General features: G+C 41.9%; 3 protein-coding genes across 4 annotated transcripts; all 3 read right to left on the reverse strand.

The window, feature by feature from the left end:
* Positions 1-18,348: 18,348 nt before the first annotated feature.
* AMPD1 (adenosine monophosphate deaminase 1) lies at positions 18,349-63,147 on the reverse strand (the record flags this gene model as incomplete). Its single annotated transcript, XM_080691715.1, has 15 exons — positions 18,349-18,507; positions 19,597-19,707; positions 19,884-20,057; positions 20,942-21,062; positions 23,291-23,454; positions 23,622-23,748; positions 25,371-25,534; positions 26,136-26,267; positions 26,532-26,726; positions 31,128-31,257; positions 33,552-33,771; positions 45,886-46,051; positions 54,237-54,402; positions 56,270-56,447; positions 63,126-63,147. 15 exons carry the CDS (start codon positions 63,145-63,147, stop codon positions 18,349-18,351), a joined length of 2,229 nt encoding a protein of 742 aa, XP_080547841.1.
* An 8,933-nt stretch (positions 63,148-72,080) lies between these two features.
* NRAS (NRAS proto-oncogene, GTPase) lies at positions 72,081-83,977 on the reverse strand (the record flags this gene model as incomplete). The annotated part of the gene is made up of 4 exons (XM_080692637.1): positions 72,081-72,200; positions 74,388-74,547; positions 79,550-79,728; positions 83,867-83,977. 4 exons carry the CDS (start codon positions 83,975-83,977, stop codon positions 72,081-72,083), a joined length of 570 nt encoding a protein of 189 aa, XP_080548763.1.
* Positions 83,978-85,976: 1,999 nt separating this feature from the next.
* CSDE1 (cold shock domain containing E1) lies at positions 85,977-116,057 on the reverse strand (the record flags this gene model as incomplete). 2 transcript variants are annotated; one of them, XM_080691127.1, is made up of 19 exons in its annotated part: positions 85,977-86,024; positions 87,355-87,487; positions 88,650-88,813; positions 90,065-90,243; positions 93,986-94,105; positions 96,056-96,168; positions 97,005-97,177; positions 98,004-98,111; positions 102,131-102,295; positions 102,394-102,534; positions 105,683-105,895; positions 106,491-106,616; positions 106,719-106,847; positions 107,815-107,896; positions 112,100-112,197; positions 112,797-112,889; positions 113,288-113,397; positions 114,377-114,575; positions 115,920-116,057. In XM_080691127.1, 19 exons carry the CDS (start codon positions 116,055-116,057, stop codon positions 85,977-85,979), a joined length of 2,532 nt encoding a protein of 843 aa, XP_080547253.1. The 2 variants fall into 2 exon arrangements, with proteins under 2 accessions (XP_080547253.1, XP_080547254.1); XM_080691128.1 differs by lacking the exon at positions 112,797-112,889.
* Between the last annotated feature and the right edge of the window lie 28,122 nt (positions 116,058-144,179).

Raw genomic sequence — 144,179 nt, forward strand, 5'->3', positions numbered from 1 at the left:
AGTGAGACCTTCTACAATTTAGTGAGACCCTATTTCAAAATAACGAATAAAAACTAGGGCTGGGGATGTGGCTCAGACGTAGAATGCCTCTGGGTTCAATCTCCAGTACCGCAAAATAAATAAAAATAAAAAATTAAGCTGGGCGTCATGACGCATGCTTGTAATCCCTGCACTTGGGAGGTTGAGACAGGAGGATCACGCAGGTTCAAAGCTAGCCTCGGCTACTTAGTGAGGCTCTCAGGAACTTAGTGAGACCCTGTTTTCATATAAAACATAAACTATGTCTGGGAGTATAGCATACACACACACACACACACACACACATACACACACACTGAAAAGTTTCATAAAACAATAATTACGCCTACCATATATGACAAAATATAAAAAAGATCAAATCTTATTTTTATCATTGTTTAAATACATTTAAAGTTCCAAGAAAAACAATATACAAATTAAAATTATAAAAGGCTCAACTTAATAGTCTTTCCTGATCATAAATTAATTCCAGTTTGGAAAACACAAGGAAATGCTGCGTGCTTATCAGGTTCACATAGGAGTTTGTTTTATTCTCTTGCTTTCAATTGGGTCAGAGTGGAAAATTCTGATTGGAACATTAAGTTGTTGTGAATGGTAAAAATAGCAATACGCTCTACTTAGCAATGGACATTCTTTAGTCTTAATACAAAACAATAATAAGCAATGACACAATCATTATTCAGAGTAAAGAAAGAACTAAGCTGCAAGGATTCATTGTCTTCAGCTGGGCGTGGCACACACTTAAAATCTCAGACTTCAGGAGGCTGAGACTGGAGGACTGTGGGTTCATGGCCAGCCTCAGCTACTTAGTGAGGCCCTTGCAACTCAGTGAGACCCTGTTTCAAAATAAAGAAAAAAAAAATAGAGCCGGAAGGTGTGGCGCTGAGGTACAATGCCCCTGGGTTCCATCCCCAGTACCACACACACACACACACAAAATTCATTCTCTTCTTGGAATACACACCAAATTCAGTTATTGATGTAATGGTAGCAAATGTATCGTTACCCACATGTGTTTTTTTCAAAGTGTCAAATTTCTCTTCAGAAGAATACTAAGAAAAGTTTGGTGACAGAGAAAAGGGCTAGAGATATATATAGCTCAGTGTTAGAGCACTTACCTAACATACCCAACACAACAAAAACAAAAATAAAATCCTTTTTCTCAGATAATTTAGGATGATCAACAATAAATTTTTTTTTTTGGTGGTGGTACCGGGGTTCCAGGAAACTGGCTACACTCCCAGACCTATTTTTATACTTTTTTATTTGGAAACAGGGTCTCTTAAGCCAGAGCGGCTGGCTTCAAACCTGCGCGATCCTCCTGTCTCTGCCTCCCAAGTGCCAGGATTACAAGCCTGTGCCACCACGCCCGGCTTTTTTTTTTTTTTTTTTTTTTTTGGCAGTACTAGGAATGGAACCCAGGGGCATTCTACCTCCGAACTATACCCCCAGCCTATTTTTTAGTCTTTTGTGTGTGTGTGTGTGGGTCTGGGGATGGAACCCAGGGGCATTCGACCTCTGAGCTACACCCCCTGCCCTATTTTTTATTCTTTATTTTGAAACTGAGTCTCACAGTGTTGCAGAGGGCCTCACTAGTAGCTGAGGCTGTCTGCGAACCGTGATCCTCCTGTCTCAGCCTCCCAAATGCTGGGATTATAAGCATGAGCCACCATGCCAGACTTTTTATTCTTTATTTTGAAACAGGGTCTGTCTCACTGAGTTGCAAAGGGACTCCCAAAGTAGCCGAGGCTGTCCATGAACCACAAGCCTCCTGTCTCAGCCTCCCAAATGCTGGGATTACAAGCGTGCACCACCACACCTGGCTCACTTTTAAAATTCTGTAAGTGCACACACATGGAAACATACACAACATAAGAAAATATTTCTCATTATCTTCATCAACTAAAAGCACAGCACAACTTATAATTTACTTGTGTATTTATTGTGGTACTGGGGCTACACTCCCAATCCTATTTTATTTTTATTTTGAAAAAGGGTCTTGTTAGCTGGGTGTGGTGGCGCACGCCTATAATCCCAGCATTCAGGAGGCTGAGACAGGAGGATCACGATTCGCGGACAGCCTCAGCTACTGAGTTGAGGCCCTTTACAACTTAGTGAGAACCTGTTTCAAAATAAAGAATAAAAACTAGGGCAGAGGGTGTATGTCAGAGGTCAAATGCCCCTGGGTTCTATCCCCAGACCCACCAAAATAAAAAAAGGGTCTTGTTAGGTTGATGAGAGACTGTCCTCGAAACTGCAATCCTCCTGTCTCAGTCTCCCAAGTACTGGGATTACAGTAAATGTGCCACCGTGCCCAGCTAGAGCACAATTTATTATCAGCAATATAATCTGGATTATAAAATCTACACCTGATTGTAACCACTTCACAAGCACTACCAAAATGTCCCTAATGGTGCAGAATAAAGTTATGTTATTATGAAGAAGTACAATTCTGGGGGGTAAAGATGCTGGGGATAGAAAGTAGGGCCTCACATATAATAGGCAAGCACTCTACCACTGAGGTACACTCCCAGTCAAGAAGTACGATTTAAATTTTCTGATGATATGTCATAAAAAACCATAAATAGAGCACCCATGCATTCTAGATAAAGATATACAACTAAGACAATAGGAATCTTTCTCAAAAATGGTCCTTGAAAGCTGGGCATAGTGGAGCACACTTGTAATCCCCGTGCTTGGGAGGCTGAGACAGGAGGATCCCACAGGTTCTAAGCCAGCCTCAGCTACTTAGTGAGGCTCTCAGCAACTTAGTGAGAACCTGTTTCCAAATAAAATAAAGAATAGGTCTGCAAGTATAGCCCAGAGGTAGAAAGCCTCTGTGTTCCACCCCTAGTACCACAAGAAAAAAAAAAGGGGGGCCTTGAATGAATACAAGAATGAGGTAACTTTATCTTTTTTCATTTTTCTCTGAAAAAAAATATATGTATATGTGTATATATATATATATATATATATATTTTTTTTTGTGGTACTGGGGGTGGAACCCAGAGGCTTTCTACCTCCGGGCTATACTCCCAGACCTTTTTTATATTTTATTTGGAAACAGGATCTCACTAAGTTGCTGAGAGCCTCACTAAGTAGCTGAGGCTGGCTTCGAACCTGTGCAATCCTCCTGTCTCAGCCTCCCAAGCGCAGGGCTTTACAAGCGTGCGCCACCACACCCGGCTCTCTCTGAAAATATTTGAAAGGGCTTCTGGAACTGCCAGTTGTGGTGGCGCAGGCGCATGTTTGTAACCCCAGTACTTGGGAGACTGAGATGGGAGGTTGCTGGTTCAAGGCCAGCCTCAGATACTTAGGTCCTTTACAACTTAGTGAGACTCTGTTTCAAAATAAAGAATATATATAGCTAAGGGTGTAACTCAGAGGTAGGATGCCCCTGGGTTCAATCTCCAGTACCGCAAAAAAAAAAAAAATAAAAGTCCTGAGCCGGGCATTATGGCACACGCTTGTAATCCCTGCACTTGGAAGGCTAAGACAGGAGGATCACACAGGTTCGAAGTCAGCCTCAGCTACTTAGTGAGACCCTGTTTCCAAATGAAAATAGGGCTGGAAGTATAGCCCGGAGGTAGAAAGCCCCTGGGTTCCACCCCCAGTAACACACACACACACACACACAGCCCTGAGACTAGGGTTGTTGCTGTGGTAGAGCAAATGCCTAGGCCCTAGGGAGGAGAAGGGAGAGGAGTGGGGAGGTGGAGAGAAGAGAGGAGAGGAGAGGGAACAGGGAGGGAGTGAGGGATGGCTGGTCAGTCCCGCAGGTTGTGTTCAATAACCTTTTCTTTTTTTTTTTTTTTTGCCGGTCTGGGGATAGAACCCAGGAGCATTGACCTCCGAGCTACATCCCCTGCCTATTTTTATTCTTTATTTTGAAACAGAGCCTCACTAAGTAGCTGAGGCTGTCTACAAAGGGAGATCCTCCAGTTTCAGCCTCCAAAACCTCCGGAATGCTGGGATTACAAGTGTGTACCAAAAATGCCCAACTTTAAATAACCTTTTTAACTTTAAAGGTTTTAGTTTTGATTTTAAAATTGTGATCATCATTAAATTCTTGAAAATATCACTTGAAGAATGAATTTAAAGTTCAAAAATAAAACTTGATTAACACATTAGCATTTTTACCAACAGCAGATAAAATTCTCACACTTTGCTTGACTCTGAATTATGTTAATATAAATAAGCTGTAATGACAACCACCAAATTATAGCCATGATCAAATTAACTATCTAATACTCATAATTTTCCTCTTTTGTTTCATTTTACCTTAAAGACTTAAATAGAAACCAGGGAAAAGGAGATTTTCAGTAAATACTGTTATGGAACAGGCTGTGCCACCCAGCAGGCCCTATGATTACAGCCTCAACAGACCTTTATTTAATCAGAATATCAAAATACAAATAAATATTTAAATACAAAATAGGCTCCAGATTGCTAAGTAACCAATTCAAACATACCCCACACATCTTGGGTTGCCCCTTTAATGAAAAAAAAGAGAAAGAAGAAGAAAGAGCAAATCTCTTTTAAATTGCAGCATAAAAATCACACACACACACACACACACACACACACACACACACACAACACACACACACCAAACTGTCCTAAATATTAATACACAGAAAAATATCCACAAGGAAGTTTTTTTTTAGAAATTCAAACTTTAAAAGGAAATTAAGAATTTCCCTCCATGTCCTTTGTTTCAAATACTTATCGCCATGAAAATCATGAAGTCAGAAATTTAACCTTAAAAAATAGAGCAAAGGTCAGGCATGGTGGCACACATCTAGAACCCCAAAACTTGTGAGGCTGAAAAAGGAAGATCACAGATTTGAGGTCAAGCCTCAGCAACTTAATGAGACCCTGTTTCAAAATAAAGTAAGGCTGGGAATGTAGGTAGCTCAGAGGTAGAATGCTCCTGGGCTCAATCCCTAGACCATATAATGAAGCATAAATAATAACCTTTACGTAATACAAATGGATTAATACTATCTGCACTGGATGCTAAATCTTGTTTTCAGGCTGTTTAATCAAAGATTTATAAGAAAAATAATCTTGAACTTCCTCTTCAAAAGAGAGAACACCTGGGATAGCTAGATATAAAAAATAAGTCCTTTAAATTTCATTCTCTTGTCTCACCACCATTTACTTGATCTTTCAATCTTAAAACTTGCTATAATGCCTATAAAGAAAAATTTCATGTTTTTTCTTTCTTTCTTTCTTTCTTTTTGCTATACTGGGGATGGAACCCAGGGGCGTTCTACCTCCGAGCTGCACCCCCAGCCCTATTTTTTATTCTTTATTTTGTAAAGGGCCTCACTGAGTAGTAGCTGAGGCTGTCTGCGAACCACGATCCTCCTGTCTCAGCCTCCCAAGTACTGGAATTACAAGCATGAGCCACCACAACCAGCTCTACTTTGGGCCATATACTTCTGGAGCAAATGAGTGACTCCCAAATGAAAGTTTAAAAGAACAGGATTCATATGACTGTAAAAGTTTAACTTTCAATTAAAACCCATTCATTACTTTAAAACAATAGCTTAATCAAAATTAGCTTAATTGAACATTTCCACTTCCAAAGGAAACCATTTGTCCTTGGCCCTCTTCTATTCTGTGTGCTCTTCATGGACAATTTCATCTTATTCTTCCAGCTTCAATGAATCGACACTAACCTGAAACCTGAATCACCCATCTCAGCCTGGCTTCTGGGCTCTGGATCCTGGCTTGCTATCTCCACCTGAATGCTCCAGACACATTTCAAACTCGTTATGTTCAAAACTGAAAAATTATCTCCCCCACACATTAAAAAATAAAACAAAATCCTTTATCCATATAACCTTCCAAGCTAAGAAATGAAAGCATGTGCTTTCTCTTCCTCCAAAGCCAACTGATTCTTAAGCCTGGTTGATTCCACATCTTCATCATTCTGTCCAGTCCTATTCACCCCAGTTACTAGTTTCCTTCCCCAAGTCCTTATCTCCGCTTATCTGGGCTACTTCAATGGCAATAATCTCCTAAGAATCCTGCCTCTCCCCACATTTAGCCCTTCTTCATCCAACCCAATCTCCATACTATACTATCACCATATTGTTATCTTTCCTAATTACTTAAAATCCTCCATTGTCTTTAGAATCAGTCCAAAGTCCTAACATGATACACAAGTTCCTCAATACCTGGCACCAGAAGACTATTTTTTTCTATGTCCAAATTATAGCTTTTCAATTACATAAATATAATGTTTTGTAATATATACTGTACTTCAAAGTGCTGAAAGTTCCCTTAACACCATATTTTATAAAGAAAAATTTTTGACTAATCACTCATTATTTCAAATGAGGATACTGACCGCCCACACACACACTTTAAAATTGCAGTAATCTAGCCGGGCATTTGGGAGGCTGAGACAGGAGGATCTTGTAATACCAGCATTTGGGAGGCTGAGACAGGAGGATCACGGTTTGCTGACAACTACTTAGTGAGGCCCTCTGCAACTCAGTGAGACCCTGTTTCAAAATATAGAATAAAAAATAGGGCTGGGGTATAGCTCGGAGGTCGAATGCCCCTGGGTTCCATCCCAAGTACTGCCAAATTAAATTAAATTATATTGCAGCAATCTTATTGTGTTCAGCAACCAAAGTCTCCCGGTCTTTTCAGCTTATTTCCAGGCATCATCTCCTTTAGTCTGATCACCTATCTCAACACACTGACCTTCAGTGACAACAGACTACAACACATCCCTCAAACATATCATAGACTTTTGCATATATCCCTGCTTTTCATTCGTATTTTCTGTTTCTTTCTGCAACTCAGCACACTCCTATTCATCCTTCAAAGCCAAATTCAAATATGATGTCTCAAACCAGGCATGGTAGCACACCCTTGTAATCAATCCCAGCGTGTGGGAGGCTGAGACAGGAGGAAATAGGTCTGGGAGTATAGCCCAGAGGTAGAAAAGCCCCTGGGTTCCACAGTACCCCCCCCCCACACACACACACACACACGATGTGTCTTTGCATACCTGCCATCCCAGTACTTGGGCGGCTGAGACAGGAGGATGGCAGGTTGGAGACAAGTCTCGGCAACTTAGGCTCTCAACAACCTACAGAAACCCTGTTTCCAAACAAAAAATAAAAAGGACTGGGAGTGTAGTTCAAAGTTAGAATGTCCCTGGGTTCAATCCCCAGTACCACCACCACCAAAAAAAAAAAAAAAAAGATATCTTTTCTATAATCCTCCTCCAACAGGTAAAATAATTTTCCTTCACCACTCTTCCCATTAAATCCTACTTATACGTCTATTATCACATTGAAGCTATGATAAACTGGACTTATTTACATGTCTGGCACAAGCTTCTTCCTTTTTTTTTTTTTTTCAGTACCAAGGATGGAACCCAGGGGCATTGTACCTCCAGGCTTCACCCCCAGCTCTATTTTTTAGTCCTTTTCTTTTCTTTTTTCTTTTTTTTTTTTTTTTTTTGGTGGTACTGGGGATGAAACCCAGGGGCTTTCTACCTCTGGGCTACACTCCCAGACCTATTTTATATTTATTTGGAAACAGGGTCTCACTAAGTTGCTGAGAGCCTCACTAAGTAGCTGAGGCTGGCTTCGAACCTGTGCGATCCTCCTGTCTCAGTCTGCCAAGCACAGGGATTACAAGCGTGCGCCACCAGTCTGACACCACTACTGGGCAAGTCTTTTTATTTTCTGACACAGAGTCTCACTGAGTTATGAAGGGCCTCACTAAGTAGCTGAGGGTCTCTGTGAACGACGATTCTCCGGTTGAATGCTGGGATTACAAGCATGCGCCACTATGCCCAGCTGGCATAAGCTTCTTGAGCCAGGGAAGCATTTTCTTTTCTTGAATCTAACATTTAACTTACAGTTTAAAAAAAGACATTTTAAACTTCTAATTTTTTTATTTTTTTTAATTTTTTGCGGGTCTGGGGATGGAACCCAGGGGTATTCGACCTCCAAGCTACACCCCCTGCCCTATTTTTTATTATTTATTTTGAAACAGGGTCTCACTGAATTGCAAAGGGCCTCTCTAAGTAGCTGAGGCTGTCTGCGAACTGCCATCCTCTGGTCTCAGCCTCCCAAATGCTGGTATTACAAGCGTGCACCACCACGCCCGGCTTTAAACTTTTCATTTAAAAATAAGCACCAAGCCAGGAGTGGTGGTGCACATTTGTAATCCCTGTTCTTGGGAGGTTGAGACCAGAGGATCACAGGTTTGCAGACAGCTTTAGCTACCTAGTGAGGTCCTCTGCAACTTAGTGAGACCTTGTTTCAAAATAAAGAATAAAAGCCAGGCATGGTAGCATGTTGTAATCCCTGCATTTTGTAGCTGAGACAGGAGGATCCCGGTTAGAGGACAGCCTCAGATACTACTTAGTGAGGCCCTTTGCAACTCAGTGAGACCCTGTTTCAAAATAAAGAATAAAAAATAGGGCTAGGTGTGTGGCCTGGAGGTAGAATGCCCCTGGGTTCCATCCCCAGTACTGCAAAAATTTTTTTTAAATTAAAAAGAATAAAGAAAAAAATAGGGTTGGAGATGTAGCTTGGAGGTAGAATGCCCTTGTGTTCCATCCCCAGTACAACAAAAATAAATAAATAATTAATTTAAAAAGCACCTCAAACTGGGCATGGTGGTGCATGTTTGTAATCCCAGTACTTGGGAGGCTGAGACAGGAGGATCACAGGTTTGTGGCCAGCCTCAAAACTTAGGCCCTCTGCAACTTAGTGAGACCCTGTTTCAAACTAAAAAATAAAATAGGGCTGGGAGTATAGATGGGAGTTAGAATGCCCCTAAATTCAATCCACAATACCACAAAATAAAACAGCATCTCTTATATTGCTAAAATAATGCCTTAATTGTAGGTACTGAGTGACTGGAATTTAGAAACAAAAAGAAATTAGCTAAAAAAATTTTTTTTACATTTAAAGTATAATTAAATGGTAGTTTGGACATGCCTTCACCACTATCTTGCAATACCAGTTTCTTCCTCTCTCCTCCTCACTCTCTCCTTCTTTTTTGAAGTTCTTTTTTTTTTTTTTTTTTTTTTTTTGGTGGTACTGAGAGTGGAACCCAGAGGCTTTCTACCTCCGGGCTATACTCCCAGACCTATTTTCTATTTTATTTGGAAACAGGGTCTCACTAAGTTGCTGAGAGCCTCACTAAGTAGCTGAGGCTGGCTTCGAACCTGTGCGATCCTCCTGTCTCAGCCTCCTAAGCGCGGGGATTACAAGCGTGCGCCACCACGCCCGGCTTTTTTTTGAAGTTCTTATTAGAACTCTTGAACACCCATTGGATTTCACTTGTGTTTCATTCACAGAATTTGGAATTCAGTATAGTAAAGAAGATCAGGTTCTTCTGGGCCTGAGTGACCTGAAACCTACCTCCGCTACTTAGGCTATCTGCTCACAGACAAGTTACTCAACCTTTCTAGGCCTCTCAATGAGGAGGCCATAATAATACATCCCACAGGGTGCTGTTATGAGGATTAAATAAGCTAATACATGTAAAAAATTTAGAACATTGCCTGGCAGCCGGGCATGGTGGTGCATGCTTGTAATCTCAGCATTTGGGAGGCTGAGACAGGAGGATTGTGCTTCGAGGACAGCCTCGGCTACTTAATGAGGCCCTTTGCAACTCAGTGAGACCCTGTTTCTTTTCTGTTCTTTTTTTTTTTTTTTTTGTGGTACTGGGGGTGAAACCCAGGGGCTTCCTACCTCCAGGCTATATTCCCAGACCTATTTTATAGGGAACAGGGTCTCACTAAGTTCCTGAGAGCCTAAGTGGCAGAGGTTGGCTTCGAACCTGTGTGATTCTCTTGTCTCAGCCTTCCAAGCGCTGGAATTACAAGTGTGCACCGCCACGCCTGGCTGTGAGACTCTGTTTCAAAATAAATAAAGAATAAAAAATAGAGCTGGGGTGTAGCTCAGAGGTAGTACGTCCCTAGGTTCCATGCCTAGTATTGAGGGGGAAAAAATTGCCTGGCACAGAATAGGTCCCAGTAAATGAGAGTTGAAAATTGGTTGTTATTGTTGTTGTTGTGTGTATGTGGTACTGGGGATTGAACTCAGAGGTATTCTACCTCCCAGCTACATTCCCAGCCCTTTTTTTGTTTTGTTTCGTTTTGAAACAGGGTGTCCTCCTGTGTCAGCCTCCAAAGTACTGGGATTACAGGTGTGTTCTACCATACTGGGCTTTAAAATCAGCTTTTAAGAAAGTTTTTTCTAAGCCAGGCGTGGTGGTGCACACTTGTAATCACAGCATTTGGGAGGCTGAGACCAGAGGATCATGGCTCACGGACAGCCTCAGCTACTTAGTGAGATCCTGTTTCAAAATAAAGAATACAAAAGAGGCCAAGGAGTGTAGCTTGGAGGTCGAATGCCCCTGGGGTTCCATCCCCAGACCCACCAAAAAAAAAAAAAAAAAAAAATGTGCTTATAAAACTCACTACAGACCATTAAAAAGTAATACAATTTCCAGCTTTAGAAAACTGCCTGTTGTTGATCAGAAAATAATATTCTTCCTTTATTTCTGCATTTAAAATAGCCATTGCTACATTGAACACACACATACAAAATCAAATGAAAGACTACGAGATACAATTACTACATTTCCTGGTTTCTGCCTGGGAAATTACTCAAGAACACACCTATATAAGTATCCCCACTGGAAGCCTGATGGTTAATAACTGCTATTCCCTTTTTTTACCTCCCATTTCCCTCCTAAAACTCTAGACATGCATACCCATAGTAAAGAACACAAATGCCTATAATAAAGGTTGTACAAAAAAAAATCAGCTATATATTAACTTTGTTTTAGAGGACTTAAAATCTCCCTATAAGCTGCCCTTCAACTTACAAAAACAAATCAAAGTCATAATTTGAAACAATACTCCCAGATAACTTTACCAGGCATCTTAAAGTACAATTATTTACCTAAGGCAAAGAAGTAGGTTATGTGATTGCTACCAAACTTTATGGTGATTCAGTAACGGTGTATAGATAATATATGCCATTCTTAAAATTTTCATGAATCAGTTAAAAATAGACCACACAGCCTGGTGTGGTGGTACAAGTTTGTAATCCCAGCATTTGGGAGGCTGAGATAGGAGGATCCGGTTCCGGGCAGCCTCAGACCCTGTTTCAAAATAAAGAATAAAAATAGGGCTGGGGTATAGCTTGGAGGTAGGATGCCCCAGGGTACCATCCCCAGTACTGTAAAAAATAAATAAGCAAATAAACAAACAAACAAACAAACCCACTATGCAGGGTGTGGTGGCGCATGCTTGTAATTCCACCATTTGGGAGGCTGAGATAGAAGGATCACGGTTCAAGGATAGCCTCAGTTACTTAGTGAGGTCCTCTGGAATTTAGTGAGACCCTATTTCAAAATAAAGAATAAAAAATAGGGCTGGGGGTGTAGCTTGAAAGTAGAATGCCACTGGGTTCCATCCCCGGTATCAAAAAAAAAAAAAAAAAAAAAAAACACGCTTCAAACAATGGTGATTTCTGTGTGTATGTGGTACTGGAGATTGATCCCAGGGGTGTTCCACCTCCAAGCTGGTCCCGCAGCCCTTTTTATGTTGGGTATTAGGAACAGGGTCTCACTAAGTTGCTAAGAGTCTTGCTCTGTTGCTGAAGTTTGTCTTCTCAGCCTCCCAAGTACTGGGGTTTCAGGCATTCACAACCTCAACTGGCTCTAGTGATTTTGTAGAAACGATCTTAAACAATTTATTTACATAGTAAACAGAAATTCGGCACTTTATCTAAAACACTGTAGGTCAATCACTAGCTTTAGAGTAAAATGCCTACTGTGTGCCAGGCAGGCACTGAGTTGCTCTACGGAAAATGCCTGCCCCCGGTGCACAAGTGAAATAATAATGCCTGCCATTTCTGGAACACTCCCGCTCATCTCATTTGACCCTCAGAACACCCGAAGGCCTGAGCTTCCTAGTTTTACAATTACAGAAACCCACACCCAGCGAAGTTAATTTGGCAGAGGTATCTGGTTTGTGGGTCTGGCTCTAGACTTAAGCCTTTTGACTCATAATCGAATCATCTTCTGCTGTACCAGTTACTCAAAGGCTCTTGGGAGCTCCACGGTGAGGCTTGAAAATTAAAATCCTACTTGACGGCTTTCTCGACTGTGCTTGTCTGATTCTGTTAAGAATCAAAACATCTTTTTAAAAAACGTAAACACGGAAAGCCCGGCGTCTCCGGACGTCGACGCTCCAGGTGAGCCTGGCGAAGGCCGGCGCTTCCTCGGGGTCCCGAGCCGGCGGTGCGCGGCGAGGACCCCGGCCCGGCCCGCCGGGCCCCCGCCGCCGCCCCGAGGGCGCCGCCAGGCCCGAGCCCTCCCCGCCGCCCGAGCCCTCCCGGCGGCCGCGCCCCTTACCTTCCCCGGCCTCCCTCGACGGCGGCGGCTCCCGGCGGGCGCAGCTCGGGATCCCACTCGCCGCGGCCCGCCCCGCCCCCGCACGCCGGCCGCGAGGCCACGCCCCGCCCCGCGAGGCCCGCCTCCGATTGGCTGCCGTCCCCCCGCCTCGCGCTCGGCCCGCCCCGGCCCCGCCCCCGCCCCCGAGGCCCCGCCCCCGCCCCGGGCGCACGGCGGCCAGCCCTCGCCGCGGCCCCGACAGGCAGGCGACGGCGCCTCGGTCCTCCGGCCACGGCCTCTGGCCCGGGCTCCCCGCCCACGCCGGGCCTGACCTCAGCCGGGGCCCGCGCCTCGGACCTGAGCTGGACGCCCGACCCCGTCTACCGTCGAGATAAAGCCTCGTTTAATCAAGGAGTCCACAAGGCACCTCACCCGGGGAAACGATAGCCCTGTCGCCCGCCACGGTTGCTCATCAGGCCTCCAGTGAAACTTAGGCGCCAAAGGCCGAGCTACCGAGCAAACATTCCCAGGCAAAAGGTGCGAACTCGGAACCTAGAGAGATGGAAATAGCGCCCGAGCCCCTGACACCCCAGGGCCCAGAAACCCGAGCGTGCGGGCGCACGGGTTTTCATGGCAGGACTTGGAAGGCTGAGACGGGAGGCTCTCGGGTCTCGGGGTCGAGAGCGATCGCAGCAGTCAAGCGAAGCTCTCAGCAACTTAGCGAGACCCTGTTTCAAAAAAAGGCAAAAGGCAAAAGGAAGAAATCCCAGAGCAGGTCCGCTTTTGATACTCACGCAGCGCCTGGGTCGCCGGCGCGCCCTGTTGAGACACCGCGGGCGTGTGCGAGGCGCGGTGCCCGCCGCCGGCCGGTTTCACCAGGCGAAGGGGCGGAGGACGGAGCCTGTTTCCCAGGCCCCGCGCACCACCCAGCCCGCCCCGCCCGCCAGCGCCTCTCGGGTCTGGTGACCAGACTTTTCCCACATTTGTTCACGTAGAGGTATTAGAATCGAAGACTACCGGAGAGAGGCGTTGGGTTACACATCACAGATGACTGTCACAAGCCAACTTAGCAAAACAATAAAAGGCAGCAGATCCCAAACCCTTGTGAAACCCTGAGCTGTGCACAATAAAACGAGAATTGCGAACCTTGGAGGGGGGTGGGGGGTCATGCTAACACTTGTTTTAAAAAAATCATGTGCCAATGAGGTAAGAAATGTGAAGGTTGTTTGTTATAAATCTTGAAAACGATCTTTATAAACTTCCCTTCTCCTTATCTAATATATTGAGAAATCTTATTCCTTATCTAATATATTGAAACAAACCGTCAAAAAAATAATAATATATTGAAACAGTTGTCCGAGATGAAATTTTAGGCCAAAATAGCGTGGTTTTTATTTTTTTTTTTTTTGCGGGTGGGGGTGGGTGGAACCCAGGGGCATTCGACCTCCGAGCTACACCCCCTGCCCTATTTTTTATTCTTTATTTTGAAACAGGGTCTCACTGAGTTGCGGAGGGCCTCACTAAGTAGCTGAGGCTGTCCGAGAACCGTGATCCTCCGGGCTCAGGCTCCCGAATGCTGGGAATACTAGCGTGCGTCACCAAGCCCGGCTTTTCTAAAGATTATTTGGCAAAATGAGGTAGATTGAATAGCAAATACCAAAAAAAAAAATTTTTTTTATTTGTGTGTGTGTGTGTGTGGTACTAGGGGTGGAACCCAGGGGCTTTCTACCTCCAGACTACACTTCCAGACCCATTTTATATTTTATTTGGAAACAGGGCCTCACTAAGTAGCTGAGGCTGGCTTCGAACCTGTGCGATCCTCCTGTCTCAGCCTCCCAAGCGCGGGGATTACAAGCATGCGCCACCATGCCCAGCTCAAATACCAAAAATTTAACTAAATCTGTCATGAGTAATATGGATTTCATAAATTAATTCAAATGGAGCCAGGCGTGGTGGCACATGCTTGTTATCCAGCATTGGAGAAGTTGAGACAGGAAGATCACGGTTCTCAGACAGCCTCAGCTAGTTAGTGAGGTCCCTTGCAACTCAGTGAAATCCTGTTTCAAAATAAAGAATAAAAAAATAGGGCTGGAGGCGTGGCTCAGAGGTAGAATGCCCCTGGGTTCCATCTCCAGTACCGCAATAAATAAATAAATAAATAAATAAATAAATAAATAAATAAAATGGATATGTTCTACTGCCCTCTCATGGGTGACATGAAGGTTTGCATAATGGTAAGTAATACTCTTAAGTCTGAGAATAGTGTTTAATTTAGCAACATGTATTATTTGGGGAATAAGAGGCCAAAGTAAAATAAAATAAAACCTAAGGGATTTACACATACTCAGTAAACAGCCCTTCCATGTCAGGAACTGGGAAGAGGAGTCTTACACCAGGGCTAGTACAAACTTGCAGCCAGGGTCACACCTACCTGTAGAGAATGCATAAATATGCAGGGATGTTTTTATAAATTGTTTCCACTTGAAACATCATTACTTTCTGAGATGTTTCACAGAATTCGTTTCACATTTATAGTCACACAATTCATAACTTCATGCTGTGAACTTGAGGGTTTACATTGAAATGAAATTGTAGTGTGTATGTGTGTGTGTGTGTGTGTGTGTGTGTGTGTGTGTGTGTGTGTGTGTGTTATTGGGGATTGAACCCAGGGACATTCTACCTCGGAGCTACATTCTCAACTGTTTTTTTTTTTTTTGGTTTTTTTTTTTTTTTTTGGTGGTACTGGGGTTCCTGGAAGCCCTTCTACCTCCAGGCTACACTCCTAGACCAATTTTATATTTTTTTTATTTGGAAACAGGGTCTCTTCGAACCTGCTCGATAGATCCTCCTGTCTCTGCCTCCCAAGTGCGGAGATTACAAGCATGCGCCACCACGCCCGGCTCATTCTCAACTCTTTTTATTTTTATTTTGAAATAGTCTCACTAGGTTGCTGAGAGTCACTAAATTGCTGAGGCTGTCTTCAAACCTGTGATCTTCCTGTCTCAGCCTCCCAAGTCCTGGGAGTACAGGTATGCATCACCATGCCCAGCTGAACTCCTATACTTTATTATATTTGATGTATAGAATAGCACCTAATAATTTAGATATTTGACCAATTAATTGATTATTGAATAATTGAGCGAAATATCAGCCCTGCCACTCGATACAAAACAGCTGTCTCTGTAGAAATATACTCTGGTTAATTGGAATTCTACCTGACCTGGAGTAAAAGTGTGTTTATAAAAAGGTACACTCATATATTAGTATATATTCTTAGCTAAGAATCCTCTTGTAGTTGGGTATGGTGGCTCACACCTGTAATTCCAATACTTGGGAAGCTGAGACAGGAGGATCGCAGGTTTGAAGCCAGCCTCAGCAACTTAGTGAGACCCTGTTTCCAAATGAAATAGGTCTGGGAGTATAGGCCAGAGGTAGAAAGCCTCTAGGTTCTACCCCCAGTACCACCAAAAAAAAAAAAAAAATTAAATCCAAATAAAAAAATAAAACAAGAGCAGGACATGGTGGCACATGCTTGTAATACCAGTACTTGGGAGACTGAAACAGGAGAATCACAGGTTTGAAGTCAGCCTCAGCTTCTGAGTGAGGCCCTTCATAACTTAGTGAGACCCTGTTTCAAAATAAAGAATATAAAAATAGGGCTGGGGTGTAGCTCAGAGTTAGAAGGCCCCTGGGTTCAATTCCCAGTACCGCAAAACAAACAAACAAACAGGGCTGGGGGTGTAGCTCAGAGGTAGAATGCCTCTGGATTCAATCCTCAGCATCACACACACACACAGAGACACACACACACACAGAGACACACACACACACACACACACACACATCCTTCACATCCTTTTGTAAGATAAGTTACCCTTGATATAATAATTCATAAATATTGATTTTCTGTATTGGGTTATAATCTGATCTGGTTTTGTTTAAGAAAATCACTATTCACTTTAAGTGCCTTAAACAAGGTTCTTTCTTTCTTCTTTCTTCTTTCTCTCTCTCTCTCTCTTTTTTTTTTTTTTTTTTTTTTTTTTTGGCACTGGGGATAGAACCTAGGGGCATTCTACCTCTGAGCTACACCCCCAGCCCTATTTTTTTTTTCTTTTTCTTTTGAAACAGGGCCAGGCAGGCGTGGTGGCGCACGCTTGTAATTCCTACACTTGGGAGGTGGAGACAGGAGGATCGTGCTGATTCGAAGCCAGCCTCGCTGGCTTAAGAGACCCTGTCTCCAAATAAAAGTATATTTTAAAAAATGGCTCTGGGAGTGTAGCCTGGAGATAGAAGAGTTTCCAGGAACCCCATACCACCAAAAAAGAAAAAAGTAAAAAGAAAAAAAAGAAACAGGGTCTCACTGAGTTGCAGAAGGCCTCACTAAGTAGTAGCTGAGGCTGTCCAAGAACCTGATCCTCCTGTCTCAGCCTCCCAAATACTGGAATACAAGCGCGCGCCCCACACCCAGCAACCAAGGTTGTTTCTAAGTCATTAGTTTGTATTTTTGTCTAGCTTTAGTAACCGTTCTGCCTGGAAGTCATGGAAACTTTGGAGGTGGACAGATCTAGGTGCCCACTGCTCCCCTCACTAGGGTATCCTAGGGCGGGTTATTAACCTAACTAACATCAGTTTGCTCATCTTCCCCCAAATGAAGATAATACCTACTTAATAAAGTTGTGAAAGTCCAGGCATGATGGTACATGTCTGTGATCCCTCACTACTCCAGAGGCTGAGGCACAAGGATCGTCTTGATAACTTAGCAAAACCCTGTCTCAAAATAGAGCATAGAGCCGGGCGTGGTGGCGCACGCTTGTAATCCCAGCATTCGGGAGGCTGAGACCTGAGGATCGCGGTTCGCGGACAGCCTCAGCTGCTTAGTAAGGCCCTCCGCAACTCAGTAAGACCCTGTTTCAAAGTAAAGAATAAAAAATTGGGTAGGGGGTATAGATCAGAGGTCAAATGCCTCTGGGTTCCATCCCCAGATTCTCAAAATTAAATAAATAAATAAATAAAGCATAAAATGGAATTGGGCATGGTGGTGCACACTTGTAATCCTAGAACTTGGGAGGCTGAGATGGGAGAATTTTGATCCACAGCCAGCCTCAGCTAGTTAGTGAGGCCTTCTGCAACTTAGTGAGACCCTGTTTCAAAATAAAGAATATAAAATAAGGATTGGGGTATATCTCGGAGGTAGAAGGCCCCTGGGTTCCATCCCCAGTACTGCACAAAATAAATAAATAAAAAAATAAAATGATCTGGAGGTATAGCTCAGTGGTACACCACCACTAGATTCAATCCCCAATACCTAAGTAAACAAATGAAGTGAAAATAATTAAATGAAGTATCAGTGGAATATTAATACAATCTTTGGCTTATAATAGGGACTCAACAACTAGCACTAACCGGGCATGGTGACACACACTTGTAATCCCAGGACTTGGGAGGCTGAGACAGGAGGATCGCGTTTGAAGCAAGCCTCAGCTACTGAGTGAGGCTCTCAGCAACTTAGTGAGACCCTGTTTCCAAATAAAGTATAAAATAGGTCTGGGGGTATAGCCCAGAGGTAGAAAAGCTCCTGGGTTCCACCTCCCGTACCATCAAAAACAAACAAACAAAAAAACCTGGTACTATTGTTATTCAAACTCTGCAATAAAAAGATCACTCATAAGGCAGGCATGGTGGCGCACGTTTATAGTCCCAGCATTCAGGAGGCTGAGACAGGAGGGTCTGGTTTGCGGACAGCCTCAGCTACTTAGCGAGGTCCATTGCAACTCAGTGAGACCCTGTTTCAAAATAAAAAATACAAAATAGGGCTAGGGATGTAGCTCAGAGGTAGAATGCTCCTGGGCTCCATCCCCAATACCTCAAAAAAAAAAAAAAGAATCTTACTCATATTATTATTTCTTTATCTTATTCTGTTGATTTGAGACCCTCAGCAATTAAATTGAGTTCGTAACACCAGGTTTCATAACGATAGGCCATGCGGATTTGGGCTACATTTGTCCTCCGGATATCATTTCCAATAGGGCCTTCCTCAAGGTAATTCTTGCCCAGAAACTTTGCTTTCTCCTATAAGAAAAGAAAAAAAAAAAAAAAGGCAGAATGGTTGTTTCTTGCCCTTCTATCTTCATATAGACAATAATTAGCCACAGGCAAAACCATTAAAGTCTTTATCTAAGCCAGGCATGGTGGCGCACGCTTGTAATCCTAGTATTTAGGAGGCTGAGACAGGAGGATCATGGTTTGCAGCCAGCCTCAGCTACTTAGTGAGGCCCTTTGCAACTCAGTGAGACCCTGTTTCTTTCTTTCCTTCTTTCCTTCTTCCTTCCTTCCTTCCTTCCTTTCTTTCTTTCTTTCTTTCTTTCTTCCTTCCTCTCTTTCTTTCTTTTCCTTCCTTCTTTTTTGTGGGTCTAGGGATGGAACCCAGGGGCATTTGACCTCCGATCTACACCCCCAGCCCTATTTTGTATTCTTTATCTAAACAGGGTCTCACTAAGTTGCGGAGGGCCTCACTAAGTAGCTGAGGCTGTTGTCTGGTGTCAGCCTCCCGAATGCTGGGATTACAAGTATGCACCACTATGCCCAGCTGGGACCCTGTTTCAAAGAATAAAAAAATAGGCCTGGGGGTGTAGCTCAGAGGTAGAATGCCCCTGGGTTCCATCCTCAGTACCACACACATTAAAAAAAAGTTTTCATCTCGTGCATAAATGTGTGTGGCTTATTAAGAGATCAAGCATATTTTATTTCACTTGCCCAGAAGGCAGAGCCAGAGAAAAAGAATCATCTTTTCTAGTCCCTATCCACTGTATCTACATAGGATCTATCTGTGGGACAATTCTTCTACATGTTTCCCCAACTAATTTCATGTGTGTGTGTGTGTGTGTGTGTGTGTGTGTGTGTGTGTGTTACTGGGGATGGAACCCAGGGGCTTTTCTGTCTCCGGGCTACACTCCCAGACCTATTTTCTATTTTATTTGGAAATAGGATCTCACTAAGTAGCTAAGGCTGGCTTCGAACCCGCGCGATCCTCCCGTCTATGCCTCCCAAGCACGGGGATTACAAGCGTGCGCCACCACACCTGGTTCCCCAGCTAATTTTTCAACACTCGGGTTGCCAAGCCCTATACACAGAAGGGCAACCAGTGAAGGACAGGTCTACCTCATGAGAAATCCCACACTGCAGCACGCTGTTTCTCGCCACTTCACACATGTCACAGGTACTCAGCTTGAAGACTTGGGCAGCAATGGCATACTCTTCCATCAGGGGCTCCTGCAGTTATTTGTTTAATGAGGTACCGAGAGAGGGAGGAATGCCTTAATACAAGAAAATAATATGCATCTGGCACAAGGACAGTAATGAAGTCTTTTGATTTGACTTTTAAGTTCTGGGTGGGAATAACTGTTCAGCAAAATATTTTTGTATTGCTTAACACTCCACATGTATACCTTGGTGAAGTGGAATTGCATCGGGTCATCTGTAGACAGTGAGATCATTAGTCCTTTCTGGAGGAAATCTAGGAAAGGATTTTTTGCATACTCAAGAAATAGGCTGTTGTTACTTAGCGGGGACATGGCGATGGGAATCTGGGCTAAGAAAAACAAGTACTGTAGCACAGGACTCTGGAAAAAAAGTAAAAATAAAAAATTAAGGATGATGAGAAAGGGATAGAAACTAGAAACCTTAAAATCCCTTGGCCTATCTTAAACTTTAGTTTTTAACAAAATCACAATCTGCCCTCAACCTCCTAGTAAAGAAGAATTCTAGTGTTTCAATGTACTATTTTTTATGTTTTATTTTTATTTTTTGGTACCAGGGATTGAACTCAGGGGCATTCTACCACTGAGCTACATCCCCAACTCCATTTTTTTTTTATTCTTTATTTTGAAACAGGGTATCACTAAGTTGCAGAGAGCCTCACTAAGTAGTTGAAGCTGGCCACCAACCTGCAATCCTCCCTGCAATCCTCCCGTCTCAGCCTCCCAAGTACTGGGATTACAAATGTGCACCACCACGCCCAGCTCAATGTACTATTTAGAATACATATATTTGATATGATTCATTTTAAGAAGCATCAAGCCAGATCAAATTATTTATTTGAGCTTTAATTGTTTAAGATAGACTAACCATGGCAATTAAAGCTCAAAAGACTTCGCCCCGAAACCTACTTTTTTTTCTATGCAAAAGTTCTGACTCTCCCAAAAGACATTTTAAAGCATGCTATGACAAGAAATCTGGCAGAAACCACTTCAAGGTAAGCCAAGTCGCCTCTGAATTTTCTCTTGCCAAAATTCTAAGCAGGAAGCCAAGAGGTGTGCGCTAACTCATCCCTCATAGCAACTAGGTAGGTGATCCCAAGCGAATTCCTTTGCTTTTCCCTGTAGGGTGAATTAACAATCTCAAAAATCTTTTGTGTTCTTCTTGAATTCCAGGATTGATAATGTAGGGGGGAAGACACTTCCAGCCCCAAAACAAAATTTAACATTAAGAAGAGCCTCCGACTCACCTTTTTTAAATTCAGGCCATGAGAGATATTATCGGCTATCATGAATGCGGTCATGAGGTGGGTGAGCGCTCCGGCTTCGCCACAGTGAGGGCGGAACAGAAATGTATTCATGCCTCGTTCCCTAGGAAAGTGAAACTGCTATAGGAATTGCAGGCAAAGGCAAATGGGTTTGCAAGAAAATTCCATAGAAAAATTAATGGTCTGAAAGGAATCAGCAAGCCAAAGGATTCAGCAAAACGGGCAATCCCAAATCGTCTTTTTTTTTTTTTTTTCCTCTGACACTGGGGATTGAACCCAGGGAAATTCTACCTCTGAGCTACACCCCCAGCCCTTTTTATGTTTTATTTTATTTTATTTTATTTATTTTTTTATTTTTTATTTATTTATTTTATTTTATTTTATTTGGTGGTACTGGGGTTCCTGGAAGCCCTTCTACTTCCGGGCTACACTCCCAGACCTATTTTTTATACTTTTTTATTAGGAAACAGGGTCTCATAAGCCAGCGCGCACGGCTGGCTTCGAACCTGCGCGATCCTCCTGTCTCTGCCTCCCAAGCGCGGGGATTACAAGCGTGCGCCACCACGCCCGGCTATGTTTTATTTTTAAATAGGTTCGCACTAAATTGGTAAGGTTCTTGCTAAGTTACAGACATTGCCCTTGCTGTGATCCTCCTGTCTCAGCCTCCCAGGTACTAGAATTATAAGCATTTGCCACCATGCTCAGCTTCTGAATAGAAACTCTAAAAAAGGATAGGTGGTAGGGGATATGGAGTTAAGGAAGTAATCAAGAATTGAACAGAAGCACCATCAGTCTCAACACAAGAAATGCCGCCATTTCTTAGCATTACTCACAGTTTAGGGGGGAAATGGTTTCAAAGAACTCCATTCAGCCGGGCGTGGTGGTGGCGCACGCTTGTAATCCCCGCGCTTGGGAGGTGGAGACAGGAGGATAGCGCAGGTTAGAAGCCAGCCTTAGCTGGCTTAAGAGACCCTGTTTCCAAATAAAATACAAAATAGGTCTGGGAGTGTAGCCTTGAGGTAGAAGGCCCGTGGGTTCTATCCCCAAAAAAAAAAAAAAAAACAACAAAAAAACTCCGTTCAGGACTAGGAGTGTAGCTCAGTGGTAGAGCACATGTTTAACATGCACCAGGCCCTGAGTTCAATTCTCAGTGTGTGCACACACACATTTGTTATAATATTCCTCTATTCTTTACCCAGAGATAGAAAGAAGGTTAAAAATGTCTTGATTTTTTTTTTTTTTTTTTTGCATTACTGGGGATTGGGCCCAGGAGAATTCTACCTCTGAGCTACACCCCCAGTCTTATTTTATTTATTTATTTATTTATTTATTTATTTATTTATTTATTTATTTTGCATTGCTGAGGATGGAACCAAGGAGCATTCTGCCTCTAAGTTACACTGAGTTGCAAAGGGCCTCACTCAGTAGCTGAGGCTGGCTTCAAACCTGCACAATCCTCCTGTCTCAGCCTCCCAAATGCTGGATTACAAGCGTGTGCCACCACGCCCAGCCCCAGCCTTATTTTTTTCTTCTTTATTTTAAAACAGGATCACACTAAGTTCCAGAGAGCCTTGCTAAGTAGCTGAGGCTGGCTCCAGCCCGCAATCCTCCTGTCTCAGCCTTCCAAGTATGTCTAGAGTTTTATAATAAATTATACAGTGATAATTGTAAGTTCCTAAACTTCTAATAAAAAAGAACTACAGGCCGGGCGTGGTGAAACACACTTGTAATACCGGCATTCAGGAGGCTGAGACTGGAGGATCGCGGCTCATGGACAGACTCACCTACTTAGTGAGGTCCTCCGCAACTTAGTGAGACCCTGTTTCAAAATAAAGAAATAGCCTGGCGTGGTGGCGCATGCTTGTAATCCCCATGCTTGGGAGGCAGAGACAGGAGGATCACACAGGTTGGAAGCCAGCACGTGCTGGCTTAAGAGACCCTGTTTCCAAATTAAAAAAATATAAAATTGGTCTGGGAGTGTAGCCCGGAGGTAGAAGGGCTTCCAGGAACCCCAGTACCACCAAAAAAAAATAATAATAATAAAAAATAGGGTAGATGTAACTCAAATGCCCCTGGGTTCCATCACCAGACCTAAAAAAAAAAAAGAACTACAAAATTACTGAAATCCACTTTTTATTTGGGATCATATCTACTCTTGCCCCTAAATAAATAAACTGTAAAAAAAAAAAAAAAAGTAAAGGGAAAGATACTTTTGATTTGGGCCACTAGGAAGCACCCTTAGGAGTGCACTGAGGCCCGGCCCACTGGAGCCCTTGCAGGAGGCACAGCTGTGGCAAGTAAGCTCTAGTTTCCCCAGTTCCTTGGACTTACTTCCTCAGGCTGTTGAGCACCATGATATTTGCATACATGTAGTATGAATAGTAAGTGTAAGATGGATTATTTTCCATTGTCCATTCCTGGGGTTTGGGACTCTTGGAGGAGAACATATGACCACTGTGTTTGGACTCATCATCCACGCTGTCAAAACCAGTGATCTGCAAAAAAGGGAGCCACGCTATGGGTTCAGTCCAGCAGCAGTGTCTCTGCCCTCCCATAAGCCTTCACTCCAAAGGCAAGGGCCAGACTGAAAGAGATGGACACCAGGAATCAGTCCCGGTCAGGTAGGGGAACAGCGCCGTGGAGGCCTGAGGGGCATGCTTACATGCTTGAGGAAGACACTGAGGTCTGGGTGAGCCTGAGGGTTGATGGTGGCCTCAAACACTGGCATGAAAATATTCTCCAGCATCTTTCCAAAGTGTGGAAGGAAATTCTTGGATCGGAACACATCACTAGAGGCAAGAATGGAGAGAATGTAGAGAGAAAAGAAGATTTTTAGGATAAATAGCCTTGTCTGAGGGAACCAGGGGTCCAAATGCCATGTACAGAAAAAAGACCTGGTATATTCACCCTCCATCCACTCGTGTATATTCTTGTGTGCCCACGAGCAGGGGTTCTGTTTGGGCTGGGCATAGGAAGCATAATTTTTTTTCTGGACCATGTGTCCCCATCTCTTCTACAACACCCTTTAGAGTAAGAAACTAAACTTTCAAAGCCGGGCGTGGTGACGCACACTTGTAATCCCCACGCTTGGGAGGCTGAGACAGGAGGATCGCATGGGTTTGAAGCCAGCCTCAGCTACTTAGTGAGGCTCTCAGCAACTTAGTGAGAACCTGTTTCCAAATAAAATATAAAAAAGGTCTGGGAGTATAGCCCGGAAGTAGAAAGCCTCTGGGTTCCACCCCCAGTACCACAAAAAAAAAAAAAAGAAAGAAAGAAACTAAACTTTCAGCTAGATATGGTGGCTGTAATCCCAGTACTTGGAAGGCTGAGATGAGGATTGCAAGTTCAAGGTCAGACTCAGCAATTTAGTGAGACACTGTTTCAAGTTAAAAAAAAAAAAAAAACCCTAAAAGGGCTGGGGGTGTAGCTTGGAGGTAGAATGCCCTAGGTTTAATCCTACTTCACACATACATACACACACACACACACACACACACACACACACACACACACACACACTCACACTTCTGATCTGTGGTAGGAACAAACTATAGCATTTTATCTCTGACAGCGTCTTTTCTAAGAAGTGACCAGTAATATTAACTAATTTAATCCTCATAACAACAAAGTGGGTGACTTTTTTACTTTTGAGGGACAATAAAATAAAGACACAGAGGAGAAATAAAATTTTCCCAATGTCCTACAACTAGAGTGGCCCAGCCAGTCCGGGTGCAGAGACCACACTCCTGACCATTACATTCTACTGCCTCTGCCCAACAATATTAGGAAGTACTACCCCAGTTGAAAAGCTACTTTTTTTTTTTTTTGCTTAAGAGACAGGATGAAATTCCTGCTTTGCCACAGGGCACATAGAGCACCCGGGTAGGTTGCCAGAGAGTATATGAACAAGTAAGTTAGATAACAGATCAATGATACTGAACAAAGTGAGAGAGAAACCACCCCTGCAGGCGGTGAGCGAGGCTGTGCTATGAAGGACACTGACTCCCTCTGTGCGCTCGGATGGTGGAGAAGTGCACTCGGATCGTGGAGTGCTGGGAGCTTGTGGGCGAGACAATCGGCCACACAGATCAGTACAGTTCAATGTGGGAAAGAATGAGCGGGACAGAGAGAAGACCAGGAGAGAGCATTGTACTAAGTGAGCATAGTTCTTAGAGCAGCTTAGTTATTTGGCTTCCAGCTAGAAGACTGAATTGAAATGATCGTCCACACTCCTGTCTGGTCCTAGTGCTGTACCCAGAGTGTGCAGAGCCAAGCACACAGGACCCGTTACTCAGTGCTGCTTCAACAGAGCTGATTTCTGCCCAGATGGGCAGCATATCCCCTGTTCAAGCGAGGAGGGAGGCCGGTGAGATGAGGGCAGCTTTAGGGTTTCCCACGGGCAGATACATACTAGATCCTAGGGACCTGGATCATCCAGGTCATGTTGGGGCAGTAGATGTGGTTGCCGACAAACCAGGAGGCGAGTTTGCTCCACTCCTCAGGACTGCGGCCGTAGATGGACAGGCGGGGCTCAGCGTGCTGGTACTTGGCCTCCACCAGGTCTGCACCCACCTCCTGCAAAGCCAAGAGAGGAGTCCAGAGCCAGAAACTCCCACAAGCCCCTCAGGGTCTACAGCTGTGGGATCTAGGGAGAGGAGATGGGTACTTAGAGGAACCAAGGACATAGAAAGAAATAGAAAAAAAAACTATCAAAAGTTAAGATCTACGGGAGATCTTGAGAGTTGAAGAGAATCTAGTGGGTATAAAAGAATCATAGAGGCTGGGCGTGGAGGCGCACACTTGTAATCCCAGTACTTGGGAGGCTGAGACAGGAGGATCGCGGTTCACGGCCAGCCTCAGCTACTTAGTGAGGCCCTTTGGAACTCAGTGAGACCCTGTTTCAAAATAAAGAATAAAAACTAGGGCTGGGGGTGTAGCTCGGAGGTAGAATGCCCTTGGGTTCAACCTCTAATACCGTAAAAAATAAAAATAAAAACAAATAAATTTAAAAAAATCATTAGAGTGGGTATTGCAGAAGAAATTCCTATGTGAATTTGTATAGTGCTTGGCCCCAGAGATAGCACCACACCTCTCCCTTCCTCCCTCCCTCTTTTTCTTCCCTCCTTCTATCGTCAAGAATCATGCCATGTACCATAGATCTGGTTGGTTCTCTCACCTTGATGATAGTGGCAAAATATTCCCCGTTGATGTAGTTGTCTGTCTTCAGGTAGAGGTCCCGCAGCTCACTGGCTCCCACGGGATTGTATTTGTCGTTGAACTTATCAAAACGCTGGAAGGTCTGGCGCCCCTGAGTCAGGAGACAAGAGCAGGAGTGTGTGACTATCAGAGCTGCCTGGACACAGGGAGCTGGGGGCTGGGCAAGAGGGGCTGTTTGCAGGGGAAGGGGTTGGGCTTCAAGAACTAAATTGGGGACAATTGACAGTAAGTGACGCTCACAATTGTCTGAGCTTTTAGTCAGTATGGCAATCCAAATAGCTACGAGGAATCCGAGAAGGAAAGACTTGTAGGTTCTGGGTAGGAGAGTGAAATTAGTGATATCTTTTCAACCTACCGCATGAACGTCCAGAGAATCAACAGTCAAGTCATACGGATGCATTTTTAATTTAGCAAAAAGCTCCTTTAGGGTCAGCTTCTTCTCTTTGGTGCTGTAGACCACTCTGTCAGCATCGATCTGATAAGATTTCTTTATAAAGCGCAGCAGATGTTTCTGGTTCATGCAGGCAGCTGCATGGATATGGGTGTCCACCTGTGCATATTCCGAGAAAGAAAAAACAGCCATCAGTCGTAGCAATATCACTACTCCATTAGAGGCTATGGTGTCTGCAAATCCTACCGTAGCAGGAGGAAGGGGTAAATAACTGGGATCTGAGCTGACGGCAGTGGAGACAACTCAGCAATAAAGAACCCTCGTGTGCCCTTTATGTACAAGAATGGGAGAGGTTTCACTAGACGTAGATATAATGCTTGCTTCTCCGTATACATGTACATCCAGTGTGGGTCCTACATTGGACCCAGAGAGAATTCCCCAGGGCCATTCTCCATCTCAAAAATGCAATTAGAAATAATGTTGTGGGCCAGTCATGGTGGCGCATGCTTGTAATCCCCGCGCTTGGGAGGCTGAGTCAGGAGGATTGCACGGGTTCGAAGCCAGCCTCAGCTACTCAGTGAGGCTTCCAGCAACTTAGTGAGACCCTGTTTCCAAATAAAATATGTTAAAAGGGTCTGGGAGTATAGGCCAGAGGTAGAAAGCCTCTGGGTTCCACCCCCAGTACCACCAAAAAAAAAAAAAAAAAAAGAAAGAAAGAAATAATGTTGCGGGCAGGTCATGGTGGCGCATGCTTGTAATCCCAGCATTTGGGAGGCGGAGACCAGAGGATTGAGGTTCAGGACAGACTCAGCTACTTAGCAAGACCCCTTGCAATTTAGTGACACCCTGTTTCAAAATAAAGAATAAAAAATAGGGCAGGGGTTGTAGCTCGGAGGTAGAATGCCCCTGGGTTCCATCCCCAGTACCACACACACAAAATAATAATGTTGCAGCTGGGTATAACAGCATATGTTTGTAATACAGGTAGTTGGGAGGCTGAGACAGGAGAATTGCAGGTTCGAGGGCAGACTCGGTAACACACCAAGATGCTCAGTACCAGGCGTGATAGTGCAGTTTTGTAATCCCAGCATTCGGGAGGCTGAGACAGGAGGACCGTGGTTGACGGCCAGATTCAGCTACTTAGTGAGGGCCCTTGTGAAATCAGTGAGACCCTGTTTCAAAATAAAGAATAAAAATGAGGGCTGAAGCCGGGCGTTGTGGCGCACACTTGTAATCCCCGCGCTTGGGAGGCTGAGACAGGAGGATCGCATGGGTTTGAAGCCAGCCTCAGCTACTGAGTGAGGCTCTCAGCAACTTAGTGCGACCCTGTTTCCAAATAAAATATAAATGTAGATCTGGGAGTATAGCACGAAGGTAGAAAGCCTCTGGATTCCACCCCAGTAGCTACCAAAAAAAAAAAAAAAAAAAAAAAAAGGGTTGAAGGTGTAGCTCAAAGGTAGAATGCCCCTGGATTCCATCCCTAGTACCACACACACACACAAAAAGATACTCAGCAACCTAGCAAGACCCTGTTTCCTGTTTCCAAACAATAAAATAAAAATGATTTGAGCTATAACTTGGAGGTAGAATGCCCCTGTGTTCAATCCCCAGTCACACGCACATGCACACACACACACACACACACACACACACGTGTACACACACATACACACGCACACATGTAATGTGCTACTTACCACAGTGTTCATCCCCAGCATCCCCAAAGAAGACAGGACTGAAATTAAAAAGCCATGACCGAGTATGACACTTATGTGGCAGAATTTTTTTTGGTGTGTTTGTTACTGGGAATTGAACCCAGGAGCATTCTACCTCTGAGTACGCCCCAGCCCTATTTTTTATTCTTTATTTTGAAACAAGGTCTCACTAAGTTGCAGAGGGCCTCACAAAGATAGCTGAGGCTGGCCATGAACCTGCAATTCTCCTGTCTCAGCCTCCAAAGTACTGGGATTACAAGTGTGCTCCATCACACCTGGCTGATATTTTTTCTTTTCTTTTTCTTTCTTTCTTTTCTCTTCTTTTTATTTAGTAAAGATTGAACTGAGGGGCTTTCTACCTCTGAGAGACACTCCCATACTCCCAGCTTTTTTTTTTTTTTTTTTTTTTCGGTACTGGGAATTGAACCCAAGGGCATTCTATCTCTGAGCGACACTCCTGGTCCTATTTTTTTTTTTTTTTTTCCGGTACTGGGAACGGAACCCAGGAGCATTCTACCTCCAAGCTACACCTTCAACCCTATTTTTTATTCTTTATGATGAAACAGGGTCTCATTGAGTTTTAAAGGACCTCACTAAGTAGTAGCTGAGGCTGTCTGTGAACCACGATCCTCCTGTCTCAGCCTCTCAAATGCTGGGATTACAAGCGTGCGCCACCACGCCCGGCTTTTTATTATTTATTTTGAAACAGGGTCTCACTAAGTTTCAAAGGGCCTAAGTAGCTGAGGCTGGCTGTGAACCTGTGATCCTCCTGTCTCAGCCTCCTAAATTACTGGGATTACAAGAGTGTGCCACCATGCCTGGATACCCAGCCCTTATTTATGCTTTTTGTGTGTGTGTGTGTGTGGTACTAGGGTTCCTGGAAACCCTTCTACCTCCGGGCTACACTCCCAGACCTATTTTATATTTTTATTTGGAAACAGGGTCTCTTAAGCCAGAGAGGCTGGCTTCGAACCGGCTTGATCCTCCGGTGTCAGCCTCCCAAGCACGGGGATTACAAGCATGCGTCACCACGCCCGGCTATGGTTTGTTTTGTCCAGTTGCTGAGAATCTCACTAAGTTCCTCAGGCTGTCCTGAACCTTTGATCTTCTTGTTTCACCCTCTCAAGTACTAGGATTACAGGTTTATAATTTTCTGTGTGTGTTACTGGGTATGGAACCCCGGGGGGTTTCTACCTCCAGGCTACACTCCCATACCTATTTTATATTTTATTTGAAAACAGGGTCTCACTGAGTTGCTGAGAGCCTAAGCAGCTGAGGCTGGCTTCGAACCTGTGCGATCCTCTTGTCCCAGCCTCCCAAGTCCTGGGATTACAGTCATGTGCCACCACGCCCGGCAGATTTATAATTTTTTATTCAAAAAAGATAATATAAGCCAGACGTGGTTGCACATGCTTGTAATCCCAGCATTCGGGAGGCTGAGATAGGAGGATTGCGGTTAGAGGACAGCCTCAGCTACTTCGTGAGGCCCTCTGCAACTCAGTGAGACCCTGTTTCAAAATAAAGAATAAATAGGTCTGGGAGTATAGCCCGGAGGTAGAAAGCCCCTGGGTTCCATCCCCAGTACCACCAAAAATTAAAAAAATAAAATAAAATAAAGAATAAAAAATAGGGGTTGGGGGTGTAGCTCGGAGGTCGAATGACCCTGGGTTCCATCTCCAGTACTGAAAAAAAAAAAAAAGAAAAACAAACAAACAAACAAAAAAAACCCACAAAAAAGATAGTATATCTTAGCCGGGCATGGTGGTGCACACTTGTAATCCCAGCATTTGGGCGGCTGAGACAGGAGGATCATGATTTGCAGACAGCCTCAGCTACTTAGTGAGGCCCTTCACAACTCAGTGAGACCCTGTTTCCAAATAAAGAATAAAAAATAGGGCTGGCAGTATAGCTCGTAGGTAGAATGCTCCTGGGTTTCATCCCCAGTACTGGGAAAAAAAAGATAATATATCTTAACACTATAGGTGTGGTGGCACATGCTTATAGTGCCAGTACTTGTAAGGCTGAGACCAGAGGATCACAGGTTTAAGGCCAGCATATAGTAACTTAGAAAGACCCTATTTCAAAATAAAAAAACACACCAAGCAATGTGTGAATGTATGAACATATCACTTTGAATCTCACTATGTTGTATAATTACCATATGCCAATAAAAGTATATTTTTTAAAAAGTCTTGCAGTGTAGCTCAGATGTAGAAGGCCCTAGGGTTCAATCCCCAGCATTCCTCCCTCTCCCCCCACATATAAAAGAATATGACATTTCTCTGGCGTATACTATAGAAATGGCAGTCTTAATCTTTTAGAAATCTATCCACTTTCACTAAAATCCATTAAGCCTGCAGATATTTTATATTAATCAGAAAATAATATTTTTCTTGTCCTTCTCAAGAAATCCTTAGATTAATGTTTTTGCCCAGAAATTACTTCTGAGTGATAAGTTGGGTCCCTCCCCTACGTGATCTCAGCAGCAGGAACAGGAGGCAGAACCCCAGAAGCCAGAAGCGGAGATATGGCGAGAATCCAGGTGCCTCGAGACTCCAAACATCAGCAGACTACAGATGTCACAAGAGAATCGGCATGCCTATAAAACATCGGTGCCTCCGATCCACCACGTGATTCGGCTGGCCAATCAGGACTATGTGCAACTCTCCAGACACGTGGCCCGGCCCGTCGGTCCCTTCCCCCATGGCCGGCTGACTTCCCGGAGGGTACTGGGGTTGGGACCGAATAAAGCAGCAGTGTCTGATAACCCGGTTGGTGTTTTTACCTCCCTCCTAAACTCCCTGACTCTGTTTCCAACCTTTCACTGAGCAGCTGACACGTTTACCTTCCTGCAGTTATAAAAATCTCGGTGGGGGTTGTTCTTTAGCTCCTTTAGCTCATCCATCTCGTTGAGCATCTGATGAACCTGGAACTTGGAAGACAGGAACTTCAGGCGCCGGTGCGTATAGGTCTTACTGTGAAGAATAAAATTACTTAATTCTAAAAAAGTCCAAGCATTTATTGAAAACAGTCATAATTTTTTTCTCTTCTTTTTTTTGTGGGTTTGGGGATGTAACCCAGGGGCATTTGACCTCTGAGCTATACCCCCTTCCCTATTTTGTATTTTTATTTTGAAACAGGGTCTCACTAAGTTGTGGAGGGCCTAAGTAGCTGAGGCTGTCTGTGAACCGTAATCCCAGCCTCCGAATGCTGGGATTACAAGCATGCGCTACCACGTCAGGCTGAAAACAGTCACAATTTTAAAACCATCTTTTTCACCCATAGAAAACAATGATTGAGACAAACATTTCGGGTTCTTCTATAGTATTGAGCTTCAGTGTTTCCTTAGAGTTGGACAAAATCACAAAGCAAGGCTTGGGAAGGCAGGCGGCTACAGTGTTTTTCAAAGTTAAGACCCCTGGGCTGGGTGTAATGGTTCACACCTATGAGGCTGGTACTTGTGAGGCTGAGACAGGAAGATCACAGGTTCATGGTCAGCCTCAGCAATTTAGCAAGATCCTGTTTCAAACTAAAAAAAAAAAAAAAAAAAAAAAAAAAAAAGCATTTTGGAGTAATGCCACATGCCTATAATCCCAGTACTTGGGAGGCTGAGACAAGAGGATCAAAGGTTCAAGGCCAGTCCCCTTCTGGAGACCCACAGCAGTTTAGCTAGATCCTGTTTTGCTAAACTGGGTATAGCTCAGAGGTAGAATGCCCTTAGTTCAATCCTCAGTACCTAAATAAGTAAATACATAAATAAAATAGGGCTGGAGTGGAATGCCCCTGCATTCAATTCCCAGTGCAAACAAAATGAAATAAAACAAAACAACAACAACAAAAAAGCGGGACGTGGTGGCGCACACTTGTAATTCCGGGATTCCGGAGGCTGTAACAGGAGGATCGCGGTTCGTGGACAGCCTCAGCTACTCAGTGAGGCCCTCTGCAACTCAGTGAGACCCGGTTTCAAAATAAAGAAAAATAAAAAAGAGCCGGGTGTGTGGCACATGCTTGTAAACACAGCACTTGAGAGGCTGAGACGGTTCGCTGCTAGCCTCAGCTACTTAGTGAGGCCCTTTACTGAAACCCTGTTTCCAAATAAAATATAAAATAGGTCTGGGAGTATAGCCTGGAGGTAGAAGAGCCCCTGGGTTCCACCCTCATTACCACATACACACATACACAAAAAGAATAAAAAGCCAGGCATGGTGGCACACACTTGTGATCCCAGCATTCAGGAGGCTGAGACCAGAGGATCGCATTGCGGTTCCCTCAGCTACTTAGTGAGACCCTGTTTCAAAATAAAGAATAAAATATAGGGCAGGGAGTGTAGCTCGGAAGTAGAATGCCCCGGGGTTCCATTCCCAGAACCGCAAAAAAAAAAAAAAAAAAAAAAAAAGAAAGAAAAAAAGAAAGAAAGAAGGGAGGGAGGGAGGGAAGGAAGGAAGGAAGGAAGGAAGGAAGGAAGGAAGGAAGGAAGGAAGGAAGGAAGGATTGATTAAAACCAGGTGTGGTGGTACACGCTTGTAATCCCAGTACTTGGGAGGCTGAGATAGGAAGATCACACAGGTTCGAAGCCGGCCTCAGCTATTTAGTGAGCCTCTCAGCAACTTAGTGACACCCTGTTTCCAAATAAAATATAAAATAGGTCTGGATGTATAGCCTAGAGGCACAAGGCCCCTGGGTTCCATCCCCAGTACCACCAAAAATAAAAATAAAAAATAAAAAATAGGGCTAGGGGTGTAGCTCAGAGGTAAAATGCCCCTGGATTCAATCCTCAATACCAAAAACAAACAAACAAACAAAAAACAAAAAAAAGTTAAGGGCCCCAGTTTTACAGTCAGCACATTTATGACTTTGGGCAAGTTACTTAACTAGCCAAAGTTTCAGCTCATAAAAACTGTAATTATAAACTGGGCATGATGACACATGCCTGTAATCCCAATACTTGGGAATCTGAGATAGGAGACTTGCAGAATTAGAACCAGCTCATGGTAATTTAGCCAGACCCTATTTCATAATAAAATAAATTTAAAAAAGGTCTGTGGGTATAGCTAGGAGGTACAATGCCCCTGGGTTTAATCCTGAGTGGCCCAAATAAAATAGTTGTAATTATAAAAATACTTCATAGACCAATTGTGAGGAGAAGAAAAACATAATGTGCATGAAGGGTTTAATATAGTATTTGAACATAGCAGGTGTTTAGTAAATGCTCTTACTACCAATAGTGGTAGCCCTAATTCTTGTTTAGGGCTAAACACTAAACACTTACACTGGTCCTTGGGCAATTAAAGCAAGCAAAAAATTCATATCATCTAAGAAGTCATCCAGATTAGGGTAGGGATATGGTTTGGGCTCATCTTTGCTGGCAGCTGCTTCGTTAGGATAGATGTAAACTACACCGTCTTTCATTTTGAGGTGATAGCCCAGGTTTGCAGGAAGGTCATCTGTTCGGAAGGGGTCTTCTCCCTTCTTCGGAGGAGGGGTAAAGACTTTTTCAATAAAACACAAAATAATATATTAGCACACAGGATGAGTGACCATGTAAAAATAATCCAAATACAAACTACTACAAAATCTTATTTGTTTGGCATTCCATACTTTACAAGTTATAACTATCCAACTTTTTTTGTGTGTGTGTGTGGTACTGGGGTGCAACCCAGAGGCTTCCTACTTCCGGGCTATACTCCCAGACCTATTTTATATTTTTATTTGGAAACGGTCTCACTAAGTTGCTGAGAGCCTCACTAAGTAGCTGAGGCTGGTTTTGAACCTGTGTGATCCTCCTGTCTCAGCCTCCCAAGCGTTGGGATTACAAGCGTGAGCCACCATGCCTGGCTATAACTATCCAACTTTATTCAAATTTTTTTTGTGTGTGTATGTATATAATACTAGGGATTGAACCTAGAGGCATTCCGAGCTACACCCTTAGCTCAATTTTAGTTCTCATGTGGATACACGATTTTGCTAGGTTGCTGAGAGCCTCACTAAATTGCTGAGGCTGGCTTTGAATCTGTGATCCTCCTGACTCAGCCTTACAAGTACTGGTATTACAGTCATGTGACTCCGTGTCTAGGTCAATTTTATTTAATTTGTCTACTCAATAAGTATATTTTCACATTAATTTTCAAAGGTGACTAAACTTGTAATGTAAATAGCTACAAGAATAATATTTTCAGCTGGGCATTGTGGCGCACATGTAATCCCATTACTTGAAAGGTTTAGATAGGAGGATTGCAGGTTGAGGCCAGTCTCGACGACTCAGTGAGGCCCTTTGCAACCTGAGACCCTGTTTCAAAATAAAGAATGAAAAATAGAGCCGGGCGTGGTGGCACACACTTGTAATCCCCGCGCTTGGGAGGCTGAGACAGGAGGATTGCACGGGTTCGAACCCAGCCTCAGCTACTTAGTGAGGCTCTCAGCAACTTAGTGAGACCCTGTCTCCAAATAAAATATTTTTTAAAAAAAGGTCTGGGAGTATAGCCTGGAAGTAGAAAGCCTCTGGGTTCCAGCCCCAGTACCACCAAAAAAAAAAAAAAAAAAAAAAAAAAAAAAAAAAAAAAAAAAATTAAAAATAGGGCAGGGGTGTAGCTTGGTGGTAGAATGCCCCTGGGTTCAATCCCCATTACTGCTAATAATAATAGTCTCTTTCGCTATGGCCCGTGGTACAGGCAGGATGGGCAGATGCCGCGGTCTTTGTACTGCCAAGAAGCTCCTTAGTCACCGACGGGACCAGCAGTGACATGATAAACAGTACAAGAAAGCCCATTTGGGTACAGCCCTGAAGGCCAACCCTTTTGGTGGTGCTTCCCATGCTTGTAATCCCAGCATTCAGGAGGCTGAGACCTGAGGATTGCAGTTTGCTGACAGCCTCAGCTATTTAGTGAGGCCACCTGCAACTCAGTGAGACCCTGTTTCAAAATAAAGAATAAAAAATAGGAGCCAGGCGTGGTGGCACACGCTTGTAATCCCAGCATTTGGGAGGCTGAGACAGGAGGATTGCGGTTCATGGACAGCCTCAGCTACTTAGTGAGGCCCTTTGCAACTCAGAGAGAACCTGTTTCAAAATATAGAACAAAGCTGGGCGTGGTGGTGCACGCTTATAATCCCAGCATTTGGGAGGCTGAGACCGGAGGATTGCGGTTCGAGGACAGCCTCACCTACTTAGTGAGGCCCTCTGCAACTCAGTGAGACCCAGTTTCAAAATAAAGAATAAAAAATTGGGCAGAGGCATTTGACCTCCCTCTGGGTTCCAGCCCCAGACCCGCAAAAAATAAAAATAAATAAATAGATAGAATAAAAATAGAGCTGGGGGTGTAGCTTGGAGGTAGAATGCCCCTGGGTTCCATTCCCAGTACCATAAATAAATAAATAAATAAATAAATAAATAAATAAATAAATAAATGAATGAATGAAATAGAGCTTGGGCCAGGTATTGTGGGGCACAGCTACTTGGGAGGGTGAGACAGGAGGATCACAGGTTTGCAGCCAGCCTCAGCCACTTAGGCTATCAGCAACTTAGTGAGACCCTATTTCAAAGTAAAAAATAAAATTGGGCTGAGGGTGTATGTAGCTCAGAGGCAGAATACCCTGGGTTCAATCCCAGTACTAAAAGAGAAGAAGAAAAAGAAGGAGAAGGAAGAAGAAAAAGAAGAAGAAAGAAGGAGGAGGAGGAAGAGGAAGAGGAGGAAGAGGAGAAGGAGGAGGAGGAAGAGGAAGAGGAGGAGGAAGAGGAGGAGGTCGGGCGTAGTAGCACATGCTTGTAATCCCAGCATTCGAGACCAGAGGATCATGGTTCGTTGACAGCCTCAGATACTTAGTGAGGTCCTTTGCAACTCAGTGAGACCCACGTTCAAAATAAATAACAAAAAATAGGACTGGAGAGCCGGGTGTGGTGAGACCCTGTTTTCATATAAAGTATAAAAAAGGTCTGGGAGTATAGCCTGGAGATAGAAAAGCCCCTGGATTCCACCCCCAGTACCACACACACACACACACACACACACACACACACACACACACAAAATAGGGCAGGAGGTGTAACTCAGAGGTAGAATGCCCCAGTTCCATCTCTAGTACTGAAAAAAAAAAAAAAAAAGCCAGGCATGGTGGCACACGCTTGTAATCCCCACACTTGGGAGGCGGAGACAGGAAGATCAGAAGATCTCGCAGGTTCGAAGCCAGCCTCAGCTGGCTTAAGAGACCCTGTTTCCAAATAAAATATAAAATAGGTCTGGGAGTGTAGCCTGGTGGTAGAAGGCCTCTGGATTCCATTCCCAGTACCACCAAAAAAAAAAAAAAAAAAAAGAGTTTGGATCTTTGCCTTATTGATTGAGTTTATTTTTTTGTAGTGGGACTTGAACCCAGGGCATTCTACCTCTGAGCAATGTTCCCGGCCCTACTTTTTAAATTTTGAAACAGAGTCTCACAAAGTTGCTGAGGACCTCACTAAATTCCTGAGGCTGGCCTTGAACCTCTGATCCTCCTGTGTTAACCTCCCAAAGTGCTGGGACTATAGGTGTGCACCACCACATCTGGTTCTTCCCTTATTTAAACCAACCTTCTTTATTAGTCTTAATTTTGAGTCTTTTTAAAAATAGACTATTTTAGGAGCAGTTTGGGGTAAACAGAAAAATGGAGGGGAAAATACAGTTTACATATACTGCCCCAATACATAGCCTCCCCATTATCAGAATTCTACATCCACATGGTATGTTTGTTATAATTGATGCAGCATTCATTTGTATAATTGATATTGTATATCCTATAAGGTTTTTTGTGTGTGGTACTGGAACTAGAACCCATTTTCTACTTTGCAATTCAGTGAGACCCTGTTTTAAAATAAAGAATAAATAATAGGGCTGGGGGTGTAGCTCAGAGGTAGAATGTCCCTGGGTTTCATCTCCAGTACTAAAAAAAAAAAAAGAAAAGAAAGAAAAGAAATATAAATGCCTAAGCCAGGTATAGTAGTGCACACTTGTAATCCCAGTACTTGGAATCCCAGTACTTAGAAGAAAAGGAGTAGCCTTTTCTACTCCCAGACCTATTTCATACTTTATTTGGAAACAGGGTCTCACTGAGTTGCTGAGAGCCTCACTAAGTGGCTGAGGCTGGCTTTGAACCTGTGTGATCCTCCTGTCTCAGTCTCCCAAGCGCAGGGATTACAAGCGTGCGTCACCACACCTGGCTATCCTATAAGTTTTGCCGAGTGGCATGCATCCACCCTTAAAGTATCATAGAAAATAATTTCACTCCCCTAAAAGCCCTTTGTGATCCACCAAAAGTGGTTTTAACGTTAAGGAAGATATAATATTAATTCTTATTACACGAGTTATAATCTTTACCATAATTATATGTTTGCAACCTGTTAAGCATATACAATTTCCACTAAAGGAATGGAGGAGAGGGGGATGAAACTGATAAATGTTCCCTTCTCTCCACTGCAACAATTTCAGCCTAAGAAGGCCGAGAACACTTTCCACACTGTCAGAGATTACAGGCCCTCATGCCTTTACTTTCAACAAGGGTGCTCATTCCAGTCTCTTTCCTGCTGTGCTTAAGAACACAAGATGTCCTGTCCACAAGTGAAGTCTAAAGCGACTGACCGGAGTGAGAAAAATAATAAAGAAACAGTTTGCACATTTCCTGTTCAAAACTGAGAGACAAGAAACATGAAATAAGAAAAACAATAAATAGCCATGTTAAATATCAGTTTGCAAGTTCTCATACTCATTTAGAGAAAGTGTACTTTAAGGGAAACAAAGGCAAGACAAACGTGTGTGTGTGTGTGTGTGTGTGTGTGTGTGTGTGTGTGTGTGTGTTACTGGGGGTGGAACCCAGGGGCTTATTACCTTCGGGGTATACTGCCAGACCTATTTTGCTGAAAGCCTCACTCAGTAGATGAGGCTGACTTTTTTTTTTTTTTTTTGGTGGTACTGGGGCTGGAACCCAGAGGCTTTCTACCTCCAGGCTATACTCCCAGACCTTTTTTATATTTTATTTGGAAACAGGGTCTCACTAAGTTGCTGAGAGCCTCACTAAGTAGCTGAGGCTGGCTTCGAACCCGTGCGATCCTCCTGTCTCAGCCTCCTAAGCGTGGGGATTACAAGCGTGCGCCACCACTCCCGGCCAAGACAGACATCTTAAATGTCAATGTTAGAGAGGATGGGTAGGCCAGTGTTCCAAACTGAACACGGTTTTTGGTTTTTTTTTCCAGTATTGCGGATGAAACCCAGGGCATTCTACCTCCGAGCTATGCCCCTTACCACCTCCCACTTTTTTTGAACCTGGGACATTCTACCTCAGATCTATACTCTCAGCCATATATATATATTTTATTCTTTATTTTGAAACATGGTCTCACTGAGTTGCAAAGGGCCTCACTAAGTAGCTGAGGCTGGCTGCAAACCCAGAGCCTCCTGTCTCAGCCTCCCAAATGCTGGGATTACAAGGGTGTGCCATTACACCTGGCTCTTGACACATGTTTAACATAATTTTTATTTTTTTTATTTTTTAAATTAATTAATTTTTTTGCGGGTCTGGGGATGGAACCCAGGGGCATTCAACCGCTGAGCTACACCCCCTGTTCCATTTTTATTTTTTATTTTGAAACTGGGACTCACTATGTTGCAAAGGGCATAAATAGCTGAGACTGTCCGTGAACCGCAATCCTCCAGTCTCTGCCTCCTAAATGCTGGGATTACAAGCGTGCGCCACCACGCCCGGCTCCTAACATAATTTAAAAAAAAATTTTTTTGAGCCGGGCGTGGTGGTACACGCTTGTAATCCCCGCACTTGGGAGGCTGAGACTGGAGGATCACACGGGTTCGAAGCCAGCCTCAGCTACTTAGTGAGGCTCTCAGCAGCTTAGTGAGACTCTCTTTCTAATAAAATATAAAATAGGTCTGGGAGTATAGCCCGGAGGTAGAAAGCCTCTGTGTTCCACCCCCAGTGCCACCAAAAAAAAAAAAATTTTTTTGGTACTGTAGGTTGAACCCAGGAGGACCTCACTAAGCAGCTGAGGTTGGCCAGGAACCTGCAATCCTCCTTGTCTCAGCCTTCCAAGTACTGGGATTACAAGTGTGCACTACTATACCTGGCTTAGGCATTTATATTTCTTTTCTTTTCTTTCTTCTTCTTTTTTTTTTTTTTTTGTAGTACTGGAGATGAAACCCAGGGGCATTCTACCTCTGAGCTACACCCCCAGCCCTATTATTTATTCTTTATTTTAAAACAGGGTCTCACTGAATTGCAAAGGGCCTTACTACCTTCAAGCTCCCAGCCTGTGTGTGTGTGTGTGTGTGTGTGTGTGTGTGTGTGTGTGTGTGAGTGTGTGTGTGTGTGTGTTACTGAGAAATTGAAAATTGAAGCCAGGGACATTCCAACTTTGAGTTATACTCCCATCTTATTTATTTATTTATTTTGTGTTTATTTATTGAAACAGGGAAACAGGGTCTTGCTAAGGCTTGTCTTGAACCTGTGATCTTGCTGTCTCAGCCTCACAAATACTGGGATTACAGGTGTGTGCCACCAGACCTGGTTCATTTTTTTTTTTTATAAATGGAACATATTGAAAGTGGTGTACATTTAGATTGTGCTTCATGCCCTTCTCCCTCCATTTCCCTTCCCCCCTCCCACTAGAGAGTGTCCAGGTTCACCATGTTATATTTATACTATTACACATATTCGTATGTACTCTCCTATCCTTCCATTCAAGCTTTGCTGACATTTCCCCTCCATCATCTGGAGTCCCTCTGGTATTACCACTACTCCCTAGCTTGGGCATATTAGAGAAAACATATGTCCCTTCTCTTTCTGTGTTTGACTAATCTCACTTAACATAATGTTCTCCAGTTCCTTCTATCTTCTTGCAAATGCTATTATTTTATCCTTCTTTATAGCTGAATAGAATTCCATTGTGTGGACCTGGTTCATTTTTTATTATAAAACAGGGTCTTGCTAAATTGTTCAGTCTCAAACTGGGCGTGGTGGCACACGCTTGTAATCCCAGCATTTGGGAAGCTGAGACAGGCGGATCACAGTTCACAGACAGCCTCAGCTACAACTTAGTAAGGCCCTTTGCAACTCAGGGAGACCCTGTTTCCAAATAAAGAATAAAAAATAGGGCTGGGGGTGTAGCTCAGAGATAGAATGCCCCTGGATTCCATCCCTCATACCGCAGAATAAATAAAATAAATAAGTAAATTGCTCAGTCTCACTAAGTTGCTGAGGCTGGCCTTGAACCTGCCATTCTCTGGTTTCAGTCTCCCAAGTACTGGAATTACAGTTGTGTGCTACCACACCTTGCTTTAACATGATCTCAATATTAAAAGGAACAACAGAGAAGAGGCTGCAAAATTTGAGATCTTTAATAACATGACAATTCAGAAGGTTAAATATCTAAAATATTTGTCTCCTCAGAAATTTTGGTTCTAGGCGTATAATCCTAAAGATGTAAGACGGAAATAAATTGTTTGTTTTGGTAGTGGTACTGGGGATAAAACCCAGGAGCATTCTACCTCCAAGCTATACTCCCAGACCTATTTCATTATTTTGTTTAGAAACAGGGGTCTCAGTAGGTTGCAGGTGACCCTACTAAATTGCTGAGGCTGGCCATGAACCTGCATTCCTTCTGCCTCAGCCTCCCGAGTACTGGGATTATAAGCATGAGCTATCATGCCCGGTTAGAAATAAGTTTTTAAAAATTAGAAATCTAGCCGGGCATGGTGGCACACGTTTGTAATCCCAGTACTTTGGAGGCTGAGACAGGAGGATCACAGGTTCAAAGCCAGCCTCAGCAGCTTAGTGAGGCTCTCAGCAACTTAGTGAGACCCTGCTTCCAAATAAAATATAAAAATAGTTCTGGGGATATAGCCCAGAGGTGGAAGGCCCCTGGGTTCCACCCCCAGTACCAAAATATAAAATAATAAAAATAAACTGGGTGTGGTGATGCACGCTTGTAATCCCCGCGCTTGGGAGGCTGAGAAAGGAGGATCACACAGGTTCGAAGCCAGCCTCTGCTGGTTTAAGAGACCCTGTTTCCAAATAAAAAATATAAAGAAGGTCTGGGAGTCTAGCCTGGAGGTAGAAGGCCCCTGGGTTCCATCCCTAGTACCACAAAAAATAAAAAATAAAAATTAGAAATCTAAAGCTGGGCATCGCCGGGCATAGTGGTGCTTGTAATCCCCGGGTTTCGGAGGCTGAGACATGAGGATCGCACAGGTTCAAAGTCAGCCTCAGCTGCTTAGTGAGGCTCTCAGCAACTTGGTGAGACCCTGTTTCCAAATAAAACATTAAAAAAAAAAGTCTGGGAGTATAGCCTGGAGGTAGAAAGCCCCTGGGTTCCACCCCCAGTACCATACACACACACACACACACACACACACACACACACACACACAAAAGAAATCTAAAGCCAGGCGTGGTGGCACATGCTTGTAATCCCAGTATTTGGGAGGTTGAGATAAGAGGATTGTGGTGTGTGGACAGCTTCAGCTACTTAGTGAGGCCCTTTCCAATTCAGTGAGACCCTGTTTTAAAATAAAGAATAAATAATAGGGCTGGGGGTGTAGCTCAGAGGTAGAATGTCCCTGGGTTTCATCTCCAGTACTACAAAAAAGAAAAAAAAAGAAAAAAAAAGAAAAGAAAGAAAAGAAATATAAATGCCTAAGCCAGGTAGTGCACACTTGTAATCCTAGTACTTGGAAGGCTGAGACAGGAGGATCGCAGGTTCCTGGCCAACCTCAGCTGCTTAGTGAGGTCCTCCACAACTTAGACTGTTTCCAAATAAAGAATAAAAAATAGGCCCAGGAGTATAGCTTGGAGGTAGAATGCCCCTAGGTTCAATCCCCAGTTTCGCAAAAAAAAAAAAAAAGAAAGAAAGAAAGAAAGAAAGAAAGAAAGAAAGAAAGAAAGAAATCTAAATAACTTAATAGGAATTGTTTGACTCAATTATGATACAGCAAATAATATGACATAAATCTATAAAATATTAATTAATTAATTTTGATACTGGGGATTGAACCCAGAGGCATTCTACCTCCAAAATGCACCCCTAGCCCGATTTTATTTCTTTTTTTCCCCCCATACTGGAGATGGAACCCAGGGGCATTCAACCTCCGAGCTACACCCCCTGCTCTATTTTTTATTCTTTATTTTGAAACAGGGTCTCACTAAGTTGCAGAGGGTCTCACTGAGTGGCTGAGGCTAGCCATAAACCACAATCCTCTGATCTCAGACTTCCGAATGCTGGGATTACAAGTGTGCACCACCATCCCCAGCTTTGATTTTATTTCTTTTTTTTTTTTTTTTTTTTTTTGTGGTGGTACTGGGGTTCCTGGAAGCCCTTCTATCTCCGGGCTACACTCCCAGACCTATTTTTACATTTTTATTTGGAAACAGGGTCTCCTAAGCCAGCGCGTGCGGCTAGCTTCGAACCTGCGCGATCCTCCTGTCTCTGCCTCCCAAGCGCGGGGATTACAAGCGTGCGCCACCATGCCCGGCTTGATTTTATTTCTTATTAGGAAACAGAATCTCATTAGGTTGATTAGGGGCTCATTAAGTTGCCAGTGCTGGATTTGAACCTGTGATCCTCCTATCTCAGCCTCCCAAGTACTAGAATTACATGTGTGCACCACCATACCCAGCATAAAATCTGATTATTTAAAAATGTGCTTTAAGCCAGGAGTGGTGGTAAATGCTTGTAATCCCAATATTTGGGAGACTGAGATAGGAAAATCGCAGGTTTGTGGCCAGCCTCAGCTACTTAATGAGGCCCTCCACAACTTAGTGAGACCCTGTTTCAAAATAAAGTATAATAATAATAAAAATAGATCTGGTAGTATAGCTTGGAGATAGACTGTCCCTGGGTTCAATCCCCAATATGGGGGGAAAAAATCTTTATATAAGGCAGAAAGTTAAAACTGAGATATGAAATAAAATTCTATGGAAAGTTAGAAATAATTTACTTGTGTGTGTGTGTGTGTGTGTGTGTGTGTGTGTGTGTGGTACTGGGGGTGGAACCCAGAGGTTTTCTATCTCCGGGCTATACTCCCAGACCTATTTTTATATTTTATCTAGAAACAGGGTCTCACTAAGTAGCTGATGCTGGCTTCAAATCTGTGCGATCCTCCTGTCTCAGCTGCCCAAGCGCTGGGACTACAAGCGTGCGCCACCACGCCCAGCTAGAAATAATTTACTTTTATCCGGAGGTCAGAGCCAGACAAGAAGTGATCGCATTTGGGCTGTGCCTTAGAGGATTAGGTTAGACTTATGTGCTTGAACATAGGTAGATAAGCAAGGGAAAGAGCGGCCCAGGGACAAGGGGCAGCCTCCTAACTATGCAGGGACTGGAAAATGTTGAGCTGTATCAGGAAATACTCCCAAACACTAAAGAGAGTATTCAAGGTGGAGTGGGGGGAGGGAGTTTAGAAATGAGCTGAAACGTGAAAGATACATAAAATGCAGGCGGCCGGCTATTTGGTGGCAGTCCTTGACTGCCAGGCTACAGACTGCACTTACTTTGGGGATGATGGGGAGCAGCTAAAGGTTTGTCAGGAAAAGGATGTGCTCAGGGGTGTGTGTGTGTGTGTGTGTGTGTGTGTGTGTGTGTTTCAATGCTAAGGATTGAACTCAGTGGTGCTGTGCCACTGAACTACATCCTCAGCCTTATTATTTATTTATTTATTTATTTATTTATTTATTTATTTATTGTAATACTGGGAATGGAACTCAGGGGCATTCGACCTCTGAGCTACACCCCCAAGCCCTATATTTTGTTCTTTATTTTGAAACAGGATCTCACTGAGTTGCAAGGGGCCTCACTAAGTAATTGAGGCTGGTCGCGAACCTTGATCCTCCTGTCTCAGCCTCCTGAGTACAGGGATTACAAGCGTGCACCACCATGCCTGGCTCCCTTTTTAGTTTACTTATTTATTTACTCATATATTTTTGTTTTGTTTTGTTTTTTTGTGGTGCTGAGGATTGAACCCAGGGGCACCTCTGAGTTATACCCTCATCCCTTTTTTATTTTTATTTTGAAACAGGGTTCCACTAGGTTACTGAGAGTTTTTACATTGCAGAAGCTGTTCTCAAACCTGCTATCCTCCTGTCTCAGCCTCCAGTATTGAGACGACAGGTGTGTGCCACCATACCCAGCTTACTCATTTATTGTTATGGTATTGGGCACTGAACCCAGGGGCATTCTACCACTGAGCTATACCCCCAGCCCTTTCTTACTTTGAAATGGGGTCTTCTGCCTCATCCTCCTGAGTAGCTGGGGTTACAAGTGTGTGTGAACCCATAGGATTAGGTCTGCATTTTAATAACTGGCATTAAAATGAGGATGGAACCAAAAGAGAGTGAAATGTAGCAGAGCACTTAGGAAGCGATCACAATCATCCCAACAAGCAGAAGCAGAGGCCTGTGCGAGGGTTGGGAGGACAGTGAAGAGCACAGGTTTAGAGAGATGGTGGGGACTGAACCAAGTGATTGAACAAGTGGGCTGCAGAGGGAGTGGAGCCCAAGATGACCAAGATGATTTTAGACTAAATTACTTATACTCTAGGGGCATATTCTATGTGTATGGTCCTGGGGGTTGAACCTGGAGGCATTTTACCTATCAGCCCTATTTATTTTATTTTATTTTATTTATTTATTTATTTATTGCAATACTAGGGATGGAATCTGGGGGAATTTTACCTCCAAGCTATACCCCCCAGTCTTGTTTTTTTATTCTATATTTTTATTTTACTTTATTGTGGTACTAGGGGTAGAACCCAGGGGCTTTTCTACCTCTGGGCTATATTCCCAGACCTATTTTATACTTTATTTGGAAACAGGGTCTCAATAAGTTGCTGAGAGCCTCACTCAGTAGCTGAGGGTGGCTTTGAACCTGTGCCATCCTCCTGTCTCAGCCTCCCAAGTGCTGGGATTACAAGTGTGTGCCACCACACCCAACTTATTCTATATTTTGAAATAGGGTCTCACTGAGTTGCAAAGGGCCTCACTAAGTAGCTGAGGCTGTCCGTGAATCAGGATCCTCCTGTCTCAGCCTCCCAATGCTGGAATTACAAGCATGCACCATCACAACCGGCTTTTTTGTTTGCTTGTTTGTTTTGTTATGTTTTTGTTTTAATTTTGAGTCAGGGTCTCACTAGGTTGATAAGAGTCTCACTGCTTACTGAGGCTGTCCTTGAACCTGCAATCCTCCTATTTCAGGCTCCAAAGAACTAGAATTACAAGCACCTGCCACCATGCCCAGATTAGGGGTATATTTTTATTTATTTATTTATTTATTTATTTATTTATTTATTTATTTATTTTGGTGGTACTGGGGGTGGAACCCAGAGGCTTTCTACCTCTGGGCTATACTCCCAGACCTTTTTTATATTTTATTTGGAAACAGGGTATCACTAAATTGCTGAAAGCCTCATTAAGTAGCTGAGGCTGGCTTCGAACCTGTGCAATCCTCCTGTCTCAGCCTCCCAAGCACGGGGATTACAAGCATGTGCCACCACGCCCAGCTCCTAGGAGTATATTCTAAATGTAATATTTAGTGGTTGAACCTAAGGCTATATTCCATACATTGTATAAAGAAAGTCAGTTACCCGGATAGAAGTTCTCGCTGGATACCCACGCTTCACCGTCAATGTTCCGCAGGTACTTGGAAGGGGTTTTAGGGAATCTCTGAAATGACTTCTGCATGTATTTCTCTCGTATACACAAGGCCCGATACAGACCTTTACAGACCAACTCAAAGTCTTCAACTGTTACCTGCCAAGAAAAAAACAGCTGTCAGAGTTGATCCTGGGGAAACCTGGGCAAGGCGTGACTTTGGCACCTGCCAGCAATGCCCTGAGCTCTAGCCCATCTGGGCCTCACCTGTGTACCTGGCTGCTCCTAGGAGACCTGGACCTAGGTCTCCTTCACGAGCAGGTCTTGAAGTTTTTCTGCCTCTCTAACCTCACCCCAATGCACCTGTCTGATGAGTCTTTCCCTTACAGTTTTACTTTTTCTTTCCTTTCTTTTTGGTGCTGGGGGTTGCCCATCCTAGGCAAGTGCTCTACTACTGAGCTCTACCCATAGGCTCCTTGTTTAGATTTTAAAATTTTGCTATGTCACATTGACTCTCTAGCAGATATGATTAAAACAACCCATTCTAACATGGCATATACCTTTTTCCCTTCCATGTAACATTTGAATTTTGAGCTGGGTGTGGTGGTGCACGCCTGTATTCCCAGCTTTCAGGAGGCTAAGACAGGAGGATCACAGTTCGAGGACCACCTCAGCTACTTAGTGAGGTCCTTTGCAACTCAGTGAGACCCGGTTTCAAAATAAAGAATAGCTCAGCATGGTGGTGCACGCTTGTAATCCCAGCACTTGGGAGGCTGAGACAGGAGAATTGCACAGGTTCAAAGCCAGACTCAGATACTTAGTGAGGCTATCGGCAACTTAGTGAGGTCCTGTTTCCAAATAAAATATAAAACAGGTCTGGGAGTATAGCCCGGAGGTAGAAAAGCCCCTGGGTTCCATCCCCAGTACCACACACAAAAATAAATAAATAAATAAAAAATAGGGCTGGGGGTGTTGCTCAGAAGTAGAATGCTCCTGGGTTCCATCCTCAGTACAAAAAAAAAATTAAATTTAAAATACAGACTTCTGTGACTTCCAGGAAGATGGCGACGGAGAAAAGTGGGGTTTACGAGCCCCGCTAACAACCAATCTCTATTACCACAAAATCAGCCCCTTTCATAGCCAGAAAACACCATCAGCAGAGAAACAAAAAATGTAATTTCAAGGGACAGAGAAAAAGAGGGCTGGAAAAACAAGACACCAGAAACCAGACCACAGTGTTGTAGCCAGAGGCGCGGCGCGAAGTGGCGGGCGCCATTTTCCCTTGCAGCACCAGGCTTCAGAGAGGAAGGGAACTCATAACGGAGCTCAGAGCCACAGAAAAGAAATTCCAGCCTCACGCTCGAGGACGCGGCAGCAGCGCCTTACTGCCGGTGGCAGCGGCGAACTCACCGGACGGCACCAGACCAACACACCCAACAGCCCACCAGGCTCCAGAGAGGAGCGGCGGACAACAAGCTGAGGTGAGCAGCTGCAGATCAGCCGGGAGGAATTTGGCAGATTTCTTGGCGCAGGGAGCATCTAAAGCTCCCAGAGGCTGGGCTCAGCACACCCTGCAGGGACTCAGAGCAGAGCTCAAAAACAGAAAAGAAATACGCCAGCCTCATTGCCGAGGGCGTGGCAGCGGCGCCATATTGCTACCGGCGGCAGCAGCAGCGAATTCACCGAGTCCACAACAGCTCCATCTGCGCACTCAAAAACAGTGAGTCAAATTGTGGCCCCTAGAGGAGAAATCCCAGTACTGTACTCCCAGGGACTTGACCCAGTGCGGGAGTGGCAGTGGCAGAGATATCACACCATAGGAGAACGCCCAATCTGGCACCCCCCGTGGTCTAAAGCAGCCTCGATTGACTCCCAGGGTCTGAGACTCTGCGATACAACCCAGTAAAGGAGTAGTGGGGACTGAGATACCACAGACTCGAGATCCAGAGCACCTTAACTGAAGTTGTAGTGACCCAAGGGAAGAACCCAGAGAAGGCACAAACTTCCGAAATCATGGGAAAGAGGAATAACAATGGAGCAATGAATGCCCACAACCCCACAACATCAGAACCCGATAAAACAGAAATTCAGAGATTTCTAGAAGATCAAATCAGGAAAATAACTGTAGAAATAATAGAGGTGTTTCGAAAAGAATTCAGAGAGAGCCAAAGAGAGATAAAGGATGCAATTAATGAAGTAAAGGCCTCAATTCAAAGTACAAACAACCGATTAGACCACATGGAGAATAGAATCTCACTCCTAGAAGATGATCATTCAAAAAATGAATGCATAGTTTCTAATTTAGAAAAAAAAATCCAACAGCAGGAATCTGACATTGAAGAAATATGGACCCATTTTAAGAGAGCTAACCTAAGAATAATTGCAATAGAGGAGAGAAAAGAAGGTGAAACCAAAGGGATCAACAATCTTTTCAAGGAAGTAATAGTAGAAAATTTTCCAAACGTAGAGCAAGAGGTCGATACACAGGTCCAGGAAACTTATAGAACTCTCTTTAGACAGGATCAGAGAAGAGGATCCCCACGCCACATAATTGTCAAAATGACCAATGTGGAAGCCAAGCAGAGAATCTTAAAGGCAACAAAAACAAAGGGCCAAGTGACATTCAGAGGCAAACCAATTAGAATCACTCCAGACTTCCCAAACCAAGTCATGAGAGCCAGAAGGGCTTGGAGCAACATATTCCAAACTCTGAAAGAAAACAACTTTCAGCCAAAAATTTCCTACCCAGCAAAACTTTCTATTAAATTAGATGGGGAAATAAGCTTCCACGACAAACAGAAACTGAAGGAATTTATGTCTTCAAAGCCAGCGCTAGAGAAAATACTCAAAGAGATTAACTACAAAGAAGAAATAGGTAACACACACCAGAACCAGAGAAACAAGATTTTCTATCCAACAGACAACTAAGATTGGTTATCTGTGGAGATTCATTATTTATGTTAGTCTTTTACCTATCTCTAAATTGTATTGTTTGCTTTTATTTTTGCTAATTATTAGGATTTCTAGTTGGAATATTAATATACCTTCAGATATAGCATTTGGAAATATTTTATCCCATTCTATCAGTAACTTTTAACTCTGTTTACATTGTCTTTGGATATACAATATTTTTTTTTATTTTTTAGGGAGTTTATTTACCCTTTTTTTGCCTCTGCCATTGAAATCATATCCAAGAAATCACTGCCAATTTCAATGTTGTGAGGTTTTATGACCCAATTTTCTTCTAAAAGTTTATAGTATTAAGATATATATTTAGGTCTTTTATCTATTTTGAGTTAGTATTTGTATATGTGTTAGGTAAGGGTCCAGTTTTATTCTTTTTCATGTTATTATTATTTTTCAACAATATCTAGTTAAAATATTAGTACTTCCTCCACAAATGTTCATGGAAACCTTGTCAAAAATAACTTGACAATATATGGAAGAATTTATCTCTAGGCTTTTATTTAACTCAAATGGTTTATATATCTGCCTTTAGAACAGTACTACACTGTTTCAATTATTGTAGCTTTATATAGTTTGAAATCAGAAAATATACATCTTCTAGCTTTGTTCTTTTTCAAGATCATTTTGGGTATCTAGAGTCCATATTCCATATTAGGATAGATTTTTTCTGAAAAATAAATAAATAAATGTATGATAGTTTCACCTAAAAAAATATTCTCTGGTAAAAAAGAAAGCAAAAAGAAATAGTGAAATGTTATCTTTAAGTCATCAAAAGCTTGGTATCAGACAAATGAAACTATTATGTGAGATTATCATCGTTAATATTGGATAAATTGCTATAAAACTAGATGCCAACCACTAAGCCAAGCATGGGAAGGAGGGATGGGGAGGGAATGGGGTGGGGATTGGGTAGGGGCTAACTGGGCGATGTGTGCATATATGTCTACAAAAGTATTTTCTTTATACCATTATGATGTATGAATACATTGCACCAATAAAAATAAATTTAAAAATATATAGACTTCTGGAGCAAGGTGTAGTAGTACATGCTTGTAATCCCAGTACTTGGGAGTCTGAGGCAGGAGGATTTCAGGTTCACAGCCAGCCTCAGCTACTTAGTGAGGCCCTCCGCAATTTTGTGAGACCCTGTTTCCAAATAAAGAATAAAAAGTAGGGCTGAGGGTGTAGCTTGGAGGTAGTATGCCCCTGAGTTCCATCCCCAGTACTATAAATAAATAAATAAATAAATTAATTAATTAAAGACTTCTGAAGACAGTATCTCAAAAGAAAGACAAAGTAGTCCTAATTGTGAGAATCAAGGCACTTGTTGGTCAGTGAGGAAAATATTTGGGGATAAAAAGAGTGTTACAAGCTCAGACCCTATCATTCATGCGCTACTTTTTATTTTTATTTATTTTTTATTTTTTTGTGGTACTGGGGTTCCTGGAAGCCCTTCTACCTCCGGGCTACACTCCCAGACCTATCTTATATTTTTGAAACAGGGTCTCTGACACCAGCGCAGCTGGCTTCGAACCTGCGCGATCCTCCTGTCTCAGCCTCCTAAGCGCGGGGATTACAAGTGTGCGCCACCACGCCCGGCTCATGCGCTACTTTTTAAGAGTCTTGGATGAATCAGAACAACACCCTTTCAGGAGTCTTTTTTTTTTTTTTTTTTTAGGTCTGGGGATGGAACCCAGGGGCATTTCACCTCCAAGCCACATCCCCTGCCCTGTTTTTATACTTTATTTTGAAACGGGCTCACTGAGTTGCGGAGCGCCTCACTAAGTAGCTGAGGCTGTCCGCAAACCGTGATCCTCCAGTCTCAGCCTCCTGAATGCTGGGATTACAAGCGTGTGCCACCACGCCCGGCTCAGGAGTTAATTCTTGTGGATGGTTTAAAAAAGAATCCTATTTCTGGCTAAAAATAATTCTAGAGTAAAGCTTTATTAGAACTTCTGGAAATTTCCTAAAGTAGTCTATTTCCCTTTCCTGTATCCTGAACTCCTGGCTGGGTCAGTTCTGTGCAAGGAGTAATAATCTGAAATTATTGAATGTTCATTGTCAGAGCCCAGAGACTTTTTCTCTGGAACCAACATAAGCTTGTTCCCAATTGAGATACAGATATTGATCTGAATCAGTTTAACTATTTTTCCTATTATTTTTTGTGGTGCTGGAGATCGAATCCAGGGGCATTCTTCCTCCAAGCTACATCCCCATCCCTCTTTTTTTCAGTGCCGGGGATGGAACCCACTTCTATCTTGGAGGTATACTTCAGCCCTACTTTTTTTTTTTTTTTTTGGTGGTACTGGGGTTCCTGGAAGCCCTTCTACCTCCTGGCTACACTCCCAGACTTATTTTTACATTTTTATTTGGAAACAGGGTCTCCTAAGCACGGCTGGCTTCGAACCTGCGCGATCCTCCTGTCTCTGCCTCCCAAGGGGGATTACAAGCGTGAGCCACCACGCCCGACTACTCCAGCCCTATTTTTATTTTTTATTTTGAAATAGGGTCTAAGTTGCTGAGAGCCTCACTAAGGAGCTGAGGCAGGCTTCAAACCTGCACGATCCTCCTGTCTCAGTTTCCCAAGTACTGGGATTACAAACGCTCACCACCATCCCTAGCAACCCCTAGCCCTTTTAAAACAATTTTTTTTTTTTTTTTTTTTGGTGGTGGTACTGGGGCTCTTGGAAGCCCTTCTACCTCCGGGCTCCACTCCCAGACCTATTTTATATATTTTTTTAAATTTGGAGACAGGGTCTCTTAAGCCAGCAAGGCTGGCTCCAAACCAGCGCAATCCTCCTCTCTCTGCCTCCCAAGGGGGATTACAAGCGTGCGCCACCACGCAGCTAAAACAATTTTTTTTTAAGGGAGTCTTGCTAATTTGATGAGAGTCTCATTAATTGCTGAGGCTGGCCTTGAACCCAAGATTCTCCATTTCAGCCTCCCAAAATTACAGAATTATAGGTACATGCCACTGAACCAGGCTTCCCATCTTCTTTTTATTTCTGGTTTAGTTTCTATGAAACTCCTGAGTATCAAGTTTATCTCCCAAGTTTTGCCTTCTTTTGAGCACTCCAAACTTTGTTTCACCTGTACCTTTTGGTTTTCCCTTTGGTGGTGGTACTGAGGATTGATCCCAGGGTATTCTACCTTGAGCTACACCCTCAGTCCTTTTATTTTATTTATTTATTTATTTTTCAGGTCTGGGGATGGAACCCAGGGGCATTCGACCTCCGAGCGACATCCCCCTCCCTATTTTTTATTCTTTATTTTGTAACAGGGTCTCACGGGGCATGCCTGTAATCCCGGCGCTTGGGAGGCGGAGACAGGAGGATCGTGTAGGTTCGAAGCCAGCTGCGCGCTCTGGCTTAGGAGACCCTGTTTCCAAATAAAAATATAAAATAGGTCTGGGAGTGTAGCCCGTAGGTAGAAGGGCTTCCAGGAACCCCAGTACCACACACACAAAAAAAAAAAAGAAAAGAAAAGAAAGAAAGAAACAGGGTGTCACTAAGTCTCTGAGTAGGAGTCTTGCTAATTTGATGAGAGTCTCATTAAATTGCTGAGGCTGGCCTTGAACCCAAGATTCTCCATTTCAGCCTCCCAAAATTACAGAATTATAGGTACATGCCACTGAGCCAGGCTTCCCATCTTCTTTTTATTTCTGGTTTAGTTTCTATGAAACTCCTGAGTATCAAGTTTATCTCCTAAGTAGCTGAGGCTATTGGTGAACCGCGACCCTCCGGTCTCTGCTTCCTGAATGCTGGGATTACAAGCGTGCGCCACCACACCCAGCTACCCTCCGCCCTTTTAAAATTTTTGTTTTGTCTTGAAACAGGCTCTTGCTAGGTTACTGAGCCTCTCGCTATGCAGCTATGGCTGGTCTTGAACCTGTAGTCCTTCTGTCTCAGCCTCCCAAGTACTGGGAGTACAGGTGTGTGCCATTGTGCCTAGCCTCAAATGTAGTTAGAGCTGTTAGGTAGTTATGAGCAGTATGGGAAAAGAAATGGGACAGGGAGGGGCCTTCCTGAGAGGAGAAAGGGATCACCCCACTCAGCTGCGATCAAGACTTCCAACCAGTTAAGTTGCAGCTTGAGATGGCAGCCGAAAATCCAGCATGGTGAATTTAGCACAGTCACAGGAAGCAACAACCACCCCAAATTCCTCTGCATGATGCGAGCTCAGCCTTTCCTTCTTCCTTCTTTCTGCTCCTGGATCAGCCAGCTCTGTGACCCTCCTGGTGAACCCACTCAATAAAACCCATTGTCCCCCAGTGGAAGCTATTAAATGTTTCATTCCAGTTATTCAGTATCTAAAACCCCTGCCAATTTCAGAGCATTTTGCATTTTATGAAAAATAAAATAAGATAAACAAGAATAGTTTGTATTTCATTGCTCTGAAATTTTTAGTATCCTAGGACTTCCCCTGACTGGGTCAGTTACATGAGAAGGGGGCTCAGGACTGTGCTTAAGGCTATATTTGGAACACAGACCGATGGCTACATAACAGTTTTGCCAATATGGTGCTTATACTGCAAATCCATGTAGCAGAGATTTATTCATTGACCAGCTGTTCTGGATAGGACAGGCAGATCAAGTTGTTAGCAACATACCTTTACTATTTCTGTGACAAGCTAAGAGTTGGTTCCCAGCAATAATCTACTGCGTAAGCATCTGCAGTGAAACTGGAAAGTTTCATCCACCAGAACCACAATGGCCTCATGAGAATTCTAGCCTCTCTCTCTCATCTGTCTTCTTTTTTTCTGTTTTTTTCCTTTCTGCCGAGGAAGGGAGGGCGTAACCCAGGGCATTCTACCTCCAAACTACATTCCCAGTCTCTTTTATTTTTTGTTTTGGAACAGGGTCTCGCTAAGTTGCCGAGTCTCACTCCGTTGCCGAGGCTGTCTTTGCACCTGCGATCCTCATGTCTCAGCCTCCCGAATGCTGGGATTACAAGTGTGTGCGGCTGCCATGCCGGGCTACACACAGCTTTCTCCTTACAGCCTTTCTCTCTACTCTAAGTCCCTTGGGGCCCCTAGCACCCTCTGTGCCTCCCAAGGCCCCCTCTGCTGTTTTGTAGCACACCAAGGAGGCTGGGCCGCCTCTTCTTGTCGCTTTCTTTGGTCTTGTTGTCAAAATCTGTCTACTGTATTCAGTGGCGCTACTGTGCTCGACTCCATATTCTGGGTTACAAACAAAGGAGACAGAGGAGGAATCATGTGGATGTGAACATAGTACAGAAACGCAAAACATACTACATTATTATCTAGATGCAACAGTGAGGTATAACAAAGGACAGACGAGCCAGGGAAGCTGAGGAGCTGGCCGGCCAGGCCGAGGGGCTTCCCAGCAGCCTCCTCTGGGTGGCACAGATGACTCACCCCCGAGGCGTAGTCGCCAGTGATCTGTACTCGCTGAAAATCAGGCACGGCCTCGTAGGTTGGGGATGAAGAAATGTACTCATCGATGTGGGACAGTTTGGTGGAAGATGTTTCACCTAGTGGAATTGACAAGCTGATAGTCTTCCGTCCTTGGAAACGTTTTTTCCTGGGTTTAAATGAAAGAAATAAGCGTACTTAACTTTGTCTTCCCCAGTGTTAAAATGAAAACGCGGGTTGGGCGTCAGAAACCGGATTCAGGCGGCTGTCACTGACGCGTGACAGGGTCTCCCTTTCCTGGGCACACCTTAGCATAGTTGACCTTAGCGCCGGCAGCACGAAGCCGTCCTTCCTGGCGGCCTCTCCTAGCAGAACGGCAGTGGGTCTTGCCACGAGCACAGGCTGCGCCAGCCGCCACCGTGTCCGTCTGCCCGTGTGCCCTAAGGTCTGGAGCTTCCATCTGCCTATCTGAAAAGATGGTGTAAGGATAGCTACCTGATAGGATTTCCATGAGATTTAATGTATATAAAAACGCCTAGGACAGTACCTGGAACTTATCGGGTGCTTAATATTAGTTCCTCAAATCAACAAATACTTAGTGAGTCTCTAACACAAGCCCTGTGTTCGGTCCTTCAGGGGATGCCAGAGGAGGCTGTTCTCTCTCTTTCTTTCTTTCTTCTTTCCTTCCTTCCTTCTCTCTCTCTTTCTTTCTTTGTTTCTTTCTTTCTTCTTTTTGGTACTGGGGATTGAACCCAGGGGCATTCGATCTCTGAGCTAGACTTAAAACTCTTTTTATTTTTTGTTTTGAAACAGGGTCTCCCTAAATTGGTGAGATGAGAGTCTGGCTAAGTTGTTGAGGCTGTCCTTGAATCTTTGATCCTGTCTCAGCCCCTCAAATACTGGAATTACAGGCATGTGCCACCACACCAGGCTTTGTGCTTTTTTTTTTTTTTTTTTTTTTGCGGGTCTGGGGATGGAACCCAGGGGCATTAGACCTCCGAGCTATACCCTCTGCCCTAGTTTTTATTCTTTAATTTGAAACCGGGTCTCATTAAGTTGCAGAGGGCCTCACTAAGTAGCTGAGGCTGTCTGCGAACCGCAATCCTAAGGTCTCAGCCTCTGGAGCGCTGGGATTACAAGCGTGCACCACCACGCCCGGCTTGTGCTTTTCTTTTCTTTCTTTCTTTTTTTCTTTTTCTTTTTGGTGGTACTGGGGTTCCTGGAAACCCTTCTACCTCTGGGGTACACTCCCAGACCTATTTTATACTTTTTAAATTTGGAAACAGGGTCTCTTAAGCCAGAGAGGGTGGCTTTGAACCTGCGTGATCCTCCTGTCTCTGCCTCCCAAGCGAGGAGATTACAAGCGTGCGCCACCACGCTCGCTGGCTTGTGCTTTTCTTAAAGTTGTAAAACCAAGAGAAAGACAGCAGGGTGGGCCTGGTGGGACGGGGGAGGGCCGAAAGGAGGGAGTTCCAGCTAACTGGTCAGTAAAAGTTCAACGAACCAAATGTGGCCTTTGTCACAGTGAATTCTAGAATAGTTCAAATGGAGGCAAATGGACTCTGTCAAAAGGGATCTCTGAAGGCCACTCAGGGGAAGCAGGACGTGTGTATGGTAGGCCAGGCTGGGCAGGGTGTGAGGCAGGGATGGAGAGCTGCACCCTGAGGCTGGGAACGTCAGCTGGCTGCGGCAGGCTTCCTGGCAGGGAGTGACACCTGAGGAAGATGACGGCTCTTGATCTCCAGTTTCTATGACAACCACATAGGGGTGAGTAAGTTCACTGCAGCTGCAGCCCACTTGGTTTGGAAGGTCGCAGGGTGGACCTGGGAGAATGGATGAGAGTAGCAGGCCACTGCTGTCTTCTTTTTCAGCCCTTGGTATCTTGCCCAAACACACACAGTGTGTGGTGAGTGGAGGCTTCTAACTCTGGCAGAGTACGTCCTCTGAGTTGAACCATCACGCAAACACATGGACCCATCTGCCCTGACACCCCCTCCTCGTGTGCCGGTGTCCTGAGCACCTGCCTCTCCACTTACCTCCTGCCTAGGGACGTGGACAGCGTCTCCATGTGGAACACATGCGCTTGCATTTCATGAAGAGAGATTGGACAGATGTCATCCACGTCAAAGGGAGAAATCTCATGGCGACCTCCCTCGTCCTTGACTTCAGAGGCAAATACTTTTTCAGCAAAGCTACGCATTGCATCATCGATTTCTAAAAGGAGTGTTTACATATTAGAGTTCAAGTCCTTTTTTTGTTTCCCAAAAGTCATCAGAGAGTTTCTGCCAGGTGACAAGCATAAGGATAAGGACTGAACTGGGTGCCTTGACTCCGGCTCTCCAACCAGGGCAGCTAAAACAGAATGGAGCTTGGTGCCCACTCTTTTTTTTTTTTTTTTTTTTTGCGGGTCTGAGGATGGAACCCAGAGGGAGGTCAAATGCCTCTGCCCAATTTATTATTCTTTATTTTGAAACCGGGTCTCACTGAGTTGCAGAGGGCCTCACTTAAGTAGCTGAGGCTGTCCGCAAACCGCGATCCTCCGGTCTCAGCCTCCTGAATGCTGGGATCACAAGCGTGTGCCACCATGCCTGGCGATGCCCACTCTTCCCTGAGTGCATTTCTGTGTATTTGTGGCTTAGAAATCTGCTTGCAGAGGTGTGGGTCAGGTCCACACAGCACATTTCTGGAGGGTCCTAAAGATGGGGATAGGCTCTGGTCTTTAGTGCAAAATCATCTGTCTCTGGCAGGGCTGAGTTTGATTTCATAGCAACCCTGTAGCCGCCCTTCCCATTAAGTTGGTGCTCTTCTTATTGGCTTTGAAGATGTGGATTCTTTTTTTTTTTTTGGTAGTGGAGATTGAACCCAGGGGCATTCTACCTCTGAGCTATTCCCCCAGCCCTATCTTTTATTCTTTTTCTTTTTCTTTTCTTTTTTTTTTTTTTGGTGGCACTGGGGTTCCTGGAAGCCCTTCTACCTCCAGGCTACACTCCCAGACCTATTTTTTACATTTTTATTTGGAAACAGGGTCTCCTGAAACAGCGCAAGTGGCTGGCTTTGAACCTGAGCGATCCTCCTGTCTCTGCCTCCCAAGCGCGGAGATTACAAGCGTGCGCCACCACGCCCGGCCTTTATTCTTTATTTTAAAACAGGGTCTCACCAGTTGTAAAGGGCCTCCCTAAGTAGCTGAGGCTGGTCGCCCTAAGTAGCTGAGGCTGGTCGCCCTAAGTAGCTGAGGCTGGTCGCAAACCTGCGATCCTCCTGTCTCGAGATTATAAGCGTGGGCCACCACGCCCAGCACCAATTTGCTTTTACGTGCCTTACTTTCCCCATTTTTAAAATGGGGAGGAGAGAGTGACTCTCAGCCTCGAGACCCTCAGGATACAAGTGAACCAGTTTCATCATTAAGGGTCGTGATGTCCATCAAGAATCTGCTTTCCTGTTAAGCTCCACTGTGTTCTCCAGATACCCACTTGCTATCTAATTAGTTACCATCTCTAATGCTTATAAAAGCCTCTTGGTCTTCCCAGAAAAGAGCTGGTAAGGAGTAATGAGAATGGCGAGCTAGCCACTGGGGCAATAGTAGAAGACAGAAACATTCCAGACATGATGACGGAGCAGATGTACGCAGAGGAGAAGATCTGTCCACATCATCAGTGTCTACACAGGCTGCCACGAGGTGCCATTTTCAGTTCTAATGTAAGCAGCTGTGAGGAGTTCAGGCCCCGGCTCTGCTCTTACCCCACCTTCCTCTGCCCCCTTATCTGTCAAGTGGGGACACCATTATCTGTTCAACCTCACCCGCAAGGCCGTTGTGACACCAAGTGAGATCATGGATGTGGACATGCTTTGAGGACAATAAATCAAAGGATGTGAATTGCCCTGGTCACATTTGGTATTTGGGGTTCGCTTGGGGCCATTAAGGAAATGAAAATGATATGGCTTAGTATAGGAGGAAGCACGCAATAGAAAGGACAGCAATGGGCTCATAACTTCACCAACACTAAGTCAGGTCGGCCGGGTTTAAAATCCTGGCTTGTCACAGGAGACTCACGATTTCATGCATCTGCTTGCCTCATTAAAACCAAACACTTGCAGAAACTGAAAAGCATCTTTGGATGCTATTAGTAGTTCTTTGGCAGTCATCATGACCCACGAAGGAATAAATAGAATACTAAGTAGGTATACTTGATGGCTAAGAATGCCCCCCTCAGCCCATGGCCAACTGAGCCACAGAAATAGCAAGCACAGGCACATGCACCTCAAGATGAGTGGCAGGCACGAGTGGGCAGAGGCTCCGTGCACCCGGGAGGGCAGTGGACATAGCTGGTCAGGAGGATGAGGATGGGGATGGGGATGGGGATGAGGATGAGGTGACAGCGAAACTGGCTTGTCATGCCGGGACTGTGGCAGCGCTGCTGGAGGCCTCAGGAGGACAGTGTGGAAATGAAAGCTCGGGAACGAAATCCTATTCATTTGATACCTGGCTCTTCCAAGAACAAGTATTCATTATCTGGGACTGCATGTGTCCACCTATTCTATGGTTTTATTTTATTTTCTTTTATTTGCAGTACTGGGGATGGAACCCAGGGGCATTGTACCTCTGAGCTACACCCCCAGCCCTATTTTTTAGTCTTTTTATTTTTTTGAATCAAGGTCTCACTCAGCTGTGAAGGGCCTGGCTAAGTAGCTGAGGCTGTTAGCGATCCTCCGGTCTCAGCCTCCCGAATGCCGGGATTACAAGTGCGTGCCGTCATGCCCAGCTTTATTCCATAGTTTTAAACACTATTGTTCTTACTAAGATTGTGTCTCCTTAAACTACTACAGACAGTTGGAAAGTAGAAATTCTATTCTTTAGTAGTTTACATGATGACCAAAAAGTACATGATTGATATTTCCTGCACTGAATTGACTGGTTGTTTTCACATCATGCAACCACAGCTGAAATGCGATCCCTAATTTGAGAGCTCTGCCCTTCAAAACCTTCAGGGGGTAGTGGCGATTATGGGAAGGAGAGAGAAACTGGAGCTTCGAAAGATGAGTAGAGGCCCAGCGTGGCAGCGCACACTTGTAATCCCAGTACTTGGGAGGCTGAGACAGGAGGATCACGGTTCACAGATAGCCTCAGCTATTTAGTGAGGTTCTCTGCAACTTAGCGAGACCCTGTTTCAAAATAAAGAATAAAAAAACTGAGCCAGGCATGGTGGTGCACGCTTGTAATCCCAACATTTGGGAGGCTGAGATCGCAGTCGTGGACAGCCTCAGCTACTTAGTGAGGCCTTCTGCAACTCCGTGAGAACTTGTTTCAAATTAAGAATTAAAAAACAGGGCAGGAGCCGGGCGTGGTGGCGCATGCTTGTAATCCTCGCGCTTGGGAGGCAGAGACAGGAGGATCGCGCAGGTTCGAAGCCAGCTGCGTGTGCTGGTTTAGGAGACCCTGTTTCCAAATAAAAATGTAAAAATAGGTCTGGGACTGTAGCCCAGAGATAGAAGGGCTTCCCGGAACCCCAGTACCACCAATAAATAAATAAATAAAATTAAATTTAAAAAAAGGCAGGGGGTGTAGCTCAGAGGTCGAATGCCTCTCTGTTCCATCCCCAGACCCCCACACACACAAAGGGCTGTGGCTGTAGCTCAGAGGTAGAATGCCCCTGGGTTCAATCCCTAGTAACACACACACAAAAAAAAAAAAAAAAGAAAAAGAAAAAGAAAAGAAAAGAAAAGAAAGCTGAGTAGGTAAGTTTTAACGACAACCTAAATCCCAAAAGGAAGAAGAGGTAATCTCTCAGATTTTTAAATTATTTATTTTTTGATGGTTTGGGGGTTGAACCCAGGGGCATTCTATGTCTGAGCAGCATCCCCAGCCCTTTTTAATTTTTGTTTTGAAATAGGGTCTTGCTAAGTTGTTGAGGGTCTTGCTATGTCACTGAGGCTGGCCTCAAACCTGTGCTCCTCCTTGTCTTAGCCTCCCAAATACTGGAGTTACAGGGGTACGCCACACAACCCAGCTAGTTACTGAACATTCTTTTTTTTTTTTTTTTTTTTTTCAGTACTGGGGATGGAACACAGGGGGCATTCTACCTTTAAGCTACACCTCTGGCCCTATATTTTATTCTTTTTTTTGTGTGTGTATGTGGTACTGGGGTTCCTGGAAGCCCTTCTACCTCCAGGCTACACTCCCAGACCTATTTTTATTTTTGGAAACAGGGTCTCTTAAGCCAGCAAGGCTGGCTTCAAACCTGCGCAATCTCCTGTCTCCGCCTCCCAAGTGAAGGGATTACAAGCATGCGCCATCACGCCCGGCCCTTTTTTTTTTTTTTTTTTGGTGGTACTGGGGGTGGAACCCAGAGGCCTTCTACCTCTGGGCTATACTCCCATACCTATTTTATACTTTATTTGGAAACAGGGTCTCACTAAGTTGCTGAGAGCCTCACTCAGTAGCTGAGGATGGCTTTGAACCTGTGCGATCCTCCTCTCTCAGCCTCCCAAGCGGGGGGATTACAAGCGTGCATCACCACGCCCAGCTTATTCTTTATTTTTGAAACAGAGTCTCACTGAGTTGCAAAGGGCCTCACTAAGTAGCTGAGGCTTTCCGAAAACCACGATCCTCTTGTCTCAGCCTCCCAAATGCTGGGATTACAAGCGTGCACCACCATGCCTGGCCTGAACATTCCTTTTGAACATCTTTTGAGAGATTATAGAACATTTGAGTGGCAGCCTCTTGGGATAGGACATCTCCACTTGGAGAGAGTACAGATAAAAGAAAAAAGAAGTAGAATGATAATGCTTTTTGAACACTAGGTCAGGAAAAAAAAAAGTGTTGTGAGAGCTGGATGGCCTTGAGCAAAACACATAATCACTGGGCGCCTCCATGTTCATCATCATAAATGGAAAATATTAATAATAATGTCACCCTCACAGAGTTGTTATAAGATTAAACAAGAAATACTTTTAAAAACTACATGGTACCATCCAAAAATTTGGGATTACTGTTAACACAGGAAATACAAGACTTCAGGAAAGGAATATCATGCTCTTGCGTCTTCACCACCAAATCCAGAAAAGCATGTTTACTTCCAGCAGTGTCTTCTGTGTATGTACAGCAGGGATACTGGAGACTCGGCCCAGGGCCATTCTATCTCTGAGCTACACCTCTAGCCTTATTTTAGCTTTTATTTTGAAACAGACACTCACTAGGTTGCTGAGAGCCTCGCTAAATGGCTGAGGCTGGCTGTGAACCTGTGATCCTCCTGGCTCAGCCTCCCAACTATTGGGGTTACAAGTGTGCCACCACGCCTGGCAACGCAGTGTCTTATTAATGTGTCAGGAAGATAAGGCTGTGCAGAAGAACCCAGAGGCAGGCTTCTTTTGTCAGCAAAAGAACAGGTATAACTGGAGATGGAGGGACATACAACTAAAGTTGTGGTTTTTTATAAAAAATAAGATTTTATCTGATCATGAAAATTCACAACAACATTGTTTTTCTAGAGTTGAGAGCTAACGCCAGTCTCAATAGATCCCTTTGGCTAATCTGTACCTTTTATTAAAATATCAAATTGGTTCCCTATGAAATTTCCTATTTAAAAAAATACGGCTTCTTGTTTGCTTAGTTTGGGTTTTTGAATTCAGAGAAGCCGGGAGTTCATGGAATATCTATGGTCTTTATTAATCTTTGTTGACTTTCAATAGCATCATTTAACAAACACTGCTGAAAAATAACCATGCTTCTGAATTAAAGAACAGTATCACTTCTTTGATTGATACTCTGGCAAACAGGAAAAATAATCCAAGATACTCACGTTTTCCTTCTGCTGTATGAAGTAAAGTAAAACAAGATACAATGCATGAAAAATTTTCGGAAATCATAGTAGCTATTAACTAGTGCTTTGAACATAAGCATGTGGGTTGATGTGAGCAAGAGGGCTGGGGTGCCATTTCAGCTTTGTCTTCTAGCCCTGCAGTTGCTGCCACTGGAAATCCGGGTCGTGTGTTCATTCTATAGCTCTTCATTTCTGTATCGTTTTTAATATATCTCTAGACATTTGTTTTTATAAATAAACCCGATTTTTCTAATAACAGTAAATAAATAAATAAATAAACCCGATTTTTAGAATTTAGAAACAGGGTCTCACTAAATTGGTGAGTCTCACTACTTGCTGAGGTTGTTCTTGAACCTGTAATCCCTGTCTCCGCCTTATAAGTACTGGGATTAGAGGTGCATGTTACCATGCCTGGCTTGTGTATAATTTTTTATTTTTTAATTTTATTTTTTGGTTGTGGTGATGGGAGTTGAACCCCGGGCCTTGTGTATGCCACGCACATGCACAACCACTGAGCCACATCCTCAGCCCAAAAAGGTACTTTTTGTAAAATGTGAATAATGATGATCATGATGGTGATAATAATAATAATAATATAATAATAAGCCTAATTCAGAGGCCTGGGAACTCTCATATGATGCTGGTAGCAGGTAAACTAAAACTGCTCATTTGATAAACAGTTTAATACCTCCTACCAAACAGCCCGTTCTGAGAGGCTATCTCATGGAACTCTCCTTTAACCATAGAAAAGGCTTTAGGTGCAAATAGATCACAGCATGGGTTGCAATTTCTGTTGTCCTGATTTTTAGCATCCTTTTCAGAACTATGATGGCATTGATTTAGACAGCAGAGATTATTAAATATTTCACAGTTTTCTAAGAGATCGTTAAAGATGCAGTTTTTGAAAATTTTCTCAAAACTAAAAACAAGCTAAACTTGAAAACGTCTTGCCTCTTCCTGAAATATATCGTTAAAGCTATTATGAACCCTAAGGATTACCAAAGCTAACGGGGTAGGTAAAGGAATGACTGCATATGAAAAAAACAGAGTTCTCCAGACACTTTCGCACACCTACCTGCAAGTTTAAACAGAGGCATTGTTGCTGGAATCCTTGATTCTAGGATAGCACAGTGGAAAGAGAGACAGACTGTGGGATGGCCGACCAACACGAGAAAACACCACGACACTCACTTTATTATTTTGCTTTGCCCCCTGTAACCTGACCCTCCTCTGCTAAAAGGAGAGAGATGAGCTTTGGTCCTATTTATAGCTTGAGGCTATTGACAGTGAAAAACAGGTGAAGCCTTCAGGCTTTATTTTGGGATTTTAGAAAAGATATCTGAAGTGGGCCTGGAATTACATTTCAATACCCTTTCCATCTTCCTACAGACTGGATTCTCATCAAGTGCTGTTTTCTTCCATGATGTGATTGCTGATGAATATTTTTCCATCGGAATAAAAAGTCTTCCAGGCTTTGAAAAGTCAAGATCCCCAGGATTTCCCATCATGAGAACAGCTTTCTGTGGTTGTTGAACTGCTGGTATATCCATCAGGCTCTCCAAATAAGCATACACATGCTCATGTATGTGTCCATGTGCCAATTGTTGTTTTGGGTACTGGGAATTGAACCCAGGGCTAGTCTACCTCCAAGTTACATCTCAACGCTTTTTATTTTTATTTATTTATTTATTTTTTACTTAATTGAAACAGTCTCAGTAAAGTTGCTGAGGCTGGCCTATAACCTGTGATTCTCCTGTTTCAGGCTTCAAGTTTGACATATGTGCCATTGTACACAACTTGTGTTTTCTTTCTTTTTTCTTTTTGTTAGTGGTACTGGGGACTAAACCCAGGGCCTTCTACCTCTGAGTTACACCCCCAGCTATTTCTTTTCTTTTCTTTTCTTTTCTTTTTTTGAAACAGGGCCTTGCTAGGTTGATGAGTATAGGTTGCTAAAACCTGAAATTCTGTCTCAGCCTCCCAAGTACTGGGATTATGGGTGGCTTCTGGAAGATTGTTTTTCCTAACCTGGATATTTCAGGTTCCTGTATCTAAAAGTTTTAGCAGATAACATCTTGGTTCCAGACAATTGCTTGGTTCCAACCACATCTCCCCTGTTAGGTATGTGGCTGCTTTTATCTTTAGGAACATTTAATAGCACTGTAACTCCCAATATTGCAGGTGCTACCTGTTTTTACTTTATATGATTCCTGAATTGATGGCATAAATTCTGATTGATGCTAGTTAAGAAGAGACTAAGTTCAATCTTTTAGTATTTAAAATGATTTTGGACAAATGTAAAATAGAAAACAAACTCTATAAAGAATGATCAGTTTTAAGCCAGGCTTGGTGGCGCACGCTTGTAATCCCAACATTTGGGAGGCTGAGACTGGAGGATTGCAGTTTGTGGACAGCCTCAGCTACTTAGTGAGGCCCTCTGCAACTTAGTGAGACCCTGTTTCAAAATAAAGAATAAAAGATAGGGCAGGGGGTGTACCTTGGTGGTTGAATGCACCTGGGTTTCATCCCCAGACCCATAAAAAAAAAAAAAAAAAAAAAAAAAAGAAGAATCAGTTTAGCTGGGCGTGGTGGCACACTTGTAATCCCAGCATTCGGGAGGCTGAGACAGGAGGATCACAGTTTAAGGACAGTCTCAGCCACCTAGTGAAGACCTTTGCAACTCAGTGAGACCCTGCTTCCAAATAAAGAATAAAAAAATAGGGCTGGGGTGTAGCATGGAAGTAGAATGTCCCTGGGTTCCAACCCCAGTACTGCCCCCCCAAATCAGTTTACTAATTCAGCTTCCAGCTTTTGAATTGGAACCATTTTAAGCTCCTTTCATCACTAGAAAGAACATCTGTTATCTCTATTTGTGCGTGTGTGTGTGGTACTAGGGATGGAACCCAGGGACATTCTATCTCTGAGCTATACCACTAGCTCTATGTTTTAGTCTTTTTAGTTTTATTTATTCATTTATTTGCGGGTCTGGGGATGGAACCCAGGGGCATTCAACCTCCAAGCTACACCTCTTGCCCTATTTTTTTTTTCTTTATTTTGAAACAGGGTCTCACTAAATTGCGGAGGACCTGACGAAGTAGCTGAGGCTGTCCGCGAACCGTGATTCTCCTGTCTCAGCCTCCCGAATGCTGAAATTACAAGTGTGCACCACCATGTCTGGCAGTCTAAGCCTGGACAACTTGATGAGACCTTGTCCCAAAATAAATCATAAAGAAAAAAGTGCTGTGGGCACAGCTCAGTGGTAGAGCACTCGCCTAGCATGAGGAAACTCTGGGTTCAATCCCCCATACTGCCAAACAAATAAAACAACCCATATTTCACTGCCCAGTTATTTTGAAAGCATTACAAAGCGTCCTCGGGCAGTTTTGCAAAATGATCACTAGCAAAGCCTTTGACATCTCTTTCATGTATTTTTGGTTATCAAATAACTCATGCAAATGTGTTGGCTTTTAAGTCACCTTGTGTATTGTTATTATGAGAAATGAAAGTGAATTAGCACAGAGATGCACAGGACGTCCCCTTCATAGGTTCAGTACTTGTATTCTTTCTAGAAGTCTCATCTAGAAAACGTTTTGTCACAACTGGACTTGAGAGGATGAGAAACGAGGATTGCAGGTTCATGGCCAGCCTCAGCAACTTAGCAATTTAGTGAGACCCTGTTTCAAAATAAAGAAAATAAAACAGGGCTGGGGATATAGCTTGAAGGTAGAATGCCCCTGGGTTCCATTCCCATTACCACAGTATTACACTCATTAAAAACAAAACAGCAACAAAAAACTTTGTTACTTAAATTTGGCTTTCTCAAGCTTAATCCAGCTAAATACAAATGACTCCTCTCCATATCTCCTTTTCATGGGAAAAATTATAATCTTTATTAGTTTTGCAGTACTGGGGGATGGAACCCAGGGGCATTCTACCAAGCTACACTTTCAGCCCCCCCCCCCCCACCTTTTGGTGGTACTGGGGTTCCTGGAAACCTTTCTACCTCTGGGCTATACTCCCAGACACCTATTTTTTATATTTTTATTTGTAAACAGGGTCTCTTACGCCAGCGCGGCTGGCTTCGAACCTGCGTGATCCTCCTGTCTCCACCTCCCAAGCGCAGCGAATACAAGCGTGCACCACCACGCCCCCCCCCCTTTTTCTTATTCTTTATTTTGAAAGAGAGTCTCACTGAGTTGCAAAGGGCATAAGTAGCTGAGGCTGTCCGTGAACTGAGATCCTCCTGTTTCAGCCTCCCAAATGCTGGGATTACAAGCGTGCGCCACCACTCCCAGTTTAGAGTCTTTAAAGTAAACCAAGTTTCTCATAATCACAGCATTCTGGTTTTAGATGGAAAGCTAAGGTTTGAATTTAATGAAGGTTGGAAAATTGGAACATATCCTAATTAAACTCCCTTATTTTTAAAATGAAGAAACTGGACCAAAGTAGTAAAATCATAGTTGGAACTGTTCTCTGACTCTTAGACCAATCAATGCTCTTCCAACTATATCAAGATTGCTAATTAAGCAGCAATGCAAAAACAGATGAGATTTCCAATTGTGGTTTTAAGTGCTTCATGATACTGTATTAGAATTTGAAAGTAGTTATGAATTATCCCCAAGCTTGGATTAAAGCAAGTCTTGATATTTTATCTAGTAGTCTCCATATGGGACACATCTCAAGACCCCTAGTGGATGTCTAAAACTGCAGATAGTACTAAAAAAGCATTTTATTTCTCTACCTTATATAAACTTTAAGAAGCCTCCTAAATGCTGGAATTACAAGCGTGCACCACCATGCCCAGCTGGAAACGGTCTCTTAAGCCAGCGTGGCTGGCTTCGAGCCTGCGCAGGAATTACTGGCGTGCGCCACCACGCCCGGCAAGACACTGTTTTAAAATAAAAATAGAGCTGGGGTGGCTCAGAGGTAGACTGCCCTTAGGTTCAGTCTCCAGTACCCCCCCCCAAAAAAAGAACAACCCCCCCCCCAAAAAGGATTACATAATAAAAGTATAGCATTACTATTCTTGCAGTTTAGAGTATTAGGTAAAAAAGGATTTCTTGAACTTAAGCACTGGTATAACTCCCTGAGTGACTGGATTACCTGGATGGCTAAGAATGGACTATGGAGAAGGTCATATATGTAGTGTAGATGCAAAGGACGGATGAAACAGTGAGAGATCTCCTTGTGCTCTACTAAGAAGGGGCTGCAATGGAATTTCCCATTTTATATTTTTGGACCCCAGGATAACCAAAACCACAGAAAGTGAAACCTGAGATGGGGGTGATTACTATACTGAGACACAGTGAAGCACTCACTGTTCTGACACAGTCCAAACGTCATTCCTAAAGCCTGAAATTAACACTAGCTTTCCATAAAGGCACTTCATGGAGAAAAAAAAATGATTAAGCAAAGAACTTCCAGTTTTTATTTTTAAACATTTAACAAGAGAAACATTCAACCAATTCAAAAAAATTAAAATGGATTAATTTACAATAAAATAATCAACTTAAGATATCAGCCCTTTCATTTAGGGCCAAGGAGGCCAATAGTTCCCATTTAAACAGCAGAATTGCACAATTGATCATTTTATCTATACTTAATGGCACAGAAATGTAAGTCATAAAACTTTCATTGCCACCCACCCTTCCCTCCAGAGCAGAGTTCATATGCTTGCTTCTTGGCTAGTACTCAGACTTTTTAAAGAATCAGTTGTACTCTGAAATATATCTACAATGATTCTGGCCAGAACACTTTTAAAACAATCTTATAGAAAAAATACCTTAAAATAATTTCATGGTACATAAGACTGCTTAAAGAAACAGCAAAGATGAAAAATAATGTACAAGAATTATAGTCCTGTGTTTAGAAACTACCCAAATAACATGTCTGCCCTAATTAGTTATCCCTGCTTCTTATAATTATTAGCAGAGTTAGATTACAAGAAGCAGAATGCACCAATTTTTGGTTCTTGGTTGTAGCTGCCAGCTTAAGAGTTCATGTCTGTGAATATAAAGTAAAATATGACTATGCTCACAAATTCTGGAATGGAAAAAACCCAAAGCCTCTCTAAAGTTTTTGTCTACCTTTGCTTTCAAGTCATGACAAAAAATTCACAGCAGTTTAAAGGATGATAGAAGATTAAATGGGGCCCACTAAAATAAAATTGATAGTAACTTTACCTATTAAATTCCTAGAGGAAAACTTGGCATGCTATCACGTTACCAAACTAACATTCCATAGTAAGCTACTGAAGCAGATACAGCTTTTACAGATTAGGCATGGGAGCCTTTAGGCCGAACATCTTACTTTCACATTCTCTAATCCTAAAAACAAAATCATAAAGGAATATGTAATTTATGACAGCTGGCCAGGCACTTAAGTTGGGGAAAGTGTCTTTAAGGTTTTGAGGTAAATCAGAATTATTCTCCACAACCATAAACATATTCTAAAAACTACATTTTATACCACACTAACTGAACTTACTCAGTTTATCACTGTCGTGTCAAAATTCACACCTAAGTGTAACTTCTTAAGAAGCTATTAAAAGGGCATTTTCAAGTCTTAATTTTGGCCCCATTTTGATACTTCTGTGCTTAGAACATACTTTGGAAAAGTACAGATACACACATACGTGGGTGAAGTACACAGCCCAAAGGAGCAACTACCTTTTCTCTCAAACTTGTCATTAAGTTTAACAGACTTTTAAGAAGGTGACATTGCGAGTTACAGACACTTTAAAAGAAAGGACACAATGGAGGTGCTAACCCCCAACCTAGCCTCTGGAAAATGACAAAGCAATGTCACAAGAGGAGCAGAAACAAAAGAGCAGTTTCTGCTTCCAGGCTGAGGACCTACGATGAGTGCCCTGCATTAGCACTGAGGAGCACCACTCTGCGTTTATCACTCTGGACACTCCCGCATGTTTCTTCCCCTCTTCTGAATGCATCTCTAGGTAACATGGAATTGCTTAATAAATGAAAATTCATATTAGAAAGACAAAAAGACCTCAGTAAGTATTTAGACATTAGAGGGCCAGAAGAGAAAGCAGCCATTTTGGAATAGTCTTTTATTAACTTATATAAGTCACTAGCATTACTGGGGCTGGGGATATAGCTCAGGGGTGCAGTGCATGTTTAGCAATGTCCAAGGAGCAGGCTTGCTCTCTCTCTCACACACACACCAGCTGGGTTGATACTCCCCCCCCCCAATTATTGGGGTATTATCTGCAAATAGAAATACCAAGCCTAGAAGTTCTCATATCTAACAATTAATTACATTTCCCATTATTTCCTTAAATAGTAATTTCAATCCAAATGTTATTTCGTTTAAAAAAATCCCACCAGCTTTTGTTATCCAGTATGCAGACTAATTTATTGTGTTTTGAACCCTTCAGAGATTATAAAAACTATACACACACACACACACACACACACATATGTATATACTGTGTGTGTGTGTGTGTGTGTGTGTGTGTGTGTGTGTGTGTGTGTGTAATACTAGGGATTGAACCCAGGGGTATTCTACCTCTGAGCTACACCCCCAACCCTTCTTACAATTTGTTTTATTTTGAAACAGAGTCTTGCTAAATTCCTGAGGCTGGCTTTGAACCCATGATCCTCAGCTTCTCAAGTACTAGAATTACAAGCAAGTGCCACCATGTCCAGCTAATACATTTTTTAAAAAAAAATCTGAGGAATCTTCACTCTCTAAAAAAATACTGGTTTAAAATTTCATGTGGTTTAAAAAGGGGGCCTAAATATTTATAAAGATTCTAAGTTGACCTTCCTTAGGACAATGAACTTTTCCAGTCATGGTAAAGGACTCATGCAAACTAACCTCCTCCTTCATTGCAGGGCTAATAACAGGTACCCAGCAAAACTAGCTGAAGTTACTGGTGCAATAAGCAATGTGGAAGAATATTCTTGGCATGATGTTGTTTTGTTCAAGTTTTGAAACTGTGACCCTGGTCCATTAGCACCATGCTTTACTCAGATGAAAACATTGATCAAGCCCCTGTTGCTGTGGGTGAGGGGCAGAAGGCTGGGTGACAAGCAAATCAAGGGCAGTTATGTATGTCATTAAGAGATGACAAAATGCAGTAAAAATGTCACCTGTTAATATACTATATTTGAGGTTTGAAATCCACTGATCACACCTATACAACAACACACCCAATTTTTATAATATTTGAATAACTGCAAATGTAGAGCTTTCTGGTATGACCCAAAGTTGAATATAAATGGAAGTTCACTGAACATGATATTACCAGTAAAATAGAATAAACAAATTATACACATTTATAGGTAGCAACCTACAAAAAAAGGTAGAGATTAGATAAAAACTAAGTGAAATTATTATAATTGTTTCCAGTTTCATCTTTCTGCTGGGAGAAGCCAAAATAGGCCTCTGGAAAACCATCTTCATATCCATAAGAAATGGCATCTGCTGTTATATAGGTATTATTGTCAAAGGTAGAAGGGTCACAGATATTCATTTTCATGGGCAATGGTTTGTGGGACATCTATTCCACTGAAATATTGTAAAGGAAGTCTACGAACCACTTTAGGAAAAAGGCACTTTGTTGTGAAAGTTGGATTTAATTTCATGAAAGCTGAGAAACTAGGATAGACTCAAAGGTCAGTATTTATGAATACAGAGCAGATGCCAGTTTATAGAATGCAGCTGATCATATTACATATCAACTAATCAGCAACACTAATTATACTCTTGGCAAAACAGTAATTAATGCCATTTCTCCAAAAACTAATTTTGTCAGGTCCAACTTTGACAGTACAAAGAAAAACAATCACCAATAGTTGCTATTTTAGAGCTCAAGAAACTGTTTTCAACAGAATATCGTGTCTAGTTTGGTTCTCTGTTTCAGAGCACAAATTGCTTTTCAGATGAAAAACCTGGGTGGCAGAGGTGTATTTGTTTCTACAGGGTAGAACCCAGGGTAGAAAACTACTGGGTAGGAACAAGAGGTGCATTTCTCTGGTCAGACAACCAAGTGAGGAGGTAGTTATTCTGAGAGGTTCTCAAGTGAGACTGCTGTGCTCATCTCCTGAGCTGGGGAAGTGGCAGGAGCTTCTGAGATGAAGAGAGCGACAGGGACACTCCTCCTCCAGGGAAGTCAGGACCAGGGTCCAGTGCAGCTGCAACAGAGAGGGGTGTGGGTAAGCGGCACACGTGGAGTGTGACACAAGCAAGCGCAAGGACGACGATGACACCGAAGCACACAGCTTCAGAACTATCATGATGTACTTCTAACTTGTCCTACCTTGACAGTGGCTCTTTTCTGATGACAGAACTTTGTAAATATCTATAAAAAAAGAATACACACATGCTACTATCATTTAGTTTCTATATAATGATCATTCAAACTCAGGTCTATGCCAAGAACATAGTATACATACATTTTTTACATAGTATCTTCCATGCCAGGCCTGGTGGTACATGCCTGTAATCATAGAACTTATGAAGCTGCCTCTGGGTTCAATCCTTAACAATCCCTAATACCTCCCTTCTCATACATAAAAATATTTTCTAATTTCTATTATATACAAAATATAAAGCTGTCTGTAGAACTGTAGAATAAATAAATGTTTTAAGAATATGTTAAATATGCTGGGCCTGGTGGTGCACATCTATAATCCAAGCTACTCAGGAGGCTGAGGCAGGAGGATTCCAAGTTCAAGGCCAGTGTATGCAACGTAATAAAAATAAAAAATAAAAAAGGATGGGAATGTAGCTCAGTGGTAGAAATGAGTCATGGGGGTGTATTCATTCGAGTCACCCCTCCATGCCACTCTGGTATGGAGCTGTACCTATCCTCTGTACTTCTATCTTTTAATAAACTTTAAATCTTCAAAAAAAAAAAAAAAGAAAGAAAAAGAAATGAGGCATAGGTTATTATATAGCTGCAAGTACGCAGAAACTGAGTTAAACAGCAGCAGAGTCAGTGACAGACTCCTCCAAGCTGCCTGATGATAGTGAGACTGACAGGTCAGGAGGTCACGTGCTCACCTGGTTACATCACCACACATGGCAACCCCATACAGCCTTGGGTCCCATCATCACTGCTGTTGAGTTTTTTCATTCGATACTGGCGTATTTCTCTTACCAGTGTGTAAAACGCATCTTCAACACCCTATGAAAAGGGAAAGAAAATGGTAAAGACATATCAACTGATATAATTCAAATATAAGTTCTCAATGACTCTCTCTCTCTCATTTTTTTTTTTTTTTTTTTTTTTTTTTGCTGTACTGGGGATTGAACCCAGGGGCATTCTACCTCTGAGCTACACCCCAGCCCTATTTTTTATTCTTTATTTTGAAACAGCGTCTCACTAAGTTGCAAATGGCCTAAGTAGCTGAGGCTGTCCACGAACTACAATCCTGTCTTAGCCCCTCAAATGCTGGAATTATAAGTGTGCGCCAGCACACCCAGCTGTCAATGACACTTTATGTGGACTTAAAATTTAGCACATTAATAAGCTGATAAACAAGTTGGGCATAGTGGTGCATGCTTTTAATCCCAGCATTTGGGAGAATGAGACAGGGGGATCACAGTTTGAGGACAGTCTCAGCTACTTAGTGAGGCCCTTTACAACTTAATAAGACCCTGTTTCAAAATAATGAAAAATAGGGCTGGGGTGTCACTCGGAGGTAGAATGTCCCTGGGTTCCATCCCAGGTACCACAAAAACAAAACAAAACAAAACAACAACAACAAAAAAAACCCTGATATACAAATAGCCTATTTTGCAAGAACACATTCCAGCAAGGATAAAGGGTAATGTGGGACATGCAGAACAGAGCTACCTTTTTGTTTTCCTGCAGTACTCAGGATTGTATCCAGGAGCATTCTACTTCTGAGCTACAACCCCAGCCCCATTTATTTATTATTTTGTGGTATTGGGTCGATGAAACCCAGGACCTTTCTACAAATGGGATATACTTCCAGACCTATTTTATATTTTGTTTGGCAACAGAGTCTCACTAAGTTGCTGAGAGCCTAAGTAGCTGGGGCTGGCTTCAAACCTGTGCAATAGTCCTGTCTCAGCCTCTCAAGGACTAGGATTACAAAGTGTGTGTCAACATGCTCAGCTCAGAGCTACCATATCTAATGGTTCCACTGATTGGTTTCCATCAATACCAATCACCCAAATGGAAAAAGGACTAATGTTTATAAATATCTCAATCAAGGGTCTTTACTAGAAATAGTTGTGATTACTAATACAGGAATAAAAACGCTCTATTTGAATATTAGGAAATTCAATTTGGGTAAAAACTTGAAGATAAAAAAAAGAACACAATTAGAAAGCCGGGCGTGGTGGTGCACACTTGTAATCCCAGCATTTGGGAGGTTGAGACCGGAGGATCAGAGTTCGTGGACAGCCTCAGCTACTACTTAGTGAGACCCTGTTTCAAAATAAAGAATAAAAAATAGGGCAGGGGGTGTAGCTCAGAGGTCAAATAACCCTGGGTTCCATCTCCAGACCCGCCACAAACAAACAAACAAACAAACAAACAAACAAACACAATTAGAAATCCAGAACAAAGCCGGGCGTGGTGGCACATGCTTGTAATCCTCATACTTGGGAGGCTGAAACAGGAGGATCACAGGTTCACAGACAGCCTCAGCTACTGAGTGAGGCCCTCCACAACTTTGCAAGACCCTGTTTCAAAATAAAGAATAGAAAACAGGGCATGGGGTGTAGTTTGGAGGTCAAATGCCCCTGGGTTCCATCCCCATACCCACAAAATAAATGAAATAAAAAACAGAGCTGGGGATGTAGCTAGGAGTAAAATACCCCTGGGTTCAATCCCTAGTAACACACACCCACACCCACACAAGCTGGATGTGGTGGCACACCCTTGCAATCTCAGCATTCGGGAGGCTGAGACTGGAGGATCACGGTTCACTGACAGCCTCAGATACTTAGTGAGGCCCTTTGCAATGCAGTGAGACCCTATTTCAAAAATAAAAAACAGCTGGGTGTGGTGGCAGTGCATGCTTGTAATCCTAGCATTCAGGAGGCTGAGACCAAATGATGTGGTTTGCAGACAGCCTTAGCTACTTAGGCCCTCCCAACTCAGTGAGACCTTGTTTCAAAAAATAAAAAGACTAAAAAAATAAGGCTGGATCAGAGGTACAGTGCCGGGTTCCACCCCCAGTACAAGAAAGAAAGAAAGACAGACAGACAGACGGACGGACGGAAGGAAGGAAAGAAAGAAAGAAAGAAGAATATGGATCCAATCTCTTCTCTTCCAGAGTCAAAGAACCAAGCTTTTCTAACTTGATCCTTAACAAAGATGCTCAAAGTCCTACCATACCTGTCTGGTCTTTGCTGAGGTTTCGATGAATGGAATCCCATAACTCTTGGCCAATTCATGGGCTTGTTTTGTGTCAACTGTCCTTGTTGGCAAATCACACTTGTTTCCTACCAGCACCATAGGTACATCATCGGAGTCTTTTACTCGCTTTATCTGCTCCCTACAACAGGGAATGCATTATCAGAACATAAGAAAAACAAGGTTTCAGGAAGGAATAAACCAGTCAGGCAAAATAAATTTTACCCTGTCATAGTTCCTAATCCCTGGGTTCTCCAGAGCTTCGCTCTGGACAGAATTGGCAACTAAATATTACACTCTAGATTAAGGTCTGAAATAGAAAAGTAAAACTCATTGCCTCTAAATAACTTTTTGAAGTTCCCTTGGGAGTGACAGGATTTATTTATTTATTTATTTTTGTGGGTCTGGGGGCAGAACCCAGGGGCATTTGACCTCTGAGCTATACCTCCTGCCCTATTTTTTATTCTTTATTTTGAAACCAGGTCTCGCTGAGTTGCAGAGGGCCTCACTAAGTAGCTGAGGCTGTCCTCGAACCACGATCCTCCAGTCTCAGCCTCCTGAATGCTGGGATTACAAGCGTGCGCCACCATGCCCAGCTGGGAGTGACAGGATTTAATATAAAGTAATCTATTTTGCAAGATGGATCATACCCAAATCTCTTTTCTTAACAAAATTGTAGGTGAAGCCTAAAACAAAACACCAGATTGCTCTTAAGGAAGGAGGTGGGTTCTGGAGGATCTGGAACCCAAAAACAGTCCTCTTCAAGAACATATTAACACATACTACACAGCAGTTAAGAGTCGGTCTATCTCCCCTGTCCAACATGGTAGTCACCAGTCACATGTAGACTGAGCACTTTAGAAGTCAGTTGCTAATGTGGCCAAGGAATTAATTTTTAGGTTTTACTTAATTTTAGTAAATTTGAATGTAAATAACCACTTCTAGTTGTTGCTACTATACTAGATAGACTCTGGACTTTGGCCTTGGATCCACACAACTATATACCTGAACTGCATTTCACTGGTCATTTGCAAAACTGTACTTTGGTGTGATGGTAGTAGCCTATGTTAAGGAATATTAAGTCAACCTTAAGTACCGAGGCTGTGTCATTGTGTCTGTACTGCTCTTTATATTAAGTGACTCTCTTTGAGGATCAGAGAAAATTTCTTTCTGATGTCACTTTAATTCTGCTTCTTCTGAGCAACTGATTTGTTTCTAGCATACAGATATTGAAACTTTCAGTTGGTTACTTCCCTTTTGATAATAGCTGTCAAATCTGAAAGGTCACTGGGGCTACATGTACAATCGCAGAATAAGCTCATTCCTAATTCAGCTCCATCTTCTGACCTTTCTCTTTGCCTCACTTCTTAAGCCTATTTTTCAACATGTACTACACTACACATGTTTTTTTCTTTTTAAATAAGATGCTTTAATATTTTTTGGTCTACAGGAGGGCATAGATGGAAGAAAAAAGTAGCACCTAGAAATTCCATGAATATTTATTAGACGACAGTCAGGCATTGGGCACTTTATTAAGTACAGTCTTTCCTTGATATCCATGGGAAACTGGTTCCAGGATGTGCCCCTCAATAAACACCAAATCTGATGCTTGTCTTTTATAAAATAATGTATTCGCATATAATCTATGCATATCCTCCTAATACTTAAATCATCTCTAGATTACTTATGACACATAATACAATGCAGATGCTATGCAAACAGATGTTACACTTCATTATTTAGGGAATGACATAAAAAATTCTACACATGTTTAGTAAAGAAGCATTTTGGCTGAATCTGAGAAGATGAAATCTTTGAATACAAGCCAGGTATGGTGGTGCACACACTTGTAATCCCAGTACTTGGGAGGCTGAGACGGAAGGATCACAGATTCGAAGCAGCCTCAGCAGCTTAGTGAGGCCCTCCACAAATTAGTGAGACCCTATTTCCAAATAAAATATTAAAAATAGAGCTGGGGGTATAGCCCGGAGTTAGAAGTTCCCTGGGTTCCATCCCCAGTACCACCAAAAAAAAAAAAAAAAAAAAAAAAAATCTTTTAATACAGAGGACTGACTATACTGATAGTATTACCAGAGAGAAAAATGGGAAATAAAGTCTAGAAAAAAAACCATTGAACTCAGTTTTGAACTGCTTCTGAAAGCAGACATGTTCTTATGCCAGAATATAAAGCCAGGACTCAAGGCTGCGCGCAGACCACTTATAATGTATTTACTATGGGCCAAGACCAGTTCTGAGTGGTCTACATACTCTTAATTCATTTAATCTTCAAAACAACTTATGAGGTAGGTACTATTATATCCTTTTTATGGATAAGAAAGCTGAGAAAAGATTTAATAGCTTGCCTAACGTCACAAAGCTAATAAATGTTGAAGCCAAGTTACAAACTAGGCAGAGCACATACTCTTTTTTTTGAGGGGGGGAGACTGAGGACTGAATCTAGGAGGCATTTGATCTCCAAATTATACTCTCAGGCCTTTTCCTTTTTTAATTTTTGCATTACTGGGGATGAGACCCAGGGGCATTCTACCCCCGAGCTATACCCCCAGCCCTTTTTTAATTCTTTATTTTGAAATGGTCTCACTGAGTTGCAAAGGGCCTCACTAAGTAGTAGCTGAGGCTGTCTTTGAATTGAGATCCTCCTGTCTCAGCCTCCCAAATGTTGCAATTACAAGCATGCACCACCATGCCTGGCTACCCCCAGGCCCTTTAAACTTTCTTTCTTTACTTATTTTGAAAACAAGTCTAATTTTTTTTTTTTTTTTTTTTTTTTTTTGTGGTACTGGGGGTGGAACCCAGAGGCTTTCTACCTCCAGGCTATACTCCTAGACCTTTTTTTATATTTTATTTGGAAACAGGGTCTCACTAAGTTGCTGAAAGCCTCACTAAGTAGCTGAGGCTGGCATTGAACCCGTGCAATCCTCCTGTCTCAGCCTCCCAAGCGCAGGGATTACAAGCGTGCACCACCATGCCCAGCAAGTCTAATTTTTTAAAGAGTCTTGAAAAGCTGGCACATTCCTGTAATCCCAGTACTTGGGAGGCTGAGACAGAAGAATCGCAGGTTCAGTGATATCCTCAGCAAGTAATAAGACACTCATTAACCTAACAAGACCCTGTCTCAAAATAAAAAATAGGGTTGAGGATGTAGCTTGGAGATAGAATACCCCTGGGTTCAATCCCCAGTACCCACCCCCCCAACACATGCACACATACAAAGGGGCTGGGGGTGTCTCCAGCTAGAAAACATTAAAAAAAAAAAATTTAAAAAAAGGTCTTGTTGAGTTGCTGAGCTGAGGTTGGCCTTGATCCTATCTCAGCCATCCTGCCCAGATACAGCCTATTATTTGGTGGTACTGGAGATTGAACCCAGGGGCATTCTACCTCCAAGCTACCCTCCTCCCCTAGTCCTTTTAATTTTTGTTTAGAAACAGGATCTTGCTCAATTGCCGAGGCTGGCCTCAAATCTGCTATCCTCCTGTCTAACCTCCTAAATACTGGGGAGATTACAGGCATGGCTTAGTCTTTTTTTTTTTTTTTTTTTCTGGTGGTACTAGGGATTGAACCCAGAAGCATTCTACTTCCAAGCTACATACTCAATCCTATTTTTTATTATTTATTTATTTATTTGGTGGTACTGGGTTTCCTGGAAACCCTTCTACCTCCGGGCTACACTCCCAGACCTAATTTATATATATATATGTAAATTTTAACCATTATATTTTCTGCTTTAACCATTACATTTTCTGCTTAAAGAACAATGAGATAGCCAGGCGTGGGGGTGCACGCTTGTAATCCCAGCATTTGGGAGGCTGAGACAGGAGGATCGTGGTTCGCGGACAGCCTGGCTACCTAGTGAGGCCCTCTGCAACTCAGTAGGACCCGGTTTCAAAACAAAGAATAATAAAAAAAAAAAGTGGGCAGGGGGTGTAGCTCAGAGGTCAAATGCCCCTGGGTTCCATCCCCAGACCCGAAAAAAAAAAAGAACAATGAGATAAGCTGGATGTGGTGGTGCACACTTGTAATCCCAGCATTTGGGAGGGTGAGACAGGAAGATCATGGTTCATGCCAGCCTTAGCTACTTAGTGAGGGCCTTTGCAACTCAGTGAGACATTGTTTCCAAATAAAGAACAAAAAATAGGGATGAGGGTGGCTCAAAGGTAAAATGTCCCTACGTTCCATACCCATTAGTGCAAAACAAACACACACTGAGCTAAGAAAAAGGAGTCCTAGGTTTTGGGTCCTGGCTCTTACTACTAACAATCATAACTTCAAAACCCAACACACGACTTCCTGAACTCTTTCTGATTCTGTAAAATTAGAATGTTGTACAAAACCCGGGCGTGGCGTCACATGCTCGTAATTCCAGCACTCGGAGGCTGAGACAGGAGGATCACACAGGTTTGAAGCCAGACTCAGCTACTTAGACCCTGTTTCCAAATAAAATATAAAATAGGTCTTGGAGTGTAGCCCAGAGGTAGAAAAACCCCTGGGCTCCATTCACAGTACCACAAAAAAGAATGTTGTGCTAGATTTTTTTTTGGTCCAATCTAGCCTTGAATTTTTTTTGTGTGGTACTAGGTATGGAACCCAGGGGCCTTCTACCTCCTGGCTATTTTATATTTTATTTGGAAACAGGGTCTCTTAAACCAGCCGAGGCTGGCTTCGAAACTGCACGATCCTCCTGTCTCAGGGGATCCCAAGCGTGTGCCACCACGCCCAGCTTAGCCTTGAAATTTTATGTTACTATGGCAAATGTCCATCTTTATGTTTCTTTGCCTGGCTTTCATTTTTATTTATTCCCTGTTTTCTATCGTCATTAGGATACATCGCAGAAGTATTTTCCTCTTTGAAATTCCTTTATGATTTTTTCATTACAATGCTTCCAGTTCTGGACTGTGTCTAGTAACAAGCTTCATATGTGTATTATCAAACATTATAGTACCAGCAAATTATATAAATTCCAGTACTGATTTCCACGAATAACCCTAGATTCTCAGTATCAAGCAACCTAAAACCAACTCTTCACACAAAGAGCTGCATCTTTCCTGAGAATGGCATCCTCATGACCTCATGTTTCAGAACATACTTAAGATTACTCTTCAGGAAGAAGTGCTCCTAGGAAGTACCTGTAGAGGTTAATATCTGCAAATGATTTGCTGTTATTGATGGCAAACACACAGAGGAAGCCTTCGCCTGTCCGCATGTATTGGTCTCTCATGGCACTGTACTCCTCTTGGCCAGCTGTATCCAGTATGTCCAGCAGACAGGTTTCACCATCTATTACTACCTGTTTTCGGTAAGAATCCTGGGAGTGGGGAGGTGGGGCAAGGAGAGAGGGAGATCAATTTTTATTAAAATCTACAGGGAACACAATGTTTTTGACAAGGATAAATAAACTTATAAGAGTTCGAGTCTATTTCTATCTGGTCTGTCCCCAAAACTGCTAATAGATAATCATAAACAAAATATTTAATGTCAGTTTTGAAAAAGGTCACAAATCCTTAAAAAAAAAAAAAGCAATTCAAATGACTGCTCTACTGCACTTAGGAAACTATAAAGAGTGAGTTCACAGTGTTTTGCTAGGCTATGAAGTAGACTGTTTTACTTGAGCTATTTATTTTACTTCTAAAAATCTATGTATACTGGGTGTGGTGGTGCACACTTGTAATCCCAGCCCTTGGGAGGCTGACAGGAAGATCACAGGTTTGAGGCCAGCCTCAACAACTTGGGGGGACTCTCAGCAACTCAGCAAGACCCTGTTTCAAAATAAAAATGAAGAGGACTGAGAGTGTAGCCTGGAGGCAGAAGGCCTCTAGGTTCAATCCTTAGTACCACAAAAAAGAAAAACCACACAAAAAAACTATGCATACCTTTGCCATTATAATCTAGCCTTGGATACAGAAACATTTCTATATGACTAAATATACAAATACTTTGTTTTAGGGATAATTTTCTTTTTTTGTGGTCCTGGAACATTCTACCTCCGAACTACAAATCCAGCCCTTATTATATTTTGCTTGAAACAGGGTCCGGCTAGGTTGGAGGCTGGCCTCAAACCTGGGATCCTCCTGTCTCAGCCTCCTAAATACTAGGATTAGAGGTATGTGTCACCATGATCAACACTCAGGGAGGATTAATAACAAAAATGTTTTCCTCATCATAATACTCTATCTTTGAGAAATTTTCCTCAAATTCCTATAATTTCCAAAAAAAAAAAAAAAGGGTACAATTAATTCCTCAGGCCTAATCACATAAAAAATACTCCCAGCTGGCTGCATACTTCTAATTCCAGCTATCTGGGAAGCTGAGGCAGGAGGATTCCAAATTCAAGGCCAGCCCAGGAAACTTAGTGAGATCTCATCTCAAAATAAAATAAGCCAGGTATGGTGGTGTATGCTTGTAATCCCAGCATTCAGGAGGCTGAGGCAGGAGGATCGCAGTTTGTGCACAGCCTCAGTTACTTAGTGAGGCCCTTGGCAACTTAGTGAGAAGACCCTGTTTCAAAATAAAGAATAAAAAATAGGGTTAGGGGTGTAGCTCTGAGATAGAATGCCCTTGGGTTCCATCCCTAGTACTGCAAACAATAAAAAAATAAAATAGGGTCACATGTACAGCTCAGTAGTAGAGAGCTTGCCTACCATGCAACATGCCCTGTGCTCAATACCTATTACCACAAAACAAAACAAAATGAAAACACACACAAAACTAAAAAAATGAACACACACACAAAAATAAAACAACAAAAACCTTCTAATTTGGACTTACAACAATCATTTTAATAATGTCTTTATACTTGAGAAAACTTTTGGTACTGGAAATGTTCTACAGTGTCATCTTGTTGGCTGTTACATGAGTATATACAAATGGAACCTGAGCTGTAAACATAAGACTTATGAATTTTACTTATGTAAATTAACTCTCAAAAATTAAGCTGTAGCCAGGTGTAGTGGGTGACATTATTATTAATCTTTTCCATTTATGACGATGAACACGGAGGCTCCCAGTGATTATGTGTTTTGCTCAAGGCCATCCAGCTCTCACAACACTTTTTTCTGACCCAGTGTTAAAAAAGCATTACCATTCTACTTCTTTTTTCTTTTATTTGTACTCTATCCAAATGGAGATGTCCTATCCCAAGAGGCTGCCACTCAAATGTTCTATAATCTTTAAAAACATGTTCAAAAAGAATGTTCAGGCCAGGTGTGGTGGTGCACGCTTGTAATCCCAGCATTTGGGAGACTGAGACAGGAGGATTGTGGTTTGCGGACAGCCTCAGCTACTTAGTGAGGCTCTTTACAACTAAGTCAGACCCTGTTTCAAAATAAAGAATAAAAACTAGGGCTAGGGGTATCGCTTGGATATAGAATGCCACAGAGTTCCATCCCCAGTATCGCAAAAATAAATAAATAAAATAGAAATAAATAAAACCATGAAAAATATTGCAACTTTTTTTTATTTTGGTGGTACTGGGATTAGAACAGGGGCATTCTACCTCTGGGCTATACTCCCAGCATTTTTTTGGAGTGAGGGGTACTGGGAGTTGAACTCAGGGGCATTTTACCTCCCAGCTACACCTCCAGCCTTTTTTTTTCTTTTTGGTGGTACTGGGGTTCCCGGAAACCCTTCTACCTCTGGGCTACACTCCCAGACCTATTTTTTTATATTTTTATTCAGAAACAGGGTCTCTTAAGCAAGCGAGGCTGGCTTCCAACCTGCCTCCCAAGCGCGGGGATTATAAGCTTGCGTCACCACACCCAGCTCGTCCAGCCTAATTTTTTATTCTTATTTTGAAACAGTTCACTAAGTAGCTTAGGCTGGCTGCGAACCTTTGATCCCTCTATTTCAACCTCCAACACCGGAATTACAAGTGTGTGCTACCATCACACCCAGCTGCCAGCTCTTTATTATTTATTTTTTGGTGGTACTGGGGGTGGAACCTAGAGGCTTTCTACCTCCCGGCTATACTCCCAGACCTATTTTATATTTTACTTATGGAAACAGGGTCTCACTAAGTTGCTGAGAGCCTCACTCGGTAGCTGAGGCTGGCTTCGAACCTGTCTCAGCCTCCCAAGCACGAGGATTACAAGCGTGTGCCACCACATCCAGCTGCAATCAATTTTTAATAATGGTTATATCAAAATCAGTAATTAAACACCAAGTAGCAAGGTAGTGGAAAGGGTAGGTTAAAATAATCTCTAAAGTTAAGACATTTTTAAATTGAAAAAAATTACAAAACCTTTTACTGAGTCGTAGCTGTCACTTCATCGAGGCCAATCTGTACCATGAAATCCCATGATAAAGAATCCTTAAGTACAAACTATTATGCAGTGCTTTACCATTCACAAATAATTTACCCATTTACTTGATTTTTTCAGAACAAGTTTACAGTAACTTAATATGCAATGAAAATGAGGCTGAGAGAGTAAACAATTTTTTCAAGATCACATAACAAATAAACTGCAAATAGGGACATGACTCAATATCAAGTTGTTTCAATAACCTCAACTAGCAGAAGAATAAAAACTAGCCGGGTATGGTGGCTCACGCTTGTAATCCCACGATTTGGAGGGTTAACATAGGAAGAAGATAGGTTATTTCAGGACTAGGGGTATAGCCCGGAGGTAAAATGTTTCCCAGTTCAATCCCTACCAACACATACACACACACACACACACACACACACACACACACACACACACAAAGTCTTATATCTCCATCATATTTCCTATAAAACCAGTCTCTTCGTGTGTGTGTGTGTGTGTGTGTGTGTGTGTGTGTGTGATCCTGATCTTGAGATGTTCTTGACTCTGCCTCCCAAGTGGCCAGGGCATGTCATCACACCTGGCCCCATGCATTTCTACTTAAAAGAGCTGTCATCACCAATACAAATAAATTAAAAATAAATAAATAAAAGAGCTGTTATTTATTTAAAAAAACCTGAATTCAAAAATTCAAACTGTAAACTTTAAATGGACTATATCATCTAATGAAAATGAACTCTTATAAACAGTGAAAGCTTTACTCTAGTACTGAATGCAGTATCCAAAATAACTTTTGTTTCCTGTTTTCCTCTTTAAATTTTTTTTAAAAAAGCTGGGCATGGTGGCACAGACTTATAATTGCCCCATTTGGGAGGCGGAGACAGAACGATCTTGGTTTGAGGACAGCCTCAGCTACTTAGTGAGGCCCTTTGCAACTCAGTGAAACAGTTTCCAAATAAAGAATAAAAAATAGGGCTGGGGGCATACCTCAAAGGTAGAATGCTCCTGAGTTTCATCCCCAGTACTGTGAAAAAAAAGAAAAAGAAAAAGAAAAATAGAAAAAAGAAAAGAAAAGAAAGAAAAGAAAAGAAAAGAGAAGAAAAAAGACAAAGGATATGGATATGGGAAAACTGAAGGTGAGAGTTCAGGTCAATCAATCGGTGGAAGACCAGTGGGTCTCACCTCTATAGTGGGATCATATTCATCCACAAAGTGGTTCTGAATTAGCTGGATTGTCAGTGCGCTTTTCCCAACACCACCTGCTCCAACCACCACCAGTTTGTACTCAGTCATTTCACACCAGCAAGAACCTGTGGGAAAGCAGCAGTCAGGGTTAACTGGCAAGCACTTTAAAGCTTTCTATAATACATAACAATAACTAAAACCATTGTTTGAAATGTACCGAGTCCATTCACGTGCCCTTCCACCTTTCAAAGTGATTCAGGAACACAAAAACCTCTAATTAGCGTGGCCTCGTATTTCTGAGCAAATGCCTCCTGCCTACCACACCCGCGTCTACTTTTCAACCGTGCCTGGGCTCCGCCCTCAACCTAAGGTAAAGGAAACCCCCCCTTCCGACTCCTCCCGCAAGCCTCCTCAGCTCTGGGGGCCGCCTACAAGCCGCGACCCCTTCCCATTACCCCTTCTGTTTCGAGATCGCCCCACGAAGGGCCCCAAACCAAGAACCCCCGTCCAAGGCCTTTGTCTCCAACGCGAGGATTCCACTCGACTCCCGGCACCGACGTGACGCGCGCGGGTCTTCAAGCCCGACGCCAGGGACGCCAGACCCTTACCTCAAGTTCTGCCGTCCCCGCTTCACACAGATTTTGGACGTCCACTGGGTAAAATGCTGGAGACCCCGGAACCGCCATGAACAGCCCCCACCAGGGAGCGGCACTTCCGGCCGCACCCTCTACATCATCAGCCGGCGACGGCGCCGAGTCCCCGCCCCGGCCACGTGGGCCGCCCCGGAGTCACGCGGCGGCCGCACCCAGGCGCGCCCTCCCGCACTGGACGTTCCAATAATGAAAGCGCTAGCGGCTAGTCTCAAAAATCAGTAAAACTTTATTCGCTTCCATTCTTTCGCCATTAACAGAAAATTGGAGAAAGCAAAAATGTTTCGCGTTTACAAAGATAAATGGCCTCTTTACCCAGAGATCAAAACCTCAAACAACGGGGAAGATTAAAGCGCCCTCCCCCACATCCCCTGAGCAGACCCTTGTCATCTTAGACAATGTCTTCAGTCCACTGGCCAGGGACCCTGCATGTGGCCAATTCAAGATGAGGGCCAAGAAATCAGACCAATCCATTCCCGTGATAGAAAGTTGAACAGAAGCTACACCCAGGGTCACGTGCCTGTATTGTACAGGACACAGGAACCAGGCGGCTACTTATAAAAAAAACAAGATTCATTTCAGGCACAACTTTTTTATTTTTTTTTTCCGTTTTGTTTTTTAAATCAGTAAAAGAAACTGGGTCCTAGAAGCTGCAGTGATCTAAGCAGCAGCGAGTTTGTGCATTCGTCCTTTTTGTTGTTTAAATATGTTTAAATTACCACTGCTGGCACACTTCATTTGCATGAAATTCTGCACCATACATACTAATCATAGTAAAGTTATTTACCCCCCCCATCCCAGGAAGAAAAAAAAAAAAACTACTCTGGAAGATAATTTTCACTGAAATCTAACCAAACCTCGTTAAGTGGATTGTGATGAGATTATAAATGATATGAAAAATAACATTTTAACATTTGGCCATCAACTTAGGAAAATGGTTTGCCTATACAAATTTTGTAATTTTTAAAAGGTAATATATTCTACCCTCATATTGTCCTCAGATTTAAAGCATAACGAACAAGAAAGAAATAATGCAACTGAGTGCTAAGGCAGAACATCTTGCCAAAAGTAATGAAGGTAGAGTATATACTAAATATCAAGTGCAGAATTTCATAGGGCCAACAAGATAACAGTCTGTATTTTTCACTTACACAGGCGAAGTGGATTTTGCAATTACCAGTTGCGTTAAATGCACCAAATAAAGCTCCTAAAATTGATACTATAAGGCGCCACCTTAAGTTTTCCCAGGCTGCAACTGTGCATAATTTTAAAATGGTTTCTTAAATTTATTTATTTTTTTAAACATAACACGAGGAAGGTGTTAAAACTGGTGTAATAGCTCAATAGAATACGTATTCCAGATTTTGGGAGGGATGAAGAGGGAGATATTCAGAACCCTTCACCAGAATCCCCCCAACTTGATCATAGTGGGTTAATGATGTGCTTTGTGGATATGGTTAGTCAATGACACCAGCTTGACGGATCTTTCTTTCTGCACCAAATCCCTGTGAGGAAATAAAATTACAGTTAATGACTTGGGTGCATGATAATCTCAGTACATTCATAATACCAAAATAAACTATAAAAGCATTATTTATTATTATTATTTTTGGTAGTGGGGATAGAACCCAGGGACTTTCTATCTCTGGGCTATATTCTGGACCTATTTTATATTTTTTATTTGGAAACAGGATCTCACTAATTTGCTGAGGCTGGCTTCGAATTTATGCAATCCTATTGTCTCAGCCGTTCAGGTACTGGGGATTACATGCGCCATCAAGCCCGGCAAGCATTATTATTATTATTATTATGGCACTGGAGATGGAACCCAGGGGCATTCTACCTCTGAGCTACACCCACAGCCCTATTTTTAATTCTTTGAAACAGGGTCTCACCAAGTTGTAGAGGGCCTCACTAAGTAGCTGAGGCTGGCCGCGAACCTGGATCCGCTTGCTTCAGCCGCCCAAATGAAGGGATTACAAGCATGTGCCACCATGGCCAGCTAAGTAGTATTTTTAATTATCATAACCACTACAATTCTTTCCTAGAAGTGTATCTATTTGTAAGCAATCCTGAACCATTACCTAAACTATGTATAAAATATCAAGGAAAGCTGGGTGTGGTGGCACACATCTGTAATCCCAGGACTGGGGAGGCTGAAACAGGAGGATTGCAGGTTTGAAGCTAGCTTCAACAACTTACAGCTTATTTCAAAATAAAAAAATAAGACAGGGCTGGGACATATCTTGGAGGTAGACTACTCCTGGGTTCAGTCACCAGTAACCCCCTGTACCCCAATAAATATAAATAAATAAATAAATAGGGGTTGAATCAATATATAGGGAATCCTAACTAGTTCGTTATAAGCAATACTGAAATACTTGGTAGGCTGAAATAAGAGGATCACAGGTATGAGGCCAGCCTCAGCAACTTAGTGAGACCATGCTTCAAAATCATAGACAAAAAGAATGGAAGTTGGAAGGTGTAATAACTCATAGATACAATGTACATCCCCTAGAAGTTCAATTCCCAGTACCTAAAAAAAAAAAAAAAAAAAGTAGAGCTGGGGTGTGGTGGCACATTGTAATCCCAGTGCTTGGGAGGCTGAGAGAGGAGGATCGCAGAGGTTCAAACCCAGCCTCAGCTACTTAGTGAGCTCCCAGCAACTTAGTGAGACCCTGTTTCCAAATAAAGTATACAATAGGCCTGGGAGTATAGCCCGGAGGTAGAAAAGCCCGAGTCCCACCCTCAAGTACCACAAAACAACAACAACAACAAAAGAAGCATATGTTGGCCTGTTAGCTGACACCCCACAACCCTTACACTGAACCATACCATTGAGTTATCTGGTCCCCTTGGCTGACGAAGAACCATTAGGCGAGGAGCACTGGCATCATCCAGGCTGATGTTCTTCAAGCGATTGACCAACCGATCAGGTCGTGGAGCTGCAACAGCTTTGGGGCCCTCGCTGTAATAGTCAAAAGATGAGAAGAGTTTTCACTTGCTATGAAGAACGTTAAGTACTTGCAGAGGAGAGTATTTTCTATATGACTACCCAAATGACTTGTTAATGAGGCACACTGCCTCATCAAAAAAGCTAGGAAGACCAAAAAGATGAATTAATTTATATTTTCCCAGCTCAAGTTCTAATTGTGTAGGAGCAGGAAGAATCATTTGGGTGAGGGACAACCCTAGACATGTCTCTGATCAAACTAGTTGCACAGATGCCTAAAAAAAAGGAAGCAGATGTGGAAAACCTTACAAAATAGCCCTCCTATAATAGTATCAAGTATTGAGATTAAAAAATAAAATAGCAGCCAGGTGTGGTGGCGCATGCTTGTAATCCCAGTACTTGGGAGGCTGAGACAGGAGAACTGCATAGGTTTGAACCAGCCTCAGCTACTTAGTGAGGCTCTCAGCAACTTGGTGAGATCCTGTTTCCATATAAAACACAAAATAGGTCTGGGAGTGTAGCCGGAAGGTAGAAAGTCTCTGGGTTCTATCCCTCTGCACCACAAAACAAACAAAAAGAAAAAAATCCCAGCTTATCAGGATAACTAAGGTATTAAAAAGTTAAAATTTTAAGCAGCAAACATCCTAGAAATGACTTGATGAAAGAAAAGGCAGAATAGAACTACAAAATTTTTTTATATTTAAGATATAGCACACATAATGCTAGCATAGCAGAGGGCTCAAGTGCTTCACTGGCCCAGGTCGAGACTGAAGGTCAGACAATGATTAGATGTAGAAAGTATTAAGAAATAAAAAATGGGAGAGAAGGAAAAGCAGGCATGAAAAAGTAAAGAAACATGATAAAGTCGGGCATGGTGATGCACACTTGTTATCCTACCACTTGGGAGACTGAGACAGGAGGATCACGGTTTGCAGACAGCCTCAGCTACTTAGGCCCTTTGCAACTCATTGAGACCCTGTTTCAAAAATAAAGAATAAAAAATAGGACTAGGGGTGTAGCAAGGAGCCAGAATATCCCTGGGTTCCATCCCCAGTACTGCCAAAACAAAACAAAAACAAAAAACAAAAAAAACCCTCAACATGATAAAGGAGATATTACAGAAGAGACAGCACAGGTGGTTATGAATCTATCCACAACAACAACAAAAAACACTCACCAGACTCGCCAAACATTACAGGCACTGCACTTGCCAGTGCGCTGGTTAAGAATCACTGAGAACTCCACCTCATCTCCAGCCTGTAGCTCAATGCCATCCTGAACTTCCTTCACATGGAAAAAGAGCTTCTTGCTATCTCCTACTTCATAGTTAATGAAGCCAAACTGGGGGAAAAAACAAGAACACAGTAGCTAAAAAAGAGGATACACCCAAAGGAAGGAAAGGTACTTTACTTGAATGAAAACCAATACATACCCGTAACAGAAAGGGGTTTTATAAAAACATAATACTGATACTCATTCAGCTGTATGTTTGACACAATTTGAAAGGGAAAAAATATCTTAAAGACCACTGCCATCTGACATATATTAAACTCATCTAAAATGAATAAAGTTGCCTTGTTCCTTCACATATTATGAAATAGATTTTTAATTAAGAAAAGATTATCAAAAAGCCCTTACTTGAACAATATCATTTTGGTCCCTTTACAATCATTCAACTGGGTCTATAGCTATTTCCTATTAGCCATACAAAATGTTACTCTTTGTACTTACGTTAAAAAAGTTTCCTCTGAGAATTTATAAACTTCCCTGAAGTTTTGGTACAAGGACTAATTTTGTTTGCCCTATAATTATTTTCTATATACTTCTAAACATTGTTTGTGGATTCTGCAAAAGAAGCTTTGACTTAAATGTGTAAAATCTTAAAGGCAGGTGTGGTGGCGCATGCTTGTAATCTCAGCATTTGAAAGGTTGAGACAGGAAGATCACCGTTTGCAGGCAGCCTCAGCTACTGAGTGAGAGAGACCCTTTGCAATTCAGTTAAACCCTGTTTCAAAATAAAGAATGAAAAATAGGGCTGAGGTGTAGCTTGGAGGTAGAATGCCCTTGGGCAACATCCCCAGTGCTGCCCCAAACAAAAAAATGTAGTGCTCTTTTGTTTTGAAAAACTTCAATCCAAACTTAATTTCTCCACTACATAGTATTAATTACTGATAATCACTCATTATTTCCTTGGCTTATATATTAACCTTTTTCTCTTAGGGGTTTCTTCTTTTTTTGGTGGTACTGGGATGGAACCCAGGGGCCTTCTACCTCCGGGCTACACTCCCAGACCTATTTTATATTTTATTTGGAAACAAGGTCTTGCTAAGTTGCTGAGAGCCTCACTAAGTAGCTGAGGCTGGCTCTGAACCTGCATGATCCTCCTGTCTCAGCCTCCCAAGCACAGGGATTACAAGCTTGTGCCACCACGCCTGGCAGGGTTTCTTCTTATTTTTATAAACTATCTCAAGTAATTGGAAAAAAAAGTAAAAATAAAAACCAAATGAATGTTGATGGTTCCTTCTTGGCTAAAAAATGTTAAGGTTTTGGTTGCCAACTCCCAGAAGGATCAAATTCTGACTCAGAGCTTACCTGATCTTTCACACTCTCCACTGTGGCCCTACGCAGTGGTGTGATGTTGTAGGCCATTGTCTGTGCATTTTGGCCCAGGACACACAACTGGAACTTGACATTCTCCCCTTTTTGCAGGCAATCCCCTTTGTTCGCCATTCCAACAATGCCAAATGGATACACCTCACCTTTCATATCCCCTGTAAGGAGAATTAAGACAAAGTCTAAATACTAATCATTTCACAACGGTCTTCTGTGGGTGGTCCTAATACTTCTATAAATATAGCTGCCAATGTGTTATGCCCCCCAAAATATTTTAAGGCTTAAATTAAAAGGAACCCTAAATGTTAAATACTAACATGAAAACAAAGGAGAACTTGAACCATCAGTATCAAGTTAGTATACCTTACTAGCTAATGAACACTTCTAATCTACAGTTATGAACTTGTAAAAAAAAACAAAACAAAAAAACAAAACAACAACAAAAAAACTTTTACAATTCATTACCTGAATTTTAAGTACTATGGGTTCCTAATTTATCCATATTACTACCTTCTTCTCCTTCCTCATAATATAAACCAACCAGCCAAAAACATTTTTTTTGGGGGGGGGGCGATACAGGAAATGAAACCCAGGAGCATTCTACCTGTGAGCTATACCTCTAGCCCCTATTTTTTATTCTTTATTTTGAAACAGGGTCCCATTAAGTTGCAAAAGGCCTAGCTTAGGCTGCCCACAAACTCGGATCCTCCTTTCTCAGCCTCCCAAATGCTGGGATTACAAGCGTGCGCCACCACACCTGGCTCAAGACAAAAACATTTCTGCCTTATACTCTACCATGCAGTAAACTATAGACAAATATCAGCACACAATGCAAAATTTACATCCCACCTCCTTTTTTGTTCTGATTCAGACTCCCTTAAACCATAGGCTCCTTTACCAGGGCCCAAAAGTTGGGCATGGTGACACACCCCTGTAATCTTAGTGCTTGGGCAGGCGAGACAAAAGGATTACAGATTCCAGGCCAGCCAGCCTGAGCTACTTTGCTAGATCCATTTTCAAAATAAAGAATAAAAAAATAGGGCTAGGTATAGCTTAGAGGTAGAATGACCCTGGGTTCAGTCTGTCTCTGTGTGTCTGTCTGTCTGTCACACACACACACACACACACACACACACACACACACACACACACCCACCCACCATGGCTCAGAAAGTTTTTTGGGCATGGTACTGGAGATGGAACCAGGAGCATTCTACCTCTGAATTACACTCCCAGCCCTATTTTATTTTGAAACAGGGTTTCGCTAGGTCAATGAGAGTTTCACATGTAAATTTGCTGAGGCTGTCCTCATACATGCCAAACATGCAATCCTCCTGCTGTCTGAGCCACCAAATAATTGGATTCCAATCAGACACTACCATACCCAGATAGAAAAATTTTTCTATCCTAACTATTCAACACTGCTGTTGTAATGAGAAAGGACTCAAAGGCAGTACAAAAATAAACAGTTGCAGTTGTTTCAAGAAAATTTATATTTTAAAAACTGGCCCTATTCCCCATCCCCCATTTCTCTCCTAAAAGAGTCACCAGGAGGCCAGCACAGGATACAAACAGGGAACCAATGAGATCAGCTATTTATCATTTCACCATCCAAATGTGAATTAACAAAGGCCGGGCATGGTGGCTGGCATAGGATTGTAATACCAGTACTTGGAAGGCTGAGACTAAGGATAGCCGGTTCAGGGCCGGCTAATTGGTGAGGCCTTCAGCAAGTTAGTGAAACTGTTTCAAAATAAAAGCTAAAAGATAGGGCTGGAGGAATAGCTCCGAGGTAGAATGTCCTGGGTTCAATCCCCAGTACAAAAGTAAGTAAATAAATTAAAATAAAAAATCCTATGGACCTCATGTAATCAAGGAAGAGGTAACTTTTCCCCAAGACCTGCTCTTCCCTACTTGTATAATCTTAGATTGAAATTTCAAACTCTCAATGTGCTCCACTGTTCTGTAATCCTGTGAGCCTCCTCATCCAGAGTGCCCTCCTGTTTCTATTGCATTTAAGCCCACAGATCATGCAAATTTGGTCATTCTGGTGATAACTATTGGGGCAGGGATATCAGAACTCAGGGAATTCCCCCCCCACCCACCTCCAGGCTATACTCTCAGACCTATTTTTACTTTTATTTGGAAACAGGGTCTCAACTAAGTTGCTGAGAGCCTAAGTAGCTGAGGCTGGCTTCAAACCTGTGCAATCCTCCTGTCTCAGCCTCCCAAGCACAGGGATTACAAGCGTGCACCACCACACCCAGCAGAACTCAGGGAATTCTTAAAAAATGGGGGGGGGGGGGTACAGAAGGTAAAAAATTGGGGGCTATGAGATAAAAAGTAGGATCTCTATGGAACTCTATCTATTAAGAGACAATCTTTTGCAGGAACTAAATCAATTATAAAAGTGAATGGTAGCCGGGCGTGGTGGCACACACTTGTAATCCCAGCATTTGGGAGACTGAGACTGGAGGATTGTGGTTTGCGGACAGCCTCAGCTACTTAGTGAGGCACTCTGTAACTAAGTCAGACACTTTCAAAATAAAGAATAAAAATCAAGGCAAGGGGTGTAGCTCGGACATCAAAAGCCCCTGGGTTTCATACCCAGACCTGCAAAAAAAAAAAAAAAAAAAAAAAAAGTGAATGGTAGCTGGGAGTGATGGCACTCTTTTAATCCCAGCATTCAGGAGGTGGAGACGGGAGATCGTGGTTTGTGGTAGCCCCAGCTACTTAGGGAGGCCCTTGGCAACTCAGTAAGACCATTTAAAAAATAAAGAAACTAAAAAATTGGGCTGGGAGTGTAGCTCAGAGATAAAACGCCCCTGGGTTCCATCCCCAGTACTGGAGGGGGGGGGGAGTGAATGGTTACTAATGTAAATAATGAATAATAGAAAAAAATGTGTTTGATGGCCACAATTTAAATGTGTATTTTTAGTGTAAAGATTTATTTTCAGTTTATCTCAATATAACTCAAGGGCTAGTTATTCATCAGGCATGTGCTCACATAGCAGTCATTTGTTTAAAATTAAATCCAGGTGACCTCTTTTCTAAGGAATATAAAAACCACGCATGAAGGGGGAGGGGGGAGCAAAAGTCTCTTCTCAAGTCAAGGTTTAAGAAACCTAAAAACAACTGCAAAGGCCAGGTGTGGTGGCGCAAGCTCATAATCCCAGTGCTTGGGAGGCTGAGACAGGAGGACCGCATAGGTTCAAAGCCAGCCTCAGCTATTTAGTGAGGCTCTCAACCTAGTGAGACCCTGTTTCCAAATGAAATATAAAGAGGTCTGGGAGTATAGCCTGGAGGCAGAAAAGCCCCTGGGTTCCACTCTCAGTATCACAAAACAAACAAACAAAAAACCAAAACAAACAAAAAACAACGTGCAAACCCAGGGGTATTCTATCTTGGAGCCACACCCCCAGCTCCCCAGGCCCCTTAAAAAAAATTTTTTTTTTTTGCTTTGAAACAGTCTTGTTAGGTTAGTTTCCCCCCCTTTTCTTTCTTTCTTTCTTTTTTTGGTGGGTCTGGGGATGGAACCCAGGGGCATATGACCTCCAAGCTACAACCCCTGCCATATTTTTTATTCTTTATTTTGAAACAGGGTCTCACAAAGTTGTGGAGGGCCTAAGTAGCTAAGGTTGTCCTCGAACTGTGATCCTCCAGTCTGTCTCCTGAATGCTGGGATAACAAGCATGCACTATCATGCCTGGCTCTTGTTAGATTGTTGAGGGCCTCACTAAGTTGCTAAGGAATGCCTCTATTCTGTGCTCTTCCTGTTTCAGCCTCCCACGTACTGAATTACAGACGTGTGGCAGTGCACCTGGCTCATATTTAAAAACTTTAAAGTGCTTGTTGGAAGGTATGACAAATTTCAAACAGCCTGAAAGGGGATATGCTTACCCTCCTCCACGATCTCAATCATTCCTTGGTACTCAATCTGTGTTGGATCAACACCCCTGAGGGGGCGAATGACTTTACCAGAGTAGATGGTAGGATCAGCTTCCTCAGTAATGCCGTTCACTACAAAACAAATGAAGGTAGATCTTTCACATAACAATTTTAACTCTACCCAGAGGAAAGAGGATGTGGAATAGCACAAATGTTAATACCGAGTGGAATGGGTGCCTTCTGTTTTTCAAATGAGACAGGGAACTTGAAGTCAAGTTCTATTTCTAAACAATTGGTGACCTTAAATACTGCTAAACTACCATTATAATCCCTGACTTTTTACTAAATAAACTCAACTTGTTTAAGGAATTATAAGTGTTCATATTTAAGTCTTGTCTTGCTCTCTCTTCCATTTTTGAAATGTCACCATTTGATCAAAGACTTTCCCGGTGTCTGGACTGGAAAACCCAATACTTACAAATAACCCTGATTTACTTATCTTTATTTACTTTTGGTGCTGATCCAGGCACATTCTTTTTTTTTTTTTTTTTTTTTTGTGGTACTGGGGATGGAACCCAGGGGCCTTCTACCTCCAGGCTGCACTCCCAGATTTAATTAATTAATTTATTTATTTTGTGGTACTGGGGGTAGAACCCAGAGGCTTTCTAACTCCGGGCTATACTCCCAGACCTATTTTATATTTTATTTGGAAACAGGGTCTCACTAAGTAGCTGAGGCTGGCTTCGAACCTGTGCGATACTCCTGTCTTAGCCTCCCAAGCGCAGGGATTACAAGCGTGCGCCACCACACCTGGCTTTATTTTATTTTTTATTTGGAAACAGGGTCTCTTAAACCAGCGGAGGCTGGCTTCGAACCTGCATAATCCTCCTGTCTCAGCCTCCCAAGCATGGGGATTACAAGTGTGCACCACCACACCCAGCTCTAATCCAGGCACATTCTATCTCCAAGATATACCTCCAGCCCCTTTTATTTTTTCTTTTGAAACAGAGTTGCATCAAGTTGTTGAGGCTGGCCTTGGACCTGGAATCCTCCTGTCCCAGCCTCTCTCATATTGGGATAATAGGTGTGCACAACCATGCCTGGCTGATTATTTTAAATGTTTTTTCTAAGCATACTATGTACAAATTTTACTCCTCTTGTCTCCCCATATTTTCCACCAAAAAATAAGCTATACAAAAACAGATGTTTGTCTGATTTCCTCCCTTCTCTATACCCAGTGTTCAAAATGTATCATACACCTAGATGTTTATGGAATTGAAATGAATGGTTTCAGTTATCATTTTTCTAGTTCTCACCTAAATAGCCCAAATAACATCAATTTCCTTAATTTCTCATTATTTTTCTTCTCACCAAAAGTCTTCCAGGGGAATGCCTCTCTCCCTAGCCCCATGTAGATTTTTATATATGTTTTTTTTTCCCTTTTTCCCCAGGTCTGGGACTAGAACCCAGAAGCGTTCACCTCCGAGGTACAACCCCTGCCCAATTTTTTATTCATTTTGAAACAGGGTCTCACTGAGTTGCAAAGGGCCTCACTAAGTAGCTGAGGCTGTCCACGATCCAGGATCCTCCAGTCTCAGTCTCCTGAACGCTGGGATTACAAGCGTGCGCTACCACACCCGGATATTTTTTAAAGAAACATTTAAATACAAATTACCTACAATATCTAGAACAATGCCTTCCAAACCTGTGTGTATTAGTTGCCTGAATTTATTAATACAGATTAGGAGGGAAGGCGAGGGAATGGGATGGGAACTGGAGAAGGGCTAGAAGAGTGACGTGTACATGTATGCCTCTACCATCTTGTACTCCAGTAAGATGTATGACTACAATAGTGCCAATGAAAAAAATAAAAACAGATTGCACACCTCCAGGATTTCATAAGGTCTAGGGTGGGGCTTGCTTACATTTCTAACAAGCAGCAGGGTTATATGAACGAACGGAGCTGGCAACCATAACTGAGACTAACAAGTAGTAGAACAACTGGGTCTTATCTTTATCTCCCATCTTATCCCTTGTCTACTGAAAGAATAGCACTTATAAGGTGAAATGACAATTCATTACCTGAGTGAGTTTTGTTTACTTTTTCAGCACTGACTTTATTGCCTTTGCCTTTGGACAAGGTATATTCAACCATATCCCCCAGTTCCAGGCTATCAACATCACCAGAGAACTCACTAAGGGAAAGAAAAAAAATGCCATTTAAATAAGATAGTCTTTAAACATTAACACTACACCAAGTAACTTCTATTTTTTATAACATTTATGGCAGTTACCTATATTGAATACTATTATAAATTCCTTAAATATATTCACTCATTTCATCCTGAGAAACATCCCATAAAGAAGGTACCATTACCCTCAACTTCAAGAAAATGAAACTAAGATACCAAGAAGTTAATTCATTTGATAACAGATAAGTAGTTAAATGGCAGAGCCTGGATTCAAAACTGAGCTCTCTGGTTTTAAGAGCCTATACTCCTATAACCACTATTCTCTATCAAATATACAATGCTCTGATACCAATGCATAAGAGAATATTCATCCATCCATCCATCCATCCATCCATTCACTGAAGGAGAAATGCTTTTATCCTATGTTCAAAGAAAAGCACAGGCTCATGTCTTTTGGGCACAAATTCTCTATAAAGAGGTGAGAATATAACCTCCCATAATTTTACTGAAATAAAATCTGTTATTTAAAAATGTAATTAATCAAAAAATGTCAGCCAATCTTTAGTGGTTTATGACTCAAGCTAAAGATTGGGTAATAGGCCGGGCATGGTGGCGCATGCTTGTAATCCCCGCGCTTGGGAGGCTGAGATAGGAGGATCGCGCAGGTTCGAAGCCAGCCGCCTGCACTGGCTTAGGAGACCCTGTTTCCAAATTAAAAAAATGTAAATATAGGTTTGGGGGTGTAGCCCGGACGTAGAGCTTCCAGGAACCCCAGTACCACCAAAAAAAAAAAAAAAAAAAAAAAAAAAAAGGGTAATAAGCTAAAAGACATTACTCACCTGTAATGGAAAAAGATTTCCTTATCATGATTGGCTGTTTCAATAAACCCAAAATTATCTTTCAGAGTTGCCACATAACCCAAGAGCCTCTTGCTGGAATTACGACCCAAAAGTCGCACACAAGTTGCAATCTGCTGTCCAGGCCTTTGTTTGTCACTAATGCTAAATTCAACCTGTGAAAAATAAGCATGATCATTTATACTACTCAATGGCATGCTTAACTTTGAGAATTAGACCTAAAACTTTTTCAGTAATGCCTTCCGCTTCAGATATCCTTTGTATTTATTCTGATGGGACAGATTTTTCACTAAAACTATTATATAACTTGTTTGATTTTCCACAAAGGAGTAAGCTTTGTCCTCTAATAGTATCTTTTCCAGTCTTACTTTCTCTAAAGGAGGGCTACCTCAAAAACCAGAGATACTAAGGATGAGGAAGTGCTCCCTTCAACAGTATTTACCAAGTATGAAAAAAGATAAATAGCATTACAAACTCTTTAGTATAAACTGTGATGTTTAAATAACTTTTAAAATCAGTATTATTAATTTTATCTTAGCCAATGAACTTAAGCATATCTTATCTAATGCTTAAATAGGGACTCCTCAAAAGATTTTATCAAAAACTTGCCAGACCCTGTTTTAATTGAATGAGCTGCTTTTAAACAGAAAGATGACCATATATTTAACCTTTTAGGTATTAAAAATGTTAGCATATAGCTGGGCATGGTGACACACGCCTGTAATCCCAGTACTTGGGAGGCTGAAACAGGAGGATCACAGGTTCGAAGTCAGCCTCAGCAACTTAGGGAGACTATTTCCAAATAAAAAAGTAAAATAGGGCTGAGGGGGTAGCCCGGAGATAAAAGACCCCTGGGTTCTATTCCCAATACCCCTCCTCCACACACAGTTAGCAAAACTTGATAAAATTTAAATAAACCATCCTTCAAGATCTATGAGTAAGATGACCAATTTCAACCCTCTCTCAAGAAAATTATCTTGCCTTATCTCCTATTTGAGGAGAAGTAGATCCTTCCACATCCTTGGCTTGAAAAGCAATAGTCAGTTTCATCCCACAATCATCGTAAGCAATAATGCCATCTTCAGCCTCCTAAAACAGAGTAAAATACAATGAAAACAGAATCAAGAAAAAAAAAATTAACAACTATAGTTCTTAAAAGAGATTTTTGAGCCCCAAAACTGACAAGAGCCATAGAAATATGTAATTCCAGTGTTTTGCTTATGGTAATGAAGACTGAACCCAGGGGCATTCTTCCTAGAGTTACACCCCTGCAACATTGATTTTTTTATTTTGAAATAGGGTCTTACCTCACTAAATTGCAGAGGTCCTTGACAAGTTGCTGAGGCTGGCCACAAAATCTGTGATCCTCCTGTCTCAGTTTCCCAAGCACTGGGATTATAGATGTACTCTACTAGGCCTGGCTAAATTCTAGGGTTTTTTTTTTTAATTCCCCTTGGCACTGGGGATGGAACCCAGAGGCATTCTATCTCCAAACTATACCCCAACCTGTTTTTATTTATTTGGAAAGAGTCTTACTAAGTTGCTGAGAGTCTTGTTAAGTTGCCAGCGCTGGCTTTGAATTCCGATCCTGTCTCAGGCTCTCAAGTACTGGAAATAAAGGGGTATGCCACTATGCCTATCATAGTTGTCCCCCCCCCCCCCAGTATTGTGGATGGAACCCAGGGGCATTCCACCTCTGAGATACACCTCCATCCCTATTTATTTTTTATACTTTATTTTGAAACAGGATCTCACTTATCACACCCAGTCCAGTTTTAGGTTTTAAAAAGAGTAGTATGTGCTGGGCATGGTGGCACAAGCTTGTAATCTCAGCATTCTGGAGGCCTAGACCAGAGGATCGGGGTTCACAGCCTCAGGTACTTAGCGAGGCCCTTTGCCAAAAATACTAAAAAAGAGGGCTGGGGGTATAGTTTGGAGGTACAATGCCCCTGGGTTCCATCCCCAGTACCACAAAACAAAAACAAAAACAAAAACAAATCATGTGAATTAAAATGAGGTCATATCTTAACACAAGACTGGCTCAATCTGCTGCCATTGGGCTTCCAGTCTTACAAACCTAATTTTCAGATGGATGCAGTGGTTCACTTCTGTAATCTCAGTACTTGGAACCCTGAGATAGGAGGATTGCAGGTTCAGGACAGTCTTTCCAAGTAGTGAGACCCTAAACCTAACAATACCCTGCTTCAAAATAAAAATAAAATAGTTTTGGGAGTATAGCTGAGACGTAGAATGCTCCTGGGTTCAACCCCCAATAGCCCACCCACAAACACAGACACACAAAATCAAACTGGGCATGTTATTTCCATCCAACTGAAAATTAGGTACAGCTTGAAGTTTTAGTATCCTATAAAGAAGCATCTTTAGTTTCCCTATAGAAGAAACTAAAGTATCCTTTTCCATTATCAACTAGCACTGCCAGTACACAGTATTTTGGATAAAATGTCATTCAATGTATTACCAATGCACAAGAATTTAATTTGGTAGAGGATCTGGACAGTTCATACCACTTCTGTAATGTAGTAGGCTGGGAAGGTCTTCAGAAATTAAATAAACCTGACCAAGTACAAAGATAGCACAATGGCTCCTTGGTATCTATTTTATATAGATTATAGGTATAAAAGTACATGATGTTCTGGCATCTCTCTCAAGTATCTTATCTTGTCTCTATGTATAAACTGTTTTTGCGTACTAGGAACGGAACCCAAGGGGATTCTACCTCCAAGCTACACCACCAGCCCTATTTTCTTTTTTCTTTTCTTTTTTTTTTTTGTGGTATTAGGGATGGAACCCAGAGGCCTTCTACCTCCATGCTACAACTCCAGACCTATTTTATATTTTATTTGGAAACAGGGTCTAAGTTGCTGAGAGCCTCATTAAACTGATGAGGCTGGCTTCAAACCTGTAATCCTCCTGTCTCAGTCTCCCAAGTACTGGGATTACAAGTGTGTGCCACCATGCCCAGGTTCTACTGTTTTAAAACAGGGTCTAAGTTGCGGAGGATTTCACTAAGTAGCTGAGGCTGCCTTGGACCTATGAGCCTCCTGTCTCAACCTCCCAAGTACTGGGATTAAAAGTGTGCACCACCACCACACTCTCTCCTTCAGCACAATTTTTAGGTTTTATTTTGAAAGAGAGTCTTGCTAAACTGCTGGAAGTCTATTTGCTGAGGCTGTCCTAAAACCTATAATCTTCTGTCTCCCAAGTACTGGGATTAGTTCACACCTGGCTTCTCATTGACTTTCTGGGTGAGCGTGAGGCATTTTACCTCTGACCCAAACCCTCAGCTCTACTTTTATCCTCATTTTGAAGCAGGGTCTCACCATGTTTCGGAGGGCCTCACTACATGGCTGAGGCTGGCTGTAAACCTTCAATCCTCTGTCTCAGCTTCCCAAGTACTGGGATTACAAGTGTTTACCATCACACCCAGCTCTCATTGACTTTTTTCTTGTGGGTCTGGTGATGGAACCATTCAACCTCTGAGCTACAACCCCTGCCCTATTTTTTTTTTTTTTTTTTTTTGGTGGTACTGGGGTTCCTGGAAACCCTTCTACCTCCATGCTACACTCTCAGACCCATTTTGTATTTTTACTTGGAAACAGGGTCTCTCAAGCCAGCGAGGCTGGCTACGAACCAGCATGATCCTCCTGTGTCTGCCTCCCAAATGCAGGGATTACAAGTGTGTACCACCACGCCCTATTTTTATTATTTATTTTGTAATAGGGTCTCACTAAGTTGCAGAGTGCCTCACTAAGTAGCTGAGGCTGTTCGTGAACCATGATCCTCAGGTCTCAGCCTCCCAAATGCTGGGATTACAAGTGTGTGCCACCACACATGGCTTTACACTGACTTTTAATAGCATATTTTTTATTCTACATAAACTACTTACTTCTATACAAGTCTCTCAATTTGTTATTCACTTGAGAGTAGAAACTACTGTAGATATCTTTGCACCAACTATTTAGTGAACTATTTTTTGTGGTACTAGGCACTAAACCAAGGAGCGTTCTACCTCTAAGTTACACCTCATCCCTATTTTGTTTGTAATATTTTACTCATTTAGGTGTGTGTGTGTGTGTGTGTGTGTGTGTGTGTGTGTGTGTGTGTGTGTGTGTGTTTTCTTGGGGATTGAACCAAGGGGCCATTCTACCTCTGAGCTACACGCCCAGTCCAATTTTATTTTTATTTTGAAAACAGGGTCTCACTGAATCTAGCTAGGTTAATGAGTCTGTTTGCTGAGGCTGTTCTGGAACTTGTAATCTTCCTGCTTCAGCCTTCCAAGTCCTGGGATTACAGGCATGTGCCACCACACCTGCCTCCATTTTATTTTTTATTTTGAAACAGGGTTTCACTAAGTTGTGGAGAGATTCTACTTCACATCTCACTCCCCACAGCAAAGAATTATCCATCCCAAAAATGTGATAATTCTGAGACTAGAAACCTTGCTTTAATTACTTCACTGTTTTATTACAGGGAATTATGGCTGTGTAGTGGCAAATGCCTGTAATCCCAGCTACTGGGGAGGCTGAAGGAGGAAGTTTGAAGCCAGTCTGGGCAACTGAGCAAGACCCAATGACATAAAACAAAACTGAAAGAAACTTAGGCGCAGTGACACATGTCTGTAATCCCAGTATCTGGAAGGCGAACACAGAAGGATTTCAGCTTCCTGGCCAGCCTCAACCACTTAGTAAGAGCCTATTTCAAACTGAAAATGGCTTGGAGCCCACAGTGGCGGTGCATGTGTGTAACACCCCAATATTTGGGAGGCTGAGACAGAAAGACCCCAAAGTTCCAGATGAGCCTTGGCAACTTAGTGAGATCCATGTCAAATTAAAAGTTAAAATAGAGCTGGGGATTGTAGCTCCGAGTTCAATTCCCAGCACCACAAAAATACTTGGGGTATAGTTAAGCAGTAGTCCCTGGAGTTGGGGAATGTGACTTGGTGTTGAGAGTGCTTCTGGGTCCAATCTCCAGAACTCAAGAAGAATCATCATCATTATCATCATTTTAATAATACCAAATAGGAATTCTTAAAGATATTATTAGAGACTCCATTACTATATCCCCATGAGTGAAGCAAATTTTCTTACCTTCTCTTTGCCTTTATTTGGGCTAGTGGTTTTAGGATTGGAAAAAGTGGCTTCTTTCTCTACAGTGCCCAGAAAACGATGATCTGAATGGGAATGGAATGAAACCGTGCCCTTGGGAAGTTTTTTAATCCTAATAGCATGATTTCTTTGGGCAGAGAGCATATCCTACAATTTAAAAGAAAACATAACAAAAAAAATTAACTTTTAACTGACAAAAGAAGCACCAGCACCCTACCCCAAATCCTTTCCTCAACACTACTCACAGGAACCACAGTAAACTCTACTTCATCTGCAATATGGAGCTGGTTCCCATCCAGAATCTCACTGAAGTGGAAGAACATACGAGCATCACGATCCACACATTTGATGAAGCCAAAACCATCTCTCATGGCAGCAATCACACCCTGGAATACAAGAAAACTGTCAATTGTTGTGAAGCTTGGCAAGCAAGACAACATACAAAAGTCTGCAAGCAGTTAAATTCACTAGTAATTTGCACTATTCACAACCCTAATACTGTATCCTCATTTCATTTGTTTACTTAAATACAAACCTTCAATAAAGTAACTTACCTTCAGCAATTTCCCAAGATTCCCCAGATGAGACTCCTTGACAAATATTTATTAGAAAAAGCTATCTGTGAGAGAATGTGTGTGTGTGTGTGTGTGTGTGTGTGTGTGTGTGTGTGTGTGTGTGTACTGGAAATTGAATCCAGGACTGTTACCTCTGAGCTACTCTATTAGCCCTGTTTTACTTTTTAGTTGGAAACAGAAGCTGGTCTCTAGTTGGGAGTGGTGGCACACACTTGGTAATCTGGACAGGAAGATCACAGGATCATAATCAGCCTCAGCAATTTAGCAAAGACTCTTTCAAAATGAAAAAATAAAACAGGGGCAGGGGTATAGTCAAGAGGTAGAATGCTTCTGAGTTTAATCCTGGGTACCACAAAAAAGAGAAGAGAAAGAAAAGAAAAAAACAGTCATTGTTAAGTTGCTAAGGGCCTAGTAAGCTGCTAAGGCTGTGCTCAAACATGTGATTCTCCAGTCCAAGCTTTCCAAATACCAGGATTACATGTGTGCACAAAAACACTTAGCTAAAAGCTATCATGTTTGAATGTAAATAGATATACACAATGTACTTTATAAAAGCTCAAGCCTAGCCAAGTGGAGTGGCACACACTTGTAATCCCAGTATTTGGGAAGCTGAAACAGGAGGATTGCGGTACAGGGCTAGGCTCAGTGGGCACCACACCCTACATGATATTTCAGCAATTATAAAGCGCTTTGAAAAGAGAAAGAAAGGATACTTTATCTTTTTGTAGTAAAGATTTGGGTAGTGACAGAAAATAGGACATTTTAGGAAATTCATCCTCAAGAGAATTGTAATAAATTAATGGGAGCTGACTTTTAAAACTTGTTGATAGTACTGCATGCAGGTTTTTCTGTTTCTCTAACAGCAGTCTAATATTGCTGCATGATATCCCATCTTTCAAAGTGATGTGTGTGTGTGTGTGTGTGTGTGTGTGTGTGTGTGTGTGTGTTACTGGGGATAGAACTCAGGGGCATTCTACCTCTGAGCCACACCCCCAGCCCTATTTGTTTATTTTGAAACAGGGTGTCACTGAGTTGTAAGGACCTCACTAAGTAGCTGAGGCTGGCTGCGAACCTGATCTTCCTGTCTCAGCCTCCCAAATGCTGGGATTACAAGCGCGCGCCCCACGCCCTGCCATCTTTCAAAGTGATTTATTTCACTGGCTAGAAACATCTCTATGCTCTTTTATCATACAGAATGAGATACTTCAGTGAGGCCCTGTGCAACTTAGATCCTGTTTCAAAATTTAAAAATAAAAAATGCCGGGCGTGGTGGCGCACGCTTGTAATCCCCGCGCTTGGGAAGAGGAGACAGGAGGACCGCGCAGGTTCGAAGCCAGCCGCGCGCGCTGGCTTAGGAGACCCTGTTTCCAAAATGAAAATGTAAAAATAGGTCTGGGAGTGTAGCCCGGAGGTAGAAGGGCTTCCAGGAACCCCAGTACCACCAAAAAAAAAAAATAATAATAATAATAATAATAATAAATAAAATAAAATAAATAAAATAAAAAAATAAAAATAAAAATAGGCTGGAGGTGTAGCTTGCAGGTAGAATGCTCCTGGGTTCTATCCCCAGTGCCACAGGGGTGGGGTGGGGGTGGCGCGCTTTCTCATGTTTTTTTTCCTTCTTACTAAATTACCAGTTCTGTGAGGGAACTGTATTGGAGTGCCTATAAATGGTAGAAAAATATTTACTTAAACAATGAACATCAATTATTTTCAACTTGCCCATATTTACATATTGCATAATTACAGCAGAAGTTACACTGGGAATTGAACCCAAGTTTTTGCTTAATCTAATATTTAATAAATATCAGCAATTCAAGGCTACATTCCAAAAATATACATAAATAAATAAAAATTGAAATAGTTTGGGCCTGAATTTTCTCCTTTCTTTCCATTTAAGAATCAGAGAACAATGGGCATGCTGTCACATGCTTGTAATTCCAGTACTTGAGAGGCTGAGAAAGAAGGATCACAGGTTCGTGGCCAGCCTCAACAGCTGAGTGAGGCCCTGCTTCACAATAAAGAATAAAAAGTAGAGCTAGGGGTGTAGCTCAGAGGTAGAATGACCTTGGGTTCAATTCCGAGTTCTGGGTGTAGGGGGAAATCAAGAGAATCTGGGAGTGGTGGCACACAATTAAAATCCCAGTACTTGGAAGGCTGAGGAAGAAGGAATGCAGACTTGAGGACTGCCTCTGCCTCAGCAAGTAGGGAGACTCTCATCAATCTAACAAGAACCTGTTTCAAAATATAAACAGGAAAGGCATGGTGGTGCACTCCTGTAATCCTAGTACCAGGGAGGCTGAGATGGGAGGATCGCAGGTTCAAACACAGCTTCCCGAAATAGTCTCATCAACCTAGCAAGACCCTGTTTCAAAATAAAAATAAAATTGGGCTGGAAATACAGCTTGGAATTAGAATGCATCTGAGTTCATCCCCCAGTACCCCCTCAAAATAAAACATGGCTGGGGGTGTAGCTTGGAAGATAGAATGCTCCTGGGCTCAATCTCCAGTAACCCCCCCTCCCAGAATCAGAGAATCAATGGTTCTCACTATATTTTAGCAACTGTCCTGTCAAAATTTCCATTCTGAAATGGTGTGGTGGTCCATGCCTATAATTCTAATACTTGGGAGGCTGACAGAGGAGGATTACAGACAGGTTCAAGGCCACCCTCAACAACTTAAGTGAGACCCTGTTCAAAAAACAAACAAAAGAGAAAAACACAGGGCTGGGAGGGGTAGCTCAGAAGTAGAATGCCCCTGTATCCCCCCCTAACAGATTCACAAAATTTCTATTTTAGAATTTTTTCAAAGACAACTGGCAAACAGACATCAAATCCAGACTAACTCAAATGTCTATAGTTCTTACAACATGGCCATTAACTTAGAAGAACTTTTAATAGTACAAACTTGAGTATAACATTAGTCCCTCCATTTCAGAGATTCAATACTGAACACTTACCATTTCTCTGGCTTCATTAGTAAACTGAAATGTATTTGATAGAACTTCTATGTTGGTTGCTCGTTCTAATTTGTCACGTCGGTCTGTTGAAATATTAAACCTAACATGGTCACCTTCCAGTAGAGTCACCTTGGATTTTGTATCTTTGTCTCCAAATGGAAGTTCTTTAGGAATCACAAAGTCAACTTTGATTCGTCCTGGCAATGGGTCATTCTGATGAGAAGGAAAAACGATTTTAGCTGGAGATTTCTCATCCTTCCTAGTTCTAAGTCAAACAAGAAGAACACACAGCAAACCCATGTTATTTATAATATAGTACCCTGGAGGGAGAAAAGGTGTCGACAATGTAAGTCCAGTTTCATTTGAAAGCTTCATGTTCTATGATCATAAGATATAATCATAAATCAAAACATTGCAGTTAAGACCCCACATTCTGATACCAAGAGATTCTACATAGGAAAAAGCATTTAGTCCTTTGTATTTCACGTTTCCTCAGCTATAACATCACCATAAAAGAAACAAATGGAGACTGGGGATTGGAGAGAAGGAAACGAATGTACACTCAAACTGCAGCCCAACTCAGTAAGATTTTTCTTTCCCAAATTAACCAGCATTTCTTATATATTAATGTTCCTCACTTGGCTTAATAAAGTATTGAGAGATGCTTATGTTCATCTATCACAAGTTTCAATTATATTATTCAACTGGAATAACATTTAAGTGTAGCACACCATTTTATTCTATTACTGATGGAGCAAAAATAGACTTATCTGGAAGAAAAAAGAAAAAAAAAAAAAAGGACATGTACCTGGTTTTTACTGGGTACTTTTGGAATAACTTTGGTTACAGTTCCTTCAAAATGTTCAATGCTGATATCTTCAAAAATGACTGTTCCTTGAGGCAATAGTCTGACATCGGTTGCAACTTCTTTACCCTAAAGGAGAAGGGATTGTATCAAGTGAATTATGTAATTAAAAAAAAGGTAATCCAATATTAATCTTAAAAGACCAAAGATGAAATTAGTCAACTATCTTACATTTCTGTCCTTGATTGTGAATTCCACATCATCTCCAGGCTGTAAGGTTTCTAGGTCACCTTTAAATTCACTATAGTGAAAGAATATCTCTTTTACAACATCACCTCTTTCAATAAAGCCAAATGCCTCCTAAAGCAAAACAAAGAACATTATTATAACTCACTGGCTGGATATGTTGGCACATGCTTAATCCCAATACTAGGAAGGTAGAAACAGGAGAACAGGTTTGAAGCCAGCTTCAGCAACTTAATGAGACCTTGTTTCGAAAATAAAAAATAAGCCGGGCATGGTGGCACACACTTGTAATTCCAGAATTTGGGACGTAGAGAAAGGAGGATCGTGGTTCGCAGACACCCGTAGCTACTTAGCAAGGCCTTTGCAAATTTTGAAACAGTAAGACCCTGTTTCAAAAGTTAAAAAAAGACTAAAAAATAGGGCTGAGGGTGTAGCTAGGAGGTAAAATGCCCCAGGTTTTATCCCTAGTACTGCAAAAATAAACTAAAATAAAATTGGGCTGGAGATATAGCTAAGAGGTAGAATAACTCTGAATTCAATCCCCAGTCCACAAGGAAAAAAAAAAAAAAACCCTCATTTATACAAATTTGTAATTATAAGATGAATAAGCCTTTTCAGAAATATACTGTAATCAAAACAATGTAACTTAGGAAAGTCTAATATCAGCATGATCAATGAAAGTACCAAAGTAAAGAAAGAACTGAACTAGCAACCAAAGAACCTTGAAAGCAGAGCATGGTGGCCCTTGCTTGTAATCCCAGTACTTGGGAGGCTGAGACAGGATGATCACCTGTTCGCGGCCAGCCTCAAACAAATAGTGAGGCCCTCCACAACTTGGATCTGTTTCAGAATAAATTAAAAAATAGGGCTGGGAATGTATCTCAGAGGTAGAATGCCCGTGGGGGTTTCAATTGCCAGTTTCCCCCTAAACAAACAAACAAATGAACCTTATTAGTTTTGAGGTTAACAGTGAAATATTTTGGGGGGGGGTGAAGACAGAAGAAAAAAAACAGGCTTGGATTTGAAGTACAAAGATGAGGTAATAAAAACAGTCAAAAATTGGAAATTTGTTAATATTTACCTTCATGGCACAGACCACTCCCTGACAGCGAGCTTGTTTCTTTTTCAACAGCATAATGTTCCGAGCACTTACAGCACCAGTACTAGAAAACAATGGGGAATCAAAGAGGGGTCAGAAATGCAATGGCTCAGTAAAATATGATTAGTCTAAAAAAGCAAACTAGTTTTCTAGTGCTTCAAAAATTCTATGTCTTCAATTGGGTGTGGTGGCGAACACTTATAATCCCAGCGCTTGGGAGGCTGAGACAGGAGGATCACAGAGGTTCAAAGTCAGCCTCAGCTACTTAGTAAGGCTCTCAGCAGCTTAGTGAGACCCTGTTTCCAAATAAAGTATAAAATAGGTCTGGGAGTATAGCTCGGAGGTAGAAAAGCCCCTGGGTTCCACCCCCAGTACCATAAATTAAAAAAATATATATATGTCTTCATTAACAACAAATATAATAGCTGTAAGGTTTATAAGCCGGGCATGGTAGCGCATGCTTATAATCTCAGTACTTGGGAGGCTGAAACAGGAGGATTGCAGGTTTGCATCCAGCCCCAGCAACTTATGCAACCTTGTTTCAAAATAAAGAAAGTAAGGCTTGGGGTGTAGCTCAGATGTAGAAAGCCAGAGTTCAATCTCCAGTACCACAAAAAGTAAAAAAAGATGTATGGTTTATGGCATCTGATTCTTTTTTCTATGGCTTTATACAGAGGACTTTTGCAAAATCCCCTAGTTTCTAAATTTGGCATACATATAAATGTGGATAGTTTTTTTCTTGGACTATTTAAAAAAATTGCTTTACAAACTTATACTTGGGCATGTTTGTTTTACTCTGCTTTACAATTCCAAAAAAAGGTCTGAAATAAAAATACAAATTGAGCCAGGCATGTTAGTGTACACCTACCATCTCAGTGCTTGGAAAGCTGAGATGAGGATCGTGGATTCGAGGACAGCCTCCACAAGTAGAGACTCTCATCAACCTAGTGAGACCATTTCAAAATAAAAATAAAATCTGGTTGGGAGCATAGCTTGGAGGCAGAATATCCCTGGGGTTCAATCACCAATAGCAAATAAATAAATAAGCATACAAACTGAAAGTCACAAAAGATGGGGAACATTAAAGTTTTAGAAACATTACTGAACAAATATCTGAGTATTACATGCTCAACTTACATACCAATGATAAATAAATGAGACTGTCTGTTATCAATGAGTGCTAAAGTTAGTAAACATCTATCCATTCATTCAGTTTTCTGGTGTTGGGGAATGAATCCGGGGGAACTCTACTACCAATCTATATCATTAGCCCTTTTATATTTTATTTTGAGCCAGGATTTCGCTAAGTTGTCAACACCTACCTCATACTTGTAATGCTCCTACCACAGCTTCCTGAGTACCCAGGATTACAGGCATTTATCACCATACCTGGAGTACTAATTATTTTTTATTAAACAGTCATAAAATAAAATTAGTATAGGTAGGATTTTAGGAGAATTTTTCTGCTCTTTTAAAAATTACATTCAAGCCAGGCTGGTAGTACATGCTTGTAATTTCAGCATTTGTGAGGCTGAGATGGGAGGATCACGATTTGTGGACAGTCTCAGCTACTTAGTAAAGCCCTTTACAACTCAGTGAGACCCTTTTTCAAAATAAAGAATTAAAAATAGGGCTGGGAGTATAGCTCAGAGGTAGAATGTCCCAGAGTTCCATCCCCAGTACTGCAAAAACAAAACCAAAAAACCAAACAAACAAACAAAAACAGACATTCACTCCCATTGGAGAAATTAATCCAGTTAGACAGATGTTGCTATACTCTCCCCATATTTGAATGGCAGCAATATAAATTTGTTGAAAAATAGCATAGTTTATACAAAATACAACAGCATTGTTGATGTAGCTATTTTAAGAACTATAGAATGAGTAATTATTTTCCCTAATTCTTCATGAACAAATGTTAACCCAATTGTCCCTTTTATTTTAAATATTTAGCAGAAAAATGACCAAAAAATTCCTACTTGCTTTTGTAATTGTATTGCAGTGATTTAAATGTCTGCTACTTAAAAGCCAGAAAGGTTACTTTGTGAGAATTTATCCTTCATTTCATGGATAAAAGAATCTATGTATTTAGAAGTGCTTGGCACATACAAAAACTTAATAAAAAAAAAAATGCTCCTTTAGCAGTTTTCTCCTCAAACTCAAGCCTTATTACCCTGATTTGCTACTGTAGATTAAATTGAGGCCTTAGACAAGAACTAGTAACACTTGTACCCACAACTCAATTTGCTCAATTTGATTCCTTCTAGCCTCATCACAGGTATAATTCAAGGCAATTCATTCTGCACATATTCTTTTTCTTTTTTTGGGTGATACTGGAGTTCCTGAAAGCCCTTCTACCTATGGGCTACACTCCCAGGCCTATTTTATACTTTTTTATTTTTGGAAACAAGGTCCCTTAAGCCAGCACAGCTGGCTTCAAACCTGTGTGATCCTCCTGTCTCCGCCTCCCAAGCGTGGGGATAACAAGCGTGCGCCACCAAAACTGGCCTTGCGCATATTCTTGATTTTTTCCTTTCCTATGATGTTGAAAAGTGTACTCTTAGAACTATCTCCAACTTCCATTTTTTATTTTCCTTTTTTGCCTTTTTTTCATCCTAAAATAAAAGTTATCCTGGGACTTTCTTAACTACATTTTCCTTAACTGTTTATGCTAATGAATTCTGCAACTATATTTTCTGCCCATTAAGCTTTCCAAGTCTCAGATGCTATACATACATCTGTAAATTTGATGTTCCCACTTTAAATTCTTTTCCTTTTTGGTAGTACTAGGGATGAAGCCCAGAGTCGTGCTACCTCTGAACTACACCCCCAGCTATTTTTTTTTTAATTCTTCATTTTGAAACAGGGTCTCACCAAGTTGCAGAGGGCCCAAATAGCTGAGGCTGGCCTTGAACTTGTCAGCCTCCCAAGTACTGGGATTATACCAGTATGTGCCACCACACCAGACTCCACTGTAAATTCTATTCTTTTTTGGACGTACTGGAGATTGAGTACAGGGGCATTCTACCTGGGAGCTCCACCCCCAGTTTTTATTCTTTATTTTGAAACAGGGTCTAAGTTACAAAGGGCCTCACTAAGTAGCTGAGAGTGGCCACAAACTTGCGATCCTCCTGTCTTCAACCTCTCAAGTACCAGGATTATTAATACGCACCACTACGCCAGGCTCCACTTTAAATTCGATCAAACTAAGTATATTTCTTCTACTCTTACGTATTTTTCTCTTACATCTCTATTTGGTCTACTATCTGCCCAGCAGGCCAGGCCAAAAGAAGAGCATTTAGAACAGCTCTTAATTCCAATTACACTTTATCTAATCAATTAATAATTTTGGGTTTTATCTTCCAAATGATCTCTGACTTTTCCACCCTATAGCAGTCTACCACCAAGCTACACCCCCAGCCCTATTTTATTTTGAAACATGGTCTAAGTTTCTGAGGCTGGCCCTGAACCTGTGATTTTACTCTCTTAAGCCTCTCAAATGCTGGGATTACAAGCATGTACCACCATGCCTGACTTTCTTTTTTTTTGCGGTACAGGGGATTGAACCCAGGGGCATTCTACCTCTGAGCTACACCCCCAGCCCAATTTTTTTCTTTTTTTGAAACAAGGTCTCACTAAGTTGCAGAGGGCCTAAGTAGCTGAGGTTGTCCACAAATCTGTGATACCCCTCTCAGCATCCCCAGTACTATTTTTCTTTTCTTTTTTAAAAAAAATTTTGTTACCAAATTTAACACAGAGACATTCTATCTCCAAGCTAAACACCCAGCCATTCATTCATTTATTTATTTATTTATTTATTTATTTATTTATTTATTTATTTATTTATTTGTGGTACTGGGGGTGGAACCCAGAGGCTTTCTACTTCTGGGTTATACTCCCAGACCTTTTTTTTTTATTATATTTTATTTGGAAACAGGGTCTCACTAAGTTGCTGAAAGCCTCACTAAGTAGCTGAGACTGGCTTTGAACCTGCGTGATCCTCCTGTCTCAGCCTCCCAAATGCAGGGATTACAAGCGTGCGCCACCACGCCCGGCTCAGCCCTTTTTATTTTGAAACATGGTCTCACTAAATTGCTGAGGCTAGCCATGAACATGTAATAGAACTCTCTCAAAATCTCAAGTACTGGGATTATAGGCATGTGTCACCACATCTCTACAAGTTAGGTTTTTAACTCACTTCAAATTTTCCAATGTATAAACAACAACGAAGAATCACCTAGGTGGGATTTTTTTGAAAAGCACTTACTGTTTATTGTTATCAATTACAAAATTTATTTTATCTCCGGTTTCCAGCTGAACATTCCCTTCAACATCTTCAGGGGTGTAAGTCAAATAAAACACTTCCTGTGAATTAATAAGTTATTATTAGTAACTTGGCAGGGCACATAGAAACTGTACATTGTGATTTACTTAAATACTTCTTATACTGGCATTTTAAAGCCAAATTTCTTAAAAAAAATTATATGCTTTTATTCATATAAACATACTGCCCCCTTGAAGGTGCTGATGACTTCTCTGAGTCCACAGCTGAGCAGCAACCCAACATAAAAAAGCTTACATACAAGAAGCATTTGCCCAGAGACTGTAGTTACATTTCAAAAAGACAATTTTTATATAAGGCATTAAAACAAAAAAGCTGGAGTTAGTACTTAAAAAGAACCAGAAAAAGTCCCCCCCACAACCCCCCCAAAAAGTGATTAAAATGAGCATTTTTACCTTAAGATTCTAACTAAGGTCACACTTGGGCAAGCTAAGACATGTGAAAGTCCTATGGATTTTTTTCTTAAGTTTTTTTTGATTATGCTGCACTTGAAGCCTCTTAGAAACCAAATTTAAAACTGATTTTAGCAACTAGCTTACGTTTTCTATTTTGAATTTTAAAAGTACGTTTATAGATCACATGGCGGATCAGGCAAAGGTTTAAGAAAAATACACAAGTTTACCCCATTACGTTCGTAGCATACACTCCCTGTTGGACTCTGACCCGGGGCAGCTGGAGATTTACTCTCTAAGTTGTGAGGAACAGCGCACACAACCTACCAGTCAAAAAAAAAAAAATTTCCATTGCTAATCATTTCAGGAGCAGCACTGTGCAATATAAACTGAATTTTAATATCCTCTATACTATACACAGGGATGCATTTTAATATGATCCACAAGAGGATGTCATGCTGCCGAATTCCAAACTTACAGTATATAACTTGACTGTAAGCATAGACAGGGTTATATGTAAAACCCACATTGAGCCTTGACCATTGTTTATTTCAGGTCAAGAAATGCCAGTGCTTCTGATATAATTTTAAAATAGTAATCTTTATATACTATAGCTCTCTTGCGTGCAAACTGAGGAGATGGGGGAGAATCTTCCTTTCCTAATGTGAAAGATATGCAAATGCAGGGCCCTAAGAAAATACAAGGCATCAAAGTTACTAACTTGTCCATTCATTCGTTCTTCAGGGTGAATTTCTTGTTTTATCTTCACCAGTTTAATAGCAATGGGTTTCCCAGTCCGCCGGTCAGATGACACTTCGAATTCAACATCATCTAAAATAAAAAACATATTATGTTTGATAGCCTAGTATTTGCAAAATGGTATCTAACTCCTAAGCTCTATTTAACATTTGAGCTGCCTTAAAAACCGTGGTTGAGCCAGATGTAATGGTACAAGACTATAATATCAGTACTTGGGAAGCTGAGACAGAAGGATCATGGGTTCAAAGCCAGCCTCAGCAATTTAATAATACCCTGTTTCAAAATAAAAAATAAAAAGGAATGTGGAGGGAATGAGTGTCATTCAGAGGCAGAATGCCCCTGGGTTCAATCTCTAGTACCAAAAAAAAAAAAAAAAACCCAAAACCAAAATACCATGGTTCTCAAAGGGTGATCTCTGGGGTCAGCATCATCAATATTACCTGGGAGCTTAGTAGAAATGCAAATTCTTGGGCCTCACTCCACACCTATGCAAAGACAAACTCTAGGGATCAAGTACAACAATCTGTAACAAGCCTGCCAGGTAATTCTGATACACACCATTTAAAAACTACTGCCTTTAGGCTAAGTAAGTCTTAATTTTCATGGCATTACAACACTACAAACAAGGAAATAAAAAAGATCAAAACCTTTGACAAGTTTTTCTTCTAACCTCTCTGTATTTTAGATTTGTTTCTTATTGCAAAATGAGAATAAATGCTTAAAAAACAGTAGTGCTGTGAGAATCAACCAAAATAATACTCAATAGCATATAACCAGAGGATTTCATTTGGTACACAAATACGTTAGCCACTGTTCTAACTCCTTTCTCAAAGACATTTTTTAAAAAATTACACAAAACCTTCTAACTTTCCCTAGCTCTTTAAATCCACCAAGTATTTAATGTAAAAGTACTCAGATAGCTTTCAGTCAATTAGTTATTTAATTCATTATAAATGGTACAAATAAAAGGCCCAAATTTTTACTAAAATTTTTTGAAAAATACTCTCATGAATAAGCTGAAACACAAGAGAAATTTAAAAGAACAGATTACCTCCTACTTTTAAGTCCTGCAGGTTGCCATTATATTGTGAACAGTGGAAGAAAAGTCTAGCTTGACGTTCTGAACACTGAATAAATCCATAAGAGGTTAACAGTTTTTCAATAACCCCCGTTTCACGCAGTGCTGCTGAAGTACCATTGGGGTACCCATTGTGTCCATTGTTATGGAGAAGGTTTGGATCAAAGCTCATCTGTTTTAAAAAGAGAAAGAACTCAATACATACAGAACTGTAAATTATCTCCACAGCATACTAAAATTGATTAACAAATCACTAAATCTTCAATATAAAAGCCAAAGAAAAAATACATAAAGAGATTATGAGCTTTTTAAAAAATAAATGTTAAACTAAGAAAGCATTTTAGAGAAAACAAATTATTTTGGCGAACTGTCTTCATTTATAGTAGAATCTTCACGTAAACTGGAATTCCTGGAATTCAATATTGAAGTAAAACAGTAACATTAGTAAGATCTCCCTTTATATTTATTTTAAATTACTAAAACAATTTCAGAACAAAGGTTACTATTAGTCGAGATGTCAACCCCAAACTACCACGACTTTTCCTAACTGTATCTATTTATACCTATTTTTAGCTTAGACATCTTAATATTATTTGGTAAGCCATGCGTCTTAAAGCATACTATTAGTAGAGATTAACACAATAAACTTTCTACATAATAATCTAGAAAAATTTGCAACAATGCATGCACAGGTATTATAAAAAGTAAGAAAACTTCTAAGACAAAATTACATAATGTTCAATCATCTAACAGGTATATTCATGAAATCATTCAATGAAATTGCTAAGTAATGTCATTTGTTTCTTTCTTTTTTTTTTTTTTGGTGGTACTGAGGGTGGAACACAGAGGCTTTCTACCTCCAGGCTACACTCCCAGATCTATTTTCTATTTTATTTCGAAACAGGGTCACACTAAGTTGCTGATAACCTACTAAGTAGCTGAGGCTGGCTTCAAACCTGTGCAATCCTCCTGACTCAGCCTCCCTAGCGCTGGGATTACAAGTGTGCACCACCATGCCCGGCTAAGTAATTAAATTCTAATTCTTTCATGCTAGTCATTGTTCTGATATATATTAACTCACTTAATTTTCACAGAAGTCCACAAAAGTCATAATATATTTACCCCATTTTACCAATGAGAAAACAGATATAGAGAGGTTAAATAACTTGCCAAAATTAAATGGTAGATATTTCAAACTAAGCAAGTCTACCTCTATTGTATGGGCTCTAAGCCAGGGTTTCTCAAATTTAAGTTGCTTGTCCATCTGGTTAAAATACAAAATCAGATTGAGTGGAGGCTTTAAGATCTTCCACTTCTAACAAGATCCAAGTTTATACTAATACTTCTGATTCTTGGATGCACTTTGAATAGTTATCTTTCAAGATTCCAGATGAAAGAAATGCTTAGTGAAGTTAGAAAATGAGATTGCAGGCCATTTCAAACAGGAGTGGCCCCCATTGGGTCATGCTCTTAACACAAAGCAAGACAGGCTGGAATCAATGCTTTTCTGACTTACAGATCTCTGATACGTAGGGGTCCTCTTTTGTTTTTTAGTTCCAGATGAGGTAGAAGATGAAGATAAAGGTAAAGAAAGTGAAGGAGGGGCTGCACAAGGGGGATGAGGATCTGATGACATAGTAAATACGTTCTCCATTTCAAGCTGCTGTGGTAACATAGCATGTATATAACTATAATTAATAACATTTAAAATACACTTGATAGTCAACCTTTATACTTTTAGATTGTCAGGCTAGAAAAGCAAAATATATTTAATCATTTCTATTTTATAAGAAATATATCATTTTTATTTTATAAGAAATATATAGGGAGTATTCATTCGAGTCACCCCTCCATGCCAGTCTGGTATAGAGCTGTACCTATCCTCTGTATTTCTATCTTTTTTAATAAACTTCTTTAAATCTTAAAAAAAAAAAAAGAAATATATAACTTTGAGGTCAAACTTTAATGTATTTACTTATTTGGTGTTAACTTGGGGACTGAACCCAAGGGCATTCTACCTCTGAGCTACACCCCCAGCTGCTTTTATTTGTTATACTGAAACAGAACCTTTCACTAAAGTTACCATTTACTGGCCTCGAATCTATGGTCCTCCTGTCTCAGCCTCCCAAGTACTGGCAGTAAATTAAAATAAAACCTAATATAGTAAGTAAATCAATGGTCTCCCTAAAATAAGGCACCAAGAGGTAATCCAATGGTGTGGAAAAAATAAAACTATTTTGCATAGAGATAAAAATTAGTCTTTATCAATATTTACTATTAATTTACAGTAGAGGCCTCACTGAACTGAGATGTCAGATGGTCACCTGTCTCATCCTACTCAGGTATTCTGAGGGAAAAACTAGAGAACTCCCTAGCAGGTTGACAATGAAGTCAACTTCACTGTCATTTTTTGCTCATTCATTTGCTCACAGTATATTACAGTTCAATATGCCCAATTAAGTGGGCAGACAAATTTAGTTGTCTAGGTTAACCAAACCATACTCACAGTTGAAAAAAATTCCTGCAAAAGATACTTAGATAAAAGTAAGGCATGCAGGCCCAGCGTGGTGGCGCACGCTTGTAATCCCCGCGCTTAGGAGACAGAGACAGGAGGATCGTGCAGGTTCGAAGCCAGCCTCACTGACTTAAGAGACCCTGTTTCCAAATAAAAATGTAAAATAGGGCCGGGAGTGTAGCTGGAGGTAGAAGGGTTTCCAGGAATCCCAGTACCAGCAAAAAAAAAAAAAAAAAAAAAAAAAAAAGGCACGCACAGACCAAGAACATGGGAGTTAACACTTCTACTCCTTATACTAGTTTTTCAACCTCCATATTATGAAAGAAATGACTTTCTAATGAGACCTGACAAGTGTGCCAAAGATCAAAACTATGATATGAAGCTGAGCATGGTGGTGCATATCTGTAGTCCCAGCTACTGGGGAGGCTAAGGCAGGAGGACCTCAAGTTCAAGCCCACCCTCAGCAACACAGTAATACCCTGTGGGACAGGAATATAGCTCAGTGGTACAGGAACAAATAGATCATCCTTGGGGTCAATCCTCAGTACTATAAGCAAATCAATATTTTAAAAAGACTATAGGTTATTAACTTATATTCTATGTACATAGTATATATAAACTATCCCCTCTATAGCATCCAAAACATGTCAAGTGAAAATGAAATGTTTCTGCACTGTTAACAAGTAAACTGTTTACATAATATTGCTTATTTCTTTGATGTTTTTTATTTGTACAGCTATATTTCTCCAAATACAAATATTCATAATACTCTTTTTGTGATTCTATGGATTGAACCTAGAGGCATTCTACCTCTGAAATATACCCCCAGCCCCATTTTATTATTTTATTTTGAAACGGTCTAAGTTGCGGAGGGCCGCACTAAGTAGCTGAGGCTGGCCACAAACCTACAATCCTCCTGCCTCAGTTTCCCAAGTACTGGGATTACAAGTGTAGGCCATACCACACCTGCCTTTTCTACCTCCGGGCTACACTCCCAGACCTATTTTATTTTTGGAAACAGGGTTTCTTAAGCCAGCGCACCTGGCTTCAAACCTGCGCAATCCTCCTGTCTCTGCCTCCCAAGTGCGGGGATTACAAGTGTGCGCCACCACACCCAGCCTCACACCTGCCATTATAATACATGTTTTTATTAATTTTTCTGTGGTACCAGGGATTGAAACCAGGGGAATTCTACCTTCAAGCTACATATCCAGTCCAATTTTATTATTTCTTTATTTTGAAATAGGGTCTCACTAAATTGTGGTGGGCCTCACTAGTTAGCTAAGGCTGTCCTTGAACGTGTGATCCTCCTGTCTCAGCCTCCCAGTACTGGGATTACAGATGCGTGCAACTGCCAGGTGTGGTGGCACACACTTGTAATCCCTGCACTTGGGAGGGTGGAAGAGGATCACACAGGTCCAAAGCCAACCTCAGCTATTTAGTGAGGCTCTCAGCAACTTAGTGAGACCCCGTTTCCAAATAAAATATAAAAAATTGGTCTGGGAGTATAGCCCAGAGATAGAAAGCCTCTGGGTTCCACCCTCAGCACCATCAAAAAACAAAACAACAAAAAAACCCCACAAAACAAAACAAACAAACAAAAAAACAGATGTGTACAACCATACTCAAGCAGTTTGTTTTTTAATAGGGGAAAAAACCTCCCACAAATCAATTCTTTTGCTCAAAGAGCATACAAAACATAATCGAGGTGGACTGAGTTTACTATCCTAACAACTGAACAGATTAAAATCTTTGGAAGAAGAACTTTGTAGATTTGAAGTCTAACAAAAAGTTTGTGTAAGAAGCTGGGAACCTATAATCCCAGAACTTGGGAGGCTGAGACAGAAAAATCACAGATTTGAGGCCAACTTGAGCAATTTACCCAGACTGTTTCAAAATAAAAAATAAAATGGCCTCAGAGATAGAATGTCTTGAGTTCAATTCCCAGTAACAAAAAAATTTTTAAATAATTTTTTTTTTTTTTTTTTTTTTTGCGGGTCTGGGGGTAGAACCCAGGGGCATTCGACCTCCGAGCTATACCTCCTGCCCAATTTTTTTATAAAATAAAAAATATAGTGAAGCCCTTTGCAACTCAGTGAGATTCTGTTTCAAAATAAAGACTAAAAAATAGGGCTGGGGGTGTAGCTTGGAGGTAGAATGCTTCCGGATTCCATCCCCAACGCCGCAAAAAAAAAAAAAAAAAAAAAAAAAAAAACCAGCAAATCAAGTAATCAACATGTATTAATATAATTCTTTGTGGGAAATTCCAGGGCTGGTTGTAAAACCGCTTTAACTAGAAACAGTAAAATTTTATATTTGAGCTGGATGCTGTGGTACATGCCTATAATCCCAGTGATTTGGGAGGCTACTAAGGCAAGATGAGTTCAAGGTCAGGCTGGAGCATGGTGGCATATGCTTGTAATCTCAGTACTTGGGAGACCAAGGCAGGAAGACTACAGGCTCAAAGCCAGCCCTGACAACTTAGCAAGGCCCTCAGCAACCTAGTGAGAACCTGTTTCTAATAAGAAATAATATTGGGCTAGGGGTATAGCTTGGAGATAAAATGCCTCTGGAGTTAAATCTCCAGTACCAAAAAATAATTAAAAGGCCAAACGAGGCAATTTATGAGACCCTCTCTCAAAATAAAAGCAAAAAGGGGTGGTGGGTGTGTAGCTAGATTGTAGAGTACCCCAGGGTTTAATTCCCTGGTACCAAAGGAGGGAAAAAGGTATATTTGATCAAATAATTAGGAAATCCAGAATTACAGAATTGATTTTTAACAAATCTATAAACATACCTCGCAGTGATAATCAAATATTGCACTTTCAGTAGTATTTGCTGATTCTTCTTTTTCAGCACACGTTTCAAAGGATGAAAGTTGCTAGTATTAAAAAAAAAAAAGAGCGAGAGAAAATGATCTACCAAGCTAATAAAGAATACAACTGCTGCTGCACCGGGCAATCTCACAGTACAGCACTGAAGAAAACAAAGACTACTAGCAGCGTTGGGAAGTGCTCTTTCAAAGCTGTTGAGTAGGCACAAACTTCTTGTTTCAGATCAAGTGTTGTGTCTTCAACTTAAGTGTACTCTTCTTTGGTCTTGTTGGTTGTTACGAGGTTTGTTCCTTGCCTGATCTGAACTTGAAGCAGCAGTTTCAGGTGGTAAAGTCTGTTCTGTTACACTTCATACTAAGGACAGAAAAATGAAGACATTAAGTATAACAGGTATAAAAGTATCAGAAACAGAGGATAGGAAGTGGGAAAAACTAATTCCATTAACTTTGAATCATTGCTCAAGTAACGTAGGTAACTTGGAAGCACTATCAACTTTGTTTTTAGGGGGTTGGCAGTACATTTCGTACTGAACCCAGGGCCTCACATACACTAGGCAAGTGCTCCACTAGTAAGCTACGCCATCCTTTTTTATTCTGGAACAGGGTCTTACTAAGTTGTCTAGGTTGGCCTCAAACTTGGGATCCTCCTACCATTGCCTCCTGAGTACTTGGGATTGTAGGTGTGCACCCCAATGTTAGTGGAAGCATTACCTTTTCACAGTACTTGAGAGATCACTCAAATAACTAGCTTCCTTGGTATCACATGCCCCAAACCTCAAGCTACTTTACAGTCTTTACTGACCTCTGACACCAAAATAAGATGGAAATTAACATAGTATCATATTCAATTTAGTACAAACATTTTATAAGCACTTAACTTGTTTTTGTGGAAAATCTAAAAGAATTTCTACCAGAGTTTACAATCTTGCTGGAAAGTTATACAGGGAGGAAAAGCAGTATATGGGACAAAATGCCAAAAATTAATTTGCTTGGCTAATACATGGGTTCCTTATGTCCTATGTACCATACTAGAAATACTTTTTTTTTTTTTTGGTGGTACTGGGATTCCTGGAAACCCATCTACCTCCGAGCTACACTCCCAGACCACACCTATTTTTATATATATTTTAAAACTTTTATTGGTGCATTATATTCATACATCATATTGGGGTAAAAAACTTATTTTTATACTTTTTTATTTGGAAACAGGGTCTCTTAAACCAGCGTGGCTGGCTTCAAACCTGCGCATTCCTCCTGTCTCTGCCTCCCAAGTGCGGGGATTACAAGCGTGTGCCACCATGCCCGGCTAGAAATACAATTTTTAAACCTCTGTAATAGCATCAAAGCAACATGGTGAGAATAAAAAAGGCATGGAATTTGGTTTTTTTTTTTTTTTTTTTTTTTTGGTGGTACTGGGGTTCCTTGGAAGCCCTTCTACCTCTGGGCTACACTCCCAGACCTATTTATACATTTTTATTTGGAAACAGGGTCTCCTAAACCAGCGCGCGCGGCTGGCTTCGAACCTGCCCGATCCTCCTGTCTCTGCCTCCCAAGCGCAGGGATTACAAGCGTGCGCTACCATACCCGGCAGGCATGAAATTTGAATAAAAACTGGAAAAAAAAAAAAAGAATTCCAGAAGAAAACAAGTGAGTATTTTTGGTATAAAAATACCATACAAATATTCCACTAAAATCCAAGTTCCTTGAGAGAAGAGAATTGTTTATTATATAATTTCCTAAGCCTGACATCAAGTAATATTTTCTTTGTGAATGACTATGGCAACAAATGTGGCTTGTTTCAGAGGAAATCAATAGGCTAGGCTGGCTTGAACAGTGGGCTGGACTAAAATGAAATAGGATATGTGGTGTGATGAGCATAATGCAGCTAGAAAGGAAAGTTTTTGATGAGAGTGGTACCCCCCCCCCAGAACTGGAGGATTGAACTCAGGGGCATTCTACCTCTGAGCTACATCCCAGCCTTATTTTTATTCTTTATTTTGAAATAGTGTCTCACTAAATTGCAGAGGGCCTAAGTAGCATAGGCTGGCTGCGAACCTGAGGTCCTCTTGTCTCAGCCTCCCAAGTACTGAGATTACAAGCATGTGCCACCACACCCAGCATGAAAATGGTATCAAGTCTTGGAATCTTACTGTAGATGATTTAGTGAGAGAAACAATTATCTTTTTAGTTGTTGCAGTAAACAGATAAGAAACTCCTATAAAAGAGAAATATAAGTAAAAGCCACAAAAATCTGCTTTATAATATTTATAAAATAAAAAATGAAGCTGGATTTGATGGCCTACCCTGTAATCCCAGTACTTGGGAGGCTGAGAAAGAAGAATCACAGGTTAGAGACCAGCCTTAGCAACTTAAGCTCTCCACAAACTAGCAACACCATTTCAAAACAAAAATAAAAAGGGCTGGGGTATAGCTTAAAGAGAGAAGGCCCCTGGGTTCAATCCTCAATACCCACACCTCTACTTTCCACAAACAAAAAGAATAAGGTGAGGCTAGTGAGATAGTTTAAGAAAGATCTAGTCCATCACTAACACTATTAAAAATAAGAGACAAGTTAAAGCTGGGTGTGGTGGCGCACGCTTGTAATCCCAGCATTTGGGAGGCTGAGACGGGAGGATCACGGTTCGTGGACAGCCTCAGCCACTTAGTGAGGCCCTCTACAACTAAGTGAGACCCAGTTTCAAAATAAAGAATAAAAAATAGGGCAGGGGCTGTAGCTCGGAGGTCAAATGCCCCTGGGTTCCATCCCCAGACCCGCAAAAAAAAAAAAAAAAGGAGAGACACATTAATTTTTTATTTTTATTTTGTGGTACTGGGGATGGAAGACAGGGGCTTTTCTACCTCTGGACTACACTCCCAGGCCTATTTTATACATTATTTGGAAACGGTCTAAGTTGCTGAGAGCCTCACTCAGTAGCTGGACTGGCTTTGAACCAGTGTGATCCCCCTGTCTCAGTCTCCCAAGCACTAGGATTACAAGCGTGTTCAGCTGTTTTTTTGTTTTGTTTTGTTTTGTTTTTTTAGTGGTATTAGGGACTGAACCCAGGGACATTCTACCTCTGAGTTACACCCCAGCCCACCCCCCCCTTTTTTTGGGGTGGTACTTGGGTTCCTGGAAGCCCTTCTACCTCCAGGCTACACTCCCAGACCTATTTTATACTTTTTTATTTGGAAACAGGGTCTCTTAAGCCAGCGCGATCCACCTGTCTCCACCTCTGAAGCACGGGGATTACAAACATGCGCCACCATGCCCGGCACCCTATTTTATTTTGAAGAAGGTTCTAAGTTGCAGAGGGCCTCACTAAATTGCTGAGACTGGCCATAAACCTGTGATCCTTATCTCAGTCTCCCTAATACGGGGATTACAAACTTGTGCCACCAAAGCCTGCCTTGAACAAATTATTTAACTTCTCTAAACTTTAATTTTCTCTTATGCTAAATGAACTCAGTAAGAGCTCATCTATAGACATTTTATCTTACCATTTCATTCTGTTATTTCAAATATCAAATGGGAAACCCAGTACATGTTTGTAACCCCTGCTACTAAGGAGGTAAAAGATCTCAAGCTAAAGGCCAGTGTGAGCATACAGACCCCATCACAAAAACAAGCAAAACAAAAATATTGAATGTTGCTGGGAATATAGCTCAGTGGTACAACACAAGCTCAGTATGTGCAGGGGCCTGGATTTAGTCTCCAACACATACACACTTTTCTTTTTGCTTTTTATTTGTGATACTGGAGATTGAACCCAGGGATATTCCCCCAGCCCTATTTTTATTCTTTATTTTGAAACAGGGTTTCACTAAGTTGCGGAAGGCCTCACTAAGTAGCTGAGGTTGAACATGAACCTGTGATCCTCCTGTCTCAGCCTCCCAAGTACTAAGATTACAACTGTGTGCCACCATGCCTGGCTACACATATACTTTTCAACGTTACCCTGTCTGATCTTCCAAGATCTATTTCTGAGCTACGCCCCCAGCTCTTTATTTTCCCCCATGGTACTGGGGATGAAACCCAGGGTCATTCTCTCTCTGAGCGACACCCCTAGCCCTATTGATTTTTATTATCTATTTTTGAAACAGGTCTCACTGAGTTGCAAAGGGCCTAAGTAGCTGAAACTGTCCACGAACAGCAATCCTGTTTCAGCCTCCCAAATGCTGGGATTACAAGCGTGTGGCACCACACCCAGGTCTCCCCAGATCTTTTCATTTTTTGTTTTGAAACAAAGTCCTATTGAGCCAGGTATGGTGACAAACCATTGTAATCCCAGTACTTGGGAGGATGAGATACGCCGACCACAGGTTCAAGGACAGCCTCAGCTACTTAGTGAGACCCTATTTCAAAATAAAGAATAAAAAATAGGGCTGGGAGTGTAGCTTGGAGGTAGAATGCCCTTGGGTTTAATCTTCAGTACTTAAAAAAAAAAAAAAGTTGTTGCTAAGAATCTCACTAAATTGTTTGATCTTTATTTAGACCATTCTCCTATTACCTAAGCAAGTATTACAGCAATGGTTCTCAAATGATTAATGTGTCTGGGCCTCTGCTTTAATTACTTTGATTATTCCCTCTCCCATCTCTATACCCAACATCCTAAGTCTTATTAATATTTCCTCCAAGACATCTTTTGTACCCATCTATTGTTCTAAAAGGCATTATTTTAGCCCAGGTGTCCAATACATCTGCCAACTTCCACTTTTTCAGCAGGGTGCTATGGTACACATCTACAGTCCCAGCTACTCAGGAGGATGAGACAGAAGGATGGCCTGGGCTTGAGTTAGGGGCCAACCTGAGCAACAAAGTAAAATATTGTCTTAACATAAGGTTTAGAGATCTTCCCCCCATTCTAGATGGGAAGTGTTTTATGTATGTATTATTTTTAGCAGTACTGGGGATAGAACCCAGGGGCATTCTACCTCTGAGCTATATTCCAGCCCTATTTTGTTTTGTGGTACTGGGGATGGCACCCAGGGGCATTCTACCTCCAAGCTACATTCCCAGCCCTATTTTTTATTCTTTATTTTGAAACCAAGTCTCAGTAAGTTGCAAAAGGCCTAAGTAGCTGAAGCTGTCCTTGAACCAAGATCCTCCGGTCTCAGCCTCCCAAATGCTAGGATTACAAGCCTGTGCCACCAAGCCCTGCTTTTATTCTTTATTTTTAAACAGAGACAGGTCTCACTGAGTTGCAAAAGGCCTCATTAAGAGGCTGTCTGCAAACCGAGATCTCTCAGCCTCCCAAATGCTGGGATTACAAGCGTTAAGACACCACGCCCAGCTCTAGATGGGCAGTTTTAATTCCAACTATCCATGCTATACAACCACCTAGGTCAATCCTTCCACCCCACCTCAATCCTGAGTCCTACACAGATGATAAATTTACTACATTAGGTTAGGTCTCAGGCATTGATGTATTTTCTTTATTCCTTCTCCACCAAGTTATTTCTGCCTTGTAGCCACGATTAAAAACCATTTTTCAAGGTGTTTCTAAGTCTACCTTTTCGTTTTTACTTGTGACTTTTCCAGTTCTTCTCCAAGATAGGTCCATTCTTTCTCCCAACCCTTAAATACAATTCTTGGGATACGCCTAAATTTTACCGTTCTTTGTTTATATGGGTCTTCCCATAAAAACCATAATTTTTCCATCAAGATGACAAAGAAGCCCTTATTAACCATTTTACCACAGGCTCTACTTTCTTAATTCTCATTAAGTGAGGAATTAGTATCCAGTGCCAGCATCAAACTTTCTGGTACTAAATCATTTCTAAACTTTGTTTGCTTCCTGTTTATGTATCTTGCACTAATCATATTTCAAGTTTTAGACATGCAAACTTGTTTGTTTCTCTATCAATGCCTCTTTTAGTATCTAATCCAGTGTTATACAACAGAAACTAATACAGCTAAGCCAAACATGAGAAGGAGGGGGGTGGGAAAGGGATAGGAAGTGAGGAAGGGCTAAATGAGTAATGTGTGCCTGAATGCCTCTACCATCTAGTACCCTATTAAGATGTATGACTACAATGCATCAATAAAAAAGAAAATATCATTTTGAGTAATAAAAAGCTGTTTAAGCCAGGCATGGTGGCACATGCTTGTAATCCTAATACTTGGGAGGCTCAGACAGGAGGATCATAGTTCAGTCAGCAACTTAGTGAGACCCTGTTTCAAAATAAAAGAATAAAATAGGGCTGAAGGTATATCTCAAATAGAATGCCCCTGGGTTCCATTCCCAGTACTACACACAAAAAAAGAACTGTTCAAAATCTAAATATAATTAAAATAAGCTGATGTAGCAAAAAGGTAATCCATAATAGGGGGGAAAACCCATTACAATTCAAGTGTAAACAGTTCTGTCAATTTTTAACTGTATGAAGTCTTAATTATCCAATCAAGAAATAAAACTCACCAGTTGTGGTGGGACAGGCCTATAATCTCAGTACTTGAGAGGCTGAGACAGGATTGCAGGTTTGAGGCCAGACCAGTTTTTAAAACTGGTGATGTAGCTCAGAGGTAGAATGAACCAAGGATCTACACTCTTGTCAAGATTATTAACTTTTAAGCCGGGTGTGGTGGCACACGCTTGTAATCCCAGCATTTGGGAGGCTGAGACAGGAGGATAGTGGTTTGCGGACAGTCTCAGCTACTGCTTAGTGAAGCCCTTTGCCAACTCAGTGAGACCCTGTTTCAAAAACAATAAAGAATAAAAAATAGGGCTGTGGGTATAGCTCAGAGGTAGAATGCCCCTGGGTTCCATCTCCAGTACCAAAAAAAAAAAAAAAAAAAAAAACCTTTCATCAGTGGTATTAACTTCCTCTGCCTAACAACTCTAAACATTAACTCCCTTCATCTCTGATGTCAGGGCACAGGAGACTAGGGCAGGGCATTGTGGTACCTACTTGCCGTAATGTTAATTCCAGCTACTTGGTAGGCTGAGGCAGGAGGACTTTTGAGTTCAAGGCCAACCTGGGCAAAACAGACCCTGTGTCAACAACACAGGGGAGGAAGAAAGGAGAGAGGGAGCCTAAGAGTCTTCCCAATTACTAAGTAACCAACTCCCTTTTCCTTTGCCCAATATGGAAACAGTATTATAATTATCAATGTGATATTGTTTCAGGAGTTAAAGCCAATTCCTTTACTGAACTGAATTCAATGGTTACTTACTCCCTATGTCACTTGGCTAAAAGTTGTCACCATGTAGCTGGACATGATGGCACACCCCTGTAATCCAGTACTTGGGAGGCTGAGACAGGAGGATGATATAGGTTCGAAAGTCAGCCTCAGCAACTAAGTGAGGCTCTCAGCAACTTTAGCAAGACCCTGTTTCCAAATAAAAAACAACACAGGGCTGAGGGTATAGCCTGGACCCCTAGTACTGTTAAAAAAAAAAAAAAAAGTTGTCACCACCTGTTGTGTGTCTTCCCTCAGCTGCTTTTATCTCAGAGGCCTAGCAGAAGCCAGGGTCATAGGAAGACACTAAATTAACACACAATGGCTGAACACATTTCTGTGGTAAGAAATTCATCTAAAATGCACCATACTTCTGGGTATATCATTTTGCCAAATTACTATGAACATATAATGGCATTCTGGGTGAGGCTAGAACTCAGGGGCATTCTATCTCTGAGCTACACCCCCACTCCTTTTTATTTCAAAACAGGGTCTTGCTCAGTTGGTGAGACTGGCCTAGAACTTATAGTGTCTTTTTGTGCAGTACTGGGGATGGAACACAGGGACAGTTTACCTCCAAGCTACATCCATTTTTTATGCTTTATTTTTATTTTTTATTTTTTTGGCGGTACTGGGTGTGGAATCCAGGGGCTTTCTACCTCTGGGTTATACTCCCAGCCCTATTTTTTATACTTTATTTGGAAACAGGGTCTCACTATGTTCTCAAGAGCCTAAGTAGCTGAGGCTGGCTTCAAACCTGTGTGATCCTCTTGTCTCAGCGTCTCAAGCGCCATGAACCACCATGCCCTCCTTTATTCTTTATTTTGAACCAAGGTTTCATTAAGTTGCAGGAAGGCCTAAGTAGCTGAGGCTGTCTGCAAATCATGATCCTCCTGTCTCAGTTTAGGGAGTACTGGGATTACAAGCAGGTGCCACCACACCTGGCTGAGACTATCTTAGAATTTGTGATCTCCCTGTCTCAATCTCATAAATACTAGGATTACAGGCCTGTGCCACACTGCCTGCCTAGTGGGAAGGGGGTGGCAGAAATGGAAGAAATGTTAATAAAAAGCAAAAAAAAAAAAAAAAATGCAGTCTTACAAAAGTTTCTCCACCAAACTGATTTCCTTCAGGGAGTACCTTCTTCCTTTGAGAGAAGCAAAACCTAACAGATCAGGTTCTCCCTACCCTGACATTTCATTAAGCACCATACTTACAAAACTTTTCAATGGCAGGGGGATTTAAGTATGAATAACACTCTTGCCTTCCTTTCACGGTTCATATTTCTTGATGCATTAGTCTATTTTAAGTTCAAGTATAATGCCTTTTCTATAACGAGGGTACTTAGGTTTCAATTCACTTTTTTTTTTTTTTTTTTGCAGGTCTGGGGATGGAACTCAGGGCATTTCACCTTCGAGCTATCGACCTTCCCCTATTCTATATTCTTCTTCAATTCACTTTTACTCTAGGACCTAAGATAAACTATAAGGTTTAGATAATGAACAGACTTAAAATAATCTAAGTCATCACCTTCTACGTAAAAATTTAAAAAAATATATATCGCCAGGTGTGGTGGCACAGGCTTGTGATCCCAGCATTTGGGGGGCTGAGACCAGAGGATAGCGGTTTGCAGACAGCCTAAGCTATTTAGTGAGGCCCTTTGCAGCTCAGTGAGACCTGGTTTCAAAATAAAGAATAAAAAACAGGGCTGGGTTGTAGCTCAGAGGTTGAGTGCCCCTGGGTTCCATCCCCAGACCCGCAAAAAAATCATATTGATGTAACTTATCTTTGTGTGTGTGTGTGGGGGGGGTTTACTGGGAGTTAAATCAAGGTATCCTACTTCTGAGTTACATCCACATCCCTTTTATTTTGAAATAGTCGATAGGTTGCTGACAGTCTCACTATATTGCTAAGGCTGCCCTTGAACCTGGAGTCCTCCTGTCTAAATCTCAGCTTCCCATATACTGAGCTACCCCTGGTTTGTAACTATCTTTTTGTATACTTCAGTAGTAACAACTGTGCTGGAGTGTCAATTACCTAACCAGCTATTAAGATACTTAAAATTGCCAGGCATGGTGGTGAACACTTGTAATCCCAGCATCTGGGAGGCTGAGGATCACAATACAGGGACAGCCTTAGCTACTTAGTAAGGCCCTTTGCAACTCAGAAAGACCATGTTTCAAAATAAAGAATAAAAAATAGGGCTGGGGGTGTGGCTCAGAAGTAGAATGCCCCTGGGTTCCACCCCCATTATCCACAAAAGAAAAAAAAAAAAAAAAAACTTAAAATTATGTATCTATCAGGCTGAGCATGGTGGCTATGCCGGGAGAATCTCAGTTTACAGACAGCCTCAGCTACTTAGTGAGGCCCCTTGCAACTCAGTGAAACCCTGTTTCAAAAATAAAGAATAAAAAGTTAGGGCTAGGGAGGTAGAATGCCCCTGGGTTCCATCCCCAGTACCACCAAAAAAAAAAAAAACAAAAAAAACAAAAAACAAACAAAAAACCCAAAAAGTATCACTTAACTACTGTTAACAAATTCCAAAGGGAGAAGCTGAAGAAACGCTAAGCACATTAGAAAACTATATACTGTCCAATGAAAATTTTTGCCAGTTATATTTGTAACTTTGTATTTTCTAGTTGCCATATTAAAATCAAAAGAAACAAATGAAGTTAAAATGTCTTATTTAACCAATTATATCCAAAATGTTACTGTCCATCTTTAATGACTCTAAGAAATTGAGATTTTTAACATTCCTAAAAATCTGATGTTATTTTTAAGTAGAGCATGTCTCAATTCAGGCGTGTGTGTGTGTGTGTGTGTGTGTGTGTGTGTGTGTGTGTGGTACTGGGGATGAAACCCAGGGGCCTTCTACCTCCAGGCTACATTCCCAGACCTATATTATATTCTGCTTGGAAACAAGGTCTCATTAAGTTCCTGTAAGCCTAAATAGCTGAGGCTGGCTTCAAACCTGCAGGATTCTCCTGTCTCAGCCTCCAAGTACTGGGATTAAAAGTGTGTGCCACCATGCCAGGCTGGCTGGTCATTATTATTATTATTATTATTATTATTATTATTATTTTTTTTTTTTTGGTGGTACTGGGGTTCCTGGAAGCCCTTCTACCTCCGGGCTACACTCCCAGACCTATTTTTACATTTTTATTTGGAAACAGGGTCTCCTAAGCCAGCGCGCGCAGCTGGCTTCGAACCTGCGCGATCCTCCTGTCTCTGCCTCCCAAGCGCGGGGATTACAAGCATGAGCCACCACGCCCGGCTGGCTGATCATATTTTAAGTACACAATACCCACATGCAGCTAGTGGCTATCACATTCCATAGAATAGAAATAAATTGACCAAGGATGATAAAAAAAAAAGCATACCTAATAAAACATAAAAGCTACTGGACAAAGATTTTCACTAGTAAAAAGAGGCAATATTTTGACCATTGCAGAAGAGGAAGACTTGACCATAGAAGCTTGTAGTTTTTTGTTTTGTTTTGTTTTTGTGGGACTGGGGATGGAACCCAGGGGCATTCTACCTTTGAGCTACACCCCCCAGCCCTATTTTTTATTCTTTATTTTAAAACATGGTCTCACTCAGTTGCAAAGGGCCTCACTAAGTTGCTGAGGCTGTCTGAGAACAGCAATCTTCCTTTCTCAGCCTCCCGAATGCTGGGATTACAAGTGTGCACCACCATGCTTGCCTAAGCTTGTAGTTATTAAACTAAAGGAGCAAAAGTGCAAATAATTGGTTATGTACTGGCTGTAGCTGAGAACCAGTAGAGAGTTTACATGTACAATGTGAGAAAACTGCTAATCAATTTATTTTTTACTTTCTGTTAATGTTTTACCTCACCATACAGGACATATTAGATATTTTTAAAGTTCTGTATAGTTTTGCTTTTAACTAGGTGCTCACAGATGCAAATAAAAAGCACTCTAATAAGAGAAACCCTGATTGGGCAAAAAGATTTGATAGCAAGAAATTATGGAACTCACAAAAAAAAAGTTTCTCAACACAGTAATTTCACCATTCAAGACATTCTAGCTACTAAATCTTACTAAATACAACTATAGTTTTTCTAGCTATAGTAATTCTCTATTATGAAAATCCTAACTGTTTTAACAAGTCTCCATAAGACAGTTTTGGTCAAAGATCTCAAAGTGGTTTTTTAAGAAGACAAAGTAGGAACAATCTCAAAATTTTCACTTCATTTGGCAATACATCCCTAAAATTCCAACTTTTTAAAGATCCATCCAACAGGACTTTTCAATGTTGTAATTACCTTATTTAATGTATGGTCTTCACAACAATATGAACATACTGTACACCTAAAATTAAGATGAAAACAAGCCGGGTGTGGTGGTGCATGCCTGTAAACATACTACTTAGGAGGCTGACAGTAGGAGTCAAGGTTCAAAGCCAACCTCAACAAAATAAAAAGGGCTCAGAGATCCAATTCTCAATACCAAAAAAAAAGGGGCTTGTAAGAGTAAATTTTGTTGTTTCACAATTTAAAGCAAATTAAAAAAGATGACTCTCAGCCAGGCGTGGTGGCGCACACTTGTAATCCCTGCGCTTGGGAGGCTGAGACAGGAGGATCGCACAGGTTCAAAGCCAGCCCCGGCTACTTAGTGAGACCCCGTTTCCAAATAAAATATAAAATAGGTCTGGGAGTATAGCCCGGAGGTAGAAAGCCTCTGGGTTCCACCCCTAGTACCACCAAAAATAACAAAAAATAAAAATAAAAAAATGACTCTCAAGGTATAAGGTGTGTCTTAGGTGGGGGTGGGATAAAATAGGAAAACATGTCAGCTTTCACTCAACTTCTTTTCCTTTATTTGGTACTGGGAATTGAACCTAGAAGCATTCTACCTCCAAATTGTACTCCCAACTCCTATTTTATCTCTTACTTGGAAACAGGGTCTAAGTTGCAGAGGCTGGCTTCTAACTTTTGTTCCCCCTGTTTCGGCTTTCCAAGTACTGGGATTACAAGTGTGCGCCACTACACCCAGCTTCACTCTAAATTTCATGTGCTAGGAATTCACCAGAATTTTCAACCACATTCTTTAAAGGTCACACTTAAGTCAGAACTTATTTACAAAAAAAGAAAGCCTATCTTCTGTGCCTCAAATACTTTACTTTTCAATTCAGCTGCTATAAATACTCATCTCGATGGTAAACATCCAGAGCAGCTGCAGAACCACACAAACGACTACCAACTCCTTTATTTTGGTTCTGCAACTAAAAGGTGGAAGATTTATCTAGGTTTTAATGATATGGTAATTTCTACTCAAGTATGTAAATTCTCTTCTTATCCACACCAATGTATTAAATCGTTCCTCAATTCAGTGCTGAGAATGTCTACCTTCTACTAACTCAAAATGAAATCTAGCATTCTGGCAGAACCGCTTATAATATGGAACCTACATTTTAAAAAAGTAGGTTGGTAGCTCTGGCTGCGAACTACCAGTTCATACCAGCCTAATAAAAATTAAGTCTCTCAGAAGAAATAGATTTAATTAACTACCACAATGCCTTTGACCATCATCCCTCCCTCTTTGCTTGTCCTCCAAATGTTTAAAAGAGCACTACATTCTTTCATACACTTTAGGTGCAAAACAAGGAAATTAACTCCCCCAATACTGTTGATTCTTTTCTGCAGTGTGAAGTCTGTTTTAGGGAGCGTTCCCTGTGTCTCACTTGTGGGTGAAGCAAAACAGCAGCCATTTGGGTGTTTGTAAGGGAAATCTTTAAAGCACAGCACTAAGATTCCGTACTGATAAAAACATTGAATGGTAAAAACCTCGCATCTCTCTCCGATTGGGGCTCAAAGCCAAGTCGTTCATTGCACAATGTGGGCCAGAGCTTGCAACATAAGAGCCAGAGGAGATGGTAGGGAGGACACCAAAGAACTCTCAAAACACCGTTTCCCCCAGGTGAGAGGGGTAGGGCGCACGTGCCTAAAGGATTAGGGGCTGGTTTCCTTTCTCAAGAGGCCAAAGCAGAGAGGAATAGGGGAAGGCTGGGTGTTGAGGCCCAGCTGTGGGTGACTGGAACTTAAGGATGTCAATTCTGCCACGCTGGTGTCAGAAGGGCCTAGGGAAAGGAGGTGTCCCTAGGCACTTCCCCTAGATGGAGCCGGGTCTCGGTTTACACACAAAGAAGGCGCCACTGACGCACTGCGCTCTGGTACTCGCAGGCGGTCCCCCAACAGGCGGCGGCAAGGAAACCACAGGGTCTGGAGTCAGAGTAGGCCCGTCTCGTCAGCCTCTGCTCTCCCAGCCTCACACAAAGGAACGCGCCACCATCCCCTCGCCCCGCCCGCCGGGACTTGTAGTTCCCGCTTCCCCCGCCAAGCCGCAGAGGGAAGTGGCCGGACTACCGCTCCCAACAGCCCCCGCGGCCGCGCCCCGCACCCTCTGCCTCCATCTTGACTGCGGCCGGAGCCTCCATTTTCGCTCCCTCCCCCACTTTAGTCACCACCACCACCACTACCCACAGGCGCGCCCCCCCGGCCTCCACTCCTCGCTACGGCTCTGCGGCCTGACTTGAGGCCTAGACGGTTGAACCGGGGACGAATGGAAACGCCCTGGGTGGGAACTCGGGGCGAGATCCTCCCCAGACGGAACTCTAGGGGTGTCCCCTCGCCTCAGAAGTCTCTCCTGTTACCCTTGGTCTTCTCGTCCGCCCTTAGCCTGGCTTGTTGCTATCCCCCGTTGGACCCTGAGGTCGTACTCACCCCAACAGCTCAGCGCCCCCTCTCCAGCGCCGCCATAAGCAGCACGGCCCGGTACGTAGGAATAAATCTCGCTTATCTCGCGAGAGTTGCAGGCTCAGAGCGCGTGCACGGGAAGGCGGGGGGGGGGGGCGTGCGCCGAGTGCGCTTGCGCACAAGGGCCGAGTGACGCCAACCGGGCTCTGAGCTTAGCCACCACCAAGATGGCGGCGGCGCTCTCCTACGTTCGCCCCTGCTGTGCGGTGGGAAGTAATCTCGGTGTTTACTGACCCAGCTGGGACGCTAGGGGCGGGATGGCGGGTGCCTTTAGCGTCTCCGGTCTGTGCAAGCCTGCGAACGTTTTAGGCAACGAGGCTGGGGGAAACCTTGAGAAAGCAAACAATTCCGAGGGCATATTCTGGAATTCGTGAAAAGAATTTCTCTTTTCCTAGCGGTAATCAGCAATCCTCAAACCCCATTTTCTCTTCAATCGCAGCGCAAGCATTCCTTCTCTCTTGTTTTCTACATTAGAATGGAATTTCTAAAGTACAGAATTAGTACAGAGTCAAATTTTTAGAGGAGTAATCTGGAAGTCTCAATGAAACCTTTGTCACCCAGAAACTACATTGCTTGCAACAGACAGGAGCAAAACTGCATAATCACTTCAAACAAACAAACAAAAAATCCCAAACTCCTTCAACTGACCTTCCCAGTTACGAAGATATTCATAGTGTTTCAGGTAATCAAAGAAGCCCAAACAGTAATTAAAAGGTTGAAATCAGGGCAAAGAAATTATTCATCCAGTGAAGTAAGAGATAAGAGAGAATATCAATTCTAGCCACATAAATGTTCAATGGAATATCAGACAGTAAAGAATTCTCTGGTGAGAACAAGGATTTCACAGATTCAGTGGCTCTTTCATTTGACAGTATTGGAAAAATAATGACCAGTCAGTTCTCCTCCTCCTCCTCCTCCTCCTCCTCCTCCTCCTCCTCCTCCTCCTCCTCCTCCTCCTCTTCTTCTTCTTCTTCTTCTTCTTCTTCTTCTTCTTCTTCTTCTTCTTCTTCTGGTACTGGGATGGAACCCAGTTCAGTCACTCTTCTGAGAACTCTACCACAGCTGGATTATAGCTCACGCCTGTAATCCCAATATTTGGGAGGCCTAGATAGGAGGATTGTAGGTTTTAGGACTACCTCAGCCAGTAGTGAGACTTAGCAACCAAACAAGACCCTGTTTCAAAATTTAAAAACTTAAAACAAAATGGGGCTGGGGGTGTAGCTCAGAGGTACAATGCCCCTGGGCTCAATTCCCAGTACCAAAAACAAAAAACAACTTTCCACCACTTTCTGCTTTTGTGGGAGAGTAGAATATCTCACTCAAAATATACTTACATATTTTAGGGTGGTTATTTAGAGAAACTGCAAACACAGAGAGGTGAGGTGGTAAGGGTGGGAGGATCACTTCTATCTACAACAGTGGAGTAAGCAAGAAATGCAGACAGAGGTTTTCTTTCCCAAGCTTTTCCTTATTTGCCTAGAAAAAAAAGTTTTCAGAGGAAGAGGAGATCGAAAGTTTGGCACCTGGTCCAGACAAAGATTACCACAAATAGTCTTCTGAGGGCTGTTACCTTAAAATTGCATAATAAGATAGCCTTTCATTGTCACAGAGTTCCTCTCTTGAATCTCCTATGGCTTGTGTTGCCAGCACTTCCACCCCAGAGCCCCAACAAACTATCCTTTTGTATCCTGCAACTTTTTCTCTTTTGGGGTACTGGAGATTGAACCCAGAAGCATTCTATCTACAAGCTACATTCTCAGCCCTTCTTTATTTTTTGTTTTGAAACAGTCTTCCTAGGTTGTAGAGGTTGACCTTGAACTTTAAATCATCTGGTCTCAGCATCCCAAGTACTGGGATTACAGCTTGCACCACCATACCCTGCGTATCCTGCAACATATTATATAAGCATTAACTATTTCTGCATATGACTCCCATGCTGTGCATGTGATATTGTTTTCTTATGAATTATCTACAGTCAGTTAATAACATTGACCAAAATTATCAGACTTTCAAAGGGGAAAGAAAATATTTAGCTAAGCACAGTGATGCACAGTTATAATCTCAGTTACTCTGGAGGCTGAGGCAGAAAGATCTAAAATTTGAGGCCAGCCTCTAAATTAATGGCGCTCTATTTCAAAAATAAGCAAAAAGGGCTGGGGTTGTAGTTCAGTGGCAGAGTGCCTCTGGGTTGCATCCTCAGTCCTGGAGAGGGGGAAGGGAAGGAGAATTTAAAAGTACCCTACACTTTCATCATATTTATGTATTATTTCATAGTTCATTTCATACACGTTCTCACTGGAAAGCATGTAATTATTAATGAAAAATAGATGTGTTTAGTCATTAAGGTGCTTTCATTTTAGCCTCCTTAAATAATCACAAAAACAAATATTTTCATATATACTGAAATAAGTGCAAGGAACAAAAACTGCATTGTATTAAAAGAGTATATAGCCAGGCATGGTGGCATATACTTGTAATCCCAGCTTTTGGGAGGCTGAGAAAGGAAGATTGTCGTTCACAGATAGCCTCAGCTACTACTTAGTGAGGCCCTTTGCAACTCAATGAGACCCTGTTTCAAAATAAAGAATAAAAAATAGGGCTGGGGTGCAGCTCAGAGGTAGAATGCCCTTAGGTTCCATTCCCAGTAAGAGTATATAACCTCTGATTCTGTGTGTGTGTGTGTGTGTGTGTGTGTGCGCTAGTGACTGAACCGAGGAGCAATTTATTTTATTTATTTTATTTTATTTATTTATTTGTTTATTTATTTATTTTTGGCGGTACTGGGGATGGAACCCAGGGGCCTTCTACCTCTGGGCTACACTCCCAGACCTATTTTTATTTTATTTGGAAACAGGGTCTCTTACACCAGCTGAGGCTGGCTTCGAACCTGTGTGCCACCACACCTGGCTCCGAGGAGCATTTTAACTCTGAGCTACAACCCTAGCCCTTTTTATTTTAATTTATTTGTTTTGCATTGGGGGTACTGGGGATTGAACCCCAAACTGTAATCCCAGCTCTATTTCATATTTATTTTGAAACAGGGTCTCAATAAGTAACAGAAGTTCTTGCTAACTTGCTGAGGCTGACTTTGAACCTTTGATCCTCCTATCTCAGCCTCCCAAGTACTGAGATTACAAGTGTGCATCACCATACCCAGCTTAGTTGTTTTGAAACAGGACTCACTAGGTTGCTGAGAGTCTTGCTAAATTGTTGAGTTTGGTTTTGATCCTTCAATCCTCCTGCCTTAGCCTCCCTCCCAAGTACTAGGACTAAAGTTGTTTGCCACCATGCCTGGTTTTTAAACTCCAATTCTAAGCAAATTGTCTTAAATTTTAAGAGGATGCAGTATCCTACTTCTATTCAAAGCCTTCCTTTCCACCTCTGTTGCTATTGGTCCAGTCCTGTGCATGCAGCCTCAAATCAGCCTCTGTGCTACTCTGTAATGCCTTTCCATTACTTTCCTAAGCACAGGTATTTGCTTCACATTTAATGACTTCATAGCTCACCCTATTGTAAATATTAGTTCATACTAGCTACTGATCCCTAAGGACAGGGCATCTGACATTCCTTTTTGTATTCCTGGTTTCTGACAGTGCCTGGCCTTGATAATTCTCAAAAGCTTCCCGAATGAATAGTACTGTACAACAGTTAACACCTGTATAACAGGTGTTAAGCTGGGCATGGTGGCCCAAGCTTGTAATCCCAGCATTCGGGAGGCAGAGATGAGAGGATCACAGTTCAGTTTCCCAGAGAGCCTCAGCTACTTAGTGAGGCCCTTCGCAACTCAGTGAGACCCTGTTTCACAATAAAGATAAAAAAATAGGGCTGGGTTTGTAGCTTAGAGGTAGAATGCCCCGTGGGTTCCATCCCTAGTACTGCAAAAAAGAAAAAGAAAAAAAAATAAAATAAAATACCAAAGCCGGCGTGGTGGTGCACGCTTGTAATCCTCGCTCTTGGGAGGCGGAGACAGATCAGGTAGGTTTTAAGCCAGTCGCACTGGCTTAAGAGACCCTGTTTCCAAATAAAAAAAATATAAAAAATGGGTCTGGGAGTGTAGCCCAGAGGTAGAAGGACTTCCAGGAACCTCAGTACCACCAAAAAAATTAATAAAATAAAATACCAAAAAATAGGGCTGGGAGTGTAGCTCAGAGGTATAATGCCCCTGGATTCCATCACCAGTACCACACACACACACACACACACACACACACACACACACACAAATTGTACATGGTGTTAGAAATTGGAGTGTTCTGCTGGGGAAATAGAGAATGTAAACATTTCAGGCTAGTTGTTTGTTTCCTTTGACTGTTTCATAAATACAGATCTCCCTTTACTGGCAACAGATCTACTCTGGATATTTCACTCCAATGTTACAGAAAAGCTGTCTTGGGCTCTTGTTCTAGTTACAAGGTCATGTGAATCTGGTCTAAACATAGAATTAGGTCCAGGAGGAGGAGGAGCACACATACTCAAGTATCACAGCAAAGGGAAATGTAAAACATAATAGTCTTGTTATATTCTGTCAGTATAATTCCTATTAATAAGAAAGGCAAAAGACTTGATTTCTACCATTTCACATAACTTGACCTTCTTAAGTAATATGTCCATTTCATCTTTATGAATGTGTCAATTGCCTTTAAATTCTTCCTTGATTTAAAATTAGTATCAATTTATATTTTATACAAAATGTACAATTAGTATTAATTTACATTTAACACGAAATGGAAAAATGAGCTGGGTAGGGTATACCTTTTAATCTAAGTGCTTGGAAGGCTGAAACAGGAGAATTGTAGGTTCAAGACCAGCCTCAGCAACTTAGCAAGACCCTATTTCAAAATAAAAATTAAAATAGGGCTGAGGGTATAACCCAGAGGTAGAATGCCCCTGACTTCAATCCCTAGCACCAAAAAAAAAAAAAAAAGAAAAGAAATATGTACAAGCCCAGAAATATAAATTTCAGCTCTAATACCTTAAAGAAAGTAACAGGCAGGCAGACATAGTGGCACAAGTTTGTAGTCCCAGTACTTGAGAGGCTGAGACAGGAGGATCAGCTACTTAGGCCCTCCGCAACTTAGTGAGACCCTACTTCAAAATAAATAATAAAAGCACCAGGCGTGGTGGCACACACTTGTACTCACCACACTTGGGAGGCGGAGACAGGAGGATCACGCAGGTTCGAAGCCAGCCTCACTGGCTTAAGAGACCCTGTTTCCAAATAAAAATATAAAATAGGTCTGAAAGTGTAGCCTGGAGGTAGAAGGGTTTCCAGGAACCCCAGTACCACCATAAATAAATAAATAAATAAATAAATAAATAAATAAATAAATAAATGGCTGAGGATGAAGCCAGAGGTAGAATGCCCCTGAGTTCAGTCCCCAGTATTTAACAACAATAACAAAAAACCCTTGTGGGTTTTTTTTTTTTTTTTTTGGATATTTGTGATATCCAAGGGGAAAGAAAAGGAGAATAACAGGTAAAGTAATTTGATTTAAATCACTAGTTAAAATGATTTATTTCTACAGTTACAACCCATAAATAGAAGTAAACTTTAGAAGATCAAAACATTTTTCAGATAGTGATTTTTTTCAGATTAAATTTTAATCTAAACCAGGTGTGGTGGTGCGGGCTTGTAATCCCAGCATTTGGGAGGCTGAGACAGAAGAATCCAGGTTCGAGGACAGCCTCAGCTACTTAGGCCCTTTGCAACTCAGCGAGCCCCTGTTTCAAAATAAAGAATAAAAAATAGGGCTGGGAGCCGGGCATGGTGGAGCACGCTTGTAATCCCAGCATTCGGGAGGCTGAGACCGGAGGATTGCGGTTCGCAGACAGCCTCAGCTACTTAGTGAGGCCCTTTGCAACTCAGTGAGACCCGGTTTCAAAATAAAGAATAAAAAATAGGGCAGGGGGTGTAGCTCAGAGGTTGAATGCCATTGGGTTCCATCCCCAGACCCGCAAAAAAAAAAAAAAAAAAAAAAAAAAAGGGCTGGGGGTTTAGCTCAGGGGTCGAATGCCCCTGGGTTCCATCCCCAGTACTGCAATAAATAAATAAATAAATAAATAAGAATTTCAAAACTTCGGTTTTTTAATTTTTGGGGAGTTTGAAGGTAGACTGCCCGTGGGTTCCATCCCCAGTACCGCAAAAAAGAAAGAAAGAAAGAAAGAAAGAAAGAGAAAGAAAGAAGTTTGAACCTAAAAAATTATTAACTTGTTATTATTTTTTTGTTTTTATTTTTGGTGGTACTGGGGTTTCTGGCAACCCTTCTACTTCCGGGCTACACTCCCAGACCTATTTCATGGTGTTGTTGTTGTTGTTGTTGTTGTTGTTGTTGTTGTTGTTTTTGGAAACAGGGTCTTTTTTTTTTTTTTTTTGGTGGTGGTACTGGGGTTCCTGGAAGCCCTTCTACCTCCGGGCTACACTCCCAGACCTATTTTTACATTTTTATTTGGAAACAGGGTCTCAGCCAGCGCGTGGCTGGCTTCCAACCTGCGCGGTCCTCCTGTCTCTGCCTCCCAAGCGCGGTCCGCCACCACACCCGACTTGTTATTATTTTTAAAGCCAGTTAAAGCTAAAACTTTTGGCCAGGTTTGGTGGCGCACGCTTGTAATTCCTGCGTTTGGGAGGCTAAGACAGGAGGATTGCACAGGCTTGAAGTCAGCCTCAGCTACTTAGTGAGGCTCTCAGCAACTTAGTGAGACCCCGTTTCCAAATAAAAATATATAGGTCTGGGAGTGTAGCCCAGAGGTAGAAAGCCTCTGGGTTCCATCTCCAGTACCAAAACCAAAACAAAACCATAAAGCTAAAACTTTTGAAAGTACTTGGAAAAACCATCTATACAGAGGCAGTCATGGATTTGGGAAGATAAATATCTTTTCCTATTAGGGAAAAACCACCTGAAAAAAATATGGGTAAATTATTTTGGTTCTTCATCATTCTTTTTTTTTTTTTTTTTTTTTTTTGCGGGTCTGGGGATGGAACCCAGGGGCATTTGACCTCTGAGCTACACCCCTGCTTTATTCTTTATTCTTTATTCTTTATTCTTTATTCTTTATTCTTTATTTTGAAACAGGATCTCACTAACTTTGCAGAGGGCCTCACTAAGTAGCTGAGGCTGTCCACAAACCGCGATCCTCAGGTCTCAACCTCCCAAATGCTGAGATTACAAGTGTGTGCCACCACGCCCGGTTTTATCATACTTATTTTTTTACTCTGAGAAACTTTAAATAGACAATGAAATTGATTCTGGTTTTGTATTTTTCTCTAGTTATCAATAAGCACATTATTTACGGAGTCTGAGAATTAAAGTAATTCTTTCATACCTGCCCTTCCTCCCTCATATTAGTTGGCATACGCTTGTAATCACAGTACTTGGGAGGCTAAGATAGGAGGATCGCAGTTTCGTGGCTAGCCTTAGCTACTTAGTGAGGCTCTCTGCAAGTTAGTGAGACTTTCAAAATAAAGAATAACAAAAGTAGGACTGGGAGTGTAGATTGGAGATAGAATCCTCCTGGGTTCCATCCCCAGTACCGCAAAAAAAAAAAAAAAAGTAATCTTTTTTTTTTTTTTGCGGTACTGGGGATGGAACCCAGGGGCCTTCTACCTCTGGGCTACACTCCCAGACCTATTTTATATTTTATTTGGAAACAGGGTCTCTTAAGCCAGCTGAGGCTGGCTGCGAACCTGTGAGATCATCCTGTCTCAGCCTCCCAAGCACAGGGATTACAAGTGTGCGCCACCACGCCCGGCTAAGTAATCTGTTTTATGTTTATAAAGTTTTCTTGAGCAGTGGTAGAGATTTTTTGTCAGTTGTCTGTCAAATGAGAAAAATTAGGTCAGTACAGAACTTTTTTTTTTTAAAGGCTAAATTTAGCCTGGCATGGTGGCACAGGCTTGTAATCCCAGCATTTGGGAGGCTGAGACAGAAGGATCGTGGTTGCAGACAGCCTAAATTACTTAGGCCCTTTGCAACTCAGTGAGACCCTGTTTCAAAATAAAGAATAAAAAATAGGGCTGGGGGCTGGGCGTGGTGGCACACGCTTGTAATCCCAGCATCTGGGAGGCTGAGACTGGAGGATCGCTGTTCGAAAACAGCCTCAGCTACTTAGTGAGGCGCCTTGCAACTCAGTGAGACCCGGTTTCAAAATAAAGAATAAAAAATAGGGCAGGAGGTGTAGCTTGGAGGTCGAATGCCCCTGGGTTCCATCCCAGACCTGAAAAAAAATAAATAAATAAAATAAACAGGGCTGGGGGTGTCACTCAAGGGTAGAATGCCCCCTGGGTTCTATCCACAATTATGCAAAAAAAGGTTAAATTTAAATTTATTCAAGAGTTTAAGGACAGTTTTTAATTCTATTTTATTGTTGTTGTTGTTACTGGACTTGAACTCAGGGGCATTCTACCTCCAACCTACACACCCAGCCTTTTGTTTTCTAGTTTATTTTTGTTTCATTTTGTTTTCTCTAGTGCTATGAATTGAACTCAGGGGCATTCTACCTCCAAGCTACACCCCTAGCCCTATTTTTAATTTTAATTATATTTTATTAATGTATTATTTATTTTTGTGGTGCTGGAGATTGAACTCAAGTGCATCTACCTCTGAGCTACACCCCAGCCCTATTTTAATTTATTTTTCATTTTGAAATAAGTTCTTACCAAGTTGCAGAAGGCCTCACTAAGTTGCTAAGGCTGATCACAAACCTTCGATTCTCCCAACTACTCAGTCTCACCCTCCCAAGCACTGAGATTACAGGCACGTACCAGCATGCTCAGTTGGACGCTTTTCGTTTAAAAAAGCCCATTATGAATTGCAGACATTTGATCTGAAACCTGAATGATGAGAAAGTGTCAGATATGTGATACTGGGGGGAAAACAGTGCAGGTAGACAGGTAGGAGCAACAGTAAATTCAACATCCCCCACTGCCCTCCCATCTAGTGCTGGGGATGGAACCCAGGGCCTTGTGCACAAGCCATGCAAACGCTCAGCCACTGACCTATGTCCTTAGCTGGCCAAGGTCCTGAAGTAGGAACTAACTTGCAGTGCTAGAGAAACCAAGATGGTAATAAAACCGAATTGCAGCCAGGCGTAATCCCAGCATTTGGGAGGCTGAATAGGAAGATCCCAGTTCACAGACAGCCTTAGCTACTTGCTTTAGTTTGTGAGTGTGTGTGTGTGTGTGTGTGTGTGTGTGTGTGTGTGTGAGTGTGTGTTACTGCAGACTGAACCCAGGTGCATTATGCCTCTGAGCTAAATCCTAGCCTTTTTTGCCAGGTGTGGTGGCACATGCTTGTAATCCCAGGATTCGGGAGGCCGAGACAGGAGGATCGCGGTTCACAGACAGCCTCAGCTACTTAGTAAGACCCTCTGCAACACAGTGAGACCGTGTTTCAAATTAAAGAACAAAAACTATGGCAGGGGGTGTAGCTCGGAGGTCAAATGCCCCTGTGTTCCATCCCCAAACCTGCAAAACAAAACAAAACAAAACAAACCCTACCCTTTTTCTTTTCTTTTTTTTATTTTTTATTTTGAAACAGAGTCTTGCTAGGTTGTTGAGAGTCTTGCTAAATTTCTGAGGCTGTCCTGGAACTTGTGATCCTCCTGTCTCAGCCTCCAAAGTACTGGGATTACAAGTGTGTACCACCATGCTGCTGCTGCTGCTGCTGCTTCTACTTCTTCTCCTTCTCCTTCTTCTTCTTCCACTGAGATTGAACCCAAGGGCATTCACCCTCTGAGTTATACCCTCAGCCCTATTTTATTTATTTATTTTGAAAGAGGGTCTCACTAGGTTGACGAGAGTCTCATTACTTGTGGAGACTCACCTTGAACCTGCAATCCTTCTATCTTGCTTCCAAAGATCTGGGATTACAAGTGTGCATGCCATGCCAGTCTTTCTTACCATTATTTTATTTTATTTTTGCAGTACTGGGGATTGAAGCCAGGGCATTCTACCTTTGAGCTATGCCTCAGCCCTATTTTTTATTATTTATTTTGAAACACGATCTCATTAAATTGCAGAGGGCCTCAGTAGCTGAGGCTCCTGTCTCAGCCTCCTAAGTACTGGTATTACAAGTGTGCATCATCACGCCCAGCTCTCTTATCATTATTATTATTATTATTATTATTATTATTAATTTTGCAGTCCTGGGAATGGAACCTAGGGGCATTCTACCTCTGAACTACACCCCCATCCCTATTTTTTGTGTGTGTGTGGTGGTACTGGGGGTGGAACCCAGAGGCTTTCTACCTCCGGGCTATACTCCCAGAATTTTTTTATATTTTATTTGAAAACAGGGTCTCACTAAGTTGCTGAAAACCTCACTAAGTAGCTGAGGCTGGCTTCGAACCTGTGCAATCCTCCTGTCTTGGCCTCCCAAGCGCGGGGATTACAAGCGTGCGCCACCACGCCCGGCTCCAATCCCTATTTTTATTCTTTATATTTTGATACAGAGTGGGCCTCACTAAGTAACTGAGGCT

The sequence above is a fragment of the Muscardinus avellanarius genome (genome assembly GCF_963383645.1).
Source record: "Muscardinus avellanarius genome assembly, chromosome: 3".
Taxonomy (NCBI): domain Eukaryota; kingdom Metazoa; phylum Chordata; class Mammalia; order Rodentia; family Gliridae; genus Muscardinus; species Muscardinus avellanarius.